The sequence below is a fragment of the Columba livia genome, chromosome 1, assembly GCF_036013475.1.
Source record: "Columba livia isolate bColLiv1 breed racing homer chromosome 1, bColLiv1.pat.W.v2, whole genome shotgun sequence".
Lineage (NCBI taxonomy): Eukaryota > Metazoa > Chordata > Aves > Columbiformes > Columbidae > Columba > Columba livia.
The window spans coordinates 62,121,960-62,236,279 of NC_088602.1; the positions used below are offsets into that span (position 1 = coordinate 62,121,960).

Sequence of the window (114,320 nt, forward strand, 5' to 3'; positions counted from 1 at the left end):
AGTTTAGGAAAAAGGAGGCTGTTTTCTGAAGAAAAGTTTTGACTTAAAATGGTTGCACAGGATCTGACTGCAATATTACCACTCATTTATATATATTTTGTAGGAAGAGTTTCAGGGAAGAGATACATGCAAAAGTCCTATGAAGTTCTCCTGTATTCCAGAGATATTTGACTATACACAGAGTAGTTTCTCCTGAAATATGACCCTGGTGTTCCATATCCTCTCACAGCACAAAACAACAGTCTGAAAGGGGATCACAGCAGTTTGGAAGCTGACAAGATTGACATGGGATGTTTCATCCAAGTTATGCTGGGATTTGAAGGTCATGACAGATGATCAGTTTTCTGTGTGTGTCCCTACCAGAAACATTTGAAAGTGGCCAGGGCAGTTCCTTACCCTCATGAGCAGTGCAATCAGATGGAGAGAGACTTTTCACAGACTAAACAGCTGTGCAGCAAGTGCAAGGGATTGTTTACTGTTCTTATTTTCTTGGTGTCCATCTGGTTTTGACCCTACCTTCCTTCATACCCTTCCCTCTTCAGTCTTGCCATAAATATTGGGTACCTGACCATAAAGATTTTGTGCCTGGACCCTGAGAAGATCTCTCTGTGCCACCTTTTAACCCTTCACATCTCTGAGCTCTCTGCACCGCATCTTTCATTGTGCAGAGAACTGTGAAGCAGAGATGACAAATGACACTTCAGGAAAAAATTCAGCACCCAAAAACCTTCCTATTTATTTACATTCAGTTCAGTGTTAATTCTGGGACTATTCTTGCCTACTCCACCGTCATGTGTTCTGACCTCAGAAGCTCTAAACATACTAAAGCATTATTAATCATTCTTAAACCCAGGTCCACACAATAGCAACATGATCTGTTCCAGAAGTGTTATGGAATGCACCTCATTCACAATACTTTGCTTCACATACCACATTAAGCATAAATAAGAGGACAGTGTCCTTAAATACAAGGTAGTGAATGTACTATATTAAAACAAAAAAAAAACACACACAAAAATTGCCAAAAGAAATATTATAAATGGCACATGCTTTTGTATTTGAACGTTAATGATTTCATTTCCAGTACAGGAATTTGTTCTGCAGGTTTGATTTATTGTTAGCTCAGCTCAATAACATTGATTTAGGTATTGAGCATGATATGTGCCAATGCAGTTATTGTTTCCCTGAAATAATTTGCTCTAATATATACATTGATTAAATTTTTACTATTTAAATGGTGCCACTCATTATGGTGTTGGCATGACACATGCAAGCACAATGTACTGGTCTTTAATTCCTGAGCTACTCATATGACATGGGTCAGAGGTACCAGATCCTGTGCTTTTGACTGTTCTGTATCATGGCAGTCAGCAGTCAGCATCCACTGCTACAGTGACTCCTTTGAATTTTTGAAAATCAAATGGAAATCACACATTCATTACCACCTAATACAGCCAGTTAATACAACCTGATAATGCAGGGAAGACAACTTGACAGTCTCAAAAAGTGTTCTCTCCCTCTTGTAGGACACATCAGGTAACTAGTGTTTCAAAATCCCAGATCTCCTCTGGTCTTCTTTGGAAGATGTCCCTCTGCCCAGCCTGACTACTGCCAGGGCATTCATCCACTGGACTTGCATTTGTTATTTATTCAGGTCCCTTTGCCTTCTCAGGAACTGGGGAGGGAAGTGTGACTTTCATAGGAGCTTTCATAGCATTCTGGACAGTACCATCAAAGAAACTCTCAATTTTGGTATCTTATCATTGTCTTCTTATTATCATGTCTATGAAATGAGAACACATAGGAGTTAACACCTATTTTTGCTACAGCTGAGAGAAGTATTATCTCAATAGATTGCCAGTTACTCTGTCTTTGAAAACCAGTATTGTTGCTGGATGATCTAGAACTATTAGTTCTAGCATGGAGGACAACTACCTTGTCCAGATATTCTGATGTCCACACACCACTAACTTTTGCAGCCACTTTCCTCACAGGGTGAGGAGTCTCTCCTTTCAGACAACAAGCCTTCAAACTGATGATCTTTGTGATATCCTGTGTATAGCAATCTGGTAATTTGCTATGTCTTTTCCTTCTTTTAAATTAAGAGTCTTCAAGGTTTGCTTGGGTTTTGCTGGTTTTTGCTTTGCAAAATTTCAGATTTTATTGAAAAGGGAATCACTTCCCCTTGACAGTGTTGTGCACCTGCCCTCACATTTGCTGCAAACAGGTATTTGCACTTGTTATCCAGCTCTCTCTGTGAGCAGTTTTCATTAGCTGAATCTTAACTGTTCTTAAGATCTTTCACTTTAAATAATACAATCTTCACTGCAAATCTTCACTTCTACCTGTTCTGAGCAACATCGTGTCCGTTTCTCACAGGGAACACTTTGCTTTGATCTTATTGCCAGTTCTAATGCTTTTAATTTGATCTCTAATTATTCTCTATAATAACTGTTTCAGTTCATGTGTCTCAGCTTTAATATAAGGGTGATTAAGCACTCAGTGATCCTGCTTGGCAGCCACCTTCTAGTAAAGAAACATACCATTCCCTGACAACATTCTTGCAGGAGTCCAAGTGCTCTTAAATTTGGTAATGATTATAAGAATATATATCCTTCTTCATGTTCCCAGGACCTAAGGTATAGCTCACCATTGTGCTGAGCCCACCATAAATACCCACGTGAAATACTTTGGAGCTTTATAATTGCACTTGCTTTGCAGTGCAACCACTTTTTCTTGATCTGCCTTTCTGAGTTGTTTTTAAACATTGAGGAACGATTGTGTAACACATAAGAGTTCTCATTTAGAGAGAACTTTATATCCTGTTTTTTCCCAGCCTTCGATGGACCGAGATTGCAAAAGGTTATGGCCCTCTCACATGGCTTGAAAATCTCTACTGAGTGTTCTAACACTATGAAACACTGAACTGCATACATTGTTATAAACTGGAATACCATAATGAATTGAATTAATTATAGCTTGCTAACCTTGTCAGAGCATGTTTCTAGAGCTGTAGCTAGTACTTTATTTTCAAGATAGAATAAACAATTGTAAGTTACAAACTGGAATTGAATTTTTGCAGCTGTTAGAAGGCACAGAGCTGCAATTTAGAGACAAAACTGACTCTCCTTTTTCTTTCCTTTTTATCTAGAAAGTGGTTTCATCTTTCAAAAAGAGAGTGAGAATTTCACCTTAAGGATGTTTTCCCATGCAAGATTTAATAAAATATAAAATTATTTTGCTTTAAATTACAAATTCAAAAAACATGCCAATCAAATGTATTTATGCAAATCAGAGGTACCTTTATGCAGAGTTATGACAGAAATAGATAAGGGCATCAATACATATACATATTTTTTAAGAAATGATTTTTTCTTTATAATCATTCTAAGGCAAAGGTTACTGGATTCATATTGACTCTACACTCTTTACAAAGAAATAATCTTTCCAAAATCTGAAAATCTATTCATAAACATTTTCAAACATGATCAAAGGAAAAAGTTATGCATTCTTACTTTGATACACTCTTTTTATCCAGATGAACTGTAGCTTTTAATTCTCTTTTGATAAACCCTTTTGCCAAACATATTCAATGAGATTTTTTAAAAGACACTTATTTCAATACAGGTTTATAAGGATGTGATGGGTCAAGATAAATAGATTATAAAAAGAAATAATATTTGATTAATGGCACCTATTCTCATAGATTAATTCCATGTTTTCCTCTCAGGGATCAAGATACACTAATCACCTCTTATACATTCTAGACATTCCTAGTTGTTCTTTTCAAGGGAAGACAAGAGTCAGCATTTGTCAATATTGAATTGTTTCATTGTTGCTTGATATTTCTCTCTGTGAAGACTGTGCAGTAGGACAACTGTAAGTACAGCAATAAGTACTTGCACCTGCTGCTTTACCAAGGCTCTTTATTATCTTTATTCTTGGACTCACGGACAACAGACATGGTGCCCTTCTGGGGCTTCTGTCTGTCATCCCCCTCTGTAGCCAGACGATCTTCTCCCCTCCAAGGTATTGCACCCTTTCCCACACCCTGCTGCTCTCAGGAGATCAGCCAGAAGTGTTGGGTTTGGGTGTACAATCTTGACTCAAAGACATGAGGTGCTTCACAGGTTACAGCAAGTACTCACCCTCTTTTCCAAGCCTCTATCAGCGGGAAGCGACATCCCAAAGGACAAAGACAGGTTTCAGTCTCTTGTCAAGAAAAGCAAAACACTGAAACTCAGAATTAGATGCCAGTTTAGAAATCAGTGAAATGCTGGAATACATACATGCTTTTAAGAGGCATTTAGATTCTAATTGCTTTGCTACAAGGACCATCTCTTCGTTCTGTGTTCATATGGATCTCAGCACCGCACAGTCCTGGCCCATAATAGGACCCTGTATATGCATGGTCTGTTGTGATAGAAAAGTACTTATTGTCTCAATGACAAGTGCACTAATTGTCCCATTGACCTTCCTCAGAGCAAATATGCAGACAATATGGTGCTCTAGTCTTTCGGAAGGGATGGTGTCAAGGGCAGCCAGCACTGAAGAAAGGAAGTCCAAAACTAGTCCATGAGGAAAAGGAGGTACATAAAATGAGGTGCACAGTCCAATTAAAAGAGCAGGTAAAGATCATACCTGGCCTTGGTTTTTACAAGCCTATTCTACAGGTAAGAGCAGGTATTGATGACCACAGAATTATTACAGTGTTGTAAAAGGGTGGAACACATGCAAATGTTTCCAGAGAAGAGCTCACAGACCATGTGGTGCCTGCTGCTTCAAGGAATTCTCAGGTAATCTTTAAATTTCACGTTTGCAGTAGCTGACTGTAAGTGTTCTCATATCCACCTCTTTGTTGAATATCTGGATTTACAAGATCAAACTCTCACTCTCTTGGGAACTTCTTGGTTAGGCAGGAAAACTTCAGACCCCTCATGTTGGGTTGTGTCTATTATCTTAAATAATTTTTCTCTTTGTGATAATCTATTTGGCCTTGTTCTACTCTTTCATAAGCTTTATAGAGCACATCTTCTGTCTGGTGGTAGAGAAAGGAATTCATCATTCTGTCCTGTGGTAAACCTGATTTTACTTTTTTTCTCTCCATTTGCCATTATTTCCTTTCCTTAGCTTCCTTCCAGTCTGCTTTTCAGCTTATCCATATTATTTTCTCATGTGCTATAACTTTTTTTACATTCAGTTGGACAGAAATGTTATCTTCCTCTGGTTTTCAACTGCTCTTTACAGATGGAGATGTAAGCAGTGTAAATATTTATTAACACTAGCTGTTACTTATTCATCACCTGCATGAACCAAAGTCTCTGCATTAGCAATACCAGTAGCTCCTGTTCTTCTTACAAGCTTCAAATAAAACTAGCTCATGTTCAAAATTTTTGCTCTACAAGCCTTGGAAATTTTAATTTCTGTTTTCATCTTAAAATTGCACCTTACCATTTGATAATAGCTTTGCAAAGTTCCAACCACAATTGGATTCATAAGCAACCTGACTCAAGTTTCACTTGTCATGAATATTTTTTTGTTCTAAATTAATCCAAAGAATGTGGCTTCTCGGAGCACACAGCAACAGATATCTTTCAAGTGATCCTTAATTGCTGTACAAGTTAAAATTCCCAAATCCTGTTTTACAGTATCTGTCTGATGTCAATGCATTAAATTTAAATGGGAGATAGGTATGAGAAACACCTACATCTATTTAAAAAGACAGCAATTTCCTTGTTTACAATGGCTGGGTTTTGAAAAGGAGTTTTCCCCAAGTCTGTGTCAGTCTCTCAGAGAAAAATGAATATGCAGACATTTTCTAGTTAATAATATTTGTCTGCCTTTGTATACATGTGTAGAAACAGAAATGCCTGCAATAAGCTTACCATGTTCCGGGTTTGTTCTGAAATGTATGGACCCAGCCTGGGATTGCCTAATAGCAAGAGGAATAGTCGTGCAGCTAAAATGACATCTCCATCATTTTGTTAGCAATCTTTCTAAATCTATATTTGGTTGATACCTATGCCCTCTTAAAACTGGCAGAGTGGTTTTTGAGTGGGCACAGTGCCACCCCAACAGATGGTCATAGGCGAAGGCATGCCAGAGAACCAGAATGTGCATCACGTCTGAGCTCTGAGCGATGGATTTCCATCCAAGTCAAAACAGCAGTCAATGCAGAATGTCTGAGCCTTTCGTTCGGGGAATATGCTGACTATTCCTGCTCAGAACTGGATTACCTTCCAAAATCATGTTTTTAAAGGGGGGCTGAGGGGTGGAGTAAGTTAAAAACCTCCAGCTGTAACTTTGGCTCTAACAAATCAAGGATAGAAGGAAAGTAATTAATGAAATACTCACCTTTAACATCTCTCCAAACAACAAGTACTTGAAATCTCTCCAATTAAATGAAAATAGCTTCCATGGCATGGCTCGATTTCCTGGTGAATAGTCTGGCTAATGGCAGAAACGAGACCTGCAGATTGCACATCATGGTAGCCCACATCTGCTTTCTGTTAAACACAGCCCAGTCCTCTTCAGGGTATGTCACACACCATGTCAATTCAAACTGGTGCACACTGGTGAATAATATCATGTTCATGCCAAGAAGGTTTACTGCATCTATAACAGACAACACTCTTTGCACTGGGAAAAGTAAAATACAAGTGTTAAAAGAGTAATTCTAATTTACATAGTCTACGTCTGTTAATTTCTTATACTGATCTATTGTAGAAGTGAAGCCTTGAAAGAAAAAGAACGCATTGAGTAGTTACAGTTGGATCAGGGTTAACATTTATTTTCAGAAGATAAAGACATTGCTAAAAAACAAATGTGAAGGTAAAAGTTGATGTTGTTTGGGGAACAAAATAGTAAGAAAGTTTGCATGTTCTTCTTCCAGCACTTGAAAATGAAATTATTTTGGGGATTTATTTTAAAGTCAAATCATATTTGCAGATCAGAGATGTTGAGTGCCAGGATGACAAGAAGTTGCCATTAACTACTACGGAGGCCTACATTCGCTGGGAAGGGGGAGTACCGTGTGTTCTCTCAAGCTGCCAACACCGCATCTTTCCCATCTTCTTTTGCCTTGTACCTCTGACATTTTAGGTGATATCTACACAGATATACACAGATCATGCTGATCTATTTATTTCAACCTAGGTGTGGCGGCTCAAATTTAATAAAATGCTCATTACGCTTTGCTAACTAACTTAATCTAGTTTCCTTGGTAATCACAGTGTCAGTGAAGTTTTGTGATGATGCTTCTTAATTGCAAGGCCTTTGCTTTTGGTTCTGCCAAAACTGATTGCTCTGATTTTTCTTGCCATTAGCTGTAGCATGGATACCTAAATTATGCAAAATCTGAGGTAGAAAGTTAGGCTAACAAACTACCCAATTGCTATTATTTTTGTCAATATATTTTCTGAACTACTAAAGCACAGTGGAAAACAGCACTCTGCTGAATGTCATCATCGGCATAATCATTGTTAAGAACTGGATAGAGCACTTAGGGCAGCTGAGAACAGATTTTTTTGCTAACAAAAAGCAGAGTTAAAATATCACTTTCTCAGTTCCATCCTAAACAATTAAACAAGAACAGGATTCAAGGTTTAAAGCATAGGAGGACTATGAGGAAAAAAAGAAATACTAAATAGTAAAATAGATATCCTGTAAGACCATTCTATGAGGTGTGATGACTCTTCACTTGCGTTGGCTGAGGAATGACAAGTAAAATAGCAAGGAAACTGGAAAAAGAAGTCCCTGTTCTAATTCCCAGAGGACATCTGCATTACAGTTTGAAGATGCATTTACAGATACACATGAAAGCAGTTAACACAGGTACCAATCTCACCAAAACATTTCATGCCAGCAGTCACTGCAGGAAGGAGACTGACTTTTAGCCAGGGCGCAGATGAGATTTTCAGCTGAGCTCTGTCCTGCTGCACCTCACACTCTCAGTCATGCCTGCATTTGGTTATTCGAGCTGCTCCGGTGCAGGAACCTCCCTCATCTTCTCATCTTTTTGCTGTGATGACAGTTTCATTTCTGTAGGTTTGGGATGTCGTTTCCTACTACTCCAGATGCGATAGTTTGCATATTAATTCTGCCAGGATAGATTAAACATTTGGGAAATTCTGTTGATATTAGATAGATTAGACAGTTGGGAAGCAACAAGTTAGTAATCTCATACATAAACACGTTAGTTGTCTTTCTGCAGGGAGATATTTATTACCCAGGAAACATAAAAAGATTCAAACAAGGTTTCGACTCTCCCCAAAAGAGTCTGATTGCTTAACAGCAATAGTTTTTTGCAGTTATACTGTGAAATAGCACATAAATAATGTACAAAGTTTTCCTTTGCAGCAGTTCCTACTGAAATTTGAATTTTCGTGTTCACATTACATGAAAACGAGGGCCAGGTAGCATTTGTCCAGTGGCCTACTGTTGAAGGGGTGGGTGAGAGCTGCTGTGTTATGAAGGTCTTCTAGAAGAAGAGAATTAAAGAAGCGAGACCCATATGAAGCCATGGAAACTGAGCTGCAAGGAGAAGAACTCTATTCTGGGTTGAGTGTGATTGCTTGTATGTAATATTTGTGTAGAATCCAGAGTTGCTGGAGATGTAGTTTTTCTTGTCCCAACAAATTCTCTCCTGTTAGATCCCCATATTGAATAAACAACATTGAGAAAGCTCTGGGCACCTTGATGAAAGCAGGAATTTTGCATAGGGTGCTGGCCAGTCTCTCTGTCCCTGTCAGAGCACTCTGCTTTGCAGATGTCAACATTTGTCAAATAAAGGTCTCCATTTCCTCATAATAAGCATCTCATCAGAGCTTCTTTTCTGGCCTCTTCTTTCCTAATACTCTTCCAGCCTTCCCTTGCTTTCCTTTCAAGCAGTGTTTAGTCTCAGGGGTGCTTCCACATCTAGATTTGCTTTGATATAACAGCATCCAGATCCCACTGACTCTGGCTTAGGTAGGACTGAATGAAAAACTCTCAGAAGCCTAGGGCTTCCAAAATAGCCTAGGTCAAAGCACAGGAGAACTCATTAATGCATTATACCAAAACAAATTTTAAAAAAAGGGGTTTCTGCAAAGTAGTTGGCAGTTGTACGCTGTTATCTGTGAGTCCTTCTGAGTTCTTTACATTTTTGCCAGTTGGTATATGGTGCAGTTTTTTCCCATCTCAAAACTGTGCACCCTCAAGTAAGAAGACACTTGAAAAAGCAAACCTTGAAGGTTCAAGAATTGGCATTAGCCTTCTGAAACTCTTCTCAGAGATGTGATTTTTGGTTAGGACATTGTCTGCAAATCAGGTACCACGCATCATTTGTCCCGCGGCCTAATGTTGAAAAGACAAGAACTACTCCAGAGAAGTGCCTGTTTCTGGAGGAAAAGACTGAAAGAAGAAAAAATAACATGAAAGAGAGTGTGCTGAGCTGCAAAAGGGAGATTTCAGGATGTGTTCAGGATGTTTTTGTTCCTGAGGAGCTCAGAAAACTGGGGAAAGGAGCAACTGAGTAAACGTAACAGTTATTTTATTTGGAATAATGGTGGTTCTTTTTTTCCATAAAGAACAAAAAGGTCTGATATAATGGAAGCACACATCTATATATCTTATTTTCATGTGTTATGTAGAAAATGAACCTGACTACGCACTGCAGAGCTCTGGTTTTACAACAGCATACCTCCATTGAATTTTCAAGCATTTGCTAACACCCTTGAGTAAAACGGTTGTGGAACAGATCCAGAATATCTATTATTTATTATCCACAAGGGACTATAAATGGTAGCATATACATCCTTTAAGAGAGAGGGGCTGTGTAAAGATTTGAATAGTTTTCATAACATTTTGCCAGCTTAGTTTCTCACCTTTCAGGATTTTCATATTTCAGCAAACATTCACAAAACTGTAAACTGATGGCAAATCCCTGCAAAGTCAAAAACATCGGTTATAGTGATTTAACTTGAGAGCTGACACACCTCTACTGGAAATGATCCACTTTCAAGATGAAAACTATGTAAAAGTGGAAATCATTCGCAATTTGCAACAAATGCCAGTATTCTCTATGTTTGAGGGATTTGAAACTGAATCTTATTAAGGACTTTCCTGAAAAATATGCATGATTTCTGATCAAACTGTTTACAGGATTTTCCTACTCCTTCATTGAATCTACTATCACTTTTTTCACTGCAAAAGTAAGAAAAAAAATGTATCTGTGCTTTATTTACAGAAAAAAAAAATATATAAAAACAGGTGTGAATCTTTATGGACCACTTTTTAATTTTTTTTTTTCTCCAAGACTTTTTGGTTGCTCGTTTCTGAGACATTTATAGCGTAAGCTACTCACAGCACAGAATCACAATATCTAAATCCTGATATGTGAAAAAAATCACTTCTAAAGGCTTTAAGTATCAGCATGTCTGAGCATGAGGAAAAGAGTATGGGTCCAGTGATTTAAAGGATAAGAAAGGTTTTTCTGGATTAATATGTAGTGTATGATTTTTCTTCCAGTGTTATATGACACTTGCCAGAGCTGTTTGATGCTGTGAATTAGCTGGGATTTTTAATTTAATGAATAATTCGCAACTCACTGCAGTGATTCCAGAAAGTCATGACACCTTATCACACATTCCTATCAGTGCTCAACACTGAAGGAATATTATTCTGTTTCTAGAAAGTGTTGTGATATCTTGGAGAGTAAGTGCGCTTCAGCTAAACATTAATAAAAATTCTTGTGTGCTTACATGCATTTTTCTTCCTTCTGATCTTCTGTATAACACATAAGTAAACATCTTTTTTAACTGCAGCACCCAGCCTGAAGCTACTGCATGGCCTGCACCCAGGATTTTGTCATCTGCTGTGCATTTCAATGGCATTTCATCCATTTTCTTGAGTTATGGGAATTTTGCCCTCAGGGAACCAAGTAGTAGCTAAAGTAGGTTTTTGTAGATCCCATCTGAAACTAAATTGAATGTAAAAAAATATTGTTGTCACCTTTTGCTTGCAGACAGAGAACAAGAGACCCAAGTAAGTAGGCAGCATAAATCAAGAGAGAAAATGATCCTGAAGTGGAAGTTTTACCACTGAGGTGGCCAAAATGAATGACAGTCTGAGCTAGTAGGGAACAGACCTTCAAATAATCAGCCAATGTTTCCAAGGCTTCCTTTGTGAGATACAGAAAATCCACGTGAAAGGGCAAAGGGAGATTAGGTTCACGCAGGACAGAACAGGAAGTATCGTCACAGAGCCTCAGTGAAATGAAAACATAATAAATGTAGTTATGGACCAACGAGAAAACCCTAGAAACGTGCAGCCTCACAATTCTCATTTATCCAACATCTTGGACAACTCCCAGAGTAGGGAAGCAGAAATGCACTAACTTAGAGCAACTCGAAACTGATGGCTTCAGGGAGCACAGATGGGGCTTATCCTCTTGTGTTGTGACAGATCAGTTCCCCACCACAGACGCTAAGTTCACAGTAGGTCTCAGAAGTCTGGAAGTGAGTCGTTTTTCGGTATTCAAAGAAAGACTTGTTTCTAACTGCACATAGAGGAAGAAACACGTATCTGTCCTCCTGCCGCAGTACCTGCAAATCAGGGTCAATGGCAAAAGTACAGAGGCCAGATTATCTGCATTTTGCTGAATCATGTACAACTCAGCAAAAGGAGGATAAAATGCAACTGAATTGAAATGGCAGCATTTCATGATCTTATTGCACTGGTGCCAAAACAAAGCACAAAAAAGTAAAGGTTTTAGTCCAAGATATCTAGCTAAATACCTGAAATCATTAGTACAGAGACTAAGAACTTCTTAGTTATTCTTAACTCACTGTTATGAATAGCCTTTTTACTGTTTTCCATAGAGTCCCCTGTGTTTGGGGGTCTTTCAGCAGTCAGAACACATTTAATATGGTATGATGTTAACACAGTAAAATAAGGAAAGTTAATGGAATTATTTGCCATAGATGACTATTAATAAATTAGGTGCTATTTGAAGTAATAAATATCTATACTGGTCAGTAAATGGTAGTAAGTTTCAGAGTCCACGTAAACTATTTGATGAATAATTAGGAGTTAGATCACCTTCTAGTCAAAACAGACACAGGTTTGCTTAAGAAATTGAGAAATCCTGGAAGAAATTGACCTAAAACTGTTCATTTGAGCTAATAAGACTGACTCAAACCAGCAGACAATTGAACTATTATTCATTTGAAAATAAAGGATTATAAACTCATACACCTAGATGTGGTTTTGGATGAAACTGGGAGACAGAATTTGGTTCAACAGTCAGGGAAGGGAGTGCCTCTCTGTTCCCGACTCTAAGAAGTTAAATAAGCCCCTAGAATAGCATTCGCGGCAGGTTTTCTCTGTGTCTAAGACAGTGATAATGATGAGAATAATACATTTCCCTGGTAGGGTTCCACTTAGAACACAGTGTTCTGTTCTTGTCAATTCAGATTAAACAAGATATTGCAGGATTTGAAAAGTATAGAGGGAAAGTGCAGTGAACTATAAAGATTAAATTGTACAAAAACAAGTAAACGTGTGTCTCAGAGGTTCAGAGAAAGCTAAATAGATAACATCTTGAACATGTGTACGATAAATCTGACAGGTGTGATGATACACCTCCTGTAGCCATGTGTGAATGTACCCATCCATAACAGTGTTCTGTAAATATTATAGACAGACTGAATAAAAATTATGTTTATGGTTGCCCAAATACCCATTACAATATTATGTTTTAAGTTAATTACTAAATGAGCCATTTAAATATACTGGTTTATGATTTTTATTTTTCAGATTTACATTATAAACTTACCCCTTGAAAGTATTGTGGCACATTTCTGTTAAAGGTTTGACAATCTTCAAGAACAATATCATAGAAACACACATTTTTTCCCTAGTTAGAAAATAATTTTGAAGTCATTTTACTGTCAATCTCTAGTCTTTTTCATGTACTTCAGACTGAATGCTTGAAATGCGTTTGAGTTTTTCTGCTGTCTTTTGCTATCCCCAAGAAAACTTCCAGTGTCATAGAATGTCCTGAGTTGGAATGGACCCACGAGGATCATTGAATCCAACTCCTGTCCCTGCACAGGACAACCCCACAGTTCACACCATATGTCTGAGGGTGCTGTCCAGTCTTTTCTTGAACACTGTCAGGCTTGGGGCCGTGACACCTCCCTGGGGAGCCTGTTCCAGTGCTCCACCACCCTCTGGGGGAAGGACCTTTTCTAATGTCCAACCTGAACCTCCACTGGCACATGTTCCTGACATTCCCTTGGGTTCTGTCACTGAGCGGCTAAAGAGCAGAGTTCAGTGCCCACCCCTCCCCTCATAAAATAATCAGAGAAATTTGATCTTATGAAGACTATACTGAGTCGATGCAGACTGTGATGGAGTTCAGCAGCTCTGAATGGACTAAAGAGTCCATTTGCACTGAGCTTTTCACCGTAGGTCCTCCATGTGGTCAAACTACATTGGTACTTTTTTGCACAGCAATGTAACCTCTGGGATCACTACGAGACTTTGACCTGTAAGGAGGGTTGCTGCACTCTGCTGCAAGAGGCAGTCCCTGGTCCAGAAAGTGAGCTCCCATTCCTTCTTCTCTTGGTGACCCCCAAGTGTGGGAGAAGATGGTGTTGTGTGGTAGATGAGCAGCAAGCAGGAGTCACAGACCAAGAGAAGATGTACACCTGGAGATGTGAACTAGGGTGGGAAACAGAGCTGGGGAGAGAGGCAGGGAGGAAGAATGGAAGAAGGTGGCAAAAGGTGGGCCAGCAGGGAGTTTGGTTTGGAGAAAGTGTTGACTGACCACTTGGTAGGAGAACAGGGGTGGAGACATACTCTTTGCATAGGAAGGATTGCCTACAGGATTCTGGTTTTCAGAAGTAGAAACTGAGCCTAGAGTACAAGTTTGTGCAGTGTGTGGCAAAAATATGTTGTCCTTTTCTGTGTTAGTCTAATCAGCTGCCTAAACAGCCATTAAGTGCTCACAGTTGCCATTGGTATTTTGATTAGATGATACAACAGAAACTTAGGGAGACAGGAATCTAAACCCTGCTTAATACATCCCAGATCAGTACCTGGGATTATTCTGTCTGATTAGACATATATATTTTTTAAAAACAAAAACAAAAACAAACAAAAATAAAACAAAACACCCCCAAAAACAAACAAACAAACAAACAAACAAACACAACAACAACAAAAACACACCACACACAGCAAGAAAACCCCACAACTTACACTTTTTTGTGGAAAACTACGGCGGGTCTGTGGATTCCCTGACAGAGAGTATGGGAACGGAGATCAGCCTTGAAGATATTAAGGTTTACCCATGAGAAAGGTGGGAGTAAATGAGTATCCAAAGATATTAAGGTGTACACATGAGAAAGAAGGGAATAAAAAAGTAACATTGATGATAGCAAAATTAGCCAATGAGATGTTACTGTTGCAACTAGTAACCAATAGCAAAAAGACACTTGAGCTGGTAAAGACTATATAAAAAAAGCATTTGTGGCAATAAATGTGCATAGAAGAAACTTTGTTTATGTTGTTTGTCCGTCTCAACCGAAACAGTTTTTAAAGACTACTAAGCTTGCAAACTCATAGAATTATAGAATCATTTTGATCGGGAGAGACCCTTAAGATCGTTGAGTCCAACCAGAACTTAGATCTAGCACTAAACAATGTCCCTAAGAGCCTCGTCTGCTCAAAGGCTGAGAAAGACCAGAACCAACATTGCCTGTGCAGTATAATTTTTACAATATCTTTAATTACAGGATCACATATCATCTTCTTCAGAGCCCTTGTCTCAGTTAGAAGGGACATGACATGTGGGTGAACCGGGCTGTGTGGGGATTGAGTTATGGTGCCATTAGTGTCTGCGTATAGATTCAGGCCACTCTGATTGCAAAGCAAAGCACCGTGCATTTAAGACACTTGCCCTAGGAGCTTAAGGATACTCACTGATGAAAGCTAAAGGGTGAAGATTAAGCCAGCAATGTATAGTAGATAACTTTACTTGACAGTAAATATTCCCATATTTTAATAAAATTAGTGGCGCATGTTTCAGTTTTATCTGCAGGCCACCTTCCTAACCATCATTAACTGTCTCATTTCTAGAGTCACACCAACAATTGTTCCTGTAGAGAGTTTTAAGAGGATATCCCATTATATGCAGTAGCAAATGTCCACTGAGTCACTAATTGAGAAGACCTCTGTCCAAATTGCTCATTTCTCTTGAATAAACTGTTTTACCTAACAGATCCAGAAGCCCTTACCCAAGACCTGAGTGCATAACACACATTTTCTTTTCATCTGAAATGGAATACTGAACTCCAGGAGATGAGTTCAGTTTCCAGTTATCTTTTTCACCTTCCAGTTATCTTTTTTAAATTAAAAGAAAACACAAATTAAAAGGAGATCCAGAAAGAACATAGAAACTCATTTCTATTTTCCGTCCTTTTTTATACACCCAGCTGTATTCACAACTGCAGCTGGTACAGAGCACAAATAAATGTTGCTGCAGAGAAATGTATCCATTTTAGCGGAGTAGCTTGTGTGATTTCTCATAAATGCTTTACAGTAATGACAGCCACAGCTCGGAAGCTATCATGGTCTGTTTCCCTGGAGAGCAATATGTGAACCGTACTCAGAGTTTAACCTTTCCTGAGAGGGCAAATGAAGCAGGAGTCAGGCACAGTCAAGAACTAGAGGGGGGAAACTGTTTCATCAAACACGTTTTTCAAAAATACCATTCAAATAGTTTGTTCTGGTTTGTTTAAATGATTCTGGTGATGGGGCAAAGGGGTTGGGGAGATGGACGCTAGTTGTGAAAGCACTTCTTGACAGATCAAAAAAAACGGGTTTTCCACATTAATTTCCATACTGACCAGACAGCCACCTCCCTTGACTGAATCAGGGACCTCCCTTTGGAAGGTCTTTTCCCCACACAGGGCAAAGAGAACATCGGTTTTGTACGAGCACATGCCGTCCACCTGCATATGTCCATGGTGCCACAGCATGTTGGGGATCTGCTCATGCATTTGGCCTCGCAACAGCAAAATCTTCAGTAACTCTTGCAACTGATTTCAGTGCATGCAAGATGAAACCTCTCATAAGTGTGCCAAATACCCATGGACGTCTCCAAACTCAAAAGGAGGAGCTCAGTCCCTAAATTAGTGATCCTGGATTCATTTATAGTATACTGTAGCACACTATGTTAATAGTAGTCTGTATTTAATGGTAAAGAAAACCTATGAGTTTCTAATCTAAGTACAGATCCTTTATTAACTCACTGCTGAGCATGAGCCTTTGTGTCTGGAACAAAGTGTTGCTGCAGCAGCCAGATACATATGAAAGACCTTTGTGCTATGATGGCCACTGCTCGTCTGTTTTACCCTCTCAAAAATCAGAGCTATTGCTATATATTTAGCATGTTACAAATACATATCTCACATTTAATTTGACATTAAAATTGTTGTAGTCCTTGTAGGGGGGGGGATTTTTTTCTTCTTAAGTGCTAGGGAGGTAAATGAGAACATAATTACATTGTCAAAGTCAATAATAGCAAGCAGCCTCTGTCAGGTCTTGCTGTGCTCAGCACTGTTTCACAGGAACTGCTGGGGAGCTCTTCCGCCACCAATCCATTTGGCTCCATTTAAGAACTGAGTACAGGAAGGTAGTTATTGTACAAGATTAGTTTCCTGTATGCTGCAAATTGGCAGTAGCAGAAAAATACAGGATGAATTTATTAGCTTGCAAGGTCAGCTAATAAAAAGAAAACGATGTAGCTTGGACTGTTGTTTACTTTAAGTCAAATCGCTTATTAGACTTCATGAAAAATTTAAACTAGTTAACCCCTGCATTTCCAGCCTGCAAATTCATCACAGAAAATAAAGGGGCGGGGGCGGGGTGGGGGGGGAAGCTTTAATATATAACCTAGTCCGGATATTCATATTCAAGGAATTTAGCAGGGTTATGGTGCCCTGCTCTTTAAGAAAAACTGTACTAAAGTATGCAGACCTTGAGATCCGCAAGCAACTACGCCAGTTATCCTTTGTCGCTACTATAGAAAGCATATGATTATAAACATGATCTTCTAATATTTAATTTGTGCAATGAGCACTAATATCAAGTTCTACATTTGAGGATATTGCTGTTACGAATAAGACTGAGATTTTGGCCTAAATCCCATTTTTAACTGAAGTTCAAGGAAAAAAACAAAACAAAACAAAAACAAACAAACCAAAGCAAAACAAAACAAACAGCATAATTTTCAGATGAAGGTGGTAATAACATTGTGATGTTCCTGTGGAACAATATGCAATGTAAATTTAACTTTTTTTGTGCCTTTTCTTGCCAGAGACTGCAAAGGACTATGACAAAACAGCACTGCTTGTTTCAGAATAAAAAGGTAACTCTGTGCTCTGTGCCACAGAAAATAGGGGTCAGTTCAGCCTGAATTTTCTCCAGAATCTACACACGCACACACACTCTCACGTAAATGGAAAACTCAGTAAAAAGCAGGATTCTGAACTCTTGTAATACCTGTACAATAAATTTACTCCAGATTAGCAGTGAGAAATTCCACGTACTTAAATTGCTTAACTGGATTTTTTTAAAGCTCCAAAGTACGTAAGGCAGCCATAGCAGTGAAGTGCCCAACTTACTTTGAAGCACTTTGAGGTATATGAGGTGCCCATTCACATCACTGTTTCCTAGGGGAAAGATTTAGGCTGAAACCTTTAGGCACTTTTCAGCAGCCCAGCACCCAACCTGTGCTCCTCACCAAGACGTGGCTTTGCCTGCTCTTTGGGCAGGAGGACACCAGGACTTCAAATTTCCATACAGCCAAGGAAGGATCAGCAAGTTCTTCTGAAGACCACCAAAAGGAGACACAATCTGCCTATGAGAACCACTGACCTCTTGCTGCTGGTTGTAAGGTAGAACAATGGGACATGTTTCCTGCCTCCCTTTATGGAGTCCTTCTCATCTGATCCAGGGATCAGAACTCAGATCCGTCTCTTAAATAAGTAGGCCAGTGTCTCTGTCTCCTCTGCCTAGTACAGTCACATATTCCCCTGCAGGTCATGGGTGTATCCCTGGAAAGGGCAGTGGTTAGAGTTTTGACAGATAGCAAAGCCTTTTTTTTCTTTTTTTTAATAAAAATGTAATACAGGGGATGCATGCAGGAACTTAATACACCATTTAAACACACATGTGGTGGAGAGGCAGAATCAGGATCATTAAGACTGTCAACTGCCAACTCAACATCTGATAATAACATAAGAGTTGTTAGAGATGCTGGTTTGTGGTGAATGGCTTTGCAGTAGCCAGAGGGGCTGACTGCTTTTTAAATGAAAAGGCAAGGAATGACTACTTGCAGGCCTGAAATGTTGACTGGTACAACTCTTAACAGTATGAGATCAAATTTTGCTATGCCCTGGCAATCTTGTTCAACTTATCTTGCATCAGACAGTTATTGTCAAAGGTCTCCTGAGCCACTGCACCTGTGACACCAAACACACAAAGTTAGTCTTCGATAGCAAGCATTTTCACTGCCTCTTTCTAAACAGGAACATCCAGTTTGTCCTCTACCTGAAAAGCTCACCACTCAGTGGATTCGGTTAAGTCAATGAAGGATGAAGAAATAGGGTTATGATGGCAGTTAGCAGATCAGAGTACTAAATGAAAACACTAGATAGTATGGGTTACTCTGCTTGGTATACACTTTAGCACTGTGGGAGACTGAGCTTCCCCCTTCTTGGGCTCCCACATCCCAGCAGAGTGTTATAACAGCACCCAGAGGACGCTGACCTGGATTTGGGAATGGAAAGCTGGGCCATACTGTAACCAAGAAAATTAGACCCAAGGCAGAGTGGGCAAAGATGGGAAATGGTAAAACCAGGCTACCAGCCTCTGCTTTCTGGATGTTAATATCAAAGTAATACAGAAAAACAAAAGCAGACAATTTCCTGGGAGTAGGAATCACCTCCTATTCTGGCTGAGGCAAGCTGGGACTTCAGCTGCTTACACTGCTGTCTGCCTTTCTCTTGGGTTCCTACGCTTAGGAAAGAAAAAAACACAAACAAATAAAAAGTTAGTATTGTGAAATGCAGGAGGACAAAGACTCCACTTCCTCTGTCCTGCTTAAACACACTCCTTCTAGGCTGACTTCCCGCAGTAATGAAGGTACCTAAGTCTTCCAGTCCTCCTCAAAGGTAAATGTCCAGCTGCACTGCTCAGCAGCCTCATTTATCTTTACTGTCCAGCCACACGCAGAGGAGCTTCTGTGTGCCTAGATTCAGGGACATGCCTTGACTGTGCCCTGACTTCATGCCTGAACAGTGCCCACCTCATAGTCACACCAGCTTGCACTCAGGGAAGGGAAACCCAGGTGAGAACCACATCATCAGGGAAAATGGACTTTGACGTGCACTGTAGTTCAGTCAAGTGAGTACATGAGAACTCACCCTTACGAATCCCTGTTCAGTGGCGAGGCCTCCCTGTCTCACCTAAAGGTGATCTGAGTCATCCTCCCTACTCAACCCAGCCCCAGGCTGCAATGCAGCCCTCTTAAGCTGGGACTGTAATTGACTTCATCTTTTTTCCAGCACAGCCCCCTTCCCCATAGACCCCGCCCCTCCCATGGAGGCAAGGCAAGGAGGCGGTTGTTTTCCATCCATCCAGTCTGAGCCTGGGTACCCAGCCATGCTAGTGGTAGGGCAAAGTGAGATAGTAAACCAGGCACTGTTCCTGGCACTGCTTATGAATTTCTTAATTAAACGTTATCAGATAAAGAGCACCAGGAGCAGAAGCAAGAACCCAGGCCCTCCCTTCTCCCAGAGGAGCATCTTCATGGCTTCAGTTTGAGATGTCTTCCTGTTTATTAATCTCTCCTTTCAGCTCCTGCAGTCCCATACTGCCTCAGCCCTGAAGCCCCAGCTGAGCCTCATGCACTCTGTGTGCCTACCCTGTATGATTTAGTCATGAAGACTTGGCCAGGCAGTTTCAGGTTTGCTGATCTCCCGCGGCAAATGAATCAAAGCTGGAGTGGAATGTGAGTCTGTGGAAATAAGTCACCTAAAATGCAGTTTTCTGAAAAGTCTCAAGCCACCTCTAAAAAAGGCAAGGAAGAAAAATGTGAACTCTTTAGAGAGTAAGGAGTGTAAAGCACAGCAGCAGATAGGACGGCTAGAGCAATTTGCAGTGCTTGGGACTTCAGTGCTGAGTCTGTTATCTGCAGTCAGCAGAGGCAAATGCTGTGCCCTTAGCACTATCATGCTGTGAAACTAGAGATTAAATGTATAGTGCTAGAACCAAACACTGACCCAGTGTTTCAAACTGTTCAGCAGACCAAAAGCACCAGCCTGGTGTTTCTCCTGGAGAACCAGCAACTATCTTAATTCAGGATCCAAAGATTATACTCTTGAGCAAAATGCAGCTTTTCCTTGTCTAAGTCATCTCTAGGAAAGCAAAGAAAAAAAAATACAAGACGGAAATACTGTTTGGTGGCACATAGTTACCATAGGTCAGATGCAAATTCACTGACGTAATAAGATTATTCACCAATACTAGTTCAGACTATCTGATGATCTGGGCTGGGTTTGTGGGATGTCCTACATTTTCTGGAAGATCTTGAGTGAGTCACAATGTGTCAAGAAGATTATATCTAAATGGATTTTGGGGGTTACATTTTTAACGTAAACTGAGCAGATTTAGGGGCTTTGGTGAGTGAGGGCAGTCAAGCAATCAGAAATAACTTTCATTTACGTGCAGGTCTCACTGGGATGAATATTGAAGAGTGTGATGCAAACTCTGGTCCTCAGCCAGAAAACTTTTACTTACAAATATAGCCCTGCTCACTGAACTTCCCCACCAAAATAAACAAAAACAGTCATTTGAGAGTTACCTCTCAGAACAAGAGTTGCCCATAGCCTGGTGTCTGCCAGAGCCATGTGGCTGTGACCTGGAAGGCAGGAAGGCAGGCGCCTCTGCCTGCTCCTCTCCATCCTGCAAACTAGGAGCACTGGAGTAGGATGGGAGTGAGCAAGTGTGCCCATCCATCCCCCATCCTGTCCCTGAGGAGACATTGCAAACTGAGGTTGCATCTTGAAACCCTACCTTAGTGGCCCACTAAGGCATATAGGATTTTAACCTGTAATTTCATCTGGGTAAGGCTTAACAATGTAGTCAAGCTGGTCTATGGCAGGAAGCAGGGTAGGTCTGCCTTGAGCCATGGTGTGCAACAGAGCAATTCCCTGTTTGGGTGAGAACAATTGTTATAAGTCTGCGTCCTTCAGAGAGGAGAGTCACAAAAGAAGTGGCCTTGCCTGGTATTCGGGATGGTCAAGTAATTGTGAACAAGCCATGACATGATGCTGAGCAAGTCAGATAAGCAGGAAAGGGCTTGTGTTCACCTGAACAAGGATTGCATAAAGCTTTCTTTCTACTGCTTAGTTATCTTGGTCCTTAGAACTAAAGGAAGTAAAAATGCAAGCTCTGAGGAGGCAAGAATTTGATTCAGTTTTTAATCCTAATACAACCTGCCTTTCAAATCACAAACCAAATCCAAGTTTTATCAATCTCTGCCCCACAGTCTTGCTGAGATTTTTTGCACTCCTTTGCCAGCAAGTTTAATTGGAATTTTAAGGCTTTCAGGTTAAAAGTGTCCACTTTGAACTGGTGGGGTCTGCAGAGTTCAAAGGAAAGGATGAAAAACTCCAAAGTCTGAAACAGAAACAATCCCCAAGCCTTATCCCAGCTTCGCAAATGTGGAGAAAGTTTGGATCTGGAGGCAAAGATTGCAATTTGAGTTTGTAGGCAGAAGGCAAAGTTATGTTTTTCACACCACAGGGTACCTTCAGATGTTGCGAAGCTGATCAGCCTTTCCACAAATTCTGCGCCAACAGAGCTACTCTAGAGATACTTAGTCTGGAAAAGAGAATATAGCCACTTCTCTTGCTTGCTTAGTCTACCACTAGGCTGAAGATTTACACATGGAGAATTTTTGTTAGCACTGCTGAAGAAATCATTAAAAGCCAGAATATAAATTCAAAATTATCGTTTACAATGCACTGTGTGTTCAGTGACCTGTTTGCACATACGTACCCGAATTGTTACAAGTTGCATGTCTGGTTTTGAAATTCCTTATTTTTATAGAGCAATAAGGGATATGATAAACTTGGGTGACAGCATTTCTAGTATTATTCAAAGAATACAATATAAAGATTTATTCCTACCCACTAGTGCAGAAACACAGAGCTAAGTGAATAAAGGAATGAATACACACTCTGTATAAAAAACTCTTCCCTCCAGGCAAGATTAGATGTCTGGTTAAACTGTTCTGCATGAAGTCTGTCATGCGTAGCCCTGCCTGCTGCATATAAAGAAAACACTCGCTGTATCCTGGGGTCTGAACCATACCAACAGGGTCTGAATCACCACCCAAGACAGTGAGATTTGGGAATTTTTTACCCGTACCCAATTTACAATCCCCTGCCAAGTAGAAGTGGGTATACCCAGTGTTTATGCAGAGCCAAAGTACATGAACCAAAGTACAAAGTGCCATTGGTACATAAAGACCAACATGCTATATCAGCATACACTTTCTGTAAACACTCATGTAGTAGCAAGTGTTGCAGTGGAATAGCAGAGCTAAACCCCGGAACTGGGGTCAGAACAAGTTTAGCCAGGATCAGTGTGTGCATGCTCAGGCTTTTCAGCTTTTCCTGGAAAAGCTGTATATGTCACATATAATACTTGTTGCTGCCACAGGTGTTTATTTGGCTGGAGTCCATAGTGCTACCTGGCTTAAGAACAGGAGAACAGCCGTGCCAAGGTCATCTATCTGGAGATGGAGAGCACCCAGGAAGCTGTAGGACAATTACTGTCATCCCAGTTTTCCTGATCAAAGGGCATATAAACTCTCCCAGCTCATGAAAAGGAAGACACTCAGGGCAATGTATCCTTTGGCCCTATTCAGGGGCTATACACAGCAGCCAAAGCCCAAGCAAAGGAAACAAAAGCCCAAGGAAAGATGTTGACTGAAAGAGATACTGAGGAATATTTGGAACAGAGGAAGACTGTCAGTAGGGGAAGCAGAAAGACTCTTGTCACAATCCGGACAGTCCTGGTCACATAAGACCAGTAAAAGGGATGAGGAAAAGATGCAAATGGTCTGGGGGAAAGGGCTCTGGTTTTCTCCCTTTTGATCTATTATTGTCCTCTTCCTTCCTGTGTCCTTTTCTTCCAATTTTTTTTTCAGTAGTTTGTTTTATGGATGTAACGTCACAATTGTAAATTTAAATAAAAAGCCAAATCAAAACAAGGTTTCAATAACTGTGAAGCTGATCTACCCTGCTCTGTAGAGAACTTTACAGCAAGCTGGCCCCTAAAAATATTACTGAGAGCAGTGACTCACACTCACAAGCATTGGCTGATCAATGGACACTTTGAGGACTCTGTTGTAGGTATTTGCGTATGAGAACATGCACATAAGAGAGACAAAGAGCAGGAATGTGTTGCTATTAGATACCTCACTGTGGCCCAATGAATCTGATATATGAAGGTAGCACTTATTCTGCACTCCAGAAGACATGCGGTGTTATTCCTCGGCTACAATTGTTCTGGTCCTCTTATCAGAGCATATGTTAATAGCTTTATGTTACTTACATTGAGAGCTGGAAAATGCTAAGAATTTCGAAGCTCCATCAGGGAGGAAGTAAGAATGGTAGATGCCCCAGAAACACCATACAGAGAGATTTGGGTCCTGGTTGTGTTTTTACATTTAGACTGTTTTTGCAGGCACTTAGTGTTTTCCCTCAACCTGCAGAGACACCTGTTTTCAGTAATGTCTCCCAATGCAGGAAAAAAAAAATGCTATTCATATTCACTAACATTAATTAACTGAGAGTAAAATCTGCTTCTGTAACAACATCAAATTAGTAGAGCAGAATAGCATATTAGCCTGAACACATCAAAGTGCTGAACGAAGCTGCTCAGCTGCTGTAGTAAAGCAACTTATATGCTTGCTTTGTAAATCACAATAAAGAAAAGAGTGATTTGTACAGTACTTTTGGCAGCTTTTGTGTTTTCTGTCATATATTTCACCTCTTGATTCCTCAGTCACAGAATACTCTATATTTTTTAAGTCTTTAGAATAATGAAATAAGCATCAGGAAATATCAGTAAATACAATTAAACACTACACAGTTGCATTAAAGCACTTTCTCAGAAAAATAATGGAACAATGTGATCTGTAATGGTACATTTCTTTCTGCCTTTTCAGTATTTCATGCTGCTTGATGCACTGCAAAAATCATGCCCAGGAGGAAATGAAAAAATTAAAAAGCTTCTTCTAAAAGTGATGAATTTGTGAGACATTATAACCCCTTTGAGAGCTTTTGTGGACATGTGTTTAGAAACAGTGCAGGCTAACAATGTCAGCTGATGTCATATGGAAAGACATAGTTAATGATCCCAATTCTGCCAGGTTTTCAGAAAAACTGGGAGGCAAATGACAGCTGTGCAAGAGCATTACCTGTGAATGCAGTGAATGGAACAACCTCCCATGGTGGCTTCCTTGCATGGATTGCTTCTTCTCAGTGCAGAGCAGACTTTCTCAGATCAGGAAAACAGTTCTGTTCTCAGGTAGTTTGCAGTCTCTGTTCCCTTAGTTTGTCCTTCACAATCTCCTGCCTCGGCTTTGGTTTTGAGGGCAGGGATGGGGTTTGGCAATCTACCCTGTTGAAAAGCAAAAGCTTGGGTGAATTGCCATCTCTCCTGAGGTCATGATATTTTGCCAAAAATCTTCTTTGACCAGGGTCAGCAGCCAGAACAATTTGCCCTCTTTTAGGAAATGCATACATAAACTATCAAATGAACCTTACTGGGTCCAGATCCAGACAGTTGTAGCTTTGAGTCACTGTCCATTTTTTTTCACACAAAAAAGCAAATGCCACATCAGGAAGAGCTACCACAGAGGGAGGGGCAATAAGTGAAAAGAAAGGGATTGCACACACACCCTCAGGTAAATCTGCACCTGCTAATTGATCTCCACCTCTAAAAATCCATGTGTCCTCCATGCTCAATAGAACAAATCCATGACACCACTGCGTTTTGGAAGCTCCATGCAATTCCAGGCTGCCCCCCTGAGAAACGATGAGGTGGCCCAGGAAAAGCTTGCAGAAATGAGACAGGGACTGGCAAGGATATGGAAGTGCTACTGTGCAAGGGGGAGTTAGATTGCCTCTGGTCACTCAGTCTAGGAAGGAGGCAGATGAATATGACACAAGTCTTAGGCACAGAGGATAGAAGAGGGAACGTTATACTACAAAAGTTGTTTCTTCAAAACAACTGTGTGAGGTTTTGGTTTTTAGTTTTTTTGTTTTTTTTTTTTAATTTATTTTCATGCAACACAAAATTAAACTATGAGACTTTTGGCAGAAGCAGGATGGTAGAAAGCCAAAAATATGCATAGCTTTAAAACTAGCTTCACAGACTCACAGAAAGAAAAATCTATTGTGAGCTACTAAGAGGCAAGATATCCCTTTTGTGCCAGGTGGACTCTAGCCCACTGCTGATGAAAGGCATAGCTAAAGAGCATTTGTTATACTCCATTTGTGCTGATAGCCTCCCCTCATCATCAGTTACTGGACTGTGTCAGAGAGGGGATAGGGAGCTTATCAGACCCCTATGACCTGTCTCAGTACAGCTTGTTCCTTACATCCTTACATTAATTATATTTACAATGCATGATCTCAGATCCAGCCAGCTCATGTATCAGTAAAGACTGGCTGTTGCTTGCACAGTAAATAACCAGGAGGCACGGTTATATCTAAAAAGCTAGTACTTTGGCTCCCATAGCATCAGAAATTTCTGGTATTGAGAAACATCTATATATATATACCACATATGTTCTGTATACATCTATATAGCAGTTATACCTTTGGCTCAGAGCAGCCAATCATGTATGCAGCTCCAGGCCAAGCACTGATGCCTCTAGTCCATCAAGCAGCAAGCTAGATCATGTAAGAGGGCGCTGAGAATGAGAAGACAGTAGGTGATGTAGTCACAGCAAAACAAGGGAAAGGATATATGTCAGAGATATGGAAGTGTATTTTGACAAAGGCAGATGCGTGATGAAAATCTGAGGTATTGTGGTAGGAGCTTGAGTTGGAGAGTTCAGTTTGTTGAATTAGTATATTTTCAATCAGATTGATATTACTATTACTAAGAAAACAGGACCAAATCCTAAAAACATGGAATTTATCTCCAAAACTTTGGTTAATTTAGGTCCATTTAACATCTACCTTCATCAATTACCCCATCTGCAAAAAAGAAAGAACTATTATACTGTGCTGGTTTTGTCTGGGATAGTATTAATTGTCTTCCCAGTAGCTCGCATGAGGCTATATTTTGGATTTCTCATGAAAACGATGTTGTTCACACAAGGATGTTTTAGTTAATGTTGAGCAATGCTTGTACAGAGTCAAGGACTTTTCTACTTCTCACATCAATGAGTGGGCTGGAGGTACATAAGAATTTGGGAGGGGACACAGGCAGAACAGCTGAACCCAATTGATAAAGGGGATATTCCATGCCATAAGATGTTATTCTCAGTATATAAAGCTGGGGAAAGAAAAAGGAAGAGGGGTCATTCAGTGATGGTGTTTGTCTTTCCAAGTAAACATGATGCATGATGGAGCCCGGCTTTCCTGGAGATGGCTGAACACCTGCCTGCCCATGGGAAGTGGTGAATTAGTTCCTTGTTTTGCTTTGCTTGCACACACAGTTTTTGCTTTTCTTGTTAAACTGTCTTTATCTCAACCAACCAGATTTCTTCACTTTTACTCTTCCAGTTCTCTCCCTCATCCCCCTGGGGGAGTGAACAAGCAGCTGCATGGTTAAACCATGACATACACCTCATGGAGATATCATCCTGCTTAGTTCATATCTGTTGTGAATAACGTGAGATTTATTTTGTTTAGTAACATTGAAAGAAGCTTCTTGCAAGTGTGAAATGGCTAAGAAAGGAGAGAGTTCGGAACTTTAGAAAAGACTATGTACTTTATTATGTCCAAATAAATACTTTGATAGATTGCACCTAAGAAATAGCTTGGTAATTTTCCTGTTCAGCTCAATTTTCACTGAAATTAAAAACGCACCAGAATACAGCTGAGAAAATAAGCTCTGGCTAGTCGTACTTTGTTTAGATTTTATTTATAAGGATAAGCTGCGAAAAAAGAGTGTTAATGCTATTCATCTTTAATGAAACTTTGTACTAAGGACAGGGAGTTTATGAGGACTAAATCCTGCAAATAATATTGGACTTCATAACTAAGTCAGCACAGTAGGACTAAAATGCTTTATTGGATCTTATTCACAAGAGGTTTATACTATACCACTGATATCTTCCATTCCACTTAATCACTTTTATGAACACGAGCTGAACTCCTACTGCAAATTTCCACCAGAGAGCTTAGAAGTCTAACTGATACTTCACTGCAACTTCAGAAAGTCTCTTGGTTCTAGAGAAAACCTACTAATTCACAGCAAACTAACCCTCTTGGTTTCTTATTTTCTTCAGAAGGTATTTGCTTCCACTCTTCCTTGGTGGGGTAATATGCGTGAACAGAGATGTTATCAAACTCTACTTGTCATTTGTCTCTTTTGCCACAGCCTGCATTGTCTTTAGGTAACTCAGTAAGCACAAGGTCATTTATTTGCATTTTCTCAGGGCAAGAACTTTAGTTAACAAGGTTTTGTAACCTAAGTGACTTTAAATTAGTAATATTATTACATCACTTTTATATTCTATAGACACCACTATGGCACTTGTCGTTGTCACAATTGTCAATAGTAAGCTCACAATTTAGGACAGTAGTAGGACCTCTAAAGTAGTTTTTACTTAGACAAGCACTCCTTTACTTGAATTCTTGTGTGACCAGGGGTCTGAGGGCTTTGACAGGACACCACATCTCTACTAGGGAATTAAACATGCCATGAGCTGTACTCTGGCATCGAGACCATCTGGCCTACAACTGATCGTGTTTGTATACCCGAATGCTCTTGGCCTCCAGGGGAGCTTGCTCACACTCAGGCTGCCTATGGGAAATAATCCCAGCCCCATAAAGCTCCCAAGCCATTCCCAAAGACCGAGGGTGTGCCAGCTGATTTAGGCCAGCACCCTAGCAATTCATCAGGACAAACAGGCTCTAGGCTGTAACCAAGACACGGACTTTGGGTGCTCTGAGCTTCTACCTCAGTTCTCTGTCAGGGATCATGGTATTTCACTGGGACAATTTAAATCTCCAGATTATGAAGATCATAAAATGCTCAAATGCAATAATAATGGGGAGGGGCAGCAGGGGCAAAGAATTAAAGAAAAAAAAATAATTCTTTTTCCATATTGACAATAGACACATCATCCCTTGTAAAAGTAATTGAGAATAGCAATACTGCCAGCTTAGTGCTCCTTGGTAGTATAGTGAAAAGTTCCGGCATACTTTAACTTGCACGAGTGTGCAGGAATGCATCTCTAAGGAGCCACAGTGCATTCAGATCACAAAGGGAATACCCCACGCAGCGCACCACTAAAGAGATTTCATTCCCTGTTGAAGGGCAAAGGCAAAAAAAATGTGTGCACTATTGTGAAGAGAACATTCTTCACAGAAGCATTCATTTTAATTGGCTTTTTATCATCATCCTCTTCAAACAACAATGAAAGTGTCTTCTGACAGTAGCAAAACTGCTCCTGCATTTATTGATATATAAAAGAAAGTAATTAAAAATTCCACAAAGCCATTCATTCTGACTGCCCCACATGTAGCAAGACATTCTTTCCCACTATGCTAAAATTAACTGGTTTAGAGACATGTATAAACAACGTGAATTGCAATCAATAACATCCTCATCTTCCAGCAGCATTGCCAAGTGATGGCCAATCTAGTCAGGACTGGGACTTACCGCTTAGGTCACTTTCAGCAGATTGAGTCCTGGTGATCAATACCAAACATTTAGCTCTTGTACCTTCTGCTTTGCTCAAGCACCAAGACAAAAGACTGAAACAAATTTTCTGTATGGTGCTCTCTCATCACTGTATTTATTTAGTCACAAGTGCACATTATTGTGTGCTCCCAAGAGCTTCCCAAGTTTGATCCCCACATTCCACAGATTTCACAGGGAAATAGATGATGAAATCTCTAAAAAAAAATTATCTAAGTATTATTATCACATATTCCCAAAGCCTGATGTCTGTTTTTGCTGGCACTGTGAGTAGCCTGCTCTTTTTATTTCTTTATTTCTGATAGCAATCCCATTAGCTTTTCAACTGACCAAGGCAGTTTGAGTCTGCCCAGCTGATTAGCTATTATTATGTCGAAATGTTTTGTAATCCTCCCTGATCTCTTCTTAGCAGCAATGCCAAGGCAGTGATACTCTAGTTTCAATATGCTCAAGCATCCAACTGCAGGAACAATGCAGCATGCTCATCAGTTTTCCACTTTGATTTATTTATGTCCAGAATCACAGACCAGTCTAGAAAACAGTATTTGCTGCTTCCGACTTCCCACAGGGGCTAAACAGACTGGGAGGCAGCTCCAGAGCTGCCTGGGGCAGGGGGAGAGGGGATTCAGAGTCTCTGGTCCTCAGCTGCCCATGTGTTTCCTTGACTAATAACATGTGGGAGATGCTACTCACTCATGTCTTCCCTCAGTGCAGAGCTGGGATCCTGCTCTTGGATCCAGGATGTGAGAAGCAAGCGCTGATTCCCTGATCCTCAGTGTTTATGTTTCTTGTGTTCCCTTGGAATAGGTAAATCAGCAGCTCTCCTGACTGGAAGTTACTGTTGGGTAGCTGCATGCTGGGTGTTCTCTTAAACGCAACAATCGAAAGATGTAACACAAGGGGAAGTAAACAAACAAAAATTAATATTCAATCTAGGAACAGAAAAACACTGCAGTGCCAAATTCTCCTTTGGTAAATCAGCACAGATTCATTGTTGTTTACATCAGCTAAGCAGAAGAACGGAAACTGCTGACAGAATGGGAGCTCAGAGGCACATGATTCACCACTCATTGAATTTCCATACTCTCGTGACCCAGTAATGTTGGGGCATTCAGCTGAAGATGCTGCTTAAGATGCTTTTTCTTCCCAATAAATGATTTTTTTTGCATTCTGAGTACATACAGGAGGTTTCCAGAAAGCTTTCTAACAGTGAAGAAACAATTCAGACTATCAGCTTGCAATCAGTCACCCTGCGTCTCAGGCAAAAACTGCTTGCCAGGGAGATCTGCTGGGGTAGAACAGTTTCCTAAGGGAAGCAATAGAAATTTCCTGTCTTGACACATTACAAGCTACCCTGGATAAAGCACTAGTACATGCATAAGAAGAAACACTCTTGCTTTTCACAGGGAGATAAGTTCAAACATTGAGCTGCTGAGATACTTTGGAGACAAGTGTGAGGTGAGGTCTAAAATAAACAGAGCACTTCATTGCACTATCAGTAATTAACTGTGGAGAACTCTCCTGGTTGTTGTACTCTGCCAATAGGGCTCTATCCTGTAAAATACTGAACACTGTAAATTCTTGTTAGAGAAAGCGTAACAGTATTTTCCAGTGTAAAAATCTCTGCAATTACAAAACAAACAAACAAACACAAACACAAAAACAAAACAAAACAACTTAAGTCATAACACTTCTGAGAAATAACTAAAGGGCAAACACATGAATTGAAAATCGCCACCCAAACCATGCATTATATTAAAAGGCATTCTTCTCTTTAGTGTACTTTGCAGTTGCCTTCATATATACATATGTACAATTCAGTTACCCTTAGTTTCAGCATGTTATTTCAAATGGGATTTATGATGAGTATGAATACATTTCAATAGCTCACTTTAAATGATTCATAAAAATTATTTCAATGTCCGAAAAGTTTGCTCTGATTTGGGCTCAGCCTTCACCATTTTCAGTAGGTCTGACTCTAAGCATCTCAGAAAAAAGGTCCTCTGTTATTTTCTGACGCTTTGATAGTGCTTATGGTTGCCTGAAAGGCCTTTCAAGGAACATGAACAAGACAGAATAACATAACTTTTGCTGTAATTAAACGTGAGATCAGGAGCTTAAGAGTTAATATACACACAGAAGATAAATCGCTTTCCATTTGTTCTGCTTTGTCATCACTTTTCTTCAGATAAGAGTAACCTTTCTTACCAAATAATTTATCAATGATTCTTTACTTATACTTCCTGTCATAGACTTCAGCATATACAGAGCATATTGTTCCAACTTAAAGTTATAACATATTAACTTCAAGCATTTTTTGAAATAAAAAAAAGTAGCAGTTGGAATTCTCCTTTCCATCATTCATAAAGAACAGAGAACTTGGAAATTCTCTGCTAAGGAACAAGAGACTGAAATAGAAAATATTTGTGGATCCTCCCAGCTGCATATGGGTACCAGCCTTAACATTTGTATGCAGTCATGATGACAAATTTAAATAGCACCTGATATCTCTCAGCCTCGCTAAAACTGGCTTAGATAGTTCCCACCACCCCTGTCCCGGACAAGTTCCCAGCCTTGCACTAAAGCTCATCATTCCCCTGGTTGTGCCTATGTCACTGTTTCTGTGATGACATGGTACTGTGGCTGCATCAGTAGCATAAGGACAAGAACTGTCAGTAACAGCCATGTATTCCCATGGCTTGAGGCACCCATGGACACATAAAAAAAAATTCTCTCCAGAAAATATTTATTGGTTTTTTTTAAATGAAGGAATGTTAATATTGTGTTTGCAGTACAGAAAGCTAATGCTGCTTATTTTCCGTCACAATGAAATGACCTATTGGTATGACAGTGGATGAAAATATTTTTGTTGCCTTTGTAGATAAAATAAGTTATTTACTGTATTTTCACATTTCTTACTATAAATTTTTTCTCAACATTTTTGGGGAGTCACATTAGACTTCTTTTAATCATCCACTCCATTTTTATGCAGGCCTCCAGCTGACAGTCTGCTGTGACCAACAGAGACACCTCTGTGTATATTGTGATATGTCTTATGGTGATCACTGCTATCTGATCCATGCAAAATCATTTTTCTGCTCCTTCCACAAAGTTACAGCTTCTGGCTTTTGGTGGGTATACCCCAGCTTCTCGTCCTGACTTGGCCACTGAGTCAGTGGTCAGTCACAGTCCACAAAAGACTGTGATAAGTCGGCCAACTGAAAATACAGAAATTGTGCCTCGGTCCAGTCTCAGATCCCTGTCGCTTCTGTTTTGCATGCATAGGACCCATTTATCCTCAATATTACACAGACAGCAAGCAGTGAGTATTGCTCCCATATAGCAAGTTTTTAGCCTGTGTTAGACATATGGAAAGTGGCAATCTCCACATACCAGAAGATGTCGAGCACAGAGGGGAATTTAGTTACAGTTCTCCTGGCCAATACATTTATAATGTAGCTTTTCATGTTTCAGCAATTATTTGATCATTTCTGTATAAAGTCTGCAAAAAAAATATAAAAATTTTTGGTCTTAAAGGAGTTACATAAAATGTAAATTGCTGTTGGCTGTTATCAAGCATATAGACCTTGATTTCAAACCATAATGTGGCTTTGATAAATGAAGCGGCATTTAGTATAGGTAGCTTAGATCAAGTCTCTCACATGTTACTGTGAGTGAGCGAGCACTCCTGGTACCTCCCTGGCTTATCCCTTGTTCCACACCTCACTCCAGCCAGGTTCTTCAGCCTTCAAGCAGCATGTCAGTATGGAAACTGGGAGACTCCAAACACACATTTTTTAAAATTAGTATTTTATGCCTGTCTTCTGCCATCCTCTCCACATCATTGCCTGGAGGTGCAGGGGAGCCAAATTCTCTCTCTAACTGCACCTGGAGCTCCAGACCCCATAAGAAGCTGTAGATCTGTCCTAGGCATGAGCTACTGAGCCAGGTGGAGGTTTCCAGAGAGGCCCAGTAAAGAACCTCTCTTAAAACATCCTGGCTCTGACAGAAGCAGCTGCCTGGATGCCACAAGTCAAAACTCTACCTTGCACACAGTCCTCTCTTGTTTCACAACCAACCCTCAGTTGCCCAGGTGTGTCAACCATTTCCTCTTTATATAGCTGTTAACAATTTTTTTTGAAGTTTCCTTGCTTGTATGAAATTTCTTGTCTGCACTACAAAGCAGAACTGTGAAGAAATATTGTCTTTAAAGCAGCAATCTGAAACATGAAGACAAACCCATTATTATTTTTTTCAAAGTATTCAATTCAGTGTGATCTTCAGACAACACAAAAAGAACCTTATTTCTTCTCATCTTGGTAGTTACTTTTTGTTAAAGGATTTCCCCAGGCTCAATTTTGCACTTAGAGCAACATTTAATCAACACTTATACTGCTTAGCATTGCACTGTGAATGTCTGATTGTTTGACTGGCTAATCCAATCTTCTCTTTCCCTGTGCACTACTGAAATGAGAGACATCTTTTAAAAGGGTGGAAGGCCAGTCCCCAGAAGGGCCAAGTTCAGGAAAAAGGCTGGTCTCTTAGCATACTAATCTGGCATCCACCCAAAGTGAGTCAGCTGGAGGTCTGGAGGGCCCTCCACCTGAAGAAGCCACAATGTCCTCCATACCATGAGCAGACAGCTTCAGCAGCAGCACAGAAGGTGTGCTGGCTCTGTTCCTTGGCAGCCTACAAATAGCTGCTAGTGGTCGGGGGGAGATGTAGTAGGACAGACCTCTTCCTCTGCCTTCTCATTCTCCTCTTGAAGATGATAACATCTGTAGTGGAAGACCCACTCGTGGCTTGCCCTTTGCACATAGGCACATAAGACAAGCTTGTGCTTTCTCCTTCTGTCTTCTCTGTACACTGTGGCATCCCCATTGACCCAGCCTGACCTTCCTGCTTCTTGCAGCCTGGGCTCAGTCTTTCAGCCACCTGGTGATTCTCTTTACTTGCCTCCACAAACAGGACACTTCTTCTCCCCACAGAATGACTAAGACTCATTTAATATCTGCAAATCATTTTGAGTTCGTGAGGAGCAAGGTATAGTTTAAGCATAGAGAGATATTTGCACAAAGGTGAATCTAAGACCACATATTGATTTATTTGTATTTTCCCTGTGATGCTAGTGTTCATGTCATTTACAATTAAACAATTCAGTTCTGTCTGCCTTAGGAATGTCTTTCACCAAGGTGATGAGTCAGATACACACTGTGAAGTGTTCTGAACAACTGATAGACTCCCGCTGCGCACACTTAGGAAGGGATTTCTGGAGACCACACAGTCCAAACCTCTGAGTTTTCAGTATTTCCAAGGACAGACTTCCCAGTCATCAGGAACAGCCCACAAATGCCATGATGTCTCAAAGATGACGGAGAGGGGCCTCGCAATGACACCAAACAGCTCCTTGAGCACCCTTGGGTGCTTTCCATCCAGTCCCATAGACTTGTGTATGTTCAATTAGCTCAAAGGCTCCCTCTCTATATCCTCTTTCATGTTTCACTCCCACAGACTCTGCAGAGAAAGGAAACTGTTTCTTCACTGTTACTTCCATTGTAAAATTGGGAGCACAGCTGTGAATGGGCTCAAAAAGCAATTAAACAAAGTAATGGAATAAAAATCCATCAGGACTGTTCCATGCTCAGATGCTGATACACCACCTGATATCAGGCAGTCCTTATTCCAAAGATTGCCAGACAGTTGGAGGCTAAACACAGGAAAACCCACCATATGGTAACCAATTGCTTTTCTTTTCCTTATGCATTTGTGCCCAGTCACCATTCTTGTTGATTTATACTGAAGAAGAATAGATCTGGAAGACTCCCACATCACCAGGCAAGGTCCTGAACTAAAGGACTTTTGGTCCAACCTGATAAATTCCTACCCAGTACGTTTAATGCTTTTCCTCTGCAATTTAAAATGTAAGTTTTAAAGTGTCCACTTCTGGTGAAGAGTAGTATATTACAAGTACTCCAGTGATACAGGCCTAGATGTGAATGCCTGGTCACTCAAATGAGCAATGCTGTTAAAAATGCTTTTATTGCTGTAGCCGTTCACCAACACAAGCTACATGCTAACTAGATCATAGCAGCAGAAAACTGAAAAAAATTAAAAATAGGTTCTAAACAGCCAATGTAAGCTGCACTTGCAGCACCTACAGACACTGCAGCTGATGGCGGTTAGTGGTAGCCTCTTCCAACACTTTCCCCTACCCTAGCAAGGCTTCTAAAGTAAGTGTTATCAGCTGTTTGAGTGCTAGGTAATTGCAGAGGGATCTTGAGTCTTTAAAGCTATTAGTTGGTTCCTGACCTCAGCAAAACCACATAAGATTTAAATCCATCTCCACTTTAAAACATTGTCATACCCTCAAGCAACAAGTGGGGAACTCTTCTCATCTCAAAGCTAGTGGTTTCATGAGGACAGCAGAAAGAGGAATATGAGGTTGTGGTTCATACAGATAATTATCTGAAGTCATAGTGACCTTTGTTGAAAGCTGCACTGAAGAATAAAGAAGCATTATATAAACTGTGCATCCTTAAGACGAGGCAAAGGTACATAATGGCATCAAAGTATATTAATTCCTAATAGATCCTGTCACAAATGGGACCTTTGCTGTTGAATGACTAATTCAGTCCACTGAGTTATTCTTATCTGTAAAGCCGTACCTTAGCAGTCTCTTTAATAGAAAAAGACCTATTACTTCTGATTTTCAGGATTTTTTTTAAGTGTATATTTAAAATCTCATGAATATTCTGAGGGCTTCACATGTGGAGGTCAACAAGGGACTGTGCTAGCACTGCCCTCTTTAATATGTATATTAGTCACTGGTGCTTGGGGAGATTGCTAAGTGAAAAGCATAAGCAATTTGCTGAAGCTACAACTCTCTGCTTCCCTGTCATTGAATGTAGATGAAACAGGGTTTTTCTTTACCCTGCAAAACAGACTCTCCCTGAGACTGGAAGTCAGTCCAGCTAAGGAACAGGTATTAGAAAACTGCAAAGAAAACGAGAGTGAAAGTATAATGCAAAAAGAGAAAAGCAGTTTTAGTGTTAGTCAGTTAACTATATGTTATTCTCTTCAGTATAGGTTTCATTGTAACATTGACGGAATACAAATTGACACAAAATTCATGTAAATTTATGTAAATGCATATATAAATGAGTTGCAGCCCTCAGGCTCCTGGCAAGTTGCCACAGAGGCTCTGAGCAGAGCAGAGACTTTGCACCAATATAGTACTCTGAGAGGTGTTATTGTGAATTAGAGTGTGGTTTTCTGAGAAACATTAGTAGATTTATCAGTTTCTACATGGAGTTTGCCAGGGGCGAAAGAAATACCACTTTGTGAACTTTTGGCTTCTTATCTGAGTGAGTAATAGCACTGAGCCTAGAAATAGCTCATGTGTGACCATTACAAACCCTTACACTTTCTCAGTAGACTTTATAGTTACTGGGAGACAAAAACACGCAGTTCACGAACATGATAAACTCCATTTCTTTGGAATCTGTAATAACCATGAACTCAGAAATAGCTGGTTCATAACCATTATAAACTCCTTTGGCTTCTCAGTGGAGACTTTCTAATAGCCATGAGCACAGAAATAGCTGGTTCAAAACCATTAAGGTCTTTGTCAACATGTCCACAGGGAATATAATGGTTGTAAGCACAGGAACAGCTAGTTCACCATTTTTACGTGTTTTTTTGACTTCTCCATACAGAAACACAGCCGTTTAGCCAATAATTTGCCAGTAACAAATAATGCCATTATACAGGCTTACTTAGCCATTCAGGGATAATGCAAAAGAATAAAATACAATTTATTGAGTAAATGACAGGAATAGATTTGGGTAACTTTCTAAAGCTTGTGGCCTATATTTGATGACTTTCTCTCCATCTGTCATGCTATTTGTCCCCATTGAATTGGCATTCACAGAAACCAATCCCATCTCCATTCACAAGTCAGAAAGGACATCTCACAGGTGTCATAGACAATAACAAGAGCAAGGATGGGATACTGGCCTGAAAGTGACATGGGCTCTTCAGGGTGGCAGCTCTTCTTATTTTCCCATATAAAGGATCTCAGGATGAACATGACACCTCTATTTCCTGTCTACAAAAATACCAGTGGCCAGGTCTTTGGAGGTACTTGCTGGATTTTTCTAATGGAAGATATATTGTGTCTAGCTGTCTGCCTGTTGACCATATAGCCAGATTAAGATCACTGACATGGTAGCTGATGGCCTGTGTGCAAACCCCCACCTTGGCCCTTTACAAGCTACACACATGTAGCCTGTGCTCAGCCATGGCATGACAGGAACCTGCTCAAGGCTCTCTTGAGTTTCTGAAAAACATCTGGCCTCTGCAAAAGAACCTTCTCCCTTTCAGAAGTCTTCTAATGTAAGTGTGGGAGGCCCTTGGGATCCTCACAGGTCCTTTGCTAGGAACTGTCTATATTTACAGGCTACATGACAGCTGAGTGTCATTTGCAGGCTTTGCCACAGGAACCAGTATATGATGAGCCCTAACTTCTCAAAATGGAGAGTAAGCACCAAAGCATTTTTCCTCTCTGACTGTCCCCACAGCCTCTGACTCCACACCTTCTCCTTCAAATTCCCCTAGAATCCTCTCCTGTGTGACTTCCCTTGTCACTGATCTCTCATGGCTCCCTTCTTAAAATACCTCTCTTATCAAAGAGATAAAGTTTTCTGGGGGCTGAAAGTGTCACCTTTTAAAAGGACTGAGTGGGGGCAACAAGGCATAAAGGTACTGGTGGCGCAGGGGGAAGTATTTTAGTGTTTATATGCTCTTCTCCTTTCTACTTTGGGGAATGTATTATTTCTTTTAATTAGCAGTGTTTGTGTAAATCAGCCCCTCTGAGGCCATGTGGTTGAAGTCTTGGGACCCACTTCTGTTCCCACTGAAGTCAGTGGCCAAACCTCTATTGACTTCAAATGAAGCAGCTCGGGGCTCTTTGGTGTTTTCTCTATGTTTCCCACTAAGAAATTGTTCTCTTTAAAGCTCTGACATCACATGATGCAACCCCCTGTAAAAATAATGTTCTTGATGTGTATAGATGTGCAGAAATAGAACAGTGATTTTTCAGTTACAGTGATAATTCTCTGTGGCACAGCGAGTGTGACAGCTGAATCATTGCAGCATAGAAAGACTCTGGAGGAAGTGTGTACTAACACTTCAGGCTCCAAAGGAGAAATAATGTTCCAGCAATTAAACATAAGAGGAATCAACCATTTAAATTAATTTTACCTGAGTTTTCACTGTTTAAAAATCACCAGCCCTTGGGAAGGAAAAGGACAGATGGGGCTTTCAAGGAAGTCAAGGGATGAAATAGAAGACCAAATGGGCAAACTGGCAGGAAAACAATAAAAGAAAGAGATGCCGAAGAGTGTTGTTATGGTGGTGCTGGGAAAGGACGTTAGTGCCAAGAGAAGAGAGGAGGCGATCAAGGGCCTGATCCCACAAATCTTTATTTGCTTATGTGAATGATCTCATTGATCTTCGCTGGACTCTGTGCCTGGGAAACTATTTGTGGAATCAGATCACAGAGTGTTAGAGAGCAAACGCTACCTCATTCATTGCCTAACCTGCAAACATTTACCCAGAGGGACAGATGAGGGGGTGGAGGGAGGAGGAGGAGAGGGTGTCAGAGTGCGAAGAGAAAGTAACACAGCAGACCAATGTCACTGATGCCACCTTGCCACCTCTTGATCTGAAAAGGGAGATCCGGGTACTTAAGAATGTACTTTTGAAATAAAATGCAGTTCCTGGTTGAGATTTACTTCACCCAAGGCTTAGACCAAGGAAAGTCTGGCAATGAAAACCCTCAAAACATAAGAAATGTTGATGCAAATACATCTAGCCTGGTCTAAAAGTCATATCCTACTGATGCATAATGCTAAGCTATGATGTATGATGAAACTGCTAAAACAATAAATATCTACTGAAGAAATAAACCTGTCAAAAGAAAAATTTAGTGCTAAATATTCATTTATTGTGTTTCTCTTGTACTCATCACAGTACCTGCACAGTCTCACATTCTAAAAACATATCTGAATGCCTGATTCCAACTGAAACCAGTAGGAGTTAAGCATTTAAATGGCTTTGAGGGTTTGAGTTCTTGTTCACTACTATTAGAAATTTAACAGTGCTCTACCTGCTTTCTCCTAATGATGCTTCATCCAGTTTCTGATTGTTTGTTTTGTTTCACAGCACTGATAACACATTAATAATACATATTTATATACAGGAGGTATGAAGAATGTTTTCCAGTGAAAAAGATTTTCACTCCAAAAAGCTGTGGACTGAGTAATAAGTTACGTACACCTTAATTAGTGCCAAAAATTGTATTCATGGCAAATGTATTTTTTCTAGGACCACAGATCTATATTTGTTATTAGATGCTAAGGTGCTCCTGTCCTTGATAATATAAAAGTTACTTTAACAGCCCTTGGAGAAGAGGCAAAACAGTAGGTGCAATATCTTCTATTGTATTGCATAACCTGCTGCTAATCACAGAGCAGCTTAATTGCCACCTGATGCTTTTAGCTCTAGCATTATGGACACTGATGTTTATCAGAAAAATGTTAGGGAAATGATTTCTAGAAATTTAAAACAAGAATGAAATTATACAGAGGTTATTCTTAACAATAAAAAAAAAAAAAGAAAAAGTGAAAGCCGCTTAATTTGTCTATAGGATCTACTGTGCAGAAATATATCTATGCTGAAACAATTGCAATCACTTGCTGATGTGCAATCAGAAGAAGGGCAGACAGAACACAACTGTATCATCTATTTATAAGTCTGTGAAATAAAGAATATTTACTTTTAATATTTTCCGTGTTGTTGTAGGCAGATAGAAAGGTGGACAGAAAAACAGGAAAACACGTAGGGGACAGCAGTGATTTCTTTTAAGGTCCTGAGCAGTCCCATATGTAAGTTTAGTTTCAGAAAGAAATAGCTCAATAATGACATCACGTTAGAGAAGTCTGTCCTTTCATCACCTGAAACGCAGTTTAATCTGTCTAAGGCCTTAAGGATCAGACCTATTTTTAGTAAACAGAATGCTAAATAACTTTCTTTGCTTTAGTTGAGTTCATTGTACTTATCACTAAAGATAGGGTATCAAGGTACAGTTGCTTAAGGACTACGACTATAGTAAATGTTGACAATACTGGCAACCATTTCTAAAATACCATATATAGCCACAATAAAATAGCAGCTTGTTGTTTAATCTCTATGAAGATGTATCCTGGCATTCGAAGGGGGACGTGGCTCTGGGAACCCCGGCTGTGGTCAGTGTCAACACCATGTTCAGCACCTGTTGGTGACACAGAGCTGAGATCTACATTACTGCCACAAGAAGTAGGCACACCAGTACCACCTCTTTCTTTTCTGTTGCATAAAAGGCAGGGCACAAGATGACAAAAACAGTGAGTTATGCATATGCAGAAGAGTTGCCTGTTGGCAGTCATAACACAGGTAAGGTGAAGTATAAAATTGCAGATTAGGCCCAAAAAGCAAGTAAGAAAATTCCTCTTTGATGGTCAATATAGTGACTTAGTGTGTACCTAAGACAAGTGCTAAGAAGATCTACATTTGCTGGTAAAAGTTTATTGAGATATCTGAAATGTTGCTGTTCCATATGTCTAGAGGCACTACCATAATGGTGGTGACTGGCACCCTCTCAAAGACTATTTGGAGCTCACTTGACTAGCAGCAAAGCCTTCTCTGGGACCCAGTCCAAACCCTCCCTACATGTCCCTTCTTGACCACTCAGAGGAAGAAATGATGGTCCCCAGGTTTTTCTTCTTAATAGCCAAGCAGTTAAAACATTCAGCCTCGTGGTAGGAGATTGGGTATTCTCAGACCCTATTTAATCAATAAAGTTACTCATACTTATTAAAACAAGCTCATTGTGATGAAATGACAGAGAAAGTCATATGATGAGCAGGAGTCTTCACCTCAAATAAAAAATGTCCCACTTTCTCTGTGTGCTGAATAAATCTGGTGTGTATTTTGGAAATACCTAGTATGTGTCAGTTTCAGCTGAAGCTTATAATGTGAATAAGCATAAGAACATTTGGCAGATAACCCAAATTATAGCTTCACCACTACAATTTCATTAGAAAACACATATATTAGAAAACTAATCTGCTAGGAGGTGCGAAACAAGCTGACACTTGCCTTTAAGCTCTTACAATGCCTGAATTATAGAATTTATTATCATTATTGTTATTATCTTACTGTATTTAAATTAAAGCAAATCAAGTATGTATTTGAACTCTAGAATGAATTATTATCACTGTGTCACTGTCCTGAAATCTGTTAATTATCTTGGAAGGATCCATTTAGAGACTTGCTACACAGATAGGTACCTACCATATGCCTGATCTGAAAACTTTCACCTGTCATTTAAAATAAGATTAATCTCTTGAATATCAATACATGAGTGCAGGGTCATGAATCTGAATGAAATTATTCTAAGGCAAACTCATAATAAAATTAAATTCCAGTTCCTTTTTTTCTGGAGGCCACAGTGATAAATAGACTTTGCTGTCAGGTCTGATGTTTGATTTAATCAGTAATAAATAAACAGCCCCTATCACAAGAAGGCTGCCAGCTCAGACTCTGCATCAGTCTAACATCTGTGTGCAGAGCACACCTATTTTCAAAGTAGTTTTCAAAGAAAGTAGCTTATAGGACATGTGACAAAGAGGGGTAGGGAATTAAAGTGTTGAAGGGATCTGCAAGATCTGGGGACATTTCCAGTAGAGAAAGACTAGAAAGCATCTGCTCTATAGTGCAATTCAGGACATTCAACAGACTAAATATTCAAGGTGAATTCCTGACTCCAGTCAAGTCAGCAAAACTCTCTTAGATTTTTAAAGGCCATGATTTTCTCTTATCTAATGATAAGTGTCTTTAAGCCCAACTTTCTAAGATGATGAGCACCCACAAGTAATGACTACTCACAGAGACTCCCAGAGTTATGACTTGATTTCAGTTCAGGGGTATCTGATACACTTCTTCATACCTTATAAGAGAAGAGATCCTCTGTACATGTGAGAACAGGTTCTTCATAAACTGGCAGTAATGCCTGTCTTCCTCATGAGGGTATTGTTTAAGCATCCAGAGAGAGGAACAAAGCCTCAAAGGAAGGAAAATCCCCTGCACTCATTTCTTCCATACACCCTCCTCTACCCAGGAGCAATGAAAGAAGTCCTTTTTGTTACCTGAACAAAGCAATTTTCCTAAGAACCTATATTTTGAATTTTCCTTTGACTAAGTGGAAAAGGAACCAACAAGACAATTTACATCATTCATTACTAGTCTTCTAATTAAAAATAAATAAATAAATAAAACTCATAGCACGGTAAGGCACAAAGAAATAAAGCAGCCCTGCAAGGAAAACAGACAATAAAATGTTCCTATTGATTTCATAAAACAGTTCCAATTGTTCTTGGAACCTGATTCAGGGTCAATCATGAGCTATGGGAAAGGGAAAAAACACAAAGTCCTAGTAACACATAGAAAACTGTTTCAAATAGAGTCTTTAGACCCTGGGAGAAAAATGGGAGAATATGATGGATCAATTTAATTCATTGTTTACATCCCTGGATTAAGCCAGCAGGATTCTATAGATGTTAATTCAAAATGACAGAGAACCCAGTTTCAAAATCCGTTATTTTTTTGACCAGTTTAAAAAATTCCCTGGTAATATTGTAATTTCCTGCTACTTCCCTCCTGAACAACTTCTTCAAGAAGATGCCCAATTCAAGAAGTAGGGACACTTCTGTGTTCCTACTCTCACATCTTCTGCTCTTATTTCCTGAACATCCAGTCTTATCTCTGTTTGTTAAACCTTTTTATCCCTGTCTCACCTGGGGATTTACACTCACAAACACAAAAGCTTTCTCTTATAACGAGGTGTCTAACATGGAATATTTATAAACATAGGAAGACTGGAGCTGGAACAGACCAGAAAGCAGTAGAACCTGTTTTGACCAGTCATCAGCAAAGCATCTCCCAGTCACTACTAGAACAGCTTTCTAACATGTCCCCCTGCTACAAAATTACCTCCAGTTACAGACCCTGCTGAAATCCCATAGAAAACCAGGTATCACCCCAAGTAACTAGGCGATATCCATGTGTCCCCACATGGTTAATATCTCACTTGTGTTACCACAAAATGTTGATTCTACTACATTTCCGCACGGGTCTGGCTAACACAACCTGGTAATTCTGTAGTAAAAACACACCTCTGTCACAGATGACAGCCTTAGTGTTTTATGCTGTTTCCATCACGGTAGCATCTGAGCACTCTCTTTGTCATATCAGTCGCATTAGGAAAATAAATCTCCTCTGAACCACACAGTTGCAGCTGCTTTATTTTCTCCTTGTTTTGAAGTTTTGATAGCACGTACTTTATACCTTTGTTAGTTTTTGGTGATGACTTCTATGTTTCTTGGGGCTTGGAAAATAAGTCTTCATAGACCAAGAATGTGTACAGTAGTTAAAAGCAGCAGACCATACACATCTTTGGAAACAACCGAAGAAATTCTTCCATGAACTTCTATGACAGATGAAATAATCTTGCAGACATGATCTTTTTCTGAATTCCACCTAGATAACAGTGATCCTAAAGCATTAGGCTGTGTATCTTTGATCTTTTTTAGTCAATCTAATGTCACAACCATGGTTCTATTATTCATAAAAATTATAAACCTTACAATGACTCCTTGGAAGCTCTTAGTTTCTAAAAGAAAGAGCTAGACAGACCTGTTAAAACAGAGAGAAAAAGAATTCTAACCTCCACAGAAGCTTTCCTAAACTGTTTTGCTGAGGTTCAGGTACAGATCAAAAATTTAATCTTAACTCTTTAATAGACCTTAATATATTGAATAGCGCTAGATAGCATTAGAAATAGTCTGAGATAACAATACCAGTACCAGCTTAGCAATGCGTGAGAAGGAACTGTAAACAGTGTGTGGCTAGCTTAGCTTTAGTCATGGTAACAACAAATAACATGTCTGGAAAGCATCAGTAGCAAGAACATTCAGATTTTTAGTGCTGAATGAGAGCTTTCAATGGGTGAAGTTCAGAAAGTAGCTCTGATCGTAAACAAACAATAGTTCTGTCATCTCTGGCACATAACCTGTATTCCTGATTAGATTCCCATCTGCAAAGGCCCTAAAACATCCTTGAAACTCAGACACTAATACTGAGGCTAAATTGCGTAGCATGTGTCCTAAATGCCATACAGCTGCAGCAATTTCTAGAATAAGTATTCTTCCTTTATTATTCACACAATTAAATATTTCATATATTCCATATTAATGTCATATGTGTTAATAACAACTAGCTTGCACTGCATTGCTTTTTATTTTATTTAATCATGCATTTGAGATTTTTTAAAAAAATATTTTAATCTCTTACTATGAGAATATGGTTCATCTATGACCATCTAGGATTCAGCACAAGCACTCTCTTGTATCAGTAAAAGACTTTGAGACTCTGGCTAACACTGCTTATTGCAGTGATGGTCTGTACTTCAAATCAGTTTAATAACTTACAGAAGGAATAACAACTCTTCACTCCTCCAAAACATGTTCCCAGTGGTGATAGCACAGAAAAGTGATAAACAAGGCAAGATTTAAGGGTCACCACATCCGAAGAAAAAAATGCCTTGATGTTTGAGTTACCCTAAAATTAACTTTAGCCCAAGACAGGCATTAAAAAATAGGTACAAAGTAGATGCAGAAATAATTATTTAAAACAATTATTTACAGCGGTTCAAATAGTTACAGACTAATTACCTGGTTCCATTTCAAATTGAAAGAAACAAAAGGGGAATAATGATTATGTATGTGTGTACTTTAAATCCACTCAAAGACATTTTTCTTCTTTTTTTGCTTCAAATACTGCTAAGATGCTCCAATACACACTGTTCTTAGGATGAATATAAGAAGAAAATATATTTGAATGCAAAGATCATGTGTATTCGGACTCCTGTTGAGGTTGGTTATTGGCCCTCTCCATCTAACTTTGAGTCTTATTAATGTCCCTTTCAGATAGCAAGGTGGAGTTATCTCCCTGCAAACAGAAACTTGCCAGGGACTATTTCTTTATTTAATACAAACAAGTCATTAACCAAGTGGGGAGAAAATGTTCCCTTCTGCCTGGTGTTCAAAGAATTCAGCTTTCAGTGTATATATTCTTTACAAACAAAAACCTGTATCTCATATAAACATCTAAGCTGACAGTTGTATTTTATACAAGCATATAAATTACAGCACGAGGTGGCTCATTACGTGTTGTTGATTGAGGGTGGCTGTAACATTAGACAAAGAACTATTACGAGACACTAGGTTTGAAGGTTTCCTTAATCTGGATTTTGGAGAATATCATACCAGACTTCATGTTCTCCTTTGCCAAGCAATCACAGCTATGATGATGAGCACTGCTTTCATTCCAAACATGGAAAATATTCTTTATTTCTATATTTTCTAGGTACAGGTCAGTCAGGTGTAACAAATAAGGCCCACAAGCTCCCACAGTAAAATTGCTTCTTTGTTGAAGTTGGATCCCAGAAAAGGCTGAACTGTTCCCAGCTGGCACCGGTTCTCAATTTATATGATCAAAGCTGAAGAACACAGCTGTCACCTTGATGTCCTTAGCCTTTTGTTGTCACTGTAAAAATTTGTACTTAAATCAGTGATTAGAAGTTCTGCTTCACCTGTTGTTGAACATTACCCAGCTGTGTTCAGTGCAGCCTTTACTGAAAACAAAAACTAAATCCATGGAACTTAGACATTTGTTTCCTCTAATGACAAAACAGTGTGAAACAGTTTGTCACTCCCCTGTCCCTGGACACTTGGTTCACTTCTTTGCAAACTCACCTGCTCACAGCTCAGTGCCCATTCAGCTCTGCTGACTGAAAGGGCCACAGGGCTGCTCTGGGCTGCGCTCTGATCACAATCACCAGAAGGATCAGAGGGATTAAAAACAAACAAACAACAAAAAAAATCCAACCAAACAAAACCCACCTATTTTTAAAGAAGGTTTTCAATCATTTCAATTATACAGATGATCCAATTTGCAACACATCTCTACAAAAAGTTGTGTCAGCACAGCTAAGAAAGTACAAGGAGAAACATGGCAGAGAGTGGAACAGGAAAAATCAGAACCTCTTAAACTGGCTTTGCTGATGGGAAAAAGGTTACCGGGGCAAAGTTTTTGGGGTATGGTTTTGTTCAGCAGGGTGAGTCAAGTAACTATTCTGCTGCAGGAAAATAGAAAGCCTCCCTCACCATGTCTGGACACCCATGTCTGTAACTTAGCTTGTGCCAGCTGTGCTGTCTGTCCAGTAGTACAGAGGGACAATCAAGAAGTTTAGTGAATTCAGTTCACTAAAATGACACTAAAACTCAGTGAAACAAAATAAGTAGGGTTGCTGTATTTACATGTTCAGTTTTGGTTGGTTTTTGTTTTGTTTTGTTTTTCCCAACCAAGGGAGTTATCTTAAAGACTAAGAGAAGAGAAGAGAATTATCTCTATAAGTGGAAAAAGAAATGAGAACATGTGGGAAAGAGTCAGGGCAGGGGAAAAAAAAAGTAGAGAAGGTAAACGGTGAAATGAGGTCTGCCCATTCAGGGGTAGCAGTTATTTGTTTGGCTCAGCTGTGTTGAGAAAATTTGCCATTACTCTTTGAAAAAATAGCAGCAGTAATAAGATAACCATTGCAACCAGTAAAAATTATTCACATGCAGTCAGGCTTCTTGTTATAAAGACAGAAATGGAGCATCATTACTAAGCAAAACTTCTCCATGTGGTGTTGTTTTCAGAGATGTGCGTGTTCAGTTTGCTGGCACTTCAGCAGGTGGAGATGAGAGGCTGCACTCCAACCTGGCCAGCCTGGACTTCAGGGGGTGCAACAAAACTATACCTGTGTCCATTGTCTGATACAACATTTAAATCCATCTAAGAGGCAACTTTATGACATTGAGCCATCCTTCAGAGACTTGTTTTTCTTCCAGAACTTCCCAGCCTACAACCTGCATTGCCTTCAACTCCTCCTAAGCTTCATTTAAGCCAGCAGTATTTGTTAGACCTGGCTCTGAAACAAGAGCAAATAGCAGAATGTCATTGCCAGAAATCACTGCAATGCTGCTGTTCATACAGGTTTTGTCTCTTTTGCATTACCTATATGATTCAAAATAAGGATAGACCAGGCTCTTTCCTTTGCAATAGTAACAGCCTTGCATTGGAAAAAGGAGTAAGAAGCCTGACTTCTCACTGATAAGACGATAAGACGTTAACACTGGTAAGTTACTAAAGTTCCTGTCTGATACATACCTGCCGTTATATGAAAATATAGTTCCTTCTGATTTTTGCCATTTTCATAGAAGAGACTTTTTTTCATGGGCATGCTCCATTTTTGTATTGTGCTGCATTAGAGTTAACCCTTGATGGAGTAAACAATAGTCAAACACACAGTAATTCAGTATGGGGTTATGAAACCCAAAACAGCTGACAAAATCCAGGCAGCCTGAGAAATGAAACTGAAGCTTTCTTTCCATGAAGAATCAAGGTAAACAGCAGCAAGACCAGCAAATTACTGTGTCCTTTAGTATGACTGTGCAAAATAGCTTTACCTATTGGCAAAATTGTGTATGGGCCTGGAGTTATCCATCTATAGCTTAATTAATGATAAATCTAGAAGTCATTCCCTAAAGCACTGCCTCATCCGTGCCTTTGGGCTTGATTCTGGCAGCATCACCTAGTTTTCTACTGACCTCTTTGAACTTGGGGTGCTCAGCACTTTTCTGAGCAGGGCTGTAAGCTGGATGACGTTCAACGGTTTTACTGCAAACAAGTCCGCCTTCTGCTGTTGTTGTTGTTACTATTATTATTATTATTATTATTATTATTATTATTATTATTATTATTATTATTATTATTATTATTAAAGATAAGCCTGCATCCTTTAAAAATACCATTTTCTTCCTGGAAAAAGTAAACAAACCTCCATAATTTCCCCTGTTAGGAAAAATTTCTTCACTCTCTTTCTTTGGTCAGCATGTACCTGACTGCTGCTGTAGCTAACACTGATAGCCTTTGTTTACTTTAAAGAATAAGCCGCTGCTGTTTGATTTAGTTTTTCATTTTTAATGTAAATCCCTCTCTTGATCCTGCATTCCAGCGAAAAGGAACCGGAGTCCCTTTAAATATCATGCGGGGTGCCTCTGAAGCCAGAATTGCAGATGTAAATCCCCCTAGCAAATTTATGTAACTGAGATTTATGGGGGCCAGGGGGAAACCAAACATGTGAGCACCAAGTTCCCCTGGCAGCATGAATGTGACAGGTGTACCTCAGCCCAGCCAGTCACTTTTCATTTGACTGTCAGTACACTTGTTTAATGCTTCTAGCTGCATTGCACCACTATAGCTTTTTATTCTAAAGGTCAGTCACCCACACCAAAGTTCAAAAAGACATTAATGAAAACAAAAAATCAAATCAAAGGTGGCTTTCATCAGACCTGACTTGAACTAGCTAGGACAGATGAGGTTCATTAATATACAGGTTAGAAATTTTAAAGAAAAAGAAATCTTGCCAGGGTCATATGAGTTGCAAAATGAATAAGATATAAACAACTGTGTTCTTCCTTATGCTTGTATCTGCTTGAAGTACTCAGGCTATCAGAGTTACACAAGGAGGGATTTGTATATTTGTATATGGAAAGAAAAAAACACTGAAGAATGGAACTCAACGTTTCATTCTCAAGGGAGAAATAAAGACCCTGGTCTTCTCTCAGGAAACTCAGTGCAGTTGCTTAGAGTGGCCAGAAACTGCTTTTAAATTATCGATTATGAACCCCCCCAGTCCCAGGTACCCCATCTGGAAGGCACTCTCCAAGGCATCGTACTGGAGGTGCCTAATGAAGCTGTGACAGCTGCTCCAGCATTTAATTTCAAGAGAGTGATGATAAATCCCACGCCCTGCTATCCGAGCCTGCCAGATCCTTCCCCCAAGCCACTGAGAGAGGCAAAAAATGAGCTGCAATGACTAAGTCCGACGTCAGTAGAAGATGTCTCTATACAGCTCACATAAAGCCAGTCTACAAAGAAAAAATAGTCCTTCCCTTTTTCTTTGCTTTCCTTTCTCATCTCTGGGAGGAGGTGGCAGAGGAAACACGACTGCACTTCCCAAAACCTGGGGATCCTGCTAGGTGAGAATAATTCTTCTCTGGCCGAATCGCCTGTTTTTTATGCTGCCAGATGAACGAAGCAGCCACTATGTCCAAGAGGATTGGAAACAGGGTACCAAATGTGAAACTAAGTAGGTTTTTGTTTTGATGTGGTTTTCTACAGGACCAAAATACAGCAACAGCTGCTCAAAATGTAAACACAGGCCTCTTTAGCATGGAAACCACTTACACAAGTTGTTTGAATTGGCTGATCCTCAGCAAGGGGAAGAAGATGTTTATAGAAATCTTACACTTCATCCCAGGTAACAATATAGCGACATCTTAATCCAAATGACATGGGGCTGATTTTTCGCTCTATGTGTGAACACTTCCTGATAAATTCCCTGAGTCACAAACAGGTTACTCATATATTTCTATGTGCATTCGTCTGATGCAAATATTTACAGTTCTTCATCAGGCACCTCCAGTCCTTGGGCCTCTGAACTGGTTTCACGATACCCAGCCAGCATGGTGGTCCTGGAAACACCTCTGGGGGTGTGCAGCGATCCCTGACATGTATCTGACTGTGCTAAGGTAAAATGAACAGATTTTCAGGTGGACTTTCCAATATTTTAAAGCTTATGCAATCATTTACAGCTCCAGGAAGCAAGGATTGCAAACTGTCCTTCCAAAGAAGAGAAGAACAGTCTGGACAAACCTGAATATTGAACTCAACCATGTTGAACGTGAGGAATTGGACATTGTCTCAGGAGTCACCATACCTGATCTTCAGGCTGTTTTATGTTCCAAAAAACAGGAAAAACAAACAAAGAACTCTACAGATTATTTTCTCCACTTCATTTTCATACGATTTTTCAGTTTAGATTTAGGGTTAATGGTCTTCTTTTTATTTTTTTTAATTCCTGGATAAAAAAATACTTCAGCTACAATTTGCTTAATTGTTCATGTTTTGTGAGAATGAAAAAAAGAATCCAGTTGGAAGTTTGGCTTTGAGGAGTTTATTGTTTCTCTTCTTGTGGAATGCTGAGTGATGTGAAATTTTGCTATCAGCTGAAAAGCCATTTCAAGTGAAAAGCAAATTTAGTGTAAAAACTGCATCAGTTCCCTTTTGAATGCAAATCTTCAGAATGTCTATACAAAAATTCTGCGCATTTCAAGGTACATTCATACTTCTTCACCCCCTTCAATAAGGCGATGCAGAGGCTTAACTTCAAGTGTTTGTTCAAATGTTTAGCTGCAGAGAAACCTCTGAGACCTTGATGGCACAAGGCATTGTTGTGGTGATTTCAGACCCCGAGGCAGGAAGCAAATTGCACATGTGGTATCTTGCAAAGGACAGAAAATAACACTTTTTTTTTCTTTTTTTTCCCCAGAAAATATAAAGGCTATGTTTCCGTGGATTCTAAATGGACAAATTAATAGTCATGGCAAAGGCAAGGAGAGAACAGGAAAAATGATAGAATAAGCGAATAACGGAAGAAGAGATGTCTTTCTTCTTACAGGCTTTACTGAAATGCTTTCAAACAACTGCCTTTGGATCAAGAAGAATTCCTGAGTGATTTTGCAAAACAAAGTAGAACTGCAAATGAAAGCAACACTCTGACAACCAAAGGAGATGTTTCCCAACTCAAATATAGTAAAACAAAAGGTCATGGGGATGGGGTGGGAGCGAGGAGGGAGGGTAATGTGTGACTCTATAAAAGAAATAGAAGTAAGCTTTTAGATGGATGGAAACGGCTATAAAGAGGGAAAAACCTTTTTATTTCCTGTTGTTTCAGTGGTACATCTATATTCTCTGTGTTTCACAACCCTAACATTGATTGCCGTGGTTTGTAGGAGAGTTTGTGTTTTTCATTCTACTGCCACTATTTTGCATAACAATGGAAGTGTTTTCCTCCAACCTAAGATATCCATATGCTGGTCAAATGAACAAAGCCAGGGAACAAAGCCAGTCTCCCATTGCTGTACAGTCCACCTACAGCTGTTTACAGAAACCCAAGGTGGTTTGCAATGCTTTCCAACACATCCCGTCCATGCATCTGAGATGCCGGCACTTCAGCTGAGCTGCACTGGGCTGAACTCCCACGCATCACCCAGCCTGGTTTTGTTGGGGGCTGTCAGCCACCTACACTACACCTGTTGTGAACAGGGACTCATTTCTTTGTTACTTTCAGAAGCCACTACCGAGCCCTTAAAACCTACAGTCCATCCCTACATGTAGGGCATCTGGATTGGTTTTTTATTTGAGATTTCTGAGTGTGCGATTGTGCAGCGTTTGGAAGATGGACCCAATTTCAAAGCAGCATATTTCACAATAGTGACATGTTACAATTATGCAAAAACTTACAAATGGTTTAATGGGTTTAACAGCGGATCAATGCCAAAATGTCATTGAAACGCACACTACACTGCAGTTATGGATTCAGTCTTGCTGAATTGTGGAATGCAAAACGCCTTGTGTTGCAGGGTCACCATCTCACGAATGACTGAGGCTGGGGGCGGTTTGTGCCCTGGGAGAGGCATCTGAAACTCTGTGCCCTGCCCTTTCAAGTGGAAAGAGTTTAATTCATGCATAGTTCATGGTTGCAAAGATATAGTGGGTCCAACTGGGTCCATCTTTTTGAAACACCCTGTATTTCCACTGAGGCCTGGCCATCCTGGACTTTGCCTCGTACATGGTTACCTCGCTTGCAGGAATTGTGCAAACAGCTCTAGTCTAACAGTGTGGGGCAAAAGCTGTGCTTACCCACACCAGTAAAGCCCGTGAGGGTCTAAATCATAACATCCAAGTATCTGACAAAAAGCTTTTAAACACCTCTAGGGATGGTGACTCCACCACTTCCCTGGGCAGCCTGTTCCAATGCCTGACAACCCCTTCCATGAAGAAATTTTTCCTAATGTCCAATCTGAACCTCCCTGGTGCAACTTGAGGCCATTTCATCTTGTCCTATCACTTGCTACTTGGCAGAAGAGAGACCAACCCTCTCCACGCTACAACCTACTTTCAGGTGTTTGCAGAGAGCGATAAGGTCTCCCCTCAGTCTCCTGTTCTCCAGGCTAAGGAACCACTCGGAGAAGGGCAGCAGCCATAGCACCTTTCAGAAGGGCTGTCACCACTGCTGCTATGTGGTTGTCTCCTGTCCACGACACACACTAAGCACACCACACTGTAGGAAATTCCCAAGACCCCCGCAGTGACCACTGCAGGACATTGTCAATTCATGAGCACAATTAAGGTCGCCAAAAATATGTGACAATGTATGTGTTGGTCTCTGATATCTCTGTTTGGAGTGCAAGAAAAGCAAATGCAGCCTGACTCAGACTGGAAAAGACTTGCTGTAGTCAAGCATTATTATACAAACTTTCACAAAAGCAATAAAAAAAAAAAAAAGAAATATATTTACTGCCTGTATTCCAGGAACCTGACTGAATAAGCAATGGATGTTGCTTACCGTAGGCCAGATAAAATTCTCTGCCAGAATAAGATTTTATTCATGGTTTAACTGTGTTAATTCAAGAGATCCAGACCTGGCACTCAGCAGCTTTAGTTCCACAAACAATTTGGTCTGGCACTGAGGCCAAGAGAAGCAGACCCATTCTTCCATCACCTTCATTTTTTTCCTGAGTCAACATTGCATTCTCCCTTGTTCTGGCATCAGAAGGTGTGTGTTGATGCAGTGGACCAGAGCAGGGAATGACCCCACATTTGAGCTAGACAACCCCCTTTTCCTGGCATAGCTTTCTCCTGGACGCGTTTCCCTACATAGTGCACTGGGCAGCTGCATGAAACCTGGTGGTGGCATCAAGGGTGGAGAGGGAAACATGCACAGGGGCAAGAAGGAAGGCTAATTCCAGTCACAGCGACATCTGCTAGCTTAACTTGGCTGTGAATGACTGTGGCATCAGTCATTCTTGCTGTAGCCTCCAGCTTCACTGACCTGTTTCAGAAGTGCGTCCTCCACAGTGCTGTGCTGTAAATGGGTAAGAGGATGCTACTTATGCAGGATATTTAATAAAATGACAGCATAGGGCTTACACAAAGAAAACATGTAGAACATGCAGAGAGTATGCAGCATACGTATATTACACAGGTCTATAAAGGATTTTAACTGTGTTAATGCTGAATATCCAAATCTGGAACTAAAAATGCTGCATTTTACAAACACTAGCATAAGAATTTGTGATCCAGAATAAGAAATGGATCTAGGTTATGACTGATCATTTAGTTCTTCCATAATATGTGATAGCTGCAGCAGAATTACTGTTGAAAAAGACCTAGTGAAAAATAATTCATCTGCTTTTAACAAACAGTTTAAATAAAGAATATTTGTTTTTCTCAGTTCTGGATAGTATTTATTAAGAGGATTAAAAAAAAAAAAAAGGGCAATATTTTTCTGGGACCAAAAAGCAGCAGTTCAGCTGCTGGCAAGAGTCCCTGTAGAGTACATGGAAGAAGAGTGAGAAATTAAGCTGTGCTATTTTAAAAGGCTGCTTTCATTGACTGGAACTTTATTCACTGGACTGCTGCATATTAACACCAAGAGACTATTTGACACTTTTTTTTCAGTTCTTAGAATTTTTATATTTCTTAGTACTAGTCAGACTGAATATTAAGTATTCCCTCTGTGACACTGATTGTTCTTCTGTGCTTCTTCCTCTGCCCAGGATGGACTGGTCTGTTGACAACCAACTACCTGGGCATACACTTGGGTTTACACATTTCCATTTGATTCTTTCATGATACAGAGACTACAAAATGCCATGTTGCATGTGGCCTGAGGTGAGAACAAGAGTATTAACACCTCTGTTTTCCAGATAATGGGACTTTCTTGGCAAACTTCACTCTGGAGTAGAGACTGCAGGAAAGTAGCATCATGAGCCCTGAACCTCCAGTGCTTGCTCTTCTTCTCCCTCCTCTTTTCTCCCCACACTTTCTTCTTTCTCTCCCTCAGTCCATGGTTTACTGAACTCCCCTCTTCCAACCCAGCTTTCTACTTTTCTCCTTCTTCTGGAAACATGGCTCACTTTACCCCCACTAGTCCCTTTGTCCCTATAGCCCTGGTCCCCATCAAAATTCATCCTAGCACCCCACAAACACCCTCCTGGAGAGTGGATCAGTGACACTGGGGGACAAGCAAGGGCATCCACTTCCAATCGAACTCCATCATGCTGACAAGGTAGAGGACTGTGCAGGATACATCTTACGGATCCAAAGGGGGAAGTCTGAAGGGGATGAGGGTAGGGAGAGAGGCACTGGGGGTGGCCCACATGGCACAACACAGAGAAGCAGACTGGTGTTGCAAAGGCTACACAAGCATCAGCACCTAATAATTTTGGTACTACTTGATACCATGTATGTTTAGAGCTGCAGCATGCTGCCTAACACTTCTGAAAATAGAAGGGGAGGAGAATTCTTACTATTGTTTGGGATTTTTACTGTTTTCTAGCTGTTTTTTTGGTTTCCCTTGTAGTGAGCAAGTAGAGTGGTTACTGTACAACATAAGGCTAGCTATTAACTGACAAGTAGGCACACTAAATCTGCTTCTTGTCCCCTCAGGCACTGGTCCCTAACTCTTGGCTCAGAGTGAACATGTTGAGCACCAGATTCCTCAGCATCACTTGCAGCCATCAGGGAAAGCAGAGTACAGCATCAGACGTCGCTTGCAGTGCATTACTTTTTCAGTACATTACTCCAGGATGGTGGAAGTTGGGGTTGTCTGCTAAGGATTAAACATTGGACAAAATACATCAGAAAGGAAAGATAACAGAAGATGAAAGAAGAGTTGAATGATCACAAAAATAATCTTGCCCAGTACCTGAAAGCTCGTCTTTTCACTGCAGCAAGCCCCCCAAAGAAGACTGGGCAACTCTTTCAGTGCCTTTCACAAATTCTTTCCTCAGGTTCATAAGAAGAGAGACATAAACTCTGCACTAGTTACATGGCTTATGGTGCCACACTGCATTTCCTGGGGTAGGCAGGAAAGCCACATCTTTGTTTATAACAAAACAACCAAACAAAACCCCCACCAAATAAAAAAAGTCTGGAAACAAAAGAAAGTAACTCAGATCACACAGAGCTATTCACCTGGTTTGGGATGATTGTTTTCTTCGGTTTATAAATAATTATTTTAAAAATTCTGGAGTCCTGACTAACTCCACGTCTATTTATATTCTATGTTAGAACAGAGAAGAAAATCATAGAATCATAGAAAGCTGTGGGTTGGAAGGGAACTTAAATATCATCCAGTTCCACCTCCCCTGCCATGGACAGGGACATCTTCCACTGGATCAGGCTGCTCAGAGCCCTGTCCAGCCTGGCCTTGAATGTCTCCACAGATGGGACATCCACAACTTACCTAGGAAATATGCTCCACTATTTTACTACCTTCATGGTGAAAAACTTCTTCCTTAGATCTAATCTAAATCTAGCTCTTTCAGTTTAAAGCAGTTGCCCCTTGTGCTGTCACTGCATGTCCTGGGAAAATACTAGTCAGGCTGCACTGTACTGCTGATCCATAGCCACTGATATGAGAAATTCCCACTGACCAGCTCTGACAATGTTTCTCTCCTATATTCAAGTATAATAATGATGATGGAAAAAGGCTACTTGATCCTTTGGTGTAAAGGGCAGCAACAGTAATGCTTGTTCAGGAGAGATGAAGGGCTGTCCTAAAGAAGACAGATGCACAAGCTGGCCTTGCAGATAAAGTAATCCTGGTCAGACAGACTTTAAGTGAAACATACATTTATAGACAGTGTTGAGAGCATGCATGTGTCTGACACTCTCCAGATTTGGATTATAAAGATTACACACATATGAGTTAATCCTCTTCCCTGCACAGCCCAATTGTGGCTAAGAGAGAGATGATCTATCTTAAGGGATCTTATCTTTGAATCTCTACTCTGCATTCAGGAATGCTTCCCAGGCAGGGCTAACAGTCTTGTATAGATCTCCCACATGGAAGAGGAGGAAACATATCTTGCAGCTATCTCAGCTGGGACAATGGCTCTCTTCTCAAGTGTAATGGGCTCCCTCAGGTTCACCCTAGCACATGAACAACATGCTCTCCTTCCTACCGAGTAACTTTTTAATACCCCGCAAGCTCCATGTGTCTCTTGGTTGTGCTACAAGCTGAGTACCTGCGGCAGCACAGCTTGCCTTGCAAGTTGCCAAGGCTACCCCAAAAACTCTTCCCTCCTTTTCTCTGCTTTGCGTATCCTTTTCTTGGTACGCAAATGTCAGCAGTTGTAACCTACTGTAGGGAGGCATCTGGCAGTGATGGCTGCCACAAAGGAGGCTCTTGCTGAAGACGCTCTGCCAGCAGTGTTATCCAGACTCCCCTTCTCAATTCACATTTTCTTGGCACCTACATCCCTCTCTGACTGACTTTTAAGCAGGCAAAGAGTCAACCCAACAGATGGGCTGGGTGGCAGGCAACCAAGACGCTATGAATGTACATTGTCTGGGTGTGGAGAGTCAAATTGCCAGTCAGGAATATCCAAGTAGCTGCCCGTCACACAGCTACATGACAACAGTGCAGAGATATGCCATGAACAGCCAACTTTGAACTTCTGTCTTCCGCAACAGCAGCATCCATAGACAGAAAAAGTACAGTAACGTGGCATTGCAGCTGACCACGCTTGGGAGGAATCCAGGAAGGAATCGCGATGGAGAGGCGAGACCAGCAGAAAAATGTCTTTCCTCTCGTGAAGGGGCTGTCACCATTCCCTGTCATGATACCTTCCAGCATCACAGAAGATTTTTACACCGGGTGAGGCAAACAGTAGAGAAAGTTTATCTTCTGTCTTTCAGGTGCCCTTTAAAATTAGTGCAAAAATCTAACATGTTAAATGTTTCTGCTAAACGGCTCAGTAATTGTTGGATAGTATGTGGTGGCCCCTGCATGCGTGGTGTGACCAGACTAGCCTAGCAAGTCTAGTTACCAAGGAAACAGGTTTTAAACTTGAAACATAGGTAGTCAGGATGACAGAGAGATCTTACTTTTTTCTTTTTTTTTTTTTTTTTGGAATTTGTCTCTCTTCTGAGGAGGGAATTTAAAAGCCAGCTTTCAAAACCCTCCTTGCTGTGGTCATGGGGCCAGTGGAAAATGTTGCATTGCCAACCTTGGCTCACTGGTCTAGCAGAAGGGCAAATGGTATATAACGGCACATCATCATGCAGCATCGCCTAATGCTTTACCTTAAAAGAAAGCAAATGGAGGTATTAATTAGACAAGGACTTCCTTTCTTGGAGGGAGATGATCAAGCACATTTTTTCTGTCCTGAAATGAGATTTTTTTTAACATAAATCTTTTAAGCCCTAGTGCTATGGCTTTATAGGAAGAGGAAATTGATCTCAGCCATCCTCCGACAGAGTAGCACTGAATGTAAAGTGTCTTTCTTCCAGAATGTATTCATTAGTTCTTTCTCTCAATCTGACCTTGAACATGTTTGATTAAATTATTAAAATAATTTCATCCCAAAATGACACTTTGTAGGAAAAAATTTAATGAAGTTCTAAGATTGAGGAATGGAAAAGCATGTGGTATGCTTCTTGCTTCATGTGGACTCCTGTGCCTAAAAAAACATGTGAGGGCCACCACAAGCCCCTGTAATATGTTGAGCACCTGTCCTACCTGGCTCCCCTCCACCTGAGGGCCTCTCCCAGCCCAGGCAGTGACAGGTTATTGCTGTAAAAATCAACAACTCTGTGTTCATCAGCATCTTCTCATTTCACAGCCCCTCCAGAATACACAAACTGGCCACAGGGGGTTTGAAAAATCATTTGATGCACATAAACAAAAAGGAAAGGAACTCTGCTAACTTCATTGTCATCTCATCATTCAAAAATACAAAAAAATATTGCACCCCTTGTAGGATAGCGCAGTGAAAGTTGTGAAGTTATTACTTTCTCACCACTTTATCAGCCTGTTTGCACCATCAAAACCCTGAGTCTGATTTCTCTGCTAAAATAGCACTACTGTTTTGGGCAGCAGTGTAATGTTAATGTAGATTGTGATCTCCAGCATTGTTTCTTTTAAATTTCTCAGGTTATCTTATCCTGACAGTTTAGAAATACAGGGCTTCATTTGCTGGCATTCACCTTGCGTCCAGCCCGTCTATTGATGCTAACAGTGGCGGGTACTTCACATAAATACTCTTTTAAAAAAGGCTAGAGTGAAAATTACAGTGGGATTAATATGATGTTCAGTCATAAGTAAGCAATTCTGTTGACTTCAGTGGGGCTGCATGGAATTAACTGCTAGCAAAATTAGACTCAGAAACTTAAAAAAAAGAAGAAGAGAAGGAATCCTTAAACCACAAACAGTATGTGCTTCATTTTGCAAACAATTGCCTAACTCACCAATATATTGATGATATAAACAAACCTCCCCCGATCCCCAGCCAAAAAAAAAAAAAAAGACTAGGAAAGCAAAATTACCTATGCAGGGTAAGTGACACACAAATAAACAGGAAAAAACATATTAATGAATCTTCTTTTGAGAGGTAAACAAAATGCTGGCTTCTTGCCCAGGAGGCATGCATGGATGCACGGAAATCAAGCAGGAGATCGCAGAATGGGCAGCAAAGCAGCCAGTAAATCCTCTTTAGTGCTGTAAATGAGTCAGACACAACCCAAGCCATGGCTGTGCCACACAGGGCCAGCTGAGGGATGAGTGGAGGGGCAAGTGACCCACGTCGGCATGTGGCCCATCCAAGGGGGCTGCCAGGGGCCGGGTTCCTCCAGCAGCCTCCTCTGAGGAAGGTGTTAAAAGACCTGGAGGTTTCCACTTCTGCCCTCTCGGTGGGGAGAGCACGATGGTGGAAAGAATCAGCCAGGGCTGAGTGTGACGTTTTTTGACATTCAGAGAATCACAGAGTCACAGAATGTTTGGGGTTGGAAGGGACCTCTGGAGATCATCCAGTCCAACCCACCTGCTAAAGCAGGTTCACCTAGAGCAGAACACACAGGAAAAAACCTCTAGGCTGGTTTTGAATGCCTCCAGAGAAGGAGACTCCACAACTTCTCCGGGGAAGCCTGTTCCAGCGCTTTGGCACCCTCAAAGTAAAGAAGTTTCTTCTCATATTCAGATGAAACCTCCTGTGTTTCAGTCTGATATAGCTGGTTGGAGCGGGAGCAGCTTGAGCACAGCCTGGTAGATGATGCACCTGTCCCATGAGCTCTCCCCATCCAAGCAGCCATGGAGAAGGCCAGTGTCCATTTCTATGATGCTTCTGTGCCCACCACCGTAAAGGCTGCAGTGTTTCCTGTATAACAACGTGTGACGCCCTGTGTTTAGCAGGAGGGTTTTATTCCTTCCCTTGAAAGGCTCCTGAAAACCCTCCAGTGTGAAAGGAAATATGAAAAATCTCTCTTTTCTCTTCCTCAAGTTAGTCATCTTTCAGAGCCACCTTGCAGATTAATGCAGTGGGACGGGGGTTTAAAAAGACCTGTGCCCAGCCCTTGCTCTCACCATGTCTCAGTCACATGGATTAATATGATGATTTAAACGGGTGCACTAAGAGTAGCACAGAGATAGTGGTTCAAGCCCTGAGGCAGGACGATGAAGTCTTTGGTGGTTGACAGAAGTTGGAGATCTATTTGAAATTTCTGTTTTCATTCATGGGACAAAAGATTTTTCTCCTTGTGGATCCTCTGTGCTAGAGAACAAGTAAAACAGTCACCCACTCATTAGCAAAACAAACAAACAAACAACATCCTCCAAATGCATGTCAGTTGTTACACTGACATCTGTAAAGCTATATTTGAAGGTACACAAAACTTGATATTCCTTGTGTGGTACTTAGGGACACGATTCAGAGGTGGACTTGGTAGTGCTAGGTTAATGGTTGGATTTGATGATCTTAAAGGCCTTTTCCAAACAAAGCAATACTACGATTCTGTAATTGGGCCTTTGTCACAGTATTCATTGATGAAAACAGAGCGCTGCTTCTGCAGAAGAGGAGAACTGGAGCATTTAGTTGAACAGCATGGGAGACCCACAGATGATGCACCTCACACATCAAGAAGGTACATCGCTACTTTACACTTTGAATTGAGGACAATCATAGTGTAAAAGGACAGAATTACTGGAGCTTATAATTTGTAGCAGGAGAGGCAGTTCAATGGTTGGAGAGTCTAAAGGCAAGTCTAAAAATAAATGAGGTTCTTCTGACAATGACCCCTGGATGTTTCTCCTAAGCTGCATGTCTGTAAATGAAGAGCAAAATTCACAGCTATAACCAGACAAAGGAGTTCTCCAGGTACATCACATAACAAGAGTGTTTGTTAAACAACAAAAGAGCGGGTTTCAAAAATGAAAACTGCACTGTCTTGAATTTTCTTGCAATATTGCTTTTCTGGTTTTGAAGGCACTAGATTACAGCTGCTCGATTAGAAATCTTGTTTTCTTTATCCCTTTAGAACATAAAAAACCTGGGTTCTGTCACCTTCTGAGAAATAAAAAGTCCATAATGTAAAGAAATGTTTATATTGTCCAAGTATTTCCTGCAAAATAGTAAAACCATTATTTGATTAAAATATTATAGAATTCAGCACTGCGATATTAATCATGCTGCATCACAGGCAGAGAAGGAAAATATTTTTACTCTTATCATCTGTTACTAAGAAAAGCCTCAACTCAAAGTAGAAACACTTCAAGATTTGTTCTTTAGATAAATAAGATTAAATTTTAACCTTTGCTCTTCTGAAACCATTAGAAAACATTCATTTATCTGCAGCTGAAATTAATATTGGATTGCTTTATTGATTCATTGACTAAAGGCACAGACTATCCACAGAAATTCCTCTCTGCTTCCATTGACACATTGAACAGGAACAACAACAACAACAAAAACTCATTTAAAAGCAGTTTAGCCTTGAAGAAATGGGAAAAAAATCTCTTTGAATATCCCACTTAAGATTCAATATATTTATATGGAAGGACTTGATAGACATGATAAATAACTGACTATGATAACATTTGCTGAGGTACTGCTTGAAGGCAGTCTTATAGCACAACACAGAAATGCCTTCAGAGGACATGAGGTTTGAGAAAACAAAACAGAAAAAAAAAAATCAGATAAACATAAACAACCTCCCAATCAACTCAGAGCTTCAGCTGCAGTGAATCACCATATCACCATGAACGCCATGGTGACATATTCCTCATCTGTGGCCACTGAGACCAGGGACACGGAGTTTATTTTTGTGCACCAGTTTGTGATATTTAGACTGCAAATTTGCAGCAGTAAAAGGGCAGTCGGTGGGTCCACTGTAGGTGATCTGGGTGATCCTGCTAAGGGCGAGCTCAGTGTGAACTCTACTTCCCAGTCTCTGTGTTCATACCCTGATCCCATGGCAAGTGAGAGATAATTTGAGGTATGGAAGGGGTAAACACCTCAGTTACCTCTGTGTAAAATTAAGTAAAATTATAGATATGGAGGTGTAGTTGCCATATCTCTTATTTCTCCCCTGTCTCCATAGCTTATTTAAATATATACAATGCCTGAGGAGCAGTGGGAGCCCTATGTGGAGGCCCCGCTCTGCCCTGAGCCTTCTCCGCAGGGAGTACTGCCGGCCTTCTGTGACATGTGCGACAGGTCCTCTCCTGATATGTGGAAAGTGCTCATGTCCACTGATATGAAAGGATACTGTCCACAACTGCCAGAGAAGTCACAGAGTCACAGAATCACAGAATGGTTGTGGTTGGAAGGGACCTCTGGAGATCATCTAGTCCAACCCGCCTGCTAAAGCAGGTTCACCTAGAGCAGATCACACAGGACACAGGACCTGTGTCCAGGTGGGTTCTGAATGTCTGCAGAGGAGACTTCACAACCTCTCTGGGCAGCCTGTTCCAGTGTTCTAGCACCCTCAAAGTCAAAAAGTCTCTGAACCTCCTATGTTTTAGTCTGTGCCTGTTGTCCCTCATCCTGTAACTGGGCATCACTGAAAAGAGTCTGATCTCATCCTCTTGACACCTACCCTGATGATGTTTAAAAGTGTTAGGATCCCCTCTCAGCCTCCTCCAGGCTGAAGAGAGCCAGCTCTCTCAGCCTTTCCTCATAGGAAAGATGCTCCAGTCCCCTAACAATCTTTGTAGCTCTCCACTCGAGTCTCTGCATTTGTTCCTTGTCCTTCTTAAACTGGGGAGGCCAGAACTGGACGCAATATTCCAGATGCAGCCTCACCAGGGCAGAGAGGGAATATAACCTGCCTTGACCTGCTGATCACACTCTTCCTAATGCACCCCAGGATACTCTTGGCCTTCTTGGCCACAAGGGCACATTGTTGACTCATGGTCAACCTGCTGTCCACCAGAACCCTCAGGTCCTTCTCTGCAAAGCTGCTTTCCAGTAGGTCCACCCAAACCTGTACTGGTACACGGGGTTATTCCTCCCCAGGTGCAGGACCCTACACTTGCCTTTATTGAATTTAATTCACAGTGTTGCTTTGTGTTGTTTTTTTTTTTTTTTAATTATTATTATTCATGTTGAATGACGAGTTTCATCTGCATTTGGATAAAAGCACTCTTGAGCAAATGATCTGAGTTTTAACTGAAAGCGACTAGCCTCACCAGTTCCTCTGTCTTGAACATCTGCTTCTGAATCAGGTCGATTACAAGTAAATGGCCAATGTTACAGAAATTGTATTTTTTTTTTCCCAGTAGCAACTGTTCTGTCAAATAGGGTTGTAATGTGTTGTAGCATCACAAACTTAGACCACACCTCGGAGGTATCACAGGGGATACCAGAGAGACCTTTCCACACTCATTTACTATAGAAATTTGTCCCAAAATCCATTATACTTAGGTGAAAGGAAATTTTTAAAAATAATTAGGAGCATTAGGACATGAGTTAGTATTAACTCTCTGTTTCAAGGTCAGACTTTTTCCCAGAAAAATATTCTAGTTGGTGATGTTGTGAATTATCCCTTTATACTCAAGTTCCACCATTTGATCTCGTATTTTGTATTAAAGTAAGACTTCAGTTCACTTTCTTTGGGAAAACTGAAGTTGTATTATAAGATCTAAGTCTGGACCCTCTTGCTTGGGCAAAGTTTCCAAGTCAGAGTTTGTCTGAGATAGAATGGTAGGCTTGGATGATCACCTCTGCAATACAGCTTACTCAGGCTAGTGAATGAATGGGGGAGGAATAACTGCATTGTTGGATACACCCACATTTTCAGACAGAATCTTTACTTAATGAGAAGAAAAACTATTTTTAGGAACAGTAGCAGAAGTTTCAAAAGTTGAAAGAGAGTAATATATTAATGTTTAATTCCTGTCAAATACAGGAGTTCATTTTGACTGGTCCATCTGCAGAAAGCGTGTTTCTAAGTGAGAAAATCCTGTTCCTTTATCTAGAGCCCTCATATTTGCAGTAATGGATGTTTCAAGGTGTGTCTAATTCCATTCTCTGCCTCCTCCGTTTACAATATGTGAACAGAGCCTGATGTTTATATCCTCTTCCTTGTGTAAGACCTAGTGTTTTGGCAGTAGTATTTTGACAGCAGTGTTCCCCACCTTCTAGACACACATTCTACATGCAGTTTAGTAGTTACTAAAGCATTTTTGTGATTGTATTTATTACTCACTTTAAGCAGAGGGGAAAAGAGAAGACAAAAAGACGCCCTGTAAAGAAATACTGAGGATCAAGCAGACTTTTCAAAAACATTTGGCAGCCACACGTTTAACACATTATACGATGTTGCCTAATAATATGAAAAATCATGAGGCCATGTCTTATACGGAGCAATGTTACGTACCATATCCATCCCACAGGCCATAGTTACCCCATCCCTACTTCAAATATTGTAAAACATAAGTTAAGTCTGATTTATAGATTTGACACATCAAAATAATAACTAATTTGATTTGGTTTGGTTTTTTAAAGGGATCTGTAGTTTCAAAAGTGTATGGTGACATTTTCTGTCCCTATTATCTCGGTAGGCCATTGAGATGCTTCAGAAGTCCTGTTTTTAGAAGTCAGATTGCCCCTGAATGTCCCTAATTGTACCCTTAAATTAGAAATACCTATAATCAACTAGAAGTTACATACTTAGGGCTCCTAAAAAGCAAATAACCCATTCATTAAACACAACCTCTGTTTGCAGACCCTTTCAGAGACTTGGTGCAAGTTAGATGAGTCTTGAAGTGTATCTGGATGTCTCTGCAACAGCTGGCTGAAGTTCCTCAATGTGGAAGAGCTCTCTGGGAACAACTGAAGCAGTAGTAATATACTGAAGGATTTGGTAAGTGATTTGCCTCCCACAGAGCATGAAGTCTCGTATCTCTAGCCAAATCTGTTCCCTTTGCACTATTAAAAAATGGCTCTCCCAAGAGCAGACTTCAAGTTGCATTTTCTCACTCAGAATTCTCACAAGTGGGATGAGAATTAGCATGGCAAATACTCTTTCTTCTCATCCTTTTTGAGAAGGCCAGTTGAACAGTAGGAATAGGTGTTGAAGGCAGCAACTTGCTTGTCTTCCGTTCATTATTTTAAAACTATTGAAGATAACGCCTTTATAGTGGTCTCCAGAGACACCCTGAACTAGAGACTTTGGGAATGCTTCTAAGCTCCAGGCAGATATATATGCTCAAGGTAACCTCATTCCATGCTGAGGTGACACCTGGACATTTATCAACCCTTCTCTGAACCCTGTACCACAAAAAGTAAACCAAAGTTCCTGAGGAAGAAGCCATGGACTGACCTGACATCCTTGAGAAGGATAGTCACTGGATGAGCACTTAGGAGCAACACTCTAAGGTCAGTGCAAATGTTCCTGTTTGGAACCAGACAACATCCCACCCAACTGTGTGTGGGTGGGCTGAGTATCCAAAAGTTTTCTTTATGCTCTGATTAACAGAAACTGAACCCACCAGAGAATCTGGCACCAGACTTGCAGATGTCTTATCAAACACACTCTTCTTCCATGGTATCACAGGGTACCACTCACACACCCTGTTGCCAGGAGAAAGGAAGATGCTTTTGTATACTTTTAAGTATTTCTCCAGAGTGATTTCAAAGACTAAAGCAATGTTCTTTCTCTCCAAGGATATAGGCACTGTACGATCTGCCATGTTCCATTTTGTCTCTCCTAGCTAAGCCTGCAGCTAAGACAGTCAGGACAGATGAGAGAAGGAACTGCATGTTCTCTCTTAGGCAGCATATACATTATCTGTGATTTATGTCTGCACTCTGTGGCTTATCCAGACACTCCAGCAGCAACAGGACAATCCTACTGTAGCAACAGACAGGATTGTTTTCCATTCAGGCCACTTTCAGAGAAGAACCTGAGCTTGTCACAATGAACCAGGTTTTGTCCTTTTAAGATAAAGTTGTATGAGTATGGTACTTCAACCACTCCCAGAACGGTAACCATGAAAGTACCAGTCCATTTTTAGTGGCAGATGTGGCCAGAAGAATTTAACATACTTGTCCCAAGACAGGATTTAATTCCAAACGACTTTAAATGTGGCACACAGAACCCATGTCTCCACCTGCGTGAGCAGGCTTTGCATGTGATCAAAGACATGTCACTCAGACACTGCTCAGCTTAAGCAATGGAGATCTCAGCCAAACCCTGCTGTGAAAGAGACATCAAACTCTTCATGGACCTCCTGTTGTCAGCCCCTGCCCCTCATCAACACAATCACTGTCATGAGTCAGTGACCTGGGTGCAAAGAACATCGAAAAAAGGGTAGTTTACACAAATATAAGGGACATTCCTACTGACCAGGAGCTGATCAGGCTATGGTGACCCCATGGTGTCTGTGACAGCACCGTGCAGTCCCTGCACACAAGCCAGCAGATGAAGATACCCACAGAGAGCATTAGGTTCCCATTCACCTTGTGAACTTTGCATCATGGAGAGGGCAAGTCTGTTCCCACTAAACAGGCTGTCAGGACTCCCATAGCCTTCCACTCACTCTTAAAACTGGAATTAAAAATTAAGACCAAATTCTGCTCCTGTTTATTTCCTCAAGTATACAAACATTATAACACTGATCTTTTTATTCTTAAACAAGATCTAAAACTATTTAGTTATCTTCCAGAGTGTTACACAAGTTAAAAGGAAAGCAGGTAAGCATGTGCAGTGAAGTAAGATTTATTCAGAGAAATGTGTTTCCATTTAAGAGAGAGAATAAACTGATTTTATGTAAATAACCAAACAAAACACTCCACCCCAGAGAAAAAAGGCACGCAAATACTTTACTCCTTTCATAAATAATGTATTTTATTGCATATGGCTATTAAGGAGAGCATCCATGATCAATACAGACTAAATACAATACACTACTCTAGTTCCGTTTATTCTGGTCTCCAGCAGCATCACATTTATCCTTATATACAGCGTGTACATTGGAAGACACAGCAAGATAAGTTAAGTCTCTTGTCATATCACAATAGCAAGAAATATATTTAACATCTTGATATCCAGAAACAATACGTACCCAAAAAGAAAACACTGCTTAATAACTGTTAAGGTTATATAGCAAAAAATATTTTAAATTTAAGGTAAGTCAGGCAAAATGTACAAAGACCCAATATACATTGTGAAATTTTAGCAAACATAACATTTATACATTTTGGTTCCATTCTGTAAACTAAATCAAGAATGTAAGTATTGCATATGCCTTTGTGAAATATACAGGATAGAGAAGAATTTACTATATTGTCAAGTTTTTGTTTTGAAGTTGCTGTATGCATTTTAGCCGTTTGTTTTAGTGGCATGATTTCTTGATTGGTATAGAGGGCTACTTCAGAATAGAAGCTTAAAACATTGAATTCAGCAGGTACCACACTCAGTGCTATGAGGGGGTTCAGACAGAAAATGTCAAAGGCTGTTTTTTTGTTTGTTTTTTTCCTAGTTCCAGACTTGAACAAGCAGCATTTTAGAATGTCCTAGAACCATCTATAGTATTATTATTTAAAAAAATCCAAACAACACTAAACTAAACCAGACAGATTAGATATTTAAATTGATTTTAAATCCAATATTGTATTAGCCTATGCATTGCTGTGATTTAAGACCCCAAAAATCACACTGAAAAATGAAGTGTTTCATGGGGTAGGGAAGGAATTAGTTTACATTCATCTTTGTCTTGTAATACAATCCTCAGTTCTAAAAATTCAGCACGTAAGCAGGAAGACCACATTGCCATTCATTATATTTTTAAGACATTGACTCTCGTCTTCCTCAGGAAAAAAATATCCCAAAAGATAACGCATTGTTGTAATTATAGTGAAGTACAGGTTCCACCTAGCACAATGATAAAAGAAAAGAAAGAAGTCTCACATAACTCAAATAACTTAGTAATACTTACATGTCTATCAAAGCAGGCACTGGGGTGGTACCCTTTATATGTATATGAACCTTTTGATAAGTTTATCAAAGGAGAAACAAGGTGGCATGACATTCTGCTAGTCTATGTGACACTTCTGACAGTGGCCACCACACCACTCGGATTTTCAGGTTACTGGAAATGTGATGCACAGGTTGCCTTGAGAAGAACTCAGGATAAGTGACTGCAATGGTGGTTCTTCCCTGTAATAATGCCCCCAGCTGCAACGGTGCTTCCCTGGTAGAAGGCAAATATCAGGACTTTCTAAACAGCGAGATAATACTGTGTTAATATTAGCGCTTGAATCTGCCCAACACCCATTATCATCCCTGCATTCCTAGCATGCCTATGTGGATTTTTGGTTACAAGAAACGCAGCTAAGAACAGGGTTAGCTGACAAAAGTGAGCTTGTAAATACGAGAAAAGGCTTTTGCAATCTGAAGTACCTACATAAACACCTACATAGAGAGGATTAAACAAGTGTATCAAAGGTACAGAGAGATACCCCCAATAGAGTTTGATGTTTTTAACTTACTATGCTTCAGTTACACTTTTTTAATATGTGTTTTTTTTAAACTACTCTGAATCCGCCGTCCAAGTCCGATCCACAGAGTTTCATCCTGTTTTATACTTTTCAGTGCCCTGGTTTGGCTTTGTCTGAGAAGTAAACCCCTGCGGCTAGTGATTGACAACCCAGCAGCAGCAGCTGTACGCATTGCGAGTTCAGTAAGGCTGACGACCGTTCTCGAGAGACACCCAGCATCGAGATCAAGGAGGTCCTGTCGTACACCAACACCGCAAATCCGGCTTTACTTTGAACTGAGGTAGTACTGTGGTAGGCTTGAAATTATGCCAGTAAATACCAGATCCTACTGCTTCAGCAGGTGTTACAGAATCCTCTAATATGCCGAAGAATAAATACAGTCCATCTTTGCAGAAAAACAAAAGGAAGTGAAGGCATCGGCCATTAGTTAAAGAGGCTGGCAAAAAAGTTCCTACGATCCAAAGAGTATCTCCAAGTTCTGTCAAAACAGCAGCAAAATGATACCGTAGATGCCATGGACAGGTAATGAGTTAGGCAGGTTGCTTTCCCTTCCTCCCAGATCTGTTGCACAGCTTAGTCCACAACAGTTTGAAAATTAAGTAACTGTCTGGACCAACAAGAACAACAACAAAAAGTAAACCTTAAGCAGCTTCAGTTACCAAAAAAAAAATCCCAACAAAACAAAACAAAAAGGTATATGCCGAGCAGCTTTGTTGAATGTTGTACTCTGTTGTTTGAGGTCATGGTGAGAAAACTAACTCCTTCACTCTGAAAATAAAAATGAAACAAAGTCAGTAAAAGCTGCAACAAAAATCGTATCGATGATTTAAACACAAAAATTACCATTTAGTGATTATTCAGTACAGGTTTTCATGGCAAAGTAAGTACTAACTGCTTTTATATTTGTATACATCATGAGGTATTGCAGAAGCAATGAAGGAAGTACTCCCCAATCCAATACCACCTCTTTTTTGTAGAACTTTCCAGATGTGGCTCTTCAAACCAGCAAACCACGGGACACAGAAGTGGTTAGAAAACCCAACACAAAATCCCCCAGTTCGAGCTGTGACCATTGTTGCATCAGTGGAAAGGAAAAGAAGTTGCAAAAAGCAGGTACAAACTCAATTGTTTTTCAGTTGTCTGGGCGTTATCAAAAGCTGTCCATTATCAGATATCAAAAACCAGGTTTTTGAGACTATATTGTCTTGAGGGAAAGAGTCTTCTAAAAACAGAAGAGAAGTACCTAAAGAACCTTCCTCTAACTTAGTTATCTGAATTACCAAACAACTATTATTCCAGAAGTGCAAAAGTGGGTAGATAGGCAAATAGAGGGAATGTTCTCCAGATAACTGACTACAAAGCTGCCTTAAAAAGTCAAGGTGAATTATATAGTAAAATCAAAACCGTTACAAAGTGACCCATCTTACTTTAAAGAACACAGCTGACTCCTTTCATGTTTTTTCACTGTAAAGAATAAACACATAGTACACGCCACTACCATAAAGGGACCTTATTATACTGATTCACAACATTAAGATGGTTTGGTAACGCAGTCATTAAAAATCAGAATTTCCTTAGTATGTTGCTTACTGTGTAGATTTTTCCTGTTTGATATAATATTTGGAAAGCAGCAATGCACAAACACCAGTGATTAAAACACCAAGAGATTAAATTTTGCATGACAAAACATTGACACCTGATTTCAAAAGGTGCCAACTAAGTGGTCCATCCAAATACAACGTCAGGCTGCAACACTACTTTCACACTAAGTGCTATTAATAGCATCTAGTTAATTTAATAGTTTATAATGTGTTTTTTTGGTTGTATGTAGCTGTCTCCAAGCTTACAAGTTCAATGAAAATTTTAGTTTGACGATGAATTATCCTAAAAATTGAAGTTATTTGGAAGACTTTGGTAACTAACATTATAACTTAGAAAAGTCTGTAAAGGACATAACCAATGAATTTTGTCTGTACAGATACAGGAAGTATTCCTGTATAGCTTTAAATTCTTTGGGACCATAAAACCAAAATAAATTTTATATGAAACCTGGATGTCAAAGTAAGCATAGTGCTCATCTGTGCATGTTTGAGTCCACATAAGCCTCTGATAAACCTAAAGAAAGCCTTTTCCTTCAAGTTTACACAAAATCAAAGGCTGACATATCTTGACATAGATGCAAGAACTGCTAAAGTGCTGTTGAATCTCTCAGACCTAAGGTTTACTTAAGGAATTAGTTCTGCTGCAATCACTGGAGAAGCTATATGATCAGATCATTAGGATTTCATTTCATCACACAGCTTGAGATGAACTAATGGCTTTCCAAGACCAAAAGGAGAGTACCTCATTGCCCCCACCAATGGACATTTATTTGCTGACACCTTTTTTATCAGATACTAAGTCAACTCTACCCATTCAAACTTGGGAACAAGAGCTTTTGTCGTTTGGGTGCGGGGTGTGTGTGTTCGTGTGTGTGTTTCAAATTAAGAACTTGCAGTGGGTTACAATGCAATGAAGGGAGCCCCACAACTGCCAGCGGGACAAAAGGGCAATAATCGCTCAGGTGCATATAGGAGGAAAAAGGAGCTGAGGGAGCAGTAGAAAAGCTGAGATGGAAGGAGGATGACATGGAAAGCATGGAGGGACAGCAAGATTCCTCCTTTTTGCCAGCAAGAAGCTATAAATTCAGCTGGCACAGATGATGAAGATCCCATAACATGACAGTGTGTCCTAAGAGGTTCTTGTAAACTTCAGATCTGGAGTTCGGAATCAAAAGAAAACAACTGCACTAGCAGTCATCACCGTCCAGCATGGCTGCATGGGAGAGCACATGGCAGGATGGATGGTTCTCAGAAGGGAGCTGAGATCCCTCGTTTGAGCAAGAGCCACCCAAAAAAACACTTTGTTCAATGAAGCAGGATAAATACATCATGTAGGCAAAGAAGTGAGTATTTAAAGACAGAGGCTGACTCTCTGCTTTTGCTTTCCTCTTCCAAATGGAAACCAACCCAACAACTAAATGTAGGTTCCTGAAAGAAGCCACGTGATAGTGAAGGCCAAATAAAGTGTTTTTTTTTTTTTAAAAAAAAAGTGTTCAGATAGGGAAATCACAGGAAGAGATTATTTGTATGCACAAAGGACACAAACAAGTACGGTTCCAGACGTGTGTCAGCCTTGGGCGGTCATCGGGAAGGGTTATTAGCAACCGAGTAAACCTGCTGTTGCTCTTACAGCACAACAAGCACTTGCCAGACAAAATTAAACTGGAGCATATGAAGTGGACGATGCTTCAACACGCTTCCAAATGTGGTTCAGACGGTTTTGTAGGTGTATGATGAGACTGTGGGTGCAGGACTAAGAGCTTATGACACAACAAACATGTCATCCAATGAGTCTACAATGCTGACTTGTAAGTCAAAATCTAACCCAAACATAGTCTTCAATAATTAAACAATTTCCTTTGACTTCAATAAGCTTTGAATCAGGTTTCAAATAAGCTTTGAATAGAGAAAGGAAGAATAACTACAGCTACCACTTGATCTACATAATAGCAATTGTCAGCTTCAGAAGAAACATACTTGCAAGAAAGTAAGTTGCAAGTTCCATGCTAAAGTATAAACAAAACAAAACCAAAAACGAACAAATAAACAAACAAACAACAACAACAGCAACAAAACAACAACAACCAACCAAATATCAATATCACTGTTAATTTTTACTTCAATGATTACTTATTTCAAGTCTCAGGTCAACATTGTGCTTACAGAACAAGTCACACCAATATACACTGTCTTCGTCCAGGAACTAAATAAAATTCCTACAGGACATGAGTACGTTCTTTGATAACTTCATTCCCCATGGGCACGCACAAAGCAAAGTATGAAGTGCAGCATTGTGTCAATACTGAAGTTTCATCGTGGTTTTGGGCTTTATTAAGAAAAGCATCCCTGATCACTCCCGAGTTTCTGAAACTACTTAAGCCACTCGATTCCACCACTGCTTCTTGGGGAACGAATCAGATAATAAACACACATATTGCTAGGAAACTACCAAATACTCAAAGACTTGTTAAACATACTGTGAAGAGAATACAATGGTTAGCCAACTAAAGGAGATCTAGTTTGCTTATTAATTTTCAAAGGCAGCAAGCAATGAATGAAAATTTTCTTAATTCCTAAAAACAATTCTCATCTGCTAACAAGCACACAGACAGGAACAGCTACACATGTGGCTCATGGCAAAACACATTGCTGGTGATTCAGAAACAGTAAATTTATTCCACTGGCAGCGCGATCACCAGAGCGGATCAGGCGTCAGACACAGAACCCCCAGCTCCGCCATGGGCTCCTGCCCCGACTCCAGCCAGATCATTCAGTGGCTTTGTCCCTTTGTTTCCCCTCCCCACATTGCCTGCCAAATCGATTAAGCCCCTGAGCACTGCTAACTAACCTCTCCTGGAAAAGCAGTCCTATTGATACAGCCAAATCTGGAGGTTACAGAATTGCAGAATCACAGAATGTCAGGGTTTGGAAGGGACCTCAAAAGATCATCTAGTCCAATCCCCCTGTTGGAGCAGGAATACCCAGATGAGGTTACACAGGAATGCGTCCAGGCAGGTTTTGAATGTCTCCAGAGAAGGAGACTCCACAACTTCCCTGGGAAGCCTGTTCCAGCGCTCTGTTACCCTCACTGAGAAGAAGTTTCTTCCCAAATTTAAATGGAACCTCCCGTGTTCCAGTTTGTATCCATTGACCCTTGTCTTATCAATGGTTGTCACCGAGAAGAGCCTGGCTCCATCCTCGTGAAACTCAACCTTTACATATTTATAAACATTAATGAAGTCAACGCTCAGTCTCCTCCAAGCTAAAGAGACTCAGCTTCCTCAGCCTTTCCTCATAAAGGATCACGTCCACTTGTGGGCATTGGGCCATTAGACAGCACAGCCCAAGGAACCGAATCCTACCTGTGGGGAGATCCCACCCAGGAGGAGATGTGTGGCCTTGGGCGAGGCAACTTGCCAGCCAGAAAAAGCAAGCGTTCCCCCTGCCCCACAGGCTGCACCATCCTCCTAACCCCACCGTGCCTCACAGGCACCTGCACAGGTGGCAGCCCTGCACCCCAGTAGCACCCTCCCTGCACCCAGAGCTGTCAGCATCAGCAAACAAGCGGAGCAGGGATGCAGGTGGCAGGGCTCAGGGTGCAGTGGGACCACACGGGTCCTGATGGTGACAAACCCGTGGTGACCTGGCACTGACAGCAACAGGAGATGGTCTGAACCGCAGCCTCCAAGTGTTTCTTTGTGTGAGGGATTGTAGGATGCACACATGCACTGTAAGGTCACAAATTTGGCTAAGCATGCCAACGCGAATGCAGCCTGCTGCTCCCTGTGTTGCTACCTGTGAGATGCACAGTAGGAGTCAAATCCTGACCTGGTTCCAACTCTCATTAAGCAATTTAATGAATACGATATGTAACATTAAGTACATAGGCAACCCTGCTAAAGATAACAGAACAACTCATGAGTTGAGCTATGCCTCTCCACAAGCAATTCCAGAGAATCTGAGTTCTGCTCAGCAGGAATGTTCACACCAAATAAAGCTGAGCTTGGCCATTGTCACAGGAAAAGGTTTCGATCAGAGCTGAAACATTCGCTCACCAACACTTCGCAGGAAAAGATAAAGCAGTATGCTCCAGTAGTTTACAAAGCCCATGAATAGTATCCATTCAAAATAAAACGCTTCCGTGTTTGATGAGAAAAACAAGTTAAACCATGAAACTAAAAAGCCATGTTATTATTTTTTTTTAATAAATAATGGTTGATTAGAATTAGAGACATGCTGCCCCAAGTAACTATGCTCTTTTGGTATGTTAGTCCACTAAGAAACAGCATGCACTGTTATTTAGGTACTTCTCTTTTGTTTCATGACTTTTAGAAGAGTGAGTATCAGGTCAACATAGATTCTTCATGACTGATAAAAACAAACCAACAAAAAAATTACTGAACTTCTTTTAGGGAGTAAAGTAGAAGTTTTGCAGCCACAGTTATCTATATTAAAATGAACTTTGTAGTACTTTTCCTCTTGGGTCAAATAGCTAAGAAATCATAACACCTTCAATCGCATTAAGATAACCATAGAGAAAGATACTATCTTCTAAAGTGAGAACAAAGCACTAGATTATCTGGAAAAAAAGATGCTGCATATCAGCACCTGAAAGTATATTTTTTCGTTGTCCTAGCACACACGAGAGGCTAAAATGTTTACATGATGGCATGAACAAGTCTCTACAATTCATAATGAGTGTCAACTTTTATCCAAAGATACTAAAATCAAATTAATTTGTATTCGATACCATGTATTTACACGACTAACACTTATTTTACATGCAATCTTACACTAGTTTCAGCAGCCAAGTCTATGGTAGAAGTAATAGATGAAGATGAGAGCTACGCTTAGCTGATTTCAGAATCTGACATAATTTGTGTTTCATATCATTTTGTCAAGGTTCTTATACATTTTGTAGTATGAATAACTAAACATTAAAATGTAATTATGTGGAAAATAAAGGATTCAACTTACAAATGTCATTATAATGAATTTATAGCTAAAGTGCTGGTCCAGAAATACAATTCCCATATCAATTATAATAAAAATAGGCACTTCAAATTTAAAATTAAGAAACTAGACATGCTCATTTTTCCAGGATTAATTTAATACAGTTGCCATTATACCTCTTAATTTCAGAGCTACAGCCACTGTGTACTATTAAACAAGTTTGTATAGATGTGATTTAATCCCATTATTAGGGATAAAACAAATTAGACAAAAACCTCAACATACTACTGTCTGAAATTCGTTCAGTTATCCTCTCCCTTGCAAGTTGCATATACAACTGTTCAAAAACATTCCATGAAAACAAACAAAACAATATGCTTTCTCTAGGCAAACAAAATGCTGGGGCTAGGGGGGGAAGTTCGGTCCTGTTGGCCTTCCACTGGGAGTTTGTAAGAGGGGCAGAAACACACATAGAAAAGCAGATGTAGAATCATAGAACAGTTTGGGTTGGAAGAGATCTTCCAAGGTCATCTAGTCCACCCCCCTGCAATGAGCAGGGACATCTGCAACTAGATCAGGTTGCTCAGAGCCCCGTCCAGCCTGGCCTGGAATGTCTCCAGGGATGGGGCATCTACCACCTCTCTGGGCAACCTGGGCCAGTGTTTCACCACCCTCATTATAAAAATTGTCTTCCTTATGTCCAGCCTGAATCTCGCCTCCTTTAGTTTAAAACTACTACCTCTTGTGGAAACTGTGTGGAAAATTTTCCACTGAAAGATCAGTTTGTGGCCGTCAGATAAAGAGCCACTCAACAGTTCACAGGTACAGGATTTAACCATAGTGGAACATTATTGTCTGATGACTATTACCATGCAACTGTAATTGCCTCCCGCCTTACAACCATCACACCATTCCTTTACCAGAGCAGATTCAAAACTCAACACTGCAAACGTGGCCTCAGTTAGGCTGATGGCTTGATTTTTACAGCTCCTTCCATCACACCAAGGAGATAATGCAGCTCTTCCCAGGAACAGACTGACAGCAATGAGCAAACTCCAGCAACACCACTCTGGATATAAAGGGAGGCTGGAAGTTTCTTAAGAGAATTTTTGCAAAACAACATGCTTGCCTTTACAAGTGATGAAGGGTGAGGAAGAAGGTACTGGTGACTAATACACTAAACTACCTACCAACCCCATCTTCAGAGACACAACAAAAACAACTGAATTAGCGCGTCTGCCCCTACAGCATACACTAGGCAATACTCAGCAAACTTCTGCCATCCCCAATGTGCATCTTCACATCTCTGACCTACTCACCCTATGAGAAACTAGTCATTCTAGCTCCTCATAGTAAAGGAGAAGAAACAGGCACTTCTAAGCAACAGTCCTTCTGCCCTATTTCATGTCAGGCTCAGACGAATATGAGTTATGAAAGATCTTGAAGTGTGTGAGGTATATGACTTGTTATTCATTTCAGGAGCAGAGACCATATCCTTTTACACACCTTTGCAAATGCTGGGAAGTTTGCTCAGCTGGGATGTCAAAGGCATATTTGTGCCTCTTCTAATAAATATCAGTAGTCATCAGCAAGGGCAACAAGGGCTGACAAGAAAAAAGAGCTCTCATAAGGAGAGCTTGATATTCTCACAAACTGCCAAGTGAAATGCCATCTGTGTTAGTGGACCTATATCAGGCAGGTAACAAGGAGGGATATAAAAAAAAGCATAATCAGACTTCTGGTTAGATCTGCAAGTGACTGCCGTTCTAGATACCAGTGGCCAATACTAAAGTCCAATAGCTTCTTCTAAGCCACTGGGTTATCTCCATCAACATGCCTGAACGCACAATGTTAAGAGTACTCTCAAACAGCTTAAAAGCATGCTTTTTCTTTCCCTCACTTGGGAGAAAATACAGTCTTTTCCAGTGATTAAATTGAAGAATTATTCATATTAAAAATTTAAATATTCATGGCAATACGGATAAAGACTCATGAAGGCTGTGGGAAGTCATATTCACTCTCCCTTTCCACTACAGTGGATACCTAAATATTCCATGAAAACAGCTTCAACAAGAAAGAACGAGAGCACTCTACCAAAGAATATATGGCTTAGATGGGCTAGAAATGGGGAGCATGGAAAGAAGACTGAGTTGTTTTCTTTTTTTCAGTCAGAAAGGTACTGTATGCTGGTCAGTTCTGGTTGAGTGCTCTAGCCAGGTAAATATTGTGGACAGGGAAACAGAAACACTTCACCCAGGCACTCTTCGAAAGACTCATCCCTGCCTCCATCACTGCCCAACAGGTTTAGGCACCTAATATCAAAAGAGGTTTCAGATTTACAAAGTCTTTATGAAGACTGGAGCATTCCTCCATCCTAGAGAAAGACATTTATCTTCCAGAGAGCAGCATGTTTTAAAACACAAGGTTCTCCTCATCTTTCACAGTCAACTACCTGCCTGTTTTACAAACTGACTTTCAGACTGCTTACCAAGGAGACTGAAACAACCCTGGTATTTCATACATTAATTCATGCATCTAACTTGGCATCAAACATACTGCACAATCACACACTAAATGTCAGGCTGGCTGCTGCAGCTTTTAGACTTCCAAGTCAGGAGATATGTCCAGAGAGATGCTGCTACTCACAGAAGAGACACATGGGGCGTGAAGGGAGAGAAAGGGAAAGCAAGGAAGGGCTAAGGGGAACAACCTGGCATGCATGCTAGGTCAATCTTTTCCCTACTGCTTTCTGTTGCTGTTACCCCCTCGTTTGCAACTCTGAGCATCTCATGGTAGGTAAGAAAAAGACTTTAAAGGGCAATTTGCAATTTTTGTCAATGTTCTTCTAGAAATCTTTTGTGTTCTCACCACTGTTGCTGTGATTCAGTCAGTAACAGAAGAATGAGGGAAATGAAGCTAGACAAGAAGTTGCAGACTTCACATTGCATGACAAAAATACACCATCCCCACCACCAAAGCCTCCCCAAAACCAATTAGTGAAATGAGCAATACAGCACAAAACAGCTGTACTGACACAGGCTAAATACTGTTCTGGCCCAGCTTTGTCTGTCTGACAGTGGGTCAAATGCAGCTGCTTAAGCAAGACTATAAAAAGCAGAACAAACATACAGAGATACTTGCCCAAATTTTTACCTATCATCTAATGATTTACCCATCAAGGACTTCCTGCAACTTGTTGCCCTTCACAGAAACCTTTAGTATCCTGTAAACAGGAGTTTCACACCTGAACTACAGGGTGCAAGACGAATTATTTCCTTCTACTTCTTCTGAACACCTGCCCAACACCTGTTCTGAATACCTGGCCAAAACTTTCTGCAGGATTCTTGGGAAAAGAAAAACTATGCTCTATGCTACCTGAAAAGGTTTCCCAACACTTTGATGGGAAATCAGTTACACTGTATACATGGACTGCAGTAGAGGCAAGGGACAAAATTCCCTACAAGAGAAAAAGGTACCCACAGATGTCCAGTATTTCTTAACAAAGCTCCCTATTTTGGTCATTTACTTAAAGTCTCCTTTTCAGGACTAAAATAATTTTTTTTAAAAAAAGAGAGAAAGAGGCATTATCTTTTTTCAATATTTGACACAGATAGCTCCTACAATTTATTCTCATTTTAATCAAACCTTTCCCAGTAGGTTTACACAAAGTGGGTTTTTTTTGAGGTTAGTTCTGTCCAAGTTTAAAGAGTTTTCTTCCATGAGACCAGGTTAGGATCCTTTTTTCAGGCTGAAAGAAGAACGAGCTGATGTGTTTTGGGGAACACCGCTTGGGAAAAAAAAAGAAAAAAAGACCAGTTTATTTCTCAATTTTATATCTTCTGAAGATTGTTACTGAGTCATTAAACAGCGACATATTTCAGTCGAGCTATTAATCTTGTTGCATATAGTAGTACACCTGTTCTTTAAAACTATGCCTTGTAGTTCAGAGTTGTTAATACAGTAGCACAAATCAGGTTAAGCCCTTAACCTCTTTCATTTATTAATTCCATTTAAACAATAATTCAAGCTTTTATATACAAAAACTTGGTTTAAAAAAAAAAAAAGTAAAATAATTCCATTAATAAATCCAGGGCCTCCTTATATTGAAGGCTTTTTTTATTCTGTAAGCTTTGGCATTTTTATATTGCTCTTGTTGGAAACCTCTATTAATGGAGCCTATAGTGCCAGGCGTCGTACCTGCACACAAGCACAATATATTTTTCTGCTAACCACAGAAAATTAACTGAATAGAATTGTGATTATGACTTATCAAATGTAATGCTCCTGTTAGCAACACAGAAAAAAAAATAAAACCACTCCAGAAAAGTGCTTGGAAACAACACTGCAGAAATAATTTGGAAGATGAAATTTGTGAGAAAAAGCTATTACAACAAACCCTTGTGAAAAGGTAAATTCCTCATACTACCAGACCATTTCCAAACCTTTCACAATGGCAGTGAGCTAAAACCAAAGCAGAGCATTACCAGCTCATCACATTTCAGGGATGTAGCTCCCAGCTGCCACTCAAGCTGTAACCAGGAGGTTTTCCTCCAAGCAGAATAAGTTGTTGCTCATTGCATCACCCCTGAGCATGTTCCTTCATTTCGTTTGCAACACACCTGGGACTTACTCTGCTTGTGACACCCAAACACCAGGGTCAATATGCTGTCATGGGTGCACTACACAACCAAAAGATGAGAAGGTACCTATTTCTGTGAATAATTTTTTTAAGCCCTAAGAATATTTCTATAGGAAAACTATTACTGTTTGAATTACAAGTTTAGCTTACAATTAGTCAAGTATATTCATAGATTTATTTCTGCTCACTATAGTATTACAGTTGATGTTTTATCATTACCTACGTTGGGAGTGATGGAGTTTGTCTTCCAAAGTAACAATGACATGTGATGGAGCCCTGTTTCCTGGGGATGGCTGAACACCTGCCTGCTCATGGGCAGTGGTGAAGTAATTCCTTGTTTTGCTTTACCTGTTAAACTGTATCTCAACCCACAAGTTTCCTCACTTTTACCCTCCTAATTCTCTCCCCCATCCCACTGCGGGGGATTGAGTGAGCAGATGCGCGGTGCTCAGTTGCCAGCTGGGGTTAAACCACAACACCCTGATATCCTTAGCTGTAAGCAAAATTATTATGGGAAGCCACCAAAGAACCTTCCCTGATTGAGGCTGGCTTTCCCCCCTAGATGAGTATCAGGAGACAGGATGGAGACTGGGAGATGATGTAGACCTGGGCCCTTGTCTGTCACCTTCCATGCAGTCAGAAGGTGATGGGAGTGTCCATGCAATGAACCCAGGGCCTGGAAAGTGTCCTGGTCCCACAGTTCATACATGAGACTTGGGAGACAGATCTTGCTCAGAACCAAAAAAGTTTGAGCTTAAGCAAATACTTTACAATACCTTCACAGAGAATGATCAAAACATCTTACCCTTTCCTCAGGTACACAATCATCTCTCCAGATAATGTTTAGAACAGTACTCCTAGCCAGCTTGTTAACCACCATGAGCCAAGCTCTCATTAACCTCCTTGGGACTGTAGGCTTGCAACCCATAGCTATGCTTGGCACAGTGGTTACTGTCTGAAAGCCAAATTCACATATTTAGCAAGATGCCCTTTCCCTAATGATTTCAACACCTTTGTCCACTTCAGCCTTATTACTTACCACTCTACAGCAAACCAATAAGTCTCCTTGAAAACAGCCACTCTAACACAATCCCCCAACAGACATTTCCTACTATTCCTTCAATAAACAGACAAACCACCAGTAACCAAAACAAAATGATGTTTCGAAGAACGTATTTGTAGATTTCTTATTTACAAACTGGATTGCATTCTCCCTTGTGTCAACTGCATTTCTGAGAAATTCTAGAAAAAAGAACATTATGTTGCATTTTTGAAACAAACACGGGCACCTGTAACTTCCTGCTCTGAATTTAATCTCAAAATGGATTAACTTCTCTTTCTGAAGCTGATATGGATTGTATTGCATTAAGCTAAGATATGAAAGGAGAGGAAGTATTTTATCACATGGGCATCAAAAATATCATCCACATATCAGTCCTGGAGGCTAACTACTACTCCACTGGAAAGCATAGGCAAAAAGTTTACTGTTTAGAAAAGTACTTCCGATGGTTAAAATTTATCTTCTGAGAACATCAGTTTAAAAACTGGAAGCTGGTCATAAAATAACTTGTGATAGCAGAAAGCATATAGAGCAATCACCTCCTCTGTCTTACACGTATTATATTTTACTGTCCTTTTCAAGCAAGAAACACAGGTTGTACTGAAATGAGACCATTCCCAGTGCCACTGGATGTGCCTTGAATCCTCCCCATCCAATAGTTTCCTGCAGACCTAGAGTGAAGCAAGTGCACATTCATTAGCTCTGCAAGAGCAAACAGATGCTAATGTAGCTAAAGAAGGAGAATGCAAAATACAAAGTTTTACCTGCCCTAAGGAACAAGCAAGAATATACCTGAGACATGCAATAACTCTCAGCTTAGAAAACAGCACTTATTTCATTGTTTTCCAGCCATGAGATGTGCAATACAAAATGTTCCCTTCCCCAAGAAAAAAAAAATAAAAAGAAAAATACTATGCTGTCAGAGCAGTGTGCTTTCACAGCACTTTTTTCAAAACTTCAAAGAGACTTTAGAAAATAAAGACCAAAAAAATTAGCACCATTTATGTGCAATATTGCTAACTCCAGAGCAAGATGCACTTTCTTCTGTAATTACAAGAGCTCTCAGTAAATATTTATACAAACAGAGCTGCACTCTACAGTCTCACCAGTTCCAGTTTGGTTCTTTTTTTCTGCATCTCACAAGTACTCTCACACAAGTGTCTTTGCTTTGTTTTGTTTTCCACTCCCCTGCTTTGTTGCTGGGTAAACATATTTATAAACAACTAATGATGCTTAATTTTCTTAAAAAGGTTGTCAGTGTATAATACAGCATTTAAAAAAAATGTTTAACTTATATCAATATATCTGAGCACACAACTGTAGAATTGAGACTCATCTTTTTGAAACTGTATTGTGCTGCCGAGACTGTTTCTATAAAACAGATTTAAAACCATCTTTGTCACCCAAAACTGGACACATAAGACCTCAGCTCTAATCCCACAATACTCAGCAGAGAATTCCCCTAGACTTCAGAGAGGCTTTCCAGTACAGAAAGATGTGTGTGTATTTTCTCCCGTTGCCAGCATCCCCGCTCTTAAAGCTGCTTAGGACATCTCAAATAGGTGTGACGAACACTTTGGGCTGTCACATTAAGGAACCGTAAGTTCCTGTAGCATACTGTGCAGTAGGTTAAGACTTTATAAAGGTAAGATGCTGTGCTAGAAGGATGCTCGGCAAAGAACAGAAAGGAAAGATCGCAGACAATGCTCATGAAGAAATACCTTGCAAAATATCAGTATTTCCCTCGAGGCGTCTGCGCCTTTAAAAGGCCAGGTTTACTTCCAAGTGCTAAGGCCCCAGTATCGCTTGGTATTTCATGTATTGTGATTGACCAGGAAATATATTGAAAAGCGTTCAGCCAACAATGCAGCAGCTGCATAGCAAGAGAAAACACAAATCCCTTTTAATTTCACATTTACTGAACAAGTACAATACATCATCAACTAAGTAGAGAGCACAGTCTAGGTCAAGCAGGAATACTTTGTTAGCTACTCCAGCTGATCCACATATGAATATCAGTCTCATTTCAAGACTTTCTGCTTAAAATAAACTCCACACAGTTCAATCTCACCAAACCACAGACCTCTAGATGTTAGATGTTGCATTTATGCCAAGCGTACAGGTTCTCTCGGTAGCCAGGGAAGACAAAGAGGTCTGTACCCATCTCCAGTCTGTCTTTGACCAGCTTCTTCAATACTTAAAACGCACTTGTATCCTTCCAGTGACTACTCACGGAAGGCAGGTCCTTATTTTAAGAGGACTGTTCCAATAGCCTCCTAGTAAGGCGCAAATCAGGTGTTTAGAAACTGAGCCAAACCTCTCAGCTCTACATAAAGTGCAGGAATATTGGCTCAATTAAAAAAAAAAACCACAAAAAAACCCACAAACCACCACATATACGGAAATCTAAACCAGGAACACGGACACTTGATGTGTACTGGAGACACTTGCACTGGAATCTGCAATGCAGCAGGAATCAAGCAGCTTCATTCAGAACACCTACGTTAAGGTGCCCTGAGACTTCCAAGTCCTGTGGCCTCAGACGAGGATATTTCTGCCTATTACTTATAGTCCTGTGTCCATCAGGCCAAATCACAAACCAATCCTGTCTGCGCTAAACAATCCTACCAAAACTTTTCTGCAGCAATCACAAGATGCCTGTTTACGAGGAAGAAAAACAGACCAAGCTGAGGCACTAATAAAAGGCACGACAATTTGACAGTGCCTCTTGCATCTCCAACTGTCATCAAAAAAGTAAAACAAAAAAGCCAGATCCCATCTATGCTTGAGACAACAGACCACAGATGCACTTTCCTACAGAACAGGAGTAGGACTTGGGCAAAGTCACTTAACCATTTCCATAAAACACACGTAAAATAAACCCAGCATGACAGGCTGGGACTGGTTTCTCCACATCACAGCTTTCCAAATTACAGCCTATGGACTACTTTATCAGAAGTCCTTATTTCCAGTAGCTATTTTTAATTAAAGTACATTGAAAAAATTAATTGAAGTAATTAATTATAACTATTCCAGAAAGATATTATGTGGTCACAAATGGCCCAAAAAGGGACCTAAGACAATACATGAGAAAGAAGAGAAATTGTTCCAAGCCTGCCTATTAATATCGCATTGCTGCTACGAAAAATCTTGGAAACCTCTGTCAAATTAAAAGTTACTACATTACTTAAGCAGAAAAGTTGAAGAATCTGAAATTCAGACTTAGAAGACAGATGGCTGGTCATTACGACAGTTACAGTCATAGCCCCGCAATGCTATATCCTGTACTGATACGGGTATCACTTATTTCCAATGTTTTTCTTAAATTAGATCATGGAACTTGGACAAGTGTTTCCTGTTCCTGGACAAACTGACAATTAACAAATATAATTCTTTCAGCATGGTGCTTTTTTTAACTGATGAGACAACAGGCTTTTATGTATCAAATACACTTTACTCCATTTTTCCAGGTAAGAATTTTCTTTGTTTAGATCTGATGCAAATAACAAGTTAATGTATTTGGAGACATACCAAAATGTGAAATGTTTCTTAAGACTACAGAAGCAAAATAAAGATTTCAGTCACACACACACAAACCTGCAGCTACACTAACATGAGTAACATAAACCCACTTCACAGTCCAAAAAAATAATAATGAGTTTACATTACTAACAAAAAAAAAAAAAAGGCAAAGAAGAATTTAAGATACAGTTTCAATAACAGACCTGTTGGTCTACTGTTTTGGCACCTTTGGCAGAACTTAATAGAACTTTGCCTCCAGAGCGGAATGAAGAAGATTCGGCTGCTCAGGTAGCCCTTTGCAAAACATACAGCAAAATGCCTCAAGTAGGCAAGTGAAAAAATCAGTACCCAATAAAGGGGCTGGGATCTAAAGCAAACTAACAGGAAATATTTAGAACATCTTCAGAGTTAAGATACCTGACTAAGGACGAGACATACACACTTCATTACACTCAGGTGGAAAGTCTAAAGTTGTCTCGTACACATCAATCCTCGAAAGAGCTCAGTGTTTCCCAGGTCGATATTATAAAGTCCCAGCACCTTTTTTGTTTGTTTGGTTGGTTGGGGTTTTTTTTGTTTGTTTTTGTTTGGTTGGTTTTGTTTGGTTGGTTTTGTTTGGTTGGTTTTGTTTGGTTGGTTTTGTTTGGTTGGTTTTGTTTGGTTGGTTTTGTTTGTTTTTTAAACTCCAGCATTCTGCTTCTCCTACGCTTAAAGAAGGACACAGAGCAAGCTGCACGATAACAACATAGAAGTTATTAGTGAAAATCAATACAGTTATACGATTTGACAAAGTAAAACTAAGCAGAATATAAGTCTAAGTCTACATGACCAAAAATATCATGTAAATAATTCTCAGTATGTTGTTTTTTGTTTTTTTTTTTAAATCGTATGATTGAAACACTGAAACACTGGAAAAGCTACACCAGCTAATCTATGAGTACAAACAAAATTTAAAACATCTGAGGAGGGAGAGGAATCAAACATGTTGTAGTATTTTCTCCTAATATGACAACATAGCATCCACAAAACCAGTATGGCCAGTTAACACTTGCCATATTTGTGACAAATGAAGCAGCCTGAAGACTTTGCGCATTATTTCAGACTCACAGGAGATTTTCTCAATGACCTCTCGTAAAGACTCTGCAGAACAACAGCGGGGTCTCTGAATACCCTGCACAGCCCATTCCCAGCTCCCCTGCGCTTGGGCTCACCAGCCTGACCCTGCTCGCTCAGGCTGCACTATCTCAGGGTCTATCATTTTCACTTCCTCGCATAGTCTAGCATACATTTACTAAAATAGAAGTCCATCAATTTATTTCCTGAAGGCTGAATTTTAGTTGTACTAAAAATCAATAACAAGAGAGTCCAGCTATTTCACTGCTATCAAGTTGTGGGGTTTTATTTTTTTGCTCATTTTGTGTTTAAATAACAGATGTTACCATACCTTACAAAGCTTTTAGTTTACTGTCACTTGAACATTCATACTAATGGAAAGAAATTAAGAGAGGACCTGGACTAGAAATCACTTACAACGCTGAAATACACCAGTACATTCGTATCTGGAAACTATCCTATTTGTGGACATTCAACAACTGAACACTACCAATTTATTTCTTTAGAATTTACTATTTTTTTAAAAAATACACAAGTGACGAGCTGATCTTGACAGGATTTTCATTTGACATTCAAAGATTAAAAAAGAACAGTGTAATAAGTTACCTTCCTGTAGATATCCAAATGAAAGCGCTGGTTTTGGTGCATGTTAGAATCTCGTGTTGATATTTCTGAGAGTAACTGCTAGACTATTGGGATTAGGAAGTCCTGAGAACTAACCATTTCAGGATTATGGCCAATTCTGTCAAGTATTCCGTGTCTCAGGATTTTATATATATATATATATATATATATATATATATATATATATATATATATATATATATATATTTTCCTAATGCTCCTCGACACAGTCACTTCTCTATAACTATTGTCAAATGTCATAAGTACTAATTATGTAACTTCATCACTGAGTGAATTAAATACCCTTGCTTTAAGTTATGAAAGTCTGATTCCAAATCCAAACATAAATGTTCTAAGTTTTATGCTAGATCACAACTAATAATAATTTTATTATAAAGTGACTTTTCATAGTTCACAAACAACTTGAATATTAAACACCATCACAAATTTTTATCAAGATTCTGTACAAGATTGTTACAACAAACACGTTAACTTTTCTTATGTTAAAGAGACAGTATTCTTATGCTTGTACCTCGTTAATTTTGGCATAAACTGTTTGCTCAGGACTGACACCTGTTGTAAAAGATTCAGGTCCACACTCCTGTGAATTTTTCCAAATGTTCATGTTGTAAGAATGAATGATGCTACAAACCAAACAATGCAACTGCCTTGAAGAAGAATTCTACCTCAACCTTCCAGATTCAAATCTCATAATTCCTTGACTCAACTATTTTGGTATCAGTTAAAATTTTGGTTGGACATATCACCTGACATTAGGTCTGCCTTTTCAAGCAAACTAAAACAACTCGCTGGAGTTTGAAAAGATCAGAATTGGAGAAACTGGTAAAATGACTGCAGAAGAAATTCACACCATAACTTCTTAATAATTCAAGCACTGGGGAGACCATGGTAGTTGAAGGAGTCAACTTGGTGATGTAAAGGGGTTTTGCACTAAATAGCACACCCATGAGGTTTGCACCCATTTGTTAACTCTATTCTTTTAAATAATGCTAGAATGTGGCTTACTAGTTATTGCAAATAACTTTCTATAGCCTCAGTTATGTCCACCAGTGAAGACAGACTAAGCCAGCATCATTATTGTTTTCTTGTTCTTGAGTAAGTGTTCAACACCCAATGATCCTTGCGGGTCCCTTCCAACTCAGGACATTCTATGATTTGGTGAACACTACTCTGTCTCCTGTATAAGACTTCAGCCTAACTCTCCCCCAAAAGACTGTCAAATGTCTTGTTCAATCAGTCTTTTGACTTCCAGTGAGGAAAATCTTAGATCCAAAGAAAAAAAAACCTTCTGAATTCTCATTCCATGCACTAGTTTCACAATGCTTCCAATGTAATGACGAGTTAAACTGGACATTAGGACTGCCTTCAATACTATTTTAAAATAATATATTACCTGGGAGGACAAGAGGCAAGTCTAAAATGGCTCAGATTTTATTTCATTGACATGATTTTACCACTGTTACTGGAAGAATTTATTGATTTGTCTTTGACTGAAGAGAAGCAAAGTTCTCTGCCTCAAGCCACACTTTGAGTATTGTGCTTAGTCTACTTTAAACTGCCTGTGAAACAGATTTGGAAATTGAGACCCAATGGAACAATAAGTTTCACACTTTACACTCATCATCACAGCACATATCAAACAAATTTTACTAAAGCATCACTTGGAAAAGCGTGGAAAATTCTCCACTGTTCTCTACTGTTTCTAAGAAACTTCTGCTGTTTCTGGTATCAGCAAGTTTGCTATTTTGGCATCACACTAAAGCCCCAGTGCCTCCATTTCTGACCCCTTCAAACAAAAACAAGCTGCTCAACAATGTCTAATCCGTGCGTCATGTAATCCTGCTTAATGCTCTACAAACTCTGGGTAATATTTGGGTAGTTTTTAAATTTAGCAAAGAACATCCTGGCCTACTTCAAAGACACTCTCGCCTTGGGTAGCATCCCCTAGAAACATCGCCCACACTCCTTTCAAACAAGAAAAGCAAACACACACGAACGCATAAGAGAAATTAAGTGATCCGGGTGTAACGACATAACAAAAACATATAATATTACAAATCAAACGACTGAAAGAGGAACACATTATGCAAGCAAACACACCATTCATAAGCAATTAACGAGGTAACTCTTTCTAAGACACCGCTTTGGCCCCATTTAACAGCACGAGACAGACCCCTGTGCAAGTACATGCGACCCCGGCTCCCAGGGAGCGCAGGCCAGAGGCACCGCGCCGGCCTTCCTCCTGTTGACACCGAGCCATTATAATTCCTCAGTACTGTTGCCCCGACTGCCCTTCCTAAGATTTCTGGGACCCTGGCTGAAGGACAAACACGTTCCTATTTTGTTTAGCCTGTCAGGCAGACAGTCTCCGATCATTAGCCTCTTGTCAGCGGCAGTGCTGGGGTAGATTACTAGTGCGGTAGTGCTTGTCATGGCAGGTGCATGGCCCTGGGGCTGCCATCTGCCAGGAAGGAAGTGTTCTCCTCTAGGATGCTGATGAGATTGACAAATAATGTAAACAAAACACTGAATCATTCCTAATCTATGGAACCAAGCTATTGCATTACTCTTCTGCAGCATAGATGTTAGGACTGGAGGTGGGGGCTTAGGTCTGGGGCTTGCAGTTTGTTTTAATTATTTCTGTGATTGCATCACTAAAATAAAAATACACTCTAAAAGTAATTTTTATTTAACCAGGACAGGGAAATCTGGATTTGAAAACAAACAAACAAACAAAAATAATCACCCTAGCATCAAAGATGTTTGTTTTTGAAAGTATTTCCTCAGTGTTAACTTGTAATGTACTTCTTTACAAACTGTACTGTCTTCCACAGCCCACAAGAACTGGATTTTCATTATTACTGGTTTTCATAGACCTGTACACAACTTGGGGCCATTATCACTGGTAAAAACTTGAGAACAATGGTTTTGAAAGAAAAAAAAAAAAAGAAAGAAAAATCCTGGATAGGTAACAGAATTTCGAGTATTGCTTTCGGTCTTTTAAAGTGATTTCCAAATGGATTTCTTACGATCAGATTGGGTATCTTTTCTAACCACTGCTAGCTGAGTGGCCCGTTTTTCGCCTCAGCTACCAAGCAATAGCACAAGTCCATGCAAACGTGCATGCACTTACCAACTAGTCGCTGTGATCACACCTAGTCTTCAGGAAAGTTATTCATTACTGTCTAATTGGCAACACAGCGGAGATTACACAGTGCTGCTGTCTTTGAATGAGCTTCAAATGTTATTTTATGTTAGCACTTCAGCACTCCGTGAAGCGTCTGTTTTAGGTGAGCCTCTATAAGGATGTAAGCAATCTTTACATTGATTTCTCTGGGCTTTGAATCAAGCTTGTAATGCCCAATCCTTACAAGCTTGCTTTAAATATAAGCACAAACCTAAAACTGAGGGGTTCATCCTACCTAAATTAGTGGGGAAACTGCAAACACAATCTAAACCAAAAATCCAGGTTTCCTCTACAGCTGACAGAGATGCAAGGGGAAAATCCATGCTGGCATATAACCCTTATTTAAGACGTGGAAGAGACATCCATGCCGGCTCTGTTTACTGCTGCTGGTTCTTGAGAGCACCTGGAGGACTGACTCGCCCAAGATGCCCACATGCTGGATAGCTAAAGGCAGCTGAGACAAACACAAGCGTTTAAAAGAGAAAAAAAGAAAACCTCAAGAAAAGTTTTCCTTTGAAAAGGCCGCAGGAGAGAACCAGCCTTTCCAACAACCATCAACAAGGGGACTTGTTGAAGCTGAACTTGGGTGTTCAACGCTGCCACTCTTGAACCCTTACACATATACACACAAAAGCTTTAAAAGTAACTACATGCCAGGCAACAGACACATAAACAAAACCTATCTGAACTTCGGGGTCACTACGTTGTCTTCTAAAAACTCAAGGGATGCTACCCCATTTCCTTGTATGTGTAGATCACGTCCAAGCAAGCATGGTAAGAAACGACAACAAAAAAACAAAGAGTTGTGAAACCCTCATAATTACATACCCTAATGTATCAAATCAGTCGCTTATACTCACTTAAAAATCACTGCCACAAATGCTGTGCCAACATAATGTTAAAACTTTCACAAACTCTGCTGAACTATAACATTACTAATACACAACACACCTGGACACAAAGAGAAAACATATGGACAATGAAATGGATGAAAATACACTATACTTGAACAAATTGGGGGAAAAAAAAAATAGCCCAGGTATAGCCATTTGTTTATATGATTATTACTTTAAAAAGAAACACATTAATGGTGCTTCAGAGAAAATGTGATACAAACAGAAAATACCTGGAGGGACCCGTGTTGCCATTTAACTGCTAAATGGGGAGGAAAGTTAGATTACATACACTATTTTAACTTTTCTGTGGATGCTTGCTGTGTTCAGCTTTTAAACCACTTCAGCATTCCAGTGTAATTAATGCTATTTAAAAAAATAGTAAATCAAGTGTAAAGAAAAGCATGTTATTCTTTCCTTATTAAAACAAAACAGAAAAAAGCCACCATCTAAAATATGTCCTAATGCTCTTTCTGTTCAAACATTCCTTTATCCATTTAACTTACAAGCAAACGTTAGTCTGTGTAGCTATCTTGAAAGAAATCAAGTAATCAGAAGCAATCATCAACCTAAGCATTTCCTCTGCCTTGAGCAATGACTGTACTGGTTCAATTTAGAACAAACCCACCATTCAACTTGGTCTATAACAATTTATCTTACATGACTCCAAGTAACCATGACATTCTTTCTATGAGCAGCATAGCTAAACACAATTTAAAGTATAAAGGAAAATAAAAGTCTAATACATGCTACGCATTTTAATATTCTATCTGCCTGTAAAAAGCTGACATCCGTGTAATCAACATAATTTAAATTATCAAAGGCATAATTTAATCTTAGATAACTTCAGTTTACATTTTGTGTTTCACAAATGGCCCTGCTAACCATCTTGGTTTGGTCACCTGTGAAACATAATCTGAGCAACAAGAAGTACATTTCTAGAGGTAGCAAGAGATACATTTAGACTTAAAAAAATTGAGGTTAAGAGGTCAAAAAGTAAACTACGTAAGTTATTAAAAGTAGTTCAGTTCTTTCTGCTTTAATTTTGATGTTCTCACAGATCTTATGAGTAAGAGAAGCTACCACACTTACAACTAATTTATTCAAAAAAGACTATAAAAGAGGTACAGATTTGTAACAAAACATAGAGGGTTTTGAATATTTTTAAGAAGTCATTTAAAAATGAATACAAGATTTGTACAAGACAAACATTCTCATGTTGCTCGAGAACAAATACTTCATAGCAGTTGGCATATTAGAGGGGAAGAAAAAACGTTAATAATATAATTCACTGTGCGAAGTAATCCCAAAGAAAAAGGAAACAAGGGTTATGTCTTCAGTAATCTGAAATGCCATTAGAAAGACACAGGAAGAGATTTCTCAAGATAGGCTTTTTATTGTTTAGGTGCAATCATAAAACCCTCACAAAGGAGCTAATTGACAAGGCAGGGGGTTATTATTATCAAAAATCACCTTATTATGATCTTAAGTAGATGCATGACAGATGTTGACTTCTTTAAGTAAATCAAGACAAAAGAAACTAGCACAGGAGGAAAACAACCTTCAGGTTTTTTTGCACCATTACATATAGTATCTGTTCAATTTCAGAAAACGAGACCAACTACTAGGAACATTTACAAGTTACAGAGCATTTTGTTAACGGAAAACGAAATAAAATTAAAGACAATCCACCCAAGTCTGGTATTTTCAATTAAGCAAAACCACCTATTACACACTCACTAATTTTAATAGGAATTTAACTTAAGAATTTCAGGATGATGCACAAAGAGTAAAATCTTAACCCCACCAAAGTATAAAAAAAACTCCCATTTGACTTCAACAGAACTAAGATCCACCATAAAAAGTCACATCATTATTGGGTGTAATCTGTCATAAATATACTGGAATAACTAATTTACACTATATGAGAAAAACAAGTGTACAAGTCTCCATAAATAATGAAAACCATACACAGTTCATACGTTTTTAAGCAAAAAAGTGGTCATAATTTAAGAAAAAAGGCTCATTATCAGCAAGTAACAACTTTTAACCAACCAGTAACAGTTAATTTTATTTACATATTAGATGAAGGCAGGTATTTCTCCAATTCTTCAATATTTGCACACTTTCAGAACACAATAAAACTAAACAAAACGATAATGTCAAGCAACCTTTTAATTTTTCTGTTTTGACAGCAGCTGTAGATGCACTCGCTTGCTCTTGCCACTACAGGGTAACACGGACAGAGATTTCCAAAAGCACAGCACTCCCTACAAGTTACTGGCAGCAGAGACACAAGCTACACATGAAAACCAGCCACGTCTAAACACCACAGATTATTTCCCTTAGAATACTTATCCACATGGAAACACATCTACTGCTACAGACCTTCAGGAAGAATTCAAACTGGTTTTTTACATGTATTTTCCAGAAATCGAAATATTAGTTTACTGTGAAGGTAATTACAAGGAGCTCATTTGTATACCCTGTATCTCTGAGATTCCTCTGTTCTAAATATTTAGTATATACGGATTGTCCATTGGTTTAAAATTGCTAGAAACCTCTCAGTTTTCCAAGAAGTTTTGAAGAAATTAAGCTTCTCGCTGTGCTAATATAGTTAAAAACAAAATCTGAAAAGTGCACACAACTAAGTAAACAATGCTGATTATATATAAGCTATCTCCTGTGCAAACCAATAATTTTTAAAAAATTAGATTCTCCCACATTTACCTGAACTACTCCTGTGTTAAAATAATCCTCCTTACACTCAACATACAGTTTTCTTTAACTTGCATATGTCTTTCTCTATAGAACATGAAATTCTGAGCAGACTCCCAACTGACAATGTTTGAAATTCAAAAACACTGGCACAATACTTTGTGATCTCTTGAAGAGTTGCAGAAGTTGTTCCGTAAACAAACCTCAGTTGTGAAATCCCAATGAAAACCAAAAGAGAAACTAGGAAATCTGCAAAAGTTAACGACCTGGTTTGATTTTTTGACATATTTCTCCTTTCCCATGCTATGACTTTTCCAGGTTATCCACCACAAGCGCAACTAACCTGAAACCCTGGTTTGGGCACCTAACCCTGCACACTGCTGACTGATGATGCTTGTCTGCATTTTCTTCCTTACCATGTTGGCCCAATGTTGGCCAAATTCATTCCCGAGCCCCCCCAACCCTGAGCGTGCATTTCCCAGGGAAGGAGGGGGATGGAGAAGACAGCCTTGCCTCCTACAGAGAGATTAAATCTCAATGAGCTTCCCCACCGCTTTTCTCAACGCAATCTGCATTTAAGAGCTTATGAGGAAGAGGAAAAATAAATACGCACGCCGAACAAATATTTGAGTGAGCCTATAAACACCCTTCCACAAATCTGTAGCAGGAGTGAACCATCCCCTCTGTACACCGCGTACGAAATTAACACAACTGTGTTTATCGCGTTATCCTTTTGTTTACTGGATGGGAAGGAGGCGCAGTCGGTTCCCCCTGCTTTTCTGGCTCTTCCATTCCAGCTCTTCGCCCGGATGGCGACCGCACTCCCATCCACTCCAGCTTTTCTGGGTAACTGGTGCTCGCTCCCCTCCCCCTACTCGCCCCCCCTCCCCAGCCCCGCCTCAGGGTCAGCAGTTTGGGGAATGTTGTGGAAATAAAACAGCTCCTTCCCAACGTGGGGCTTGCTTTTGCAGTTGGGGCTGTAGGTGGCTCAAGAATAACTCCTCTTTTCTGTGAAAAAAAAACATCAGTTTGCAAAGCCAGGGGCGGGACAGCTTGATGGGGAGGAGGAGAGCACTGACCACCGCGTCCCCACCAGTCCAGGTCCAGCCACAGGGATCCTGAAAAGGACCCCAGCAAAACAGCCAAATAATGCTCTGCCCTCAACCCTTCCCGTCATTCAGAATAAGCGTTCATCCTTTCAAACTTTGGCATTTCATTCAACAATCCTCTCGTCTTAATTAGGTTCAAAGCTTGCTCTGCAAACGGTGGATCTCTCATCTTTTCCATCTTCCTGTACTTCCTATCAAAAGAGAAAATATTTTCTTCTTCAAAATCAACTAGCTACTAAGAAAACAGAAGAAAAAAACAACTGCTAGTGGCTCTCACAAACTGCTACTGTTTGCTTATTATTGACGACCTCTACCAGCGCTGTGAATACACCTATTCACTTCCGAGCAACCGGTTTTGCATGGTGTGGCATTTCACCTAGCTAGACCCACAGACATATATCACAACTACATATGCATATGGGTTTAAAGTACCACGTCCTGCATAAATTCAAGAGCAAAGAGAATCCCTATGGCCTCTCATCATTAACTTTTAATCCCTGACAGACTGGCTGTCCTGTGCCCTCCTCAACCAGCCCCTACTTGTGCGCAAACTCTCACTTGTTAAGAGGAGGCAGGTTACTAAACGGGGAGGTGACACATTTCTTTGTTTCTTTTGTTTGTTTGTTTCTTTTAAAAAAACACCAGCATAACTAGCACCCCAACAAAGGAACAGCTACATAATCAAAACATGAATTCTCTCTCAGATTTCAGATTTCTTCCGTTTGTTTTTGTCTTTAAACACCCAGCATTTGGAATCCATAGAAAAACAAGCCAACCAACTGGTCATTCACGCTGGGACTGAGCCACCAGCTGGAGCGTAGTTACACACCGCCATAGGATAGGCCTTTAAGTGAAATGTGCAATACAACATTCAACAGCTCATGCATATAGTGACTTCTGGAAAGATTCTTTTTTTAATCCACATTCCATGCTCGCCATGATTTACTGTTAAACTTTTGCAAGAGGTAAGACATTTAAAAATCCAGATATTAAATTTATCTTTCTCATTTTGGTATAACTGACTTTCCCTGATAGACAGCCAAGGACTTTCTTGTAATCTGACATCCTCAGTCCAGCAATCCCGTTTTTTAACTCATTCATTTTACATTTTTAGATAGCATTTAGAAGCTGCATTAACATAAACTATTTTGGTCACATTTTCCAAACATTCCAAAATCTTACATAAGAAAACCCTGAAGTACAGCCCAAACATAGTAACTGTGTAAACATAAGCCTCTTCCGGGGTACCCAGAAGCATAATGATAGTACAGCAGAATTCAAATGTTAAGAAATATCCCAAAATTAACCTTCTTCTCATACATATGAGAAAAGACTGTTTATTATAGGGTGTGTTGGGGGATAAAAAAGGATTTTTAAGAAAGCGAGGAGGGAAGAGTGCTCTACAGGACAAAACACAACCCCGCGGTGAGAAACAAACACCAGGCACAAGCACGCGTGGCAGGCACTGTCAAATGTAGCTACTCACCTTTCACAGCACTTGCTTCTTTCATGTTGTGAGACAGAAAGTCTATGCTGGCATAGGCACTCATCTCCACTCCCTTGATGCCCCCATTCAGGACGTGCCTGGCTTTCAATGTGGCTTTGTCACAATTTGCCAGGGTCCCGTCCACCACGTCAATGGCGATGTAGTTGAGGCCATTCTGGAAGCCAGCCGAGGTCTCCCGGCACATGGGGCTGCTCCCCTGCTCCTCCTCCAGGCCTTCGCTTTTCCTGAGGGACACATTCTCCACCGAGGCTGAGTTGTGCCGTTTTGGGTTGTGTGCGAAGGAGGGGGACACAGGGGTCACAGTGGTGGTGGAGGAGAAAGTTTCCGAGCTGTGCCTCCTGCGCCCCTGGGGATCTGCCCGGATGACCTTGGCCCCCCGGTTCGGGTCTGGGGGAGGGCTGGAAAGAATGAAAGCCTCCACCCCAGAGAGAGTGAGCCTCTTCACGCCAGCTGTTGGGCTGGTGACCCGGGCACTTTCTGGCTTCTGAACGATGGGTTGGGGTGGGGTGGTAGCCATGCCAAAGGTCATCTCGGTGTAATCCCCACCGTCGGACAGGCTGGACAAACAGGCCACCCCCACAGTTGTCTTCATGTAGCGCCCATCAGGCTGGCTGGTGCTGGAGGAAGAGCCTGGCGAGAGTGCTTCCAGGGAGCCCACAGAGACTGTGCCTGACTGCGAGGGTGACTGTGACCCAAAGTCGATGTTCATGTAGTCAGAGAGAGGGGAGCGCCTCTGCCCTGTGCCCGAGCCCAGGGAGGAGGCTGGGCTGTCAGCAGGCAGCGAGGGGGGAGAATAGACGGCAGCATCCCCAAAGTCGATGTTGATGTATTCTCCGGGACTCTTGGGCTCAGGCGGCAGAGGGTGCTCATTCATGCTAGGCAGCATCGTCCGCAAGGTCTCCAGAGAGAGGCGGCTGGGCCGGGCCGCCCGCTGGCACCGCTGGCTCAGGAAGCTCTCGGTCCGGCTGTGCCGCAGGGGCGAAGGCACCGTGTGGCTAGAGGGGGCAAAGGTGCCGGTGGGGGACTGGCCCACTCCGCACACTGCCTCCTCCGGGATCACCCTCCCTGGGGAGTTCATGAAGACGTACTGGTCACTGTCCTTCACCGGGCCCTGGCTCTTGTAGGAGCGGGGTAAGGAGCTGTAGGAATAGCAGCCAGGCTTGGGGGGCTCACTGGACCCATGCCCCAAAGGAGCAAAAAAGAAGTCTGGGGGGGTGAGGGAGGGAGCCTGGGGCCCATGCTGGGGGTCCCGAGGAGACATATTGATGTAGTCGCCGTTAGTCAGCCTCCCGTCTGAGCTCTCCATGGACAGCTTGGAGCTGCACCACATTCGCATGTACCCGCTATCATCAGGGGAGCTCTCCCCAGGTGAGCTGGTCTTGTAGCTGCTCCCATTCCCGGGGGACCCACCACCCACCCCTAGCCGGGGCTGCAAGATCTGTTTGGGGGCAGACACGCTGGTGGGGCTCATGGGCATGTAGTCATCTCCACCCCTGCTTCCCTGCCCTAAGGCTGCAGCCACACCAGGGGTCATGGGCATGTAGCCGTCATCTCCTCCTCCTCCCCCCGCGGTCGGTGGCCCCAGGTTGGTGCTGCTGCTGCCAGAGCTGCGGTGAGAACCGATCTCGATGTCCCCGTAGTCCTCGGGGTAGGGAGTGTAGGTCACTTTGGGGGAAGCCCCGGCTTGGCCGGAGGGGAAGAGGCGGCCGGCGCTGCCGGAGAAGGTGGCGCGCATCAGCGTGTACTCGTCGAGGGAGGCGGAAGAGACCTGCGGCGGGGCGGGCCGCTGCCGGCACGGGGTGGTCAGGGAGTAGGTCCGCTTCCGATGGCCCCTGTCGGCCCCCGCGTCGGGGCAGGGCCGGTAGCAGAGGCGGCCGCTCGGGGGCCGCTCCATTGCCATGTAGCCGTAGAGGTCGGTGCCGCCCCCGGGGTCCCGCACCGGGGGGGTCTCGGCCACCGACTCGGGGGTGTTGCTGCGGTTGCTAGCGGTGGAGGAGGAGGAGAAGGGCCGCAGGTCGCCACCTGGGCTGGAGCCGTACTCGTCGAAGGACATGAAGCCGGCGTCGCTGGGGGAGCCGGAGATGGAGGCGCTGCCGCTGGACGGGCGCTGCGGGTGATGCGGGTGGGCAGGCTCGGAGCCGAGGCCGCTGCTGGAGGAGAGGCTGATGGGGCTGGTGGCGGAGGGGGGCGAGTGGGAGGCGGGCATGGACATGGAGCGGCTGTTCTGCAAGCCGCCACCGCCGGCCAGCACCGGCAGCAGCTTCCCCGCCTGCCGGCCGCCGCCGCTGCTAAGCGTGTGCGAGCGGCTGAGGGGGGTCCGCACGGGGCCCGGGCTCATGGGGCTGCCGGCCACCGAGCCCACCCGGCAGCCGTCGCCCTCGCTGGCCGTCCGCACCCGACACGGCGTGCACTTGGTGCCGGCGGCGAGGCTGTCGGTGCGGGAGCGGCGGAGAAGGCCGGTCTGGCTGGGAGGCAGGTTGACCAGGTGGTGGTGCCGGCGGCCGGGCACGGTGATGGGGTGGGTAGCAGAGACGCCGCTGCCGCCGGGACCGGCGGCTCCCCCGGAGGAGGAGGAAGAGGAGGACTGGCTCTTGCTTCGGGGCCGGAACTCGGACAGCTCCTTCAGCGCCTTCATGGCTTCCAGAATGGTCTCGTGGATGTTCTGGGCCACCACCGAGTCGTCCGCCTGCATCCAGAGCTCGCCGGGGCCGGTGGCCGCCGAGCGCCCCACCTCGATGAAGAAGAAGCTGTCGGAGTGGCCGCAGCGGCGAATGTTCATCAGCTGCAGCGTGACCGAGGGCAGCTCGCAGTTGAGGCGCACGAACCCGATGGTGCGGGCCGACAGACAGAGCCGGTGGACACCGGTGAGGTTTTTGCTCTGTCCCAAGCCCTTGGGCTTCAGCGTCACCTGCCAGACCTCCCGGTAGGCAGCGCTGGCCGGGGTGATCAGCCCGTAGTTGAGGTCTTCGCCGGCAGCTGCCAGGGAAGCGGCAGCCGCGCTGCAGGAGGCAGAGAAGGGGGAGGCGAGGTGGCGGTGAGGGGACCCCTGGCAGGCCGCCTTGCCCTCGTTGAGCAGGTCGGTGAGAGCCCGGTACCAGCCCTCCTGCTCCTGCTCGTTCTCGGCGGCCACGGCAAAGTACTCGTCCTTGGTGTAGAGGGCGATGAGGTACTTGTGCTTGGCGTCCGCCCGCTTGTTGATGTTGAGGCAGGAGTCCAGGGCGATCACCCGCTTGGGCGCCCCGGACTTGTTCCTCCATTTCTTCTCGCTCTCGTAGTACTCCAGCCGGGCGCCCCCCGCGCCCGCCGCCTCCTCCCCGCCGGCCGGGCCCCGGAGCACGAAGAAGCGCTTGTGGCCATGCTTCTGCTTGCGCAGGTACCCGCACTTCCTCACGCCCTGGTTGTTGTTGTTGTTGTTGTTCAGGTTGGGGCCGGGCGGGGAGCTCAGGGGGGGCAGCAGCCCCAGCACGGCGGGGCTCGCCATCCCCGACACCGCGGCGGGAGCACCGCCCGGCTCCTCTTGCTGCCGCCGACGACGAGCGGGGCTGGAGACCAAGCGCCGCGGGAAAAAGAGAATGGCGAGGAAGCGGGTAAAATAAAGTTATTCCTCGGCAGAGAGAGCGCGGTGCCCGGAGCCGCAGCGGGGTCCTCTGTCGTCGCCTCTAGGCAGCGGGTGCTGCCGGCGGCCGCCCGGTGTTCTCCCTGGCTCGGGTACCGGCGACGCCGCTGCCGCTCCCCGGCCGCTGCTGCTGTCGCTGCTGCTGCCGCCGCGGCTGCTGCCGGCGCCGGCGGGAGTTTCGCCGTAAGTAACACATCGCGCACCGAGTGCCCCAACTAAAGAGCAAAACAACACGTGACCGCCGCCTTACCGAGACGCTCACACACCGAGACGGGGCGGGGCGCGGCCGCTGCCGGCACCGCCCCGCATTGGCCGGCGAGCCGCGCGAAGGACGTCTCCGCCCGCCAATGGGACGGCGGGGCGGGACTTCGGGTGCGAGGCGGCGTCCCGCCGTTGGGCGGTGGGAGTCTCGTCCCCCTCCCCCCTCCCGCCCCTCCGCGGCGCGCGCCTTCCCGCCTGCAACCTCGCGCCCCCCTCAGGCGCCGTGGAACCCGCCTCGGTCGCTGGGCGCACACAGCCCGGAGGGTGCCGGGGGCGCGGGCACGGCGGGGAGAGCCGGTGCAGCCGGCGGGGCCCTGTGCTGAACCGCGTCATCCATCGCAGCACCGACGGGAGGGATGGGGGGGGAGGGGGGGCATTGGCGTATCTCGCCGCGGCCATCAGGTGCTGCCGCCCCGCCTGCCCCCAGGAGCGGAGCTTACGGGCCTGCGTGCGCGCCAGCCACCCCCCGCACACCCACGCACACGCGTGTGTGCGTCAGCCTCAGCGCACACGCAGGAGCGGCGGCTCCCGGCCCCTCCGCCGCCGTGCGCACCCTCCTCCGCCCGGTGTGTCAGCCCCTGCCCACGCGGCACGCAGTGCGCCCCCACGCTCCCCCCCACCTCACGCACTACCATTTCTCTTCCCCCGCCTCCAAACACTCGGGGAGTCACCGTCCCCTCCTCTACCCCCCTGCCGCTCGCCCTCGGGGCCCGGCTGTTCCCGCCGCCCACAGCGCCTATTTACGTGCGGCGACGAACTGCCACCTGGGGGAGCAGAACGGGGCAGGGGGGCACTGTTACTCGATTTTATTTAAATAATTTATCAGGGCGTTTCGCTTTAGCAGTGAATAAAAGCAGCGTCCGCGCTTCCTCTGGAAACGACCCCGGGCGGGGGATCACAGCACGGCGAGGCCATTGGGGAACGAGCCGCGGAGGGGGGAGCGCGGTCCCCGCCTCCCTCCACCGGGCTGCCTGCTCCCCGCTGCCGCCTGCGGTGCGCGGAGTCTTCGCGCGTCCCTCCCGCGGGGCAGGGGCTCGCTTGTTTACCGGGGGACCCACGCGTTAGTCACTGGGCCGGCCGTGCCCGGGGATCAATGGGCGCCTTTCTCTCCCGCCGCCGGGGGGAGGTGAATGGCGGAGGGGAGGGGGCGCGACTCACCGCCGCGGGGCGGGGATGAGGCCCCGACCGGGGTGGGCGGTGTGGCGGGGGGGGGGGGGGGGGCTCGCCAGTCCCTTTTTTCCCGTGTGCGGCTGGAGAGGGGGAAGGGAAGGGGGGAGCGCAGGGGGCCCGGGACGGGGCGGGGGATGCCCGCCTGTCTCCGCTCCGGTGAGGGCAGCGGCGGCTCCTGACGAAGCGCGCAGCGCCGGGCGCAGCAGGGCGTAGGGAGGGCAGTGATGATAAAGGTCGGGAGATGAAGGGAAAAGACTGTGCTTGAAAAGCGTCCAGCCCGGGCTGTGCGTAGTCGCAGACACATCTCCTCCCGCTCGGGAGCGACGAGGGGAGCCTCCATGTGCACGTGCTCGGCAGGAAAAGTGAGACTGGGGTCACGCAAACATCCCTCCGCCCTTGCAATTCTCTCCCCTGAATGCCGGCCGGACACGCTTTCATTTGTCAGCCTGAGACGAACCTGAAGCAGCCGGGTTTGCTTATAAAGCCGAGGGGAAAAAAAAAGAAAAAAAGGACAAAAGTGATGCGGCGCTTCCAGCTGCCGCCGTGCGGGGCCGTGGCGGGGGCTGGGGGCGGGCGCTCCCCGTGTTCCCGGCGGCGGCGGGACCGCCCGCAGCCCGCACGTACAGCGGCCGCCGCCCGGCTCCGCTGCGCTCCTGCCTGCCCGAAATTCCCCGCGGTTTGGGTCATAATAACCCATTTAGAAATCAACAGCTGTAACATGGAGGAAGGCGAGGGGGGTGTCATAGGAAAAGACCACTGTAAATACTGGTACGCTGCAATAAAGCCGCTTTTGAACGAACACCTCTTCGTCTTACAGGGAAATACTTACATATAAGGTAGTGGGTACCTAGTTTTATCTTTTGTTGTGGTGGTGATGGTGTCGGTGTTGGTTTTGTTTTCTTTTTTAAAAGGGGGGAAGGCGGGAGGGAAGAGAAGTAACCGGAGATCTGAGGCACCGACGTCTCAGCAGGAGCAAGAAAAGCGCGTCTGCAACGTGCAACTGATCCAGCGGGCAACCTTGGACAAGGTACCTGTGACCTCTGTGCCTGAGCGGCTCCTCGCAGGAAGCGGTGCACACAATCTTTGCTGGCCTGGTAATGCTTATCGATGTCTGTATCTGGGGGAAAAAAAAAAAAAGGAAAAAAGCATAGAATTGGAAGGGAAGTGTAAATTTAGGTTGTATGTAATGATTGCGTAACAGATCTCAGTGAGGCAAGTTTCATATGAAAACTCAAGAATAGCTGATTTTTCTGCCTGTAACTGCAGTGGGCCAGACTATCTGCTGTACTCGCACTACTGACGACATAAGAAGAGTTAGTTAACTGAACAATTTCTTGCCACTCTGAGTGTTCTGGGCACATAAACACCAAGAGGAGCCATTTGCCTGGAAACCCCTTGGAAATTTGGGAAGTTTTTCCCAGATGTTTATGAAATATATTTGGTAACCAGAAGCAGGCATTCTTAGATCTGTAAAAAAGATTAATATTAATTAATCTACTTGATATTTCTATATATGTTATTCATGACTGTGCAGGCAATACACATTTAAATATACTGGCTGTAGCAGAACTGAGTTTTCGAACACTTTCTATGATAAAGACATTAGGATAGACTAGAATTCAAGGTTGAAGTTCATAATTTTTATTTCTGTATTGGCATTGGTATAAGGAGCATTTTTAGCAGTTCATTTCTAGCAGTGCCCCATTCATAACAAGTATTATTTTTCCATAATTACTTTTGGGATTTGTTTTTAATGTATAACTTGGGTACAGAGCACAAGAAATGACACTCAGGTGTGTGTAAAATTCAGGTTAACAAATACTATTGTTTCATGACCAGTATTCCAGAACAAATGACCCCAGCTTACATAGGTGATCTGTCTCATTCAGAGCTTTCTCTGAACTCTTCTGAATTTCTTTTCAAAACTATATCCGTTCTGGAAGAATGTCCTGGTCATTTCAATGTAATTACAGGGGCATTTAATTAAAGTAAATGCACTAACACCAGTCATCCATCCCACCTCTCAGCTACAGGTCACTCTTTTTACAGGCTTTATGCTTTAGCTCTTCCTATGCATTGTGTGGAGCATATTAGCTTTAATTTCTGAAATAAGTGGGTTTTCAGTGATAACAGCGGGCTTTGAATTTGGATGGTTGAAGCACAGCAATGGCTCTCTTGTTCCACCAAGTAATCTCAGACAGAACATAGGGGTGGACAAATAGCATCTCGAGTAACTGCAACAAGTTTTCCAAAGGATGTTTGCTTAAATCATGTCTGTAGAATAATTCCATCATGAAGAAAGAAAAAATGATCTCGTTTTATCTCTCCCATTCCTTACCTTCTGTCGTATCGCCCTGCCCCACCTGTTTCACCACACTTCTAGTTTGAGGTCTCTCCTGGGAATGCTTCGCTAATATATGAAGCAGACCAACAAAATAGTGCTAATATTAGCATCTTTCCTGCTCACTAAGCGATGCTTTTGCCAGCGTACCTCCAAGAAAAATCAACTGTGCTGCTGGGTAATGGTCAGATTTATCAAAATATGCTATTTTTGTGAGGGGCATTTTCTATCAGTTATGTCAAGTCGTAAGATTTTACCTCTATCTACCCTAAAGTGGCAAAGACATGCCTAGAAAATTATAGAACTTGCTTATGAAAACGATGAAGTTTAGTTTAAATATTGCGAATAGAGTTTTGCCGGCACAGATTCCTACTGATTTCACATTTCCATGCTTCAAGTACTTGGGGTTCCTTTGCTAGATGTAAAAATAAAAATAAAAAGTGTGATCATTCAATTTATGTATTAATCTATTTAAACTCTGTGTTTTGGATACTGAACTGTATGGATATATGATAAACGGTGGCCATCAACAGTATGTTTTGCAGGCAATGAACTTCTCAAGCTATCAGTGAATTCGGCTTGGGAAGTCTGTTTGCCGCAATAGTAGTTAAATGGTCAGATAAAGTATTACCTCTAGGGGCATGCAACTGCTTTTAGTTTAATGTGGAGGCTTGCTTCTACAAAACCAGTGTACACAGAGGATCCAGTTGTTTGTTTGTGTGTTTGTTTGTTTTCCATATGAGGGGGATTGGAGCACCAGGCCCTGTGAATATGTAGCTGTATTTAAATACTGCCCAAAGTCACAGCCAGGCTGCTCTTTAAACACTTTGAGAGGCTGGATGCATGAGCAGGTTGAATTTCAAAATTTGTCACATCCTTTAAAAATACATTTCTGTTTGTTCTTAGTCTGAGCCTTATTTTGAAATATCTTTCCATTTCAGGATAAGGAGTAACAGTTGAAAGGGATGTGCTTCATGTTTGGCTTGGCTGTTGCCTTCTACCTGTTGCCAGGATCACAGAGCTGATGGTAGTGGAGCCATGGGAAAAAAGCGTAGAGAAAGATTATGTGCGTCAGCAACACTTTCTTATACTATCAAGAGTACAGTTATCTGTTCCAGCAAAATAGAGTGATTTATATTTTGATGTCCTTGAACTTCTACACAAACAGGTGAAGTCAGTTTATTCCCTCACACATTTATTTGCATACTTCTGATACAGTGTCATTCTGGTTATACATTTCATAACCTTACTGTAAGAGGACGTGAACTCCCATCAGCTTCTTTCTCTCTAACCTTTCTCAGCTCCTTTGAGTGCTAATGTACCATGACTGTGCTACTACCAGTTGTGAAGTCTGTGTTATTTGGAAGGGAGGAGAGGCCATCTTTCCAGGTAGTTTTATAAAACAGCTTGTTGACACTACTCATTAGTAACACCTAACATGCTTTTCCCCCCCTATAGCAAGAGTAATGCGAAGGGATACAGTGCCTGCCAATTTTCTGCTATTTTTCTTTTTCCCCTGGTGCTGTGAAAACACTTACGAGTGGCTTTGTACCTGAGGGAAAGAAATTGAGAAATCATAGACTCTGAAAATACTTCTTTTTTAAGTAAAGATTAGTCGCCTGAGCGAATATTGCACCCACAGATTTCCAGAGAATTCCAGGTTAAATAAACTGGGGTTCCAGTTATGCAACTCAGTAATTCTTAAAAATTAATAATACTTTTATTGTTCTTTTTACATATGTACTGAAACAATGTACATGTTACTAGCTTGTATATTCTTATATGTGAGGGGAATAAAGCTGAAGAAAATCTGAAGTATGCCTTATTTCCAGTTTGTTACTTTTTGTCGAACAGGTGGATATTTTTCTAAATTTAGATCATTTCTTCCTTAAAATTTCAAGTGGCAAGTTCAGAACCCTATAGTCCACAAGCAGGTAGATACGTTGGGAATATTTTGGAGAAGACACCGAGCAAAGTTCCCGTGGTGTGAACAGGGAATCAGTTCTTCCCCAGGTGACAGCTGTACCCCAAAAAAGGCGGGCTTGGGAACGCGGGTTTGGAAGCGCGCCTCGATTCACCAGCGTGTCCCCAGGGGGCCGGTGCTTCGGGCTCCGGCGGTCGGCCCAGGCGGGGGGGTCCTCGGGTCACCCCCTTTTCCCCCCCCCACGGTCGCTCGGCGAGGGGAGCGCACTTCTCCGCTGGGTTGCGCGCTTTTCCCGTCTCGCGTGGGAATCAGCGCTGTTGTTCACCCTCCCCGGGGGCAATCCCGGGAGAGGGGGAGTGGGGGGCGGTACCAGCTCCTGCCCCGCTCCCGCCCCACTGATGCGAAGATTACGCGCTGGGGGTTGAGATGCGTCAGCGCGTCGCAATCAGCAGGATTTTCTTCCTGGAACATCTTTTGTTGTTGTTGTTGTTTTGGGTTGCGGGTTTTATTTTGGTTTGGGACTTTTTGACACATTCCCGCCTCCTGAGCGCGTCGGCGTCCACGGAGAAGGCGCAGCGCCCCCCGCAATCCCGGGGACAGCCCCGGGGTTCCCCCCAAACCTTCCCCCCCACCCCGCTCCACCTCTTGTGGCCGCGGGGGGCGGGCGCGGCGCCCGTGCGTGCTGCCCCCTGCCGGTGCGCGCTGACCGCCGAGCGGCGGGAAAGGGACACGGAGGCGCTGGGAGCCGGGGAAGCAAAAGCTCCCGCCCACCCTTAGGGGCTCTTCCGGGACGCAGGTATCAACAGATAGTTATTAAATTATGTTGGTTTGTTTTTTCTCGGTTTGTTTTGGTTTGTTTTTTGGGGGGTGGAAATGCTGCCTTTCATTCCCTCTGGAGTCATCAGGAATCTAAAAAAAAAAAAAAATACTGTTGTTTATTTAAAGAAAAATGCCTGATAGAATTTAACAAATACTGGTTTACGATAAAAAAGGTTCATGAAGCAGTAGAGCCAACTATTTTCAAACAATAGTTTAAGCCCCGCTTGCTTATGAGAAGAACATGTGAATATCGAAGAATCATTGAAAACAATGCTCATTTTATTATTTTTATTTTATTTTTTTAGGCGATTTTGTAATGTACCTTTCTGACCTGCCTGGAGAGCCAAGATGTAGGATCTTTCAGGGTATTTCTGTTCCAGAAGAGACCAAAGATACAATTCAATATTTCTTTGATGCAATATTTACAGAAAATTTGCAAAGGCCTATTTGTCCAAACACAGTGGGACTCCAGCAGAAGAGGGGGTTTTGTGGTCTGCTTTCACTCACTCTTGTTTCTTTCCAGGTAGCAATCTGTTTGAAAATCTATTCATTTATTTCTTTCCCTAGGCACGTTACTCCAGCCTCTCTTTCTGTTTTTTTCTTACTGCTCTTGGAAGCTGTTTCCCAGCAAAACAATCCCAGGCATTCAGCTTTTCCCTCTGCCCTACAATTCCTTTGGCTATTTGTCTTTGTTTCAGATGGCCTTTGCATCTGCTTTAGGTAGTAACCCTTTCTCCTCTAGCCTTTTTTTTTTTTTAACTTTAGGAGGGAGCTTAACTTCCTCTGTCATTTATCTTGACATCAGGATAATTTTGCTAACAGCAGGGGTAGTGCAGTCCTGGAGTAGACAGTCAAGGGATTTTTATAGAGTCCCCATCACTGGAGCATTTTAAGCTGCGCAGATATTTATCGGGAACGACACAGGTACAGTTGTCCTGACTCAGGGCAGTGTGATAGTCTAGATGATCTCATGTTTACCTCCAGTCCTGTTTTATTGGATTTCTATGATATATAAACCTTATAAATAGCCCCAGGATTATTACTGCTGGAAGGGGGAAAAAAAAATATTCTTTTTTGGTCGTTTTCTGGCTGTTTATTTGATTGTGTAAAATAAAGACTATAAAATTACAATCATGAATTGTCAGTGTTTGGGATAAGCTACTGCAGGAATTCTTACTCATGCAGAACATTTGGTGGCCTATGTTGTGCAGGCACAAGACCACCAGGAAGATAAAGAGACAGTTGGGGAAACAGAGTCTCTACAGAGGAAAATCTCATCTGTTCTTCTCCAGTGTAGCCCTTCAGTGGAAGTTTTATGTGAATAAAATGAGGAAGGCTTACCCTCGGAACAGCCTGGCTGCTTTCAAGGAGAATTATCATCTGTCTGCATTATTTAGACAGCGTCTGGGAAACTCACTGGAGCCTCAGGCTCCCATTGTGCTAGACATTGTGTAGATGAGTAATTAATGGTGGGCCTCCTTCTGTTTTGTTTAATGTATATATTGTACATACACAATGAATTGAGGAAGGTTGCCGACGTGGGGAGCCAAGTGGGAGAAAGGCGATTCTGCAGTCGGGTGATCGGTGTGTCTGACAGGCGGCGGCTTAAGCTCGCCCGTGGCCTGACTGATGGGCACTGCAGGCATGCTCAGCATTTAAAGGGCCGAAAAACATCAACCTTCCATGTTTTGTTGGGCTCACGTGAATGGGGGAAAGCACAAAAGGCACCACGTGTGCTGAAGGAAAAGGTGGAAGTTTCTTTTTCAATATATAGTTTTTTGGAAGTGTGCTTTTTTTCAGACACACAGCTGAGATGCAACTATTGGTTTCAGGAATGCTAAACGTGACAACAAAGCGACTACAAAGCTATTGGCTCTAGAAATTTTTGCAGCTTGGTATGCCTACAAGAGAGGTTGAATGAAACCTCCCAGTGGGTGGGCATCATGGCTCAAACACCACAGCCACTGGTACAGGATCTGCCACTGATGGCTGTGTTGTGGGGCATAAGAAGGAGGAGTGGGTATCTCCAATATCCTTGTTGTAGCAAACACTACCATGGTTGGAGGCAATTTATGTGTCTAAATAATAATAATAACTTGCTAAAAAATTACTGTCAAGTAATTCCCACAAAAAGGGGAAAAAAAGATTCATGCATGTTCTGCTGGTTGCTCATGGATGCAAAACAAAATGGTCACTTAATGTTAATAAAATATTCATGTGGACATTGCGTTTTCATTACTGAAGTGGGAGACCACAAAATCGAATACAAGTGAAGAGTGTGCTTTCAGTTAAACTGCTGATTAAGCAAAGGAACAGCATTTGTAACAGAAGAGAATGAGGTAGTCACGGCAAATGAACATGTTTTTAATTTCATCTCTTGCATTTAATCATACAAGAAGGGAATGTTTCTGGGTGCCTCACTTTATTCCTACATGCTTCTGTTTTTTATGATCTCATCTTTCAGTTCTGTTCTTCACTTTGTCTTTGTTTTCTTCCCAGTGTCTTTATTGATATGCAGCAAAGAAGATTTCAAGTATTTTCCCCAAGACCCTCAGGAGATGTGCAATGTCCCTTGGATTGCTCCTAAGTCTATTCAGATCATCTAACAAGGAGAGATAGACTGTATATTGGAAGTTCAGAATGCATCTTCTTTCTGTGACACGAGGGGAAACCTAACTGGTTTTGGCTAGGGATTTGCTGGCTTTTAAAATCTTTCAAGGCTACAGAAGTAGATTTTTTTTAGAGGTGCATAACTCCAAACACAGATATTGCAAGAGTTGCTGTCATCTCTCAAAAGCAGCTGTCATGGAAGTGGATGGGTGAGCTAAGATTCAGACCACCACCTTATGGTGACCAAAAAAAAGCAAACCGTTTCTTCACCTGGACTTCTCTAATGACCCAGAAGAAGCCCCAGAAATGAAGCTTCCTAGGGGTATCTTTTTTCTTACTACCATCCAGTGAGCTGAAAGGGCCTTTCGTTTCTAGTAGAAAGCGTTCTGAGTTTGCTTGCTAACCAAAACTTCTCGTGTCTTAACTAACGTGGACCTGGTGAAAAATCCTTGGGCTGCGCCATAGTGTGGTCCTTGGTTTACCTTTCCCAGTTGATGTATCTACCCAACAGTTTCTCCTGAAATGATTTCCTGAGATGATCTGCTTCTTTGTGACAAAATGACCTTCTTTGCCTTGTTTAGAAAGCTGTAAGCACAATGAATGTGCTAAACATGTAACTGTATTGCAGTGGTATAAATTGCACAGATGCGATTTATTGATTGTGGAAAGATCAGATAGTTTTAAAGTCAATGGTTGGCTGTCAAGTTGTTAATTGAACATTTGCTGAAAAATGCCAGTGGGTAAGTGATCTAGATATTCATGCAGGATAATCAAGTTTTGAAACTACAGTTGTCTGCCACCCTCCTGTGTTGGCTGTATTTAAAGAAATACCAACAAGTTAAAAATCACACTCCCCAAAATGTTCACACTCAGCTTTTTTTACATTACCAATCCTTTAGCCTGATAATATTGAAATAATTTTATAACCTAATTTCATTACTTGTTGCTTTTTTACTTTCAGTTGGGGAAAAAGAAAGTTGGTTGTTCCGTTTCTCACTTTCGGAGGCTGTCTGTAATTAATTTTGATTTGCTCTTCCATGTGCAGATTCAACTTTGTAACCATGCTGCACATACACATCAAATTAACATATTACTTTAAACAAATACCTTGCTTCCAGTTGGATTTTGAGAATTTAAAACAATCTTAAAATCTTACATCTTACGAACAGTTCCCTCCTGAGTTCTTTCAGTAAGACTCGGGAACTCGCAACAATTGGTGAGGCTTCCTTCTTTTTGAACACAAACTCACAGAACTGACAATATTTTGCCTGAAGTTCATTAGTTTCAGTAAATTAAATTCTGTCCCTCATTATAAACAAGCTCAAGAGAATACACTTTTTTAGTACTGTATAGACTATGGGTTTTTGACATAGATGCGGCAGCTATACTCTGTATTTCCAGAAGAGAAGTCTATAGAAAATGATAACAGTCCACAAGGCCTATTTTTTCTCAAGTAGCACATTCCATTGTATTGATTTTCTTGGATACATTTTAAGGCTTAACGAGTCACTTAAGAGTATATATTCACAATTCAAGTTGTATTTGTTATAGCAGCATGGATTTTAAATCAAACTATAGAGTTCAGTGATCTGATGTCCTCAACACAAAAAACTTGTGATTGAACTAGATTATAATATTTGAGTCTTCCTATCCAGGTCTCAAGTGGCCATTAAGTTATATCCATAAGTGATGGGATAAGTGAAGAGATGCCCTAAACTCAGCTGGATTGAATCTGCCTGTATATTTGGTGAGGTGGTCGTCATCTCAGCTAACAATAGCTGTCTAAAAATTGGATGACTAATGCATTTTAGCCTCTAGAGTTCCTCTGAAAGTGATGAAAGGAGAGATATTAATCCTTCCTTCAGGTAGATCTGAAGTCTGACAGTGAGTTTATTCACAGTATAGTGAATCTGGGTTTATATTCCTGTTGATACTGGAGGAGGTAATATGTAGCCATATGAGGTAGGTGTTGATTTGTACAATTGCAACTAATGATTCATTTTTTTTACAAAGAGTTAAGACATTGACTCTGTACCGGGAAGTTTATGCCCATCCAGACACCATCCACTCACCTTCATGACAATTAGGGCATCTTTAGAGCTTCTGTAGAAGCATTAAACGCTAATGCCAGCATGGACTCAGTATTATGTGCCCTGCTCGTTTAACAAAAACATTCAACTTATGTTAAAATAAACATCAAAGTTATGTCTAATATCTCTTGTGTTCGTTTGTGTGCAGCTCTGGTATTAATGGTCACAAAACGATGGCCTAAAACAGGTGTGACATATTTCTATTAGAAGATAACTGCCCCTCTCCGTCTGCTGTAAGGGAACTCTGTAGAACTAGCTCACGCCTGCTCCTTTTTAGATGGCTAAGATGAATATATGCATTTGATTGCTTGGGTGTTACGGGGCAAAACCCTGATGATTTTGCTGTAAATAGAAAACTGGGAGATTTGCGTACCTTGAAGTTGCTCGTTGCTGTCTGAGTGCTGCGTGGCAGCTGTGGGACACACGGTTAGCCAGCAAGGGAATCCTGGGAGGGGAGCAGAATGGAGGCATTTCAGTTTTTTCCTCTCCCTTCTCACAGATGGTCTGTTGGTGATGGTAGAGGAAGAAGGAAGACACCAGCAGCTGGGTCATTGTTTTAGAAAGAGCAGAATTACAGGCTATTTAGAAGGGGGATTAAAAACAAGCCCAGAGTATCCTTCGTATGGTGCTGAAGATGCTGAGGGGCAGAGGTACCAGTGCTTTATTTATAATCTATACATTTTATCCCTTTTCATCTATATTGATCAGCACATTCCATACAAATGTCAGTGATTATTAGATTAGGTTAATTTATTTGTTTTGACTCCTACAGTCTCCCAGATCTGATACCAGTTCTTCCCCACATTTGCCTCTCAGTTCCCAGTCTGCCCAGCCTCCTGCACTAACCATGATATTTGTACACTTGCTCCTGCCAGCCACTTACCTCCATTTGGCCTACACTTCACAGATTTCTGCTGCAGGCTCTTCTGCTCCGTGAACTGATGTACTTGATGCACCGATTGACAAACCCCTTGTCTTACTGATCAGATACAGGATCATATGTCACATCAGAGAGTAAAGGCTGCAGGTAGTGAGTCACCAAAGATACTGCGCACCCTTAGGTTTGTGAGGTATCTGCTGGTGTTCCAGGGCAGCGTGAGGGTGGTTGCTGCCTCACAACATGACCTGATGCACCAGTCCGGTTCCCCATTGCGTTATCAGCCATTACTACTATCTGATCCACAGGCACTGAGTAATACCAACAGATATGCGCCTCCCCACTTATTTCTCTTCAGCTTCATCCCTGCTTCCCTACAGCAGCCCGCCTAACCCAAGCAGCTTAGCAAACCCCAGGCAGTTTCTTCACACTTCAGGTTTGGCTCCATACAGAAATTAAACACTGAGTGGCCCCTTCTCCTGTTCCCCGTTTTCCATCTGAAACCCTAGCCCTGGAGACTGGAGAAGAACAAGAGGTCAGGGTGCTGGGGGTGACTGCATGCGATCTGCTAGAGCTTCTCATGTCAGCGTCAAACTGCTTTTGTATATATGCTTTCTCCTTTCCAAACTATAAGAGTGTGGTGAGACCTACAGAGTTTCTGTACCATCTTTTAAAGCATTCCAGGAAGCAAAAAATAAACCAACAAAGTGAGTGGAAAATTAGTGTTCATTTCTCTGATGCTCCTGGAGAAGAGAGACCAGAGGAAGAGGGTGGGAATTGGGGAAAGGAGTAGAGAGATGGCTCTGTCCTCCCATGCCAATGACTGCCCTGGAGGGGACCAGGGGAGCATTCCGCCTCTTACACGGCAAATCCCTGGGGACCAGGAGACAGAAGAATAAGCAGGACACTGTCAGGATGGGGTTTCCCCATTAAACATCTCAAAAATTTCAGCACTGTCTCAAGCTTCTTGATTCACTCGTGAGACTTGCTTTGCGCTTACTAAAATAAAAACAAACAAACAAACAAACAAAAACAAAAGTACCACAAGAACTAGCAAAGTTGTGCAATCTTATTTACAAATAATGTAGCCAAAGTCTTGCTTCCCTAAACACAGTGAGGAAAGACTCCCTGCTGTTCTTCTGCGCCTTATTTATGCAAATGTACATAACCTCTGCTAGCCATTTCTCCATCCACTGTGTTTGTGATACATTCCAGAGAAATTGCTCTGTTTGTGTAGTCCAAACCAGAGTAATGTGTGTTTGTAGGGTTGTAGCTTTCATTGTTTCTGCCTTTCTCTATGGAAAGCTTAATTTGTTCTGACCACCATACCCATTTCTGACTTCTTCCAGAGTAAAACTGTGGATCACATTAGCCAACTTAATGCTATTTTACACTAAAAAAATTGACCATCAGCCATTACCTTCCAATTTTTTTAGAGCCATTGCACTCCTCAGTCCTGCAAGTGTAATCTATATGTCTGTCTCCCAAAATAGATAGCCTTTAATTGGCAATATTAATATCCATACTGTTTCTGCTTAGCTAGAAAGTCATCTAGATCACATGCCGCTTGTAATCTGCCCTCATAACTTCTCTCCTTTTGTCATGTGTATTACTAGAAATATTACTATATTTATTTATATTTTTTTTAGCTTCAAGTTTTTTTCTGATGCCATATGTAAAAACATTGAATAACAGTGTCTCAGACAAGAAAGGATCTCTGTAGCACCACACTGACAATACTTTGTAAGTTTTACAATTATACATTGAATTTCTAAGTTATACAGTTTAGTCTCATTTAATATATGTTCTTTTGGGTTTGTTCTGGTGCTAATATTTTAATCAGGGTGTCACATGGTATCAATGTGTAACTCCTGCGTAACAGGAGTCTGAACAACATTGTTTTGTCAACATAGTTACCTTTATTAAACAAATCAAATAATCAAAATTCTTATCTCGTAAAAGTACTATGCGGTTTGTTTAACTTAACCAGTTTTGCATAAAGTCATGTTGACTGGCAGTAATTGTTACAATTTTTTTATTTCCTTATGGACAGGGTGGACATTCTTATGGACATTCTTTCACATGGAACCAAGGTCAAGTTAACTGAGCTACAGTTACCCTGGTCATCCCGTTTACGCTGTTGAAATATCAACACAGCATTAGATTTTTCCATGCATCCTGGACTTCTCCAATATGCCAAAGCTTTTTGCCAATGAGCGGCAATACAAGATTCCTTTTGAAGGCTTTAAATCAAGATATCTGGTCCTGCCAATTAAAAAAAAATCATGGGTGCTCTTTACCATCCATTAAGGGTATGGCAAAATAGGTGATACCTTAGCAGTGCGGTCTGTTTTCCTTTCTAAATGCAAAACATAAATATTCAATGAACGTTTTTTCTTTTCCACAGTTAGCAATGGAACTATGTCATCACTAGGATTTCTGTTGTCCTGAATAGTCTTAACAGAAATTCAGAATAAAACAAAGACAAGTTCTTGTTGTCTTTATCCCTACATTTTCATAGATGTATTTAGTTTGCATACTGATAAACTGCATTTATTAATGTATAAAATTCATTAACTTATATGACTGTTGGCTTTCAGTTTTTAACTACCGTTATTATCTATAATTGTCTTTTAAACATTCTATTAGCATGTAAATACACACTAATATACTGAGGTACTGCTTTATGCACTAATAATACACATACTAATCAGCACTGAATTCTGCACGCACATCTTTAATTAAATCACTGCTGTGTACTTCTTGGCAAGCGTTAGTTTTAAGTTCAGTGAGCAATCGCTTTCATGAGTCAGAATGAAGGATAATGCAGTATTATAACGTTTCCCTTTGTGACAGAAATTTATAAGTTTTAGAGGATCTAGGGCATTGTAGGGAATGTGAGCTTTAGTGCATATCATTGTATTAAAAGCCTTTTTATAGAGGCAATGTTTCTTTCTTTATAGATATTTGTTCTTGGTCACAAAAGTTACATGGGGTGGAAATCATCCCACCTTACTTGATAACATAGTTATCCACATCTAAGCTAGTGATTCCCTGAGGTGACCATGCCTCTGTCCATAGAGAAAAGCAGACATTTCAGAGCTCAGTGAATCTGACCTAGTTCAGATGTCTACATTAGGATGGCGTGAATCATGGCTCAAAGTGCTTTTTCCTCTCTCTTTTTTTTTTTCTTTTCACGGACAATAAGAGGAGCCCATGGTGATTAGTCCTGATCCAGTTCTTTGCACTGCAAACTTCTACATCTGGCCACCCATACTGCATTTTTTCTTTCCTGACTGAAAATAAATAGTTGGTTATATAAGGAGGAAAAGAAGCAGCTGGGCCTCTGAACCTTCAAGATACAAAAATTATTTAAAACCATTCATTTTCTTTACCGAAAGTGCAAGCTAGACTATGATTCTACAAGGGCTTTTTAAAATTACTTTTAGTTAAATTTGATGAAAGAACTTAAAGTTCTTAACAGCTTTATGTGGAAGTAATGATTGTAAGTAGATATTTAGGGTTACTGTATGTCAAATGCA

The 114,320-nt window shown here is 41.5% G+C and overlaps 2 protein-coding genes across 4 annotated transcripts; one reads left to right on the top strand and one right to left on the bottom strand.

The window, feature by feature from the left end:
• Positions 1-24,602: 24,602 nt before the first annotated feature.
• IRS2 (insulin receptor substrate 2) lies at positions 24,603-98,923 on the bottom strand. 3 transcript variants are annotated; one of them, XM_065058449.1, is made up of 2 exons: positions 95,050-98,923; positions 24,603-24,747 (listed from the first exon to the last, which is right to left on the bottom strand). In XM_065058449.1, exons 1-2 carry the CDS (start codon positions 98,549-98,551, stop codon positions 24,743-24,745), a joined length of 3,507 nt encoding a protein of 1,168 aa, XP_064914521.1. In that variant the 5' UTR covers positions 98,552-98,923; the 3' UTR covers positions 24,603-24,742. The 3 variants fall into 3 exon arrangements, with proteins under 3 accessions (XP_064914521.1, XP_064914513.1, XP_064914510.1); XM_065058441.1 differs by lacking the exon at positions 24,603-24,747 and adding an exon at positions 66,446-68,891; XM_065058438.1 differs by lacking the exon at positions 24,603-24,747 and adding an exon at positions 84,464-93,754.
• LOC110363661 (uncharacterized) lies at positions 98,643-110,023 on the top strand. The gene is made up of 5 exons (XM_065044800.1): positions 98,643-98,653; positions 98,908-100,073; positions 101,029-101,211; positions 103,400-105,178; positions 105,507-110,023. Exons 1-2 carry the CDS (start codon positions 98,643-98,645, stop codon positions 100,010-100,012), a joined length of 1,116 nt encoding a protein of 371 aa, XP_064900872.1. The 3' UTR covers positions 100,013-100,073; positions 101,029-101,211; positions 103,400-105,178; positions 105,507-110,023.
• Positions 110,024-114,320: the final 4,297 nt, after the last annotated feature.

What these genes read in the sequence shown, in the direction of transcription:
- IRS2 (XM_065058438.1), bottom strand. Translation starts at nt 98,551, where the DNA reads ATGGCGAGCCCCGCCGTGCTGGGGCTGCTGCCCCCCCTGAGCTCCCCG. An exon ending in AGAAGCAAGTGCTGTGAAAG is followed by an intron (nt 93,755 to 95,049) that starts GTGAGTAGCTAC and finishes CTCTTTTGATAG; the next exon opens with GAAGTACAGGAAGATGGAAA.